This window comes from Parambassis ranga, chromosome 21 (assembly GCF_900634625.1).
Source record: "Parambassis ranga chromosome 21, fParRan2.1, whole genome shotgun sequence".
Lineage (NCBI taxonomy): Eukaryota > Metazoa > Chordata > Actinopteri > Ambassidae > Parambassis > Parambassis ranga.
The window spans coordinates 22,062,390-22,189,350 of NC_041041.1; the positions used below are offsets into that span (position 1 = coordinate 22,062,390).

Genomic DNA, 126,961 nt, shown 5'->3' on the forward strand with positions numbered 1-126,961 from the left:
AGCTCTGGTAATGATTAGGGCTCATTTGAATCATCACAGTGTGCCTTTGTGAGCGTACAACAAGTAATTTCTGACCTATCTGTTGATTCTAAATAGGCTAAGGAAGATCGCCCTGAACTTCTTTCTTCTTGCTACCTTTTATTGGTATGCTCTTAAGCTTCTTCTGCATGCTATTGATGAGCTACACTGTTGCTCCTCTACAAGTGTTAAATGAGAGGTTTCTGAATGAAGGTGCACTATATAAAGGGTAAAGCAGTCAAATACATATATTTTTCAGTTTTACTGACCCTCACTCCATTATTTCCACAACAAATCAGCTATTTCACCACCTACACAGTTGCATTAAAAAGCAACACCAATAATCTGAACCAAATGTTCTGTCCACAGCGTGGGAACTGTAGTGAAGGTAGACAGTGCGAAAACCTCAGGTCACACTTGTATAACATGTGAGTACTGTATTCTCCATTATCAGTGGTTAGTCATTAAAGGAGACAGATGGATAGCTCGGCTACTTTAATGTCATCACGACACCTAATGATTTCCAACACTGTGGTTTGCAGTAAACAGGCTTTATTACTGCTGGCACAGGATGTGCGCTGAAGGCCGAACGACAAAAACTGCAGTACTTGGCATTACCTTTTTTTGGTGAAGCCTACAAAGCAGAAAAACCTGTCGCTGATAATGTTGACTGGCAATAACAGAACATGTTGAGTCATAAAGACTTGGAGGTTATGTGGATTTTCAACCAGACTATATGTATACCGATGTAGCCCTCTGAGATTGTGTGAATTGGTGTTGTCAGGGTCATCATCACTGTAAGAGAGGGCAGAAAGGAAACACTGTTCTGTTCTCTCTCACAGGTTTTTACTCAGAGTTAGGCATTAAACTCATTGATTAAGATTAGTCAGAAAAAACAGGGTTAGGTAAGAACATACGAGACAGGACAATATATACCAAGCTCCACAGACAGGATACCTCTGCCTTACCCCCATTTATCCAAAAGTCACCATAGTAGAAGAATATTATCTGATTACAGTTACACTAAGCACAGAGGTACCAGGATGATGAGAGGAAAATGGAGCCACACAGCTAATATCTCATCTCTACAAAGCTAAGGTGCCAAGTAGTTAAAACAAGTTTTGTGGTAAGGGGCCAGCATATAGAGACATATCCCTGCCAATATCCAATGATCTCTGAATTGTCCTGATTGTAATTGTGATCAAAACAACACACAACCTTGATGTGACAGAGAGGAAGACACGGGATTGATTAAAATCTCACAGCACATCATGTTCAGGATGCAGATAGCTGTGCTGTCACACAAGTCACAGTTTTTAATAATTTGTTGGCCTGTAAATTAAATGTTGACCTTCACAACAGTTCTTAGGGTATTAAAATATATTATGGTACACAGTGGTGTTGAAGTGTGATTCCTTTGTAAAATGATGTAGCCAAATAGCTACAGCATCAGAATGCAAGGTTCTTGGAAGCAGAGAGGAGAGAGAGAGAGAGAGAGAGAGAGAGAGTTGTGAGATAGCAAGCAATAACTTCATTATTTATTAGCCCAATTATTTTGCCACTGTGCATGAAACAATATTCAAATTATTTATTAACATTCAATTACTATGAGACACTGTGTGTACTTTTCACTTTAGACAGGAGAGCCATCACGCAGTCCCAGTTCATACACTTAAGTGTTCTTACACATAATAGCAGAATTTTACCCACTCATGCAGTCCCTGCCATGATTCTCTCCCTCCCTGTGTGTTTCTCATACATATGCAATGCACCTCAGAATTCATTAATCCTTAATGCATTTTTTTAACCATGCCGCAGAAAAATTTTGTTCAGAATTCTATTGTTTTTTAAAGAGAGACAATTGTTAAACATTGCCAACCCCCTTCTTGTCAAAAAAATACAGTCGTATGTGCAATATGAAACTGAAGTACACACAGCAGACCCTCATCAGTTTCTCCTAAAAGTGTGACTGCACAGAAACTGCATCAAAGAGATTACAAATATTCAATAACCTATGTACGTATGTATGTATTTCCAATTACTTATTTCCAATTTAAATGATGTATAACCATGAGAAGACCTGAAGTGTGAAGTCGTTATGGTGACACTGTATTAGGACCAATGATGTATGTAGCTTATAAGTATAGTAGTTTATGTACTTCATGAATATGCATTTAAATGTTTTAGGGCAGAAAGACTGTTCTGTTGTTATATGCTGTTTTAGTAGAGCTGCATTACCTAGAATGCATAGCGGGGGCTGGGAGTGGATTGCACATTTTGTGGAATTGCTGACAATGGATTGCTAAAAGAGAAAATTTTGACTTTGAAAAAGAGGGGTGTAGGCCACCACAGAGCTCTCATGAGCAAGTCAAAGAGCTTATTAGAAATGGCAGTGCACACTGTAAAATCTAAGGAGCAACTCAAGAAACATCAGGCTAAATATAAAGGAAAAGGGCTAAAGGCTCGAGAGTCATGCTCCAAAATCATGCCTAGCCAACGGAAAACATTTTTGTGGAGGTAGTGCAGGCATCATATGAGGAAAAAGAGGAATGGATTGTGCCAGTGACAGTAAACAAGATTATAATTCCATTCAAACTGGGTACTGGAGCCCAGGTTAACCTGTTGTCATGGGCAGATTACAAAACTCTCAAGGTGAAAAGTAAAATACATCCAGTGAAAACAAAGGTGACTGGGTACACTGGAGAATCCGCATCCTCTGGTTTTTGGCAGATGAAGCTTGATGACACCAGCTCTAGACTGTGCACCTTTAACACACCAGAGGAGATACCAATTTCTCTGCCTTCCATATGGAACATTGTCAGCTCCAGAGGTGTACCACAAAACAATTCACACCATATTGGAACACATTCCAGAAATTACATCTATGATGGATGACATCATCATCTGGGGGTCAACAAGAGAGGAACACGAAACACAGCTGAGACAGGTGTTAGAGCAAACAAGAAGTGTCAACCTGAAGATGAACAGGGACAAAATGTGAACTGGCTGTAAAGTCCATAACATAGGAGATGTGGTGTCTGAGGAAGTGGAGAAAAACATCAGCCATATTCAACACGAAGAGACCTAAATGCAAGGAGGATGTAAGGCATTTCTTAGGGATGGTGACTTACTTGGCAAAGTTCATCCCTAGGCTGTCCACCATATCTGTGCTGCTTAGGATGAGGATACAGCACATGTTAATCTGTCTACAGAAACATGATGTGAAGATGATGTATACGCTGGGAAAATACATGCAGCGGGAGATATAGAATATCGAGAGCAGTTGACAAACATGAAAGCCCTGACAAAGACAAATGTGCTGCTTGTGACATCACTGCCTGTGTCAAGTGAAAGAACAGAACAGATTGAGACATTGAAAGAGCTCAAAAGGATGATTGTCAGCAGATGGCTTGAACACAAAGGTGATTGTCCACTACGAGTTCAAGACTACTGGACATGCAAAACAGAGCTGTCAGTGGTTGATGACATTGTCTTCAAAGGATGCAAATTTGTGATTCCATCTTCTATATGGAAAGACATGCTACAACTGAAGAGAAGTGTAAATGCAGAGCTCGGGAAGGACACGAATAAACCAGGATATTAGCCATGCCACAGCATCATGCAAACTATGCTTGATGTACCGATCAAAGCAGCAAGCGGAGCCACTCATGACATACCCAGTGTCAGATAAACCATTCTACAGAGTGGAAGCAGATCTGTTTGACTGCAATGGTAAGAGCCATATAGTAGTGACAGAAAAACTATCCAGAAGTTGCAGCACTTCAGTCACCTTCTACCAAAGCAGTCATTCCATTCTTGAAAACAGTATTTGCAAGACACAGTGTTCCATGTGTACTTATATCAGATTGGTCTACAGTTTGCAGTGAATTTGCCTGCTTTTCCAAAGAATGAGGGTTCGGGCACATGACATCGAGCCTACATAATCCCGGATCAAACAGGCTTGCAGAGAGCTCAGTAACAGCCCGACAAAACACAGCATCTGGGATGCTACAAAGAGACTACAAAAAAGTATACTACAGATCCTGAAGTGAACCTGTGAAAACACCTTGCAGACCAAAGCGAGCTGTTCAGCCTCCTAAGAGACTTATTGAAAGTTGCTGAGTACTAGAGACTGTAAATATGTTGAAGAGTGTATTAAAAAACCCCACATATGGTACCGGTATATAGGGTTTAGTAAGAAAAATGTAGATTTTCTTTTAAAATGGGGAGATGTGTTGTTATTTGTTGTTGTAGTAGCACTGCATTACCCAGAATGCATAGCAGAGGCTGGGAAGAGACCAAACAGTGGTCAGCAGCGATTTTAGCAAGGCATCTGGACCTGCTGTACCTGCAGTTTCATTCACACCACCCACTGGAACACAACCTGGGAGTCATCAGGACCCTGCAACACAGAGCACAAACTGTACCTACCAGCTCAGAGGGGAAGAAGAAGGAGCAATACCACATTAGGAAGGCCCTGCAAACCTGTGGCTATCATCACAAAAACAAGACCCACCAACAATAGGAGAAGAAGAAGAATAACAACATTGCCACTCCATATGTGTCAGGATTGTCAGAGAAACTCAGTAAGATCTTTAACAACCATGACATCCCAGTCCATTTCAAACTTATGACAACACAAACTGGTTCACCCGAAGGACAAAACTCCCAGTAACAAACGCAGCGTGATATATGCAGTCCAGTGCAGTGAGGAATGCTCTGATCTGTACATTGGAGAAACTAAATAACCACTCCACAGAAGAATGCTCAGCACAGGAGAGCCACCTCCTCAGGACAAGACTCAGCTGTTCACCTCCACCTCAAAGAGAAAGGACACCTCTTTTGAGGACAACAATGTCCACATCCTAGACAAACAGGACGGATGGTTTGAAAGAGGAGTCAAGGAAGCATCTATGTTAAGCTGGAAAAACCTTCCCTTAACAGAGGTGATGGACTCAGACATCATCTTTCCACCACTGATTCTGATTCACAGGAATGAGCACAAGATATTGTGTGTTTTTCTACCTGTTTTGCAGAAGGGGACATCACAGCTTTTTTTCTAAAGTGTCTGCTCTGTGGTAAAATCTGTCCAGGTATTATTCAGTCACAACAAAAAAGGGCTTTGCTGAACTCTTACAACAGGTGGCAGTGTGTCGAGCACACAAAGTACGTTAAAGCTTCTCCTAACAGAAGGGGTCATGCGGCTCCAGTCATAGTAAATCAAAATCACAGTCACAGAAAGAACATGTCACTACACACTGCACATCACACCCTGATGTGTATGAGGCTGTGCTCCAGTCAGTGCCAAAACAGTCCACCTACAGTGTGCACTCAAGTAAACAAAAGAACCTTGGAGCCATGGAGGATACCTGCTACAATCAGTCCATATTCTAAATATATCTGAAAACACCTACATACTATGGTAGATGTGATGTAATTAAAAACTTAGAGTGTTTCTTTGAATAAATAACTTTATTAGGACTAACTCTGTAGGACAGACCACTTGAAAAGAGTGTGATCAAAGATAGTGTTAAATGGAGGTCTTCATTAGTAAATGGAGGTTGCTTATTTACCTCAGTTGATTACCTTTTCAATTAATGAAACTCTGACTGCTGGAGTCCACACACATACACACACACACACACACACACACACACACACACACACACAATAGTAAAAGCATCCTAAAATTATTCGTTGCACTTCTACCCTTTTTTCTCAGCCTCTGACAGAATTGCAGAGGCAGCTGCTCAAAATGTTAATCTTACAACTGTACCAACCAGCTCAGAGGGGAAGAGCAAGCAGCAACACCACATCAGGAAGGCCCTGCACACCTGTGGCTACGCCAACTGGGCACTAATCAAAGCCCCAAAAACAAGACCTACTAACAACAAGAAGAAGGAAAACAACCGACGGAGAAAGAACATCTCCATTCCATATGTGTCAGGAGTATCAGAGAAACTCCACAGGATCTTCAACAACCATGACATCCCGGTCCATATCAAACCGATGACAACACTGAGACAGAGACTGATTCACCCGAAGGATAAGATTCCCAGGGAGAAACACAGCAATGTGATATATGCAGTCCAGTGCAGTGAGGAATGCTCTGATCTGTACATTGGAGAAACTAAACAACCACTCCACAGAAGAATGGCTCAGCACAGGAGAGCCACCTCCACAGGACAAGACTCAGCTGTTCACCTCCACCTCAAAGAGAAAGGACACTCCTTTGAGGACAACAATGTCCTCAAAGGACACTCCTTTGAGGACAACAATGTCCACATCTTATGCCCGGTTTACACTGTGCGATTTTGGGCTGTCGCAGACGAAAGACGAGCATCATAGGAGAATCGTGGAGATATCTTTGGTCTTGGCTCTAAATCGGTGGACTTATGTCACACCGTGAGACAGGTTCCACGACGGCCGTTGTCGGCGTCTTGCAACCAAAGATAAGGTGAGATAAAATTCTAGCATTGTCAGAAATTTAGGATGACTGACTCACAGTGTGACAGCTGCTACGACCTGTCACTCCGCATCCACGTCTTCCTCCTCCTCGCATGTTGACGTACGATGTAACCTCTGGCCGCCTGCGATTCAGTAAATGGTCATCATACAATGTGCACGCATCAAAAAAAAAAGGTCTGCAGCCACATATAAACCATGTTTCCCCACCAAACAGTTAGAACTGATGAAGCTGCTTGGATGAGCAGGAAACGTCTTCAAGAAAACTCTACAAGTCCAGATGCCTTGCTTCAGTCTTCTCTATGTTAATCTTACAAACCAATGTAGCTCACAATGTGCAATATTCATAAGAAGAATTCTCTTGTTTCTAAGGAACATCTTACACAACAGTGAACCACTACCTTCAAAACTGTCCAGCACAGGCTCAACGAAAACCCAACAAGACAAAAACAGGATAACAATGTTGTTGAGGCTGTGCTGTAGTTCAAACCTGCTATCATAGCAATACCAATACGCAATAGTAACTTTCTGTCTACTAGAAGGGGTAGGACCCCTTTTATCTAATGTATTTATAGTTAAAATGGTGGTGGTTAAAGGATCTATTCCATAAAACAGCTCATAAAGCATGTATTAAACTAATGTAAACTGTACAGCATGTACTGTGTCTTCCCCTAGCCTATCTGACTAAAAGCTTAAAACACACAACTATGCAACATAAATCAACACAGACTTAACAATTCACAAATTATACATGTAACAAAATGTTCTATCTGGCTTTTAAAAATATTCTGTACTCTGGGCTGTTATTATCAGCTACCACTGTTTGAACAAAATGGACAACATTATGTACTCAGGTGCACCTGTGGGGCTCTGTTATCTGCCGGCAGTCATTTTGGTTCCAGAGGCGAGTCGCTCTGCAGGGTGGACTGATTGGTCAGGCAGGAGAACTGCAGCCACCAATGACCATCATCATTATTAGATGAGGCAGCATCTGTTACATTTTTTCAGCTCTCTAATTTACTCCTTACATCATGTTTTCACAGAAAGCTCTGAAGCCACTGAGATGACTGGACACTACCATCTTTCATCCCTTGAGGCAAAGCCTAAAATCTAAAAAAAAAAGAAAGACAAAAAGAGCTGGCTTCATCATTCATATGAATATAAAAGTAAAACATCTAAAAGCAGACTACAGTGTAACCAAACACCCCTGTGTGTCGCCATAAATAGCAGAGATTCTCTCAGCCAAGCCAACATCTCCCTGGCTGTAGAAGGTAGGAAAGGCTGTTCCGAGCATTTTACTCTGTGACAATGGCAAGACTGATTTTGCATTTATCACACCATCTGCACAGCCTTTTGTGTACGACATACAGTTGTCCTTGTGCAGCAGAACTTCTACAAAAATTCAGAATTTTAAATAACAGTTGGCATGTTGTACTAACTATCCTAACTGTGTGGGAGGTTTGAAAGAAACCTGTGCTGCTCTGCTTTACAGAGCTGTGAAACCTATGTAAGCTTCTGCCCTCGTTAGTGGCACTTCCACTGGCATGTTTTAAGTGTCCTTTGATGGTCTAAAAAATATTGCATCCTCGTATTTCTGCTTTTGGAAATATAAACATGAATATATAAACCCAAGTACCTTGTGTGTCAATATAAAAAATCCAGCCAGCAACAGCCTTAAAATTGACATGGGTATCAGGAAACTAAAAGCACTTATCAGTTAGACCCTATAAATGTGCCAGTCAACACATGACGGCAGATTCCAGTGGGTTTGGCCTCCGCTCGGTGTACCTTTGGTCCAGATTAACAGTGCAAAATGTGCCGATAGAAAGTGCCATTTGAAAGTGGGTTCACAAATAGGATGATAGAGGTTGCTGGCACACACATGCAAACACATATGTGCACAATCTCACACATCACAAATACACATTCACATGAGAGGAGATGAGTCACTCTGTCAATGGCAGTCCATCTCAATGCTAAAAAACAGGCAGATATGGTATTATCTTACCAGTCCAATCTGATGGGCAGCAATGCCAATGCACATTGCTATTGAATAAGGACATGAGGGCACCTTTCACTGATATATAATGGGCAGACGAACACACAGCTCTAAATAAAATAGTCCCTGAGAGATTATTTTCTGTGTCTCTACAGAAAAAAAGATACTGTACTTTAGCCTGATTCAAAACCACTTGTAGTACCACATTGTATCTAAATCTGGTCTGTTCCCCCACCAGCATAATGTCTTTCATGTCTTAGCCAGACTTCAGGTTATGGGTGCACACACTGTCAGCAGCAAATAGATCAAATTGTTCCTTGGAGCTTGTTATTGAATTACAAAGAGTGAATCCAACCAAAGATGCTGTGCCATCACAGTTCAGAGGCAGTGCTGGGTTGGCTGTGGCTCAGCGTGTTTGCTTTTTCTCGTACCTTTACCTCTCCTTGCAGTGAAATGTTGCTCTAGGTCAGTAAGAGAGTCTGTGCTCCTGCCCTCTAAAATAACGCAGTAACCCCAGCTGAGGTGAACTTTGAGTGTCTGAAGTGTTTTTCTAGTCTGCGTTTTTTTGGCCAAACACAGTTGGTCACTTCCCTGATTGGGGTTTGTTGTTTCAACAAGCTCTGTGTGATGTGGCAGCTCAGGCAGAGTCATTTCCAAATATTCCAAATATTTTCTTCAGAAATACATACTTCTGCTGTTATACCTTTACATTTATAAAGTCAAATGTTTCACTTAAGTTCAATTATTTTTTTAAGGTCTTTAAGGTCCAACATCCCAGCACCAAATGAGAAAGTTAGCAATGAGTGGACTATTTGGAGTAGAGTCAAAGTAAATGTCAGATTCAGACTCAGGATGGTGGAGAGCAAACAAAAAATGAATATGAAGCAAAACTTGGTTATTAAATTCTAAATAAAAGCTAATGTTTGTATGTTTCTGCTTGATATACCGTGTAAATGTCACACTGTAATGTTATATTCACTGTAAGCATATTGTTGCAGTTCCTGCTGTCACTGGATTTGCCACAGAAATCAGTCATCAGTGGAACAATATGTGGAACTCACTAAAGAACAGCTGAATACTCATCATGTTTTAGAGAACTCTTTAAACTGTCTGTGGCAGATCCATGCAGTGAGGACCAACCAGCATCCAGTGGTTTATTTTAGGTGTAAAGATGTGATGTCTGGAAACAGTCTAATCTGATTTGTTGGAATTAGCCTGCAATGAATGTCTGTCAACAGTCTGCTTAAATAGAACTTCTGTCACATGAGTGTTTCTGGCATGTTGTCAGACTACTATTTCCCACTGTGTCATTTTCTTAATTAAAGACTGCTACAATTAAAATAGTAGAAGAAAATCTAAATTAGGTTTGCTCTTCATAAAACTGATGGCACTGTCCCAGCCTGGTTTGATTCACTAAAGAGACCTCTGCTTATCTTGTACCTTGGCCCTACCCCCTGTCTGCACTGATCTGTAAACAGAGGCTGGGCCATGGAAAAACTGCAACAAATCCTTTTCTCTGTCCACTTTCATTTAATCATATGCTATCAAATAATGGAGGCACAGATAATGCTTGGTGGAAAAGCAGACCTGTGATCTGCCAGGTAATTTGTTTGCTTTGTTCATTTGAAGCGTCCATCCCTGTGGCTCATGTGGAACAAATAATCTTATTGAATTGTAGCAGAAATCTTTGTGACATCATAAAGCGTATAAGGAAAATGTCCCTGTCACTGACTTTACATTGTCAGTGGTTGACTGTGGTTTCTTCTGAGTGGACATTGAGCATAGCACTAATTTCTCTGATAAGGCTGAATCTGGAGTCGCAGCACTAGGCTTTTTATCACATGCATAATTATTCAGGCAATGCTGCTAGGTTTGTGAAATAATTGGTTTTTGAAGAACACAAGTACTGCCTAAGGCCAAGGGAGAGAATGACTCAAGTTCTGAATGCAAAACGTAAAAACCTGTGTTGAAACAAGTTGGTAAGTTGCCAGTGTGAATAAATTAATAATTGTTACAGTCAACCAGTAAGGTTGCAGCCATGGATTTGTTTGTATGTGTGACACCAGGCAAACATTAACTCCATATTATTCACATCCATAGCCCCAACCATTTATGCCACAGAAAAGGAAGCCAGATTAAATCAGTTAGTGCTCTCTGTAACACTGAATTTCTGAATGCTTCAGCTCCAAGGATGTGCATTGTACAGCAGCTGAGTGGGTGGTCAAGCATCCTTTTGTTGTTCATTGCAGAGAAACTGCCGTTCAGAAAACTGCAGTAATTGTGTAAGTCACGTTGTTTCAGCACGAATACATTTGATTGAGGGTTCATATGTTTGTAGGGGCTAGTTGCAGCTAATTAAATTAATACATTTAGCTGTAGATGTGTTTTGGTTTGTGTTACTTTATGAGGCAACAAGCAAAAATAATAATACATTTCAGAAAAAAATGACAATGTTATTTATAATGTATTATTTTATTTATATATTATATTGCTGCATAATTGTAAAATGTTTTCATTAGACCAGTATTGTCATTTCTGTCAAAATTGAATGAATGAATAATTGAATGAAAGGGCTATTGAATAAACAATTAGGCTATAAGTGCATGAATATATTCTAAATTGTTTTCCTTATTTTTTATATTTGTTTATGCTAAGCTGAATGTCCAATTATGAAACAAAAGTCAGATGAAATGAATAAATATTACATTAAGAATAAAACTGCCATGTGCAAATGTACCATTGTGAAGACCATTATTAAACAAAATGTTATATATTTATTGGCAAAAATGATTTATTTCAGTGTTTTTATTTATCTATCCTTTTAAACAAGAATGCTGTTGAAGCACACTCTGAATTTGTAATCTTTAAACGTTTAATATGTTGTTATTGTGTTGTGGGAAAATGTAAACGTGTGACAAGCTTGAAAGGGAATTAAGGAAAAAGAAAGGAAATCCTGTTTAACAGATTCAGATTAAGCCTTTTCAGATGATAGGACAAAACAATAGCATGTTTTCATGTTCAGCTTGTCTTCTTAAATATATGATTTTTATGTTTAAACATGGCCATTACTTGCCAAATAGCTCATAACAATAGTGAAAGCAACATTATGCCACTAGAGCTCTATTTTGATGGCACAAGGAGAATAGTGCCTTTTCCCACTTTGTCCTATTCAACCAGCTGTTGCAGCACTGAAATATTTCAGTATGAATCACAAATATCAATTTCATGGTGGCATGGGATCAAAAGTAAAGGCTTTCCAAGAGAAACCGGTGTAAGTACATTTTGTTTTATTTTCTTTTTAACAAAAATATCCACTGAAGCTTTCTACAAGCAGCTGCCCATAAAAGAAGTGTCTTGCCAGGAAAATGAGTCAGTAGATCGCATTAAGACAGCCGTGAATGTGAAAGAATACCTGAGGATGTGAATAAAATATTCCACGTTTTCCCACTGCAAATGCCACCATGTTAACTGTGTGAATAAGTGAAATATTCAGCTGTGGATGTATTAGTTGTGAAAATGTGATAAAGGTGTTTGGAAGAGAAAACACATGTTGTTCTGGATGGACATCCAGATTTCTTTCTGCCAATACAATGATTGACTGCTAATCTGTAAGACTCCATAAGATACTAATTATAAAACTGTCTTCTTCTAATCTGAACCTTCGCCAAGGGCATCTTGCTGGGTGAATTCTACAATACTACATATTCTATATGTTTTTATTGATACATTTTTGGCGGAGGTCAGGTATACAACAAAGTTATTATGCAGACAGTCTTCATGCAGGTGTCCACTAACTTGAGCTAAAGGTCTCATCACTCAAATATGTGTATCAGGATGTGTTGGAAACATTAGGAGAGGGTGTCCCCTCTTACAAATCAGTGGGTAAGCTTAGAGTGGGCTGGTGAATTCAAACACGGCAGAAATACACTGGGAAACACAATGTGTGAGGTCTGTTTAGACCAGGCTGCAGAGGGAGTGCAGCTCGTAAATTACCTGGAAAAGGAACACATTATTACAGGTCTGCTACCAGGACACATACACTCACAGTGGTGACTGGCTGTCAAACCAAATGTATTCATTTTTTGGCACTTCCTCATAAAGAAGGAGCTCTGTGGTCACCATGCTGTGGCCACAGATTTATCAGCGTTTTGTCATATTGTGATGTTGTTTTTTTCTTGTATTTTGCGGAGTGTGCTGGGGTGTTTGGATCTGTCAGAATATGTAGCTGCGTTGGATAGTGTCTGTTCTCCACTGGAGTGTGACTGCAATCGACAGTCACATTGCTGGATTATTCCTGAAAAGGAATAGAAAACACAGGCTCTTTACAGAAGAGGAGACACACAAAGTAACCAGCACCATATGATTTAATAAAACACAAAGGTATGTTAAATGCAGTCATGAAACCTTTTTATTGTAAGACGGGGAACCCAGAAGGGATGAATGATGAAAACAATGATCATCCCAAGAATGTCTGGGGATATACTGAGCCCTTATTATCCACGTGCACCAACTGAGACTGTGTATTTCTTTATTCACGCCAGTGCAGGATTATCTCTGCCTGAGTGACTTCCTCCTTCGGTCTCACTCCAAAAAAGGCCTGTACTAATTTCCACAGAGAGGAAATGACACAACTTTTAATTATTTATTACAGAAAAAAGCTTCAAATCCAAGAGGAGTAACTTTTTGTGAGAATCACCTTTATTTCCCATCCATCCTGTTTTTTTTATTTTTTATTTTATTTTTTTTACCGACAACAGTTCATTCAAATTGTTGCATTCAGGAACAGCTCCTTCCTCCACAGTGTTGCCAGTTGCTGTGGTTGTTTAGAGCTTTAGCAGGTTTTAGAAGTGTTTGTGTGTGTGTATGTGTGATGGAGAGTTATTAGATTCAGGGTCTTCTTTTATTATCAGATCTTATCAGTCCTCCAATAACAAAAGCAGAATTACGTACAGAGTTTCCTGTCTTCACAGTCTAAATGTCAAGTAAGAGGCACAGACGTAAGATGGTATTTCATGATGTCAAAGAGATGCTGAAGGGGAAATAGGGTGCACATACAGATCTCTGTTGCATCTCTGTGGCTTGCACTGCAAGTATAAACACACAAATGTAACTAATGTTAGTAATAGTAAAAATGCATACATCCATTTAAGCAGATTGAAGACTTGTGTGTGCTTGTGTGTGCATGCACATGACCAGAGATGGGTGGGGTGGGAGATAAATTCATACACAGAACAAACAACCACAATTCCACACAGAAAGCACGTTAATTGGACAAACATGCTGTGTGTGTCAGTGGTGGCCATGAGCTATAGCTTTGGTGACTTGTTGTTAGCTGCATCACTCTGTTGAGCTCATTAGAAACACAGTGCAGGATATTCCAGGAAAACTAGTTCCCTCACAGCTGAATACAAAATCACACCCAGTCACACACAACAAGGTTTAGTTTGGTAGGTTTAGCAGAATTGCACCCAGGTTCATCGGAAGCAATAATCTGGGGTTCCCAGACAATTTTTAAAGAAGTAGAGGCCATACTGGTGGATTTTAACAGGTTGTTAAACACCTAATTTATCTACAGAAGTAAACGTCTAACTCAACAACTATTTCAGAAACAAACTGAACAATAACTAAGGTTATTTATTTTAACACATAAAAACATTCAATGAAACAACAGTTTTATCAACCTAATGGTGGTACTACAAAATGTGACATTTTTGGGTGATGTTACCTCCTCCAGCTGAAGCAGTGACAGTTCACTTCATGGTAGTTTATGATGCTTGAAGAAAGACTCTGGCTTGCGTGAGGTGTATTACTATAGTAACAGTATTGTAGTACTGTTGTAACCAGGAGAACATGGAGTGGATTTCAGCAGTGTGGGTCTTCTGTTATGAATCAAGTGGGATGGATTTTTTGTGAACAATCGAAACAGCATAAGGTGGACTAATATTTCCTACTCAGTAAATTTGAATAACATGATGTATATTCTGTATTTTCTTAATAACAGCAAATGATAGCAAGCTGGCTGTGGGAAACAGCTTTGGTAAATACAAAATCAAAGATGAACTCAAAGTGATTAGAGTGATTATTAGTTAAGTTAAATGTACCAGCTGGTCGGGAAGCCCACCAATACCCCATAAATGCTAATGCTAATTTAGCTAATGATACCACTTCTTAATGTTGATGTTTAACACAAACCAACAGTTAATTATGTTTTTGGGACATTTGCCTGCAGCTTTTTGAAATGTGTAGAAAACTAGAACATTTTGAATGACAGCCTTTTCTTTAGCTGTTACAACCTGTCAGGACATCAGCCTTGTTAAGACCTGGTGCTTCCACTCTGTTGGACATAGCATTAAATAACACAATTGGTTTGTAGTGCTAATTAGGTGCTTTCTAGCAAAACAGGTCCAGGGACTTGTCAGGGTAAATGTCCACTGGGACTTAGCGAAGTGATAATTGGCATATATCTGTGGATGCTCTCATTCATCCAGGTCATAGACATTTCCAAGAGTCCAGCACAACCGAAGAAGCCACTTGGGGGAGTGGCGAAACGTCTTCAAAAAAACAATCCTTGAGTCCAGTTGGAAAAGATAATTGGCATAGCAGTACTGTGTCATCTGTAGGAATGCACCAAAGAGCTGGAAGCCTCTGCTCCATCAGTGCTTGTAGCACTTTCTTTTTGGAGCTGTGATATGTCCTTGCAGAAGCAGAGGATTGCAACAACATATGTGAGTGTGACTAGTAGCAGCTGCTAACATCTCCAGTGACCCAAAAAGTATCACAAATGTGAAAACAAAACTGCTTGCTGAGCTGGTCCAACTCCTTTCTCAAACCCAGAACTGCATTTTATTTAACCAGCCTTCTGTCCTCAGCCTGATGAGTCAGATCATTTCCCTAAATTGTAGAACCTGATTCACAGCAATCTGAACTGCTGTCATCCTTAGACTCTGAAGACAGAGGAAGCTATTGACATGCTTTACAGTGGATGCTGAAAGGGCAGTTCCTTGTTTTCCTCCAATTAACATCGTGCACACTTGTAAATAAAGGGACAAGAATTCTCTGCTGGGAGTACTTACTCAGAATAGATAAAACATGGGCTGTGCCTTCCAATGGTTAGGCACTATGAAAGCGTCATTCTAGTCCCAAAGCAAATATTGTGATTCAGCAGATGAAGATGTGCAAACAGCATGCATGACAGGAACCTATGGGAGATGGCATGACATCTCCCATAGGTTTCTAAATTGCATGCTTTTTGAAGCTCAGTGTGAAGTCATGGCCAACTTGGCACTGCCTGAGTCTGATCCTTATCCAAATCCCACAAAGACATTCATGGAGGTTGTCAGCTGGGTCAGATTTACTGGGTCTGTTCCACAGTTTTTAGGTAGTTGTTGTCTCTTATTCAGTACATGTTTTTGACACCTTTAATCTATTGTAACAGTAGATAAGATACCTAAATATAAAAACCTTAAAATGTGGCTTCCCAACCTTATCTATTTAAGCTAACTGTGCATGCTGCAGAGTTTCACAGTTAATAATTGAGTCTGTACTCATGGAGGATAGGACTCATACAGATCAGAGGCAGAGGAAGCAAAAAAACTGATTTTACTTTGAGCAATCAATCAAACTTCATTTGTTTCAAACTTTTTGTGCAGCTTAGTGCAGTTCAAAGTGCTTCACAGACTGTCACAGGTAATGAGAGAGCAAGTGAGGACAGTATACATAAAATAAAACAATTTCTAAATTGGATCACAAATATCTTTTGCCTCTCCTGTCGTGTTTACCTCCCGCCCCTTACTTCATTGTTCCCGGTCTAAATTGACTGGTCTGTTTTAACTGCTCTTAAATTAGCACAAAAAACATTTTTCACCACAAATATTTTTTTATACAACATTCTTCAGCTGTGAACAATGTCTCAAAGTAGTGATTAACATGAATTATTAGTATTAGACATAAAATAACTGCGGTGAAAATACAACCGCTGAAAATGTATTACGAAACATGTAATGTAAAAATAAATGGAAAACCAAACTCAACATGAAGTCACACGTGTGTGCATATTTGTGTTTGTGTACTTCTCTGTGTGTGTGTGTGTGTGCATGCATATGAATTCATGCACATGAGTGGCATGTGACACTCAGGTCAGACTTGTTTTGTCATAAATGCTTTTTACATGGAATTGTGACTGACACAGAAGCAGAATATCATTGTAGTTACTGGATCATTTCAGCTTTCATATCAGTCTTATCTTATAACATCACCACTTTTGTTAGTGGCAGAAATGGGCTTCTATTGCTTAAGTCTGGGCCATCAAACTATTTTTTATCATAATGTAGAACCTCTTCGACAGAGAGCCGCTTGGTCAGTCGACTACTCATTGTGCTCAGAGTAAAAGGAGCGCAAGGCAAACATCAAACTATATATATGGGGTCTATGTGAAGATGATACATTGTCTGGAAGGTGTGGTTCACGTGGGGGATAGGCAAAGAAATGTGGGAAAGAGATGCGTTCACATAAAAGACACCTGTCTAGTCTGTGTGAAGATATGATAATATGATGAGTTGGGGTGGTGTGTATGGGGATGTGTTCTGCCTGATGGATGAATATAGTCTGGATACCCAGATTGGACCTGAACACGACAGGAGGGTTAAGGAGTTCATCTTAAATTACAGGCTAATGTTTACATTTTGGAGCTCTCAGTGATGTATTTTTTTCTGTTGTAATGATGATCCAGATTCTATGGTGAAAGGTATTGTTTGTTCACATTGGAGGAGATATTGCATCAGTGTGATCAGGCCATGAGCATCCACCTCCTAACATAGTGGAACTTTTTGCAGATAGTTACCAATGCTCTGACCTGATGTGGTGCCAATGAACTGATTACTATTTCTAACCACTGTACCACAGGCAGGAGCTGACATATGGACAGAAGAAGCACTCAATAAACAGTTGGGGCTGTGCTGCTTGTGCAATGCTTGTTGCCATGGATTCATAGCAGTATCGGTTTAGTCACAGAGTTCAGGGATTTTTGGTCAGGATTACAACTTCTGAAGCAGCTAGTGAAAGCTGTTGGTTGCTCTGGCTTTAAAAACAGGACATGCAGGGTTCAAAACGTTGTAACAACTTTCATGTACTTTCTATAGTTTCCCTCCTACAGACTCCATCAACGCCTATGTGACCGTTATAAGACCATGCGTCAAGATAAATATCAGATACCATTTATTAAATTATTGTTAAATTAAGACTTTACTCAAGATAAACACAAAATCTATCTGTCAATCTGTAATACCAACAGTACATGAACTCTCTGAATGGAAGAATTCTCGGTCATGTTTTCTAAAACAATTATAGTGTTTTACAGTTTAAATTAAATCATTGTAAATAGCTCAGCAAGGGACAATTTACTATTTTCCTGCAAAGCAGTAAGACACGCACAGTGTTTTGGTAAAACCGAAACATCTGGACAGGCAGATTTCAGATATAATTATACAAAATATTATTATAATTATTATTATCAGTCACATCATCATCGATGATGAGGTAACATCTACCAATAAATCCTCTATGATAAAACACACAAGCTATTAGCAGTTAGCATCTTCAGTAGCTTGTCACTAGACGATGGATGCAGACTTTGGAAGGCGATATGAGCACTGAGTGATGGGTTGCTTCTTTATGTTGTTTCCCTAGACCCTTTTTACACCTGCAAAACCGTCAATATAGTGTCAATCTGACAAAGTTCTCTTTAAAACAAGCCAGTCCAGTTGTTGTCAGAAGGGCAAAGGATGTGGATGTTCTTCCAACGGTAATGGGCATTGGCTGTTACCCTTCTTCTGTGGGATAATTGGGGCTGTAGATGGATTTTCCCCCTTTATTTCTTTCAGATATCGGATGGACTCAAGCAGATGGCAAAAGCTTTCCATCATGTCATATAAGATATAAGATATATATAGAGAGAGAGAGCTGAGTTGCTGTGTACTGTGCACAGTTGGACCTCTCACCAGCTGACTTGCACCCTGGTAGGTATTTTTCTTTAGTTCCATGGCTCTTACCTGTGAATGTGAGGCTAACAGTACCCTCTGGAGGTTTTGATCACTAAGCTACAGAGCAAGTAAGTCCTCATTTAGTTTGGACCGAGGACACACAGGATGATGTCATTTCACACTGCTCTGCTGACTGACAGTTGATGATTGATGCCACAGCATCACAGAAGAAGAAAACTGAAAGCGACAGTGTATGGATGTAAACAGACAGGTTTTAAATGGGCTGGTAAAAATCAGCACCACAGATGTTTGATGAGAAATCAAATACGTTTGATCTTTTTGTTGAGCCTGAAGGATACACAATCTGATTAACATAAACACAAAACTGTTCATCACATAGTAAATGAATTGACACCAAAAAATATGTTACTATTCAGTGACTGCCAGCCCACATGACCCATAAAATATATACATTTGCATGTTTATATGTGTACGTTTCACATACACTTACATTTTGTTTTCAAATAAAATGCAAGAGGGCCTTGTACTGGATTGTTCTCAGGCGCTAATATACACAGTCATTAGAAATGTTTTTTTCTCTGTAGAGTTTACAAGAGTGTATTCAAAGTAAATACAGGATTGGCCTGAATATGTACCATGTGTAGAGATGACCTGATAGCGAAGTGGCTGGGGCAAATACCACATGCCATGTGCAATGAGTCACCAGCTGTATTCCCAGCTGGCTGCATATCATTCCTCTGGTCTCTCCCTCCCCTCATTTCTTGTCAATCTCCATAGACACCATCAAATAAGGTCACAGAATGCCCCATATAATAAAAATCAAAGTGTGCTGTATGTTTCACAGGAAATAACATATTTGTCTTGTGTTTCAAAGCTCTTCACACCACACAATAAGATGGGTTGATTAATGCTGATCCCTTCCACCCTGTAAATTCTCTCTTTACTTCTACTTCATTGTACCAGCATCACTCCAGGACATACACCCGTTATCATTCACATTACTTCCACACTTGAGTCGTGAAAGTGAATGTTACTCAAGTATACTTGACAATGCTCACTGCTGTCTTTGTTCGAATATTTTCATTAATGTAATAATGTTGTGCATTGCTTTTGTTTAACAGTGTTGTAATTACTTAAAACTAAACTAAATGGATAGTTAAAATGACATCTCCCTCTGGAGTCATATTATCGGCCACTTGTTGTGTTGAGGTTTAAATACACACAAAAAGCCTTCCTTGCTCTCGCTGATGACAGAACAAGTGCAGGGTGAAGAAAGGCAGAGATATTGATTACTGCCTAGTGATTTATCCCTTTTATAATTGAAAAGAGCAGCAGAACCATGGGAAGCTTTGTGAGTGCTGTCGTCAGATAATAAGGTGACTTAAGGTTGTTTTTTAAAAAGAGCTGGACACCATGTTCTTAATGCTTACAGCCCTGCCTATCTTCTTATTCTAAGTTCCCTCATTTTTACAGGGCGTCATTCAAATATCTAATCAAAGATTAAGGTATATTAAAAATAGAATACCTTAAACCTCCCATTTTGTTTTGTTTACATAATTATTGTATTTAATTTCCATTACAAATCCTTACTTCTTTTTTTCATGATGTAACTTTCATGTTTTCAACAATTCTTTTTTCAGTGAAACAATCAGACATTCAACAAATCCTTACATCCTCTTTGAAATCAGGGTTAGAGGCTCCTAAAGAAGGATAGATTTTATTTGCCAACACCTCGCCTGGCCAGCCATTCCCACAATATTCTCTTTGTGAAATGTCTATCCCTCCTCTTCACAGCCAGTTCCGCTTGGTACAAATGTTACCCTACCAATCCTAATCCGGGCAGGCTTTATGTGATAACTTGCTGTTTGTAAAAATGTTACCAGAATTGCAAGCTTTTACAGCAAAACTGACAACAGTCGTTCACTGGTGTACCTCGTCCACTACAGGCTGTTTTTCGGTTGTCTGTTTGTTGCTCTGATTCATGCTTCATTTCTCTGATTGGTTGTATGTCTATCCAAAAGCATCCAGAATAAGTTTATTCTGCACCCGTTGGTACCGTTCCCCTGGAAATCCAGCTCAAATCTACAGAGACCAGACTAAGGGTAATACCTGGAAATTTTCTTGTACAAAATTCATGGTAAAGATTTTTTTTCTTGAATCAGGAAAAAAAATTAATGTAAGTCGCAGTCACTTTGTGAGATTTCTGCCTCCACTTTCATAAGTCCATTGTTCTCATTATCTGCTCCTTGATGAGTTTGCTGGTCCTCTCCATCTCACTGTTACATCAGCATCTCCTCATTCCTATTCTCTTGCAATTTTGTCCAGCTTCAAAATATCTCTCCCACTCCTCGTTTACACTTCAAAGTCTCTGCACTGCACTCTTAGCCTTGAGCTTATTCTCATTTTGTAAATCAAGTGCTCTCAAGTTTTGCTGCTGCCTATCAGAGTGTCAGATCTGCTGGAAAACAATGATGCCTGGATGGAGACCTTTGCAAATCAATCAGACCTGTGGGTACGTACTGTACACTTTGCACTGCACAGAGCACATTTAAATACTTGAAATATAAAATCATTTTATTATAGTTTGCAGAATGCCATATCAATGAGACTGTACTGCTTTGTAGTGGCCATCAAAAATATGTTGCAAAAAATATGTGTGTTTCAAACGTAACAGGTGTCAACTTGATCTCCTAAATGACAACAAACCCACAGCTGGTATCCTGCATTGTGATAATGCAGTAGATGCTGTCACTGTTTTTGAGTGCTCAAAATGATTTCTTCTCACTAAAACAGGCTTTTGTTTGTTTTTGGATTAACACAGGAGACTTATGGTAGAGACTGCAGTGGTGTCCACCATGTGTTTATTCATCATCAGCACCATACCCTGCACAAAAATCAGTGACCTGAGGTTGGCAGCATATAAATACATATAACACATAAAATCAAACAACTTTCCCCACCTGCTTCATGACCCTCAAACATTGCTGACCCCCTGCTTTCCCCTCTCCTGGAACCTTTCACAGAGAGAGAGAGAAAGAGAGAGAGAGAGGTAAGTCATGAGCTCTTCAGTGATGTCTAGCACACACACCTCAGTCACATACTCAATTAGTCAAGTTAATGTCAAAAGAGACATTGTACAAAATATACCTTCTTCTTAGCAATTGTTTCCAGGACAGGCCCTCCCCAGCACCTAGTGGAATATTTCTCCCAAGGAAGAAACATGACCTTTAACAAATGATTTTACACATAAAATGGAACCTCAAAAAATTCATGAACCTTTATAAGGAATTTTTTTAAAAAACCTTCTCATCTTTTGTACAAAGTGAAACAGGCATAAACTACTTCCAGGCAAACTGAGCTTCAAGGTTAGTGAACCTTTGATAAGCAATGACTAGGCAAAGATGTAATAGTAACAAGTGTTATTATTCAAAATTTGGAAAATATTACTACTGATTTAAAAGATTAAAGTATCTTGATAAATAACTCCTCTAAATAATGAACTATACCTTCTTCATGCATCCATGCATCATATAGAGCACAAAAATCAGACAGTTCTGCTAAATGCTTATTCATACGTTGTGTTTGTTCACAGCCATTATAGAAGTCTGCATCGTTACTTTGCAGTGTACTTCACGGCAGCAATGATGTCATCATCACTGTCAAAATAGCATTCCTCCCTCCTTAGTGTGGAGTCTGTAGCCTCAGGTGAATAGGGTGAGTGCTAGCACAGCTCAGTCAAGAATAGATTAAGATTCCTGGATGCCAACCATCACCGCTTTGGATTAACAGCATGCAGCATTCTTCTCCTGCCAGCATCCTATACAAAATGGCTTGGCCCCTCTAGTGTAGTATGACTCACATGCCCAACTCAGCACTTTGCCTTCCAGCAATGAAAGTAAATCTTCCTAGAGACTCAAGGATGTTTGTGTCTTTGTCTGTTGAAAGAAATTAAAAACATAGTTAGATGGGGATCTGCCTAAAACAGGGTTAGCGTGCCCCAGCTCATATCTTGATCATCAGGAGTTAGCTGGAGATACCCAAGAATGTGGAATACCCTCCTTGAAAATGGGGTCATCTTTGCAATGTTCAAATACAGAAGCACATTTGTTTACCATGCACCAAGCATGAAGGGTATTTCTTAGTCTGCCAACTTGAACATTTTAATTATCAAAAAAAGAAAAAGAAATACCACAAAAGTTCTAACCTCAAACATGACAGGGTCATGAGTGCGGGGTGCTGGAGATCACTGAAGCTAGTAGTGAAGTGTGAAAGGCGTGACTTGACAGGTCACCAATTAATCACAAAGGCATCAATTATTACCATCAATTACCCTAATATGTGTGTCCATGGACCGAAGAAGGGTTCCGTAGCACCTGGAGGCTTTGAGAGGCAGCACCTGTGGGCAGGCAAAGTCAGTTTAGAACTTCTGATGATCTTTAATAAAGACAATTAAAAATCTTGTTTAGGATCCACTGTTCTGACCATCAGTCTTACATAATACAACACAGTTATCTTGCCAGCATACCAATCTAGTGAATTGAAAATGAATAATTAATGACCAGTATGGTGAGAAATGCTTAGAGACACCAGTCGTTACTGTGTTATCCTTTAATAGACTTGGGGGATAACCTGATGCTATTCTTTGGAGGCCTGAGACGGTGGGCTGAGCCAAGAGTGCAGCTCAGATCCCCCGCTCACATCCTTACTGATCGTGATTTTGCATTCTTCTTCTTTCTGCGTGTTTTCATCAGCATGTTTCTTCCCTAGCTTAAATGTTCTTACAGCTTTCCCTTAGATCCATACGTGAGATTATTTGATTGAAAAACAACCTACAGCTGTGCTATCTGTTGTTGCTATGGCAACTCAGTAACTTTAGTAATGGTTCACAGGTTTTTTTTTATTGGTTTAAGACGAGTAATTCTTATTTCAGCCTAAATAAGCTTTTTATCAGTAAATGTGGCAAGAGGTGTGATAGCACAACAGGTGGTACAATTCAAAGCCAATTCCACAATATACATGCTGCAGCTAAAAAAACACCAGGAGTGGCCACTGACATGGTTAAAGCATAATGCTGCCTGTACCAGTTCTTTGTTTAAAAGGCTTAAATAACTGATGAATAGGATTTCCTGACCTTTTACTGCAAAACCGTTTAGTAGGAGATCAAAATGAATGGCTTTCTGAAGTGTGACTATAGCATGTGACAGCAGGCTCCTCCTACACACAATTTTGTCTTTGTTTGATCTAAACATGATCACATCCCATCATCATCAACAACAGACATTTAAAAATTGGAACAGAACAAAAGAACAGACTAACACATGCACACACAGAGAGGAGAAAACTCATGCAGGCTCAGGGACAACATGCTAACAATGTGCCAGCCATTACCTCAGCATGCCAGTTATGCTCATCTGGACATCTGTCAGTGAATGGTCACAAAAAAAATGGTCACAAAAAAAAACTCTTCATGATAAACCATGTGAATGTGTTCATCTTCCACAGCGCCATAAAAGAATTTTCTACCACAATTCTACCACTCCTTCATAGAGAGTGTCATAACATTCTCCATAACCTGCTGGTTGCATTCCTCTCTTCAGAACAGGAACTGTTTGCAGAGCACAGTCAAAGTCTGCTCTGAAATCATTGGACTTCCACTCAGATCACTAAACACAGTGTGTGAGCAGCAGACACTGAGTACAGCACAGGATCTTGCAGGACCCCTCACACACCTTGTTCCCAGCGTTTGAATGGCTCAGCTTTTTTCTGTTTTTTCTGCAGCACAAAGTATGTAAAGTATGCAGGAAAATGCTGAAAACAAATATGAATCTGTTAAATTTGTATAGCATTTTATAGAAGCTGACACTTTTGTCCTTAATGGCACAAAAGGGTAGTAATTTAAAGTGACGCCTGAGGGTTAATCATACACTGTGTCATATCCCCTAAGCTTGAAGAGTCCTGCAAACATCACACAGTTCAGCTTCAGCTCATACAGTACTATTCATTCATCTCAGTCAAACAAAGTTGTGCAGAGGCGGTCTTCAAGGTGACAGCAGCAATAGAAAGTAACTGGAATATAAAAAAGTCTCTGACTAATATAAAAACATCTTCAAAGGCTTGATGATGGGGAGTCAGCTGCATCTTACTGTACAGACCCCTCCATAATGCATTGGGGTAATCTGTGTACAATCACACAATCTGACCAGTGATCTAGAGTTCATGCTGCCACTCTTTGATGCTCTTTACTTACAGCCTGGATCATCAGGGCAAATTAGCCCTCATTTGTTCCCCCTCTCTGATCTCTGTGTCTCGTCCCTTCCTCTCTCTATCAGCCCTGAGAGGCCTGCTCTTTTCATCACCACGACCGTTTGATCTGAGCCTCTGAGCTCTGGTCTTTACTCCACAAAGAGAGAAAGAGGGAGAGAAGAAGAGTCATTGTTTTTAAATGTTATTGCGCTGCTTGTTTTTTCACTGATATTTGTGTTACCACCAGCATCATCATTTTAATTTACATTCTTTCTTTTTTCATAGCAGCTCTCAGAGCCACAGGCACACTGAAATGTAATGCTGTCTCATCCTTCCTGTTCTCCTGTCACTACAGACAAGACCTGGCCTGCATATTAAACGCGGGGCTGTCCTGCTACACTGTCTTGCCTGGTGCTTATCAATATAGTAGCGCCTGTCAGTGTCATCCTTTTATATGTAATCTTCCCCCTATGGCACCATCAAAGACACTGTGGGGCATAAATGGCCCACAGGCCCACTGCTTCAAGTTAATCTTGCTTGCCTCTAAATCCTTAGCGGATTCTTTTATTGACACTGTCAGCTTGAATTTTAGAAAGGTCAATTTTTGAGGAACTCAGAATTAATTTGGGTTATTGCACTTGGTGAGGATTAACTTTTGAATCAGAGAGAAAGGGTTCTGTAGAGCTAAAGGGCAAAAAAAGAAGATCTTCTTCACTTTACATGGTACCTTACTATAATGAACCAAGAGAGAAATATTACCTAAATCTGCAGCTCCAATTTAATTCTACACTGCATTTCAGTTCTGTTTAGTGACTATAGAATTATCCTGTTTAGTTTGTGGGGCAGCAATATATGATATAACATTTAGTGACACAATGTTATTTCATCTTTAGAGGGTATGCCTGTGATGTCACAGGATGCTGAGGTCACTGTGGTTACACCCACTCGGTGGTACAAAGATCACTGAGTGGCAGCGTTGTGTCCCCACAGACCTCCATGTTAAAAACTTTACAGCACATGTTTACAACCTGGTAAAACAACAATGTTGGTCTTTATTAATAAGGTCCTGTTTTAGGACAGTTGTCAGTAGTGGGCTATAATGCTGCCAGTATAGTGACAGTTGTATTCTCCCACTGCTCACAGTGGTTCTTTGGAAACATATGGTTGACACCACAGATGTTCAGTTTATACTTGCAGTCTAGGGGAATTACACAAAGGTATGTTCTGGGGCTTAGACGCATGGTGACTTTACAAGACACAATGTTACAAGTTGTTCTTTCAGTTCTTGCAAACTACTGACCTGAGGAGCACATCCTCCCAAATAAACAGCACATTTGGACCATAATGATGTCCCCCTGATACAAAACATGGCTACATTTATGCTGGATAGCCAGCATCAAACATATTTTACAAGGCAAAATGTAATCCTCTGCCATCACAGCTTTCAGTTGCCATGGTGACAGGCCCTTTCAATTAAAACCATGCATGATCTGCTGGCAGCTGATATGTACACATTGGTCATTTCCAAGGACTGGAAATATCCACTGTATATTCCGTTGTCCTGATGATGATGGGCAGGAGCTGAGACTGATGATGAAAGTTGCTTTCGTTATTTAACTCTTGATAACTATCTATGATTCATGTGTTTTAGGAAGCTGAGAAACCAACAGGCACAGAGCGTTTTACAGCTGTATTATGTACTTCTGTATGGACTGTAGTCTGTCAGAGATGGAGCACATCAGAGTGGATTGTTGAGTGTTTTTTTACAGTTTGCCTTCAATGCTGCTTGTGTACATATGCCATCGTCTTTAATTGCATGTGACCAGCTGCCAGTAAGTTACAAGCCTCAGTGAATCCAGAAAAATAAATAACCCGATATGATGTTAACCGGCTTATCTGTCAGACAGTCAGGAGCCTGTCATCATCTGAAATACATTCTGCCAACAACAAACACCCAGATCCCTTGTAATGATTTTCTCCTTTAAAGTCGCTGTGTAGCAGACCGCATGCAAATGAGCCTGCGCTCAACAGGAGGAAAATGGAGACCCTGCTGGATTCACAGCTGCGGCCATGAACAAATTAACACAACATGAAGCTAAGGGGAAAGGACGCAGGGGTTAGATCTAGGTTCAGTGAGTGTCTCTCTCACATTCTCTGCCCATATCTTCCTCTCTCTCTGTGCTTGTTGCAGCCTCCTGGTGGTCAGGTGAGGCAACAGTTAAAAGAAGTAGATGGTGAAATGCATTTTTTAAGATAAATGCAGAGGATTTAAACTACAAGCTATCATTGAACCTCCATTTAGTGACCAAGTAGAAATTTATACAAGAAAGATTTGTGCAAAAAGCACATTTTCAAGCCTTCAGACAGCAAGCTGAGGTAAAACTTTCATGTCCATGAAGGATAACTTGGCTTATAGATTCAGACTGCAGACACCGACCCAAGTTTTATCATATTTATTAAAACATGTTCTATATTTTATCGGTACATGTCAAAACTAATGAGAGCCAAAGCATTTACTCCTCTTCTTAGTCTCACTGCAGCAAAGGATGACTTGCAGAAAAAAAACTGCTCTGCTCTAACAGCTTTCATTTGAGGACACCTACAGGGCACGACCCTTTTCAAGCAAATGAAGGGATAAATGGAAACTCATAAAGCTTGTAGACTTGCCGGGCACATGAGTAAACTGCTCTTCCTTAGCGCTTGTTGCCTAGCTACCGTCTATCCATCCTGTATGAATTTTATTCTATTTATTTTCTTTTTCATTTTTTATTTCAGGTGCAAAGACAGGGCTTGAATTGAATTGCATGTAAGTGTTTATGTGCACATCATGTACCCTACATGCCTCACGCTTATGCCTGCCCTGCCCTGTCACTTTACCTCCCCCTCCAGTTGTTCTGGTCTCACTGAGGTGTGTATCAGGAACATGCTCATTTTGAAGGGGTTGAACTTTATGTGTTGAGTTGGTCCAGGATTACAAACCCACTGCATCTGTTAGACTTACTCATCCCTCATCCCTCTGCAGCCTTTTGTTTCTCTCTTGATTCGCCCTTCAAACTGTGAGCTCTGCAAAGAGCAGAGGAAGAATCTGAAGAACAGGAGAAAAAAAAACAGCGTGTAGTAGCGTTTGTGTTGACTATGTAAAACTCCTCCGGTGCAACAATTGTATATGGATTACAAAATAAAAGTCTCTTTAAACATTCAGCACACTGTGCAATAAATATATTTAGCAAGTCCAATACTGTTAGTGTGCCTTTTAAAAGGGAATGCAGGGACGGTGTGTGAGGAGGCTCCGTCACTGAAATGTGGCTCTTATGTTCAAGAGAAATGGAAACAGTATGCTGTCATTCTAATTCTGTTTTTCACTGCACTGCTGTGATTGCTCTGTCTTTACAGAGTGCACGTGTTTTTTTTCTCCTGTATGCAAGGTTTGCATTTTTAAATTTTCTAATCACTGTTTATTGCAGTGTTGGAACTTTTATGCAACTTGTGAAGGACAAGTAGTGAAGAGGTAAGACTGTGGATGACATTCAACATGTTTTTGTTGATTAATGTGTTGTATGTGAAGCAAAGTCAGAGAATGCCACTCTGTTCCTCTGTATTGTTATATGACAGAACTTATAGTAGATTTTGTATGTACACACCCACTCTTTAATAAGATAACAGATAACAAATCATAAATGTGCAGATAAACAGAATTTTAGAAGATGACAGTAAACACTTACAGTGAATTGGTCTTTTTTGTACTAAACAAACAGCTGTAAAGTAAAGGATAGGGATGCTATCATTTATAACCAGCAAATATTTGAGGTTGACATTTACTTAATGGAGAGAGATAGTAATCTGCGAGAGATGAGAAGCGCTCTTGTTTCCTTCAAATGCACAGTTAACCTTTGCTGTTCGAACAGGGTTAGTTGAATATGTTGATGAAATTAGCCCCGTCAGATACGTCTGAGCGCTGTTTGTGCAGCGGTTTGAGAGTGAGACGCAGCCATGGGCAGATGGTGGTCGGACTGGTCCGTTTGATATTCATCAGGAGACCTGACCTCTGCCATGATGTATTCAAGCATCCAACAAACCTCAGGGTTCATCCCTGCATAATGAGAAGATGCAGAAATACAAAAACAAGACAGAAGTCATTTACAGCTCACTTTCACTGCACCTCTCCCCCATGCACCTCTGTGCTGCTGTGGTTGGTAAACACAGGGATGGGGACGAAAAAGCATGCAGTGGGAATGTTGAGGGATTGAGAACACTGGTTATTTGAAGAATGTGGCGCAAGGTCAGCCAACAAAAGTTCAGCATGTTGTATTAAAGAAAATCCACACGCCCACACTCGACTGTAGGATTCTTTTTTTTCTTTTTTTAAGAAAAAGACAGACAGCAAACAAAGTCTGTTTTGTGAAATCTTTGACATCAGGGGAAAAATAGTTTACTAGTATCTGCTTGTGGATACTTGTTATGAAAGGGAATATTATAATAGGAGTAAAATAAGAGTTGATCTGCAGTGTTGGAGTCATTTGAATCAAGACTTCATTTGCTACTTAAGATGTCATGTATTCAATTTTTACTTACTCCCTTAGAGACTGATTTGATCATCAAACACTGTAGATAGAGAAGATCAAGCATCCATCCAACTCTTGCTTATAATCATGTATAAGAGTTATGAATTATTTTGAGTTCCAGAAACAAAGTAGACATGGCAAGACAGTAATAACTGTTACTGTTTTCTCTCTCACTTTAAGTGAATATATCATGGGCTATCATTGTTCATTGGGTGTTACTGTGCAAAGACACACACACACTTTTTCACACTTGCAGGCTGCCAAACGACTAATTAGAGGGTAGTTTAGAATTGTATGACATGTTCTGTTTATCGTCAAGACGTGTAAACGGTCCCCACAGTTTCTTCAAGCAAAACACACACCTGCAGACACACATGTAGACATGTCGATTACACACTGGAATAAACCCCCAGAGAGGTGCCATCTCATTTTCAGTGTGCTCTGTTGTTCCTGTGCACACAGACCCTGGTAAACACACCTGGTACACTGTATGTATGGATGTGATACCTGTGAGATGTGTCACCTTGCACTGTTCCCACTGCATCAGAGGCTGAATCAGTGTTCTTTGTCATGTGTGTGTGTGTGTGTGTGTGTCTACTTCTATTCTTACAATGTGTGTGTACAATGTTTTTTAAAAGACAACAGTAATATTCCATTGTTGAGTATACATGTGTGTGTTTGTTTGTGTTTGTGTGCATCTGCATGTCCATGTGTGTGTCTATGTGTGTGTTTGTGTGTATTAAGCATAAACAAGGGGGGGGGGTCTTGGACAGGTGCTTTAAGAGAACCCCTTTTGACTCATGGTCTCTTCACTAATTAAGTTAAGGCCCTTTATGTGTGTGTGTGTGTGTGTGTGTGTTTACCTATCCATGGGAAAGCTACCACTCCCTCTCTAGGAGCAACATTCAGTCAGCTCGGGTTTGACGTGAGCTCTTTGCAGCTACCTTTAGCTGCTATTTTAAAGAACAATATATTATGACATTTGTACTTACTGGTTTACTATGTAAAAAGAAACAAAGGCACATTGTAAGAGTGATATTTATATAGACAACAAATACAATATTTGCCTTTGAAATGTCAATTGCAATTTGCCATTAGACAAACTGTCCTCTGTCCATGCCAGAGATAGAGAGAGTTTTGCTGTAAAACAGAGGTGGTTCAGTCTCAGTGTACAAAAAATAGTCCTGCATTCATCAGGGGGAAGATAGTCTTCAGCCTGAGTAGGAGTTTTTGGCTGAAAGACAAGAGAAAAGTATTTTAAGGATGATGCTGGTGTGGATTAGGCTGTCATACACCATCAGTTTCTTCATAACATTGTGGATTTGGTTCTTTCAAGCTGAACTGATCAAATGAGATTTGTTTGTCTGTTTTAATTTGCTTGGCAAATGTTGACAATGACTGTTCATCATCATGTTCATTCATCAAGCTCAAACATATTAGAATATAACAGAAGATTCTTTGACACACATCAAACAGGTATTTCTATGTTTATATGCTGATGTTTTTTTATTGCCAGTGTGGCTGGATAATGGGTGTATGTGAGGATTTGTTATTAATTACATTCATTTGTATATAATTATAATATATACTATTATATTTTTCCAAAATAAAATCTAAAATAAAAAAGGGAAAAAACTAAATAGGGTTTTCTTTATTAATATTGTTAAATAATGTAATACAAAAGAATCAATAATTGTTTTTTTATTAGTCTTTTGATTTTATGATCAAATTATTCAGACAGAATAATCAATGGTGCCGACATTTCATTGTCATTTTACATTACATACCCTGTAATGACTAACACCTGTGTTCTGTGTGCTTTAGGTATTATTGTCATATTCCATTATTCAACCAGTGCGCAGTGTTAAATGCAATATAAGTCCACAGTAAATTAATCTGAATCTTAAAATATGTCACAATATTTTAACAGAACTTGTTGCAAATTACATCTAAATGTATGCATCCTGTAATCTGGAATAAGTACATTTTAGAAAGTAACCTTTCCAGCACTTCTATTAGGAAACTTACCAAATATTTGAGTTCAACATGCATTTGAAGACCAGAGCAAAAAGGACTCCAGTCCAAAATGTACACTGTGTGTAAGCAAGTTGAATCGTGCCTGCCACCCACAAGCTATTTTCCACCTGCTGCCCACTTCCATCAACAATAGCAAAGCAGAGCTGAGGATAAACACAAATACAAACGGACAACAGAGTGCACATGGTGGCCATGCTCGACAGATTAACCTTTACCCACTCCGATGAGATCTGTTGTCTTTTCTTGGTGCACTCTGCATCCAAAACAATACGGACACCCTACTGAAACAGTATTCAACTTTTCTTCTGCTCACTCTGAGATAATGCTGCATGAGATTTTAATTCTGAGGGATAAGCAGTGCTCCTGACCTCCGGGTCACCGTTCCTCCCCCCAATTTACAATTTAAAGCTCCTACAAGACAATTCTGCGCTGTGTGCTTCATAACAGTTTACATTTTCCAGGGGTTAGTTGAGGGTACATTGGCACTCCATGCCAATTATCACACAAACGTTTTTGTATTTCAGTCAGTGTTCATTTTACTTTGCCATCGCTACCACATCACTCTGTAATCAAGGGGAGAGAGGCAGAGGAAAGCAAGGCTCGGGTTTCTCTGCCGCTCTGAGCACTAATCCTGGATTTGGAAACAGGATGAAAAGAACATAGGTAAGTACAAACAAAAGCAATTACAGCACTGACATGGAATTGGTAAGTGTGGGGTGGGGGTGGGGGGTGGGGGATGTCATAGGTGGAGAGGGGTGGATAGTTGTAGGTGGGTGGGATATAAATACCTGCAGTAGACAAGGACAGAAAAATTCTGAGGGCATGTCAGAAACTGCTTTATCTACATCTATAAGGCAGAAAAAAGACAAAAGATGCACTGAGAAGGCCTTAAAGAGACAAATCTGCAGCTGAGAAACACATCTCCTCAGACTGTAACTTCACCCTGATGCTCTTTGCTGTACATCTGTAGGAGTCTCAGCTGACTGACAGTTGAGTTGTGCCTCACACTGTGAATAGTTCAGGATGAGGTGCTGACATCCATTTTCTCTTTGAGAATAAGTCACCTATCCTAGCTTTCTACCTGCATATTCTCAAGTGACAGCACGGAGAGGTACAGCTCACTAAGCCCGAGAGACAAGAAGACGACACCTGGTGAAAGAAGACTCAGCAAGACAAGGCACAGCAGAGGAAGACAAGAACAGCAGACAGAGTAAGATTCAAGAGGGAAAGACTAGAGACGAGCAAAGCAACCATGGGAGACAGGACTAAATAAAGCCAGAGAGGGTAAGTGGAGGCAAGAACCTTGCTGAGCCTTGTTGAGCCACATCAGGGCACCATTAGGACCATCCAAGAGGCAGAGTAAAAAACATGGCGTGCCAGGCATTCGGTGCAGACTCTTTCACCTCGCTGTCAGGAGACTCACCTTTACCTATCCTTATGCACCACGGCCCCACCAGTGACTGCCTTCCAACCACCTCCCATACTCACACCATGGTCTCTGCAGGTAAAATGTTCTTTGTCATGTTAAATGTTTTTTTATTTCTTTGTGTTGGAAGAAGAAATAGAGAAAGAAAGAGAAAAAATCACAGCTCATTGTTTTATCTGCTCTGATTTGATCCACCTACACGTCAGGCTACAGGTTCTTCTCTACTGAATAGATGCCATTATCAGGGCACAATGGTGTTGCCTCCTGCAGTTGGGTGGATGAATTGGGAAAAAAATATTCAAATCCAATCTAAATTATGTGAATGAATCTAATCAGCTCGTTCGGCCCAGCTGTCTCTACTCAGTGGAAAATTGCTGTTATCACTTTGACAAACTCCCCAAGGTCTTTACCAAGACATGAATAAAACTTCCTGTGAGTTAGTGTCGGCTGATTGTTACAGTTTATAATAAAGAACATTAGATATTGGATCCAAAGCCGAGTAAACGTATTTTTTCACTCTGACATGACTTTAATTGATGTATTTTAAGGTCATGGTTGTGCTGTAACAACATAACCCCTGGCTTGACATAATAGTCAAATAAAATAGGCAAAATCTGTCCATGCCTGTCAGCATCATCGGTAGTACTGTGCCAACTTAGAGTGGATTGTAACAATACCACTAAGCATTCATTATTGCTCGGAGTGAACACCAAACTGCATAACAAGAGGAATACATGAATAATTACGCAATTAGCAGGGGATACTGTATTTAAATTATTTAAATATGATTTGCAAAAGAGAGCATTAACAATAGCATCTGGAGTCATCATCAAAGCACAGCTTTGCTGCTACCTCCATGTTCCTGACTGGTTTCAGACTTTCTCATTTCTTTAGTAAGTGCACTTACTTTGTGTGTATCATATTTTTGATCACTAAGGTAAACCAGTGTGTGTGTGTGTGTGTGTGTGACAGCATGCACCTCCTGGTGTTAGTAGTAATTCAAAGAATCAGGGCTTATTTCAGTTTACAGATGTGACTGTATCTCATGCTTTAAGCAAATATAAACTGGTTTAAAAACTGTGTGTCAGATATTAGGTTCAGACCCAATCATCCTCTATATGTCTCCATCAGTATCGTCCGGGCTGTCCCTGGGTCAGACCTCCAAGCGGTCCCACATGCACCTGTCCACTTCCTCCCTCAGCAATGCTCTTGGCAACACCCCCCAAAGCTTACATTACCCAGTCACCCCCTGTCACTACAGCAACCCGCAGGCCACCTATGGCATGATGGCAGGTGAGTGAAAGGAAGTTACTTTGCTATTTTGAAATGAAATTTCAATCCACAGATCTCAGTAAGTTGTTCAGTTTTATTCATGTGTGGGCATCAGGCTACACACTGCATAATAAAGATGAAGCCCTCAGTGTAGGATAGAAAATACAGGTGGATTTACAAAGAGGTGACATATGTTTCATTTTAAATATATTATGTTGTATTATGTTTAAACTTCTCATACATGGCTGGAAGCAGGATTTTGGACATACTGGGGTCCAAAAAGAACACTTTCTATGACAAAATGGTATTTGAGCTGAATTCTCCCTTAATTTTCTCCAAATCTGTATTAAGTCATAAAAACATAGTGACAGTCCAGCATCCTCAGGAGAAGTGATCCATTGAAAGTTCCTCTGTTAACCTGACATCTTTTAGGCTTTTAAGATTTAAAAAAATGAAACATAAAATAATATAATAATAATAATATAAAGAAATATGACTTCACATATTGTACGTTTCTTCTCTGTGTCTCTAGCGCAGGAGATGCTCTCTGCCAGCATTTCTCAGACCCGCATCCTACAGACCTGTGGCGTCCCTCACCCTAACATGGTGAGTGGCGCAAACCCATTGCAAGGTAAAGATGCACACTCTCAGACATGCACACAACTAAAGATGTTCTTTCCGGACCTGCTGTTAAAACCAGTAAATTGAGCAGAAAATGTGTTTGTTCTCCTCCTTGGAGAAGGAGTGGTACAAAAAAGATTCATTTTATACCTTTTTTCAAAAACAGACGGTCAATATCGTGCTGAGTTATTATATAATGAAGTGTTACAAATGAACGTCTGAAGCAGATTCAATATTGAAAGATTTTCTTTGTAGAATAAAGAAAGTATACAGAAAAGAATCAAATATAGCTGTGATCACAAGTTGATTATTTGCAGATAAAAGAAGCAATAAAATGATTTTGATGATTTTTTATGATTGTTTTTAAAACCTAAAAACACACTAATTAGACACACATCGACCCCCGCTTTAAAACCTCAATCATCCTCCGTGTCAAAGGCCATGCTCATATGCAGTAGGATTAAATGAAGCAGGGTTCCTCTTTTATTACCAGGCGGTGATCTGGTGTATTGATCTGATTTCCTCCAAGTAATCAGACTGAAGGAGGAGTTTTCTGTGTGGATAGAAAAAGAAATAGGAACTGTATCTGAGAAGGACGCTGTTTTACTTCAAATAAGATTGTTGAGACATGTTTTTAGAGTTTATGATATTACATTACAGCGTTAATATCATTAAACAGAGCTCTGTAGTTATGAGAGCTGAGGTGAGAAGGGAACAATCCTTTAAAAAATTGTATCAATGGTGCCTGGCTACCCACTGTCTTTCTGTAGCACTTAAAAACTGCTGTTTGCTGCTGGAATCGTCAGTGAGGTTAGGTCTGCACTCCTGAGACCATGACTCAGCTGGAGTCATCCTGTTCCAAAGGTGAGCAGACTATATGTTATGATCATTTTAAGTAAGAGGGAAACAGCAGTCAAGTGGAATGAGCCAATGAGTCCTGCTAAAAAATGCATGAAGCCACATCAGCGTTGATTATAGCTGAGCCTCTGTGTCTGACCTGCACTCACTAATTGACCAAATATTAAAAATGGAGTGTATAAACAGAATCTATAAGAGTCCAACAACACAAAAACTAAAGAAGGAAAAAGTCCATAAATATAAGTACAAGGCTTTTTAAACACTAGCATGAAAATAGATTTTATATATAGATTATAATAGATTTAGGAATCAAGCTAATAAAGGCCCAATTACAACCTAATACTGGATTTATAAAATCGTCCTCAGTGGTTTTGTAATACAGTTCACTAACACAAGAGGGGGGTATTGTGTTGATAACCTTCCAGCAACACTGACTCAGAAGATAATGTCTATGACTGAGAATGAAGAGTTACAGATGTGGTAATGCCTTATATCTAATATGATGAATATGATGCGATATGACAGACACTCTTGCATATGTTTGGCTTTTGTTCATGGGTGAATTATATATTAGATAAATAAATAATAATAATAATTATATGATTAATATAATATATAGATTATTCTCTGTAGAAAGAATCTTGTCAACATTTGTTGTTTTCAAAGTAAAAATAATGAAAACCTTAACAAGAGCAGTGTACATCTGTTTTCAGATGGTCATGCAGTGTTTACTTTTGTCGAAGCAAGACCGTGTGTAAAAAAGGAAGTTAGTTTTGTTGCCAAGGATGACAGTGTTCTGTGGAAAGCCTTTGTTTAACCGGAGTATAATGTGTTAAAGGCCAGAGGAAAGAATTTCCTGAAGACATATTTGAGTTCACATAAAAGCAGTTTCAGACTCATTTCACGGATTTTATCAGTAAATGGAAGTGACTAAGGTGTTAGCACGTCTTAAAAACTTAAAACTATTCCACACAAGAAAAATCTACAAACACAGCAGACCATGGCTCTCTGTATGTAGATGTTGAAATGGCAGCACCCTCTGTTTGACTACAAAGATTAAAGAAACAATTCTTCATTAACAGGATGTGCGGACATCTGAGGCATCAGTGACACCTGTGTAGTGAGTAGCAGAAATGAAGTTAGCATGCTGAGCAGTTACCACTGTGTTTCAATGTCGCATCATGGAGAAGTGCATCATAATACACAACATCCAACAACCAGCCTGCTCTGCGGTGACCAGGCCTGTCTGAATCTGGTGATGGCAGCTGGGAGCTGGATGTTGCTGTGTGGGGAAGTGAAACACAAACAAGCGGCTGCAAGTCTGTGCTTTCAGTGAAACGGTTTTTGTTTGTCACATTCCAACATGTTCCCTCTCTTTTGGCCCTCTCTGTCTCTGCAGGGTCGCTTACTCCTTGCTTGTACAAGTTTCCAGATCATGGTCTAAGCAGTGGTTCATGTGCACTAAGCCACAGTTTCTCCTCACTGCCCTCGGCACTCCTCTCAACTGACGAGGCCCCCGGGGGCCCCAGTGGAGAGATGAAACCTGAGGCCACAAGAAAGAACATACGAGAGCCAGAAGATGCTCCTGCCATGGATTCTCCACAGATCAGAGATCTAGAAATGTTTGCTAATGACTTCAAAATACGGAGGATTAAACTCGGTGTGTGAGACTTTAAGTTATGCCACTGTCCACCTGCACCTGCAGTAATACACCATGAATATTTTTTTCTTGTTGTTGCACCTACCTGGCTCTTTCTCTGAGTGTGTGTTCATTTTCTAAAGTATTTCTATTTCTGCTTCATTTTGACCTGCAGGCTACACTCAGACTAATGTAGGCGAGGCTCTTGCTGCAGTGCACGGCTCCGAGTTCAGCCAGACCACAATCTGCCGCTTTGAAAATTTGCAGCTGAGCTTTAAAAACGCTTGCAAACTCAAGGCCATTCTGGCTAAATGGCTTGACGAAGCTGAGCTGGCTGGTGGTGAGTCACATGCATACGCTCCACTCCATCAGCCCCCATTCAGAGCACTTATCTGTCATTTCTGTAAGGGAAGACCAACACTTCTTGCATGAATTCAAAGCCATAATAGTGGCTTGTACATCAACTTTATTGACAGTGTTCAATTTTTTGTGTCACTGTCTTTTCTTTATTCCTACCCAACTATCACATAATGCATGTCTACCTAACCTGTTTGCCTTTAAAGAAGCAGTGTGCAACATTTAGGAGAGCAGAGATTGTTTTAACTTAGAATGAGCCCTTCATATTCACATATGGAGTAGATCCTCTTCTCAAAAGCTAACACTGTCTCTGTAGAGGGCCCCGACCAATAACCTCCAAGGCCGAGACATGAAGCCCATACATTAAAAATTGCAGTTCACCCTGCAGCCTTTAGGGACTGGCTCCAAAAGTGCGTTAATCCACATAGACTCCCATGTCAAAATGGTTAACTTTACAGCACAAATACATATTTACAGATGGGTTTTGATTTCCACTGAGGGGCAGCACGGTGGTGCTGCGCTTAGCACTGTCCCCTCATCCCAAGAAGGTTCCTGGTTCCATTCTGACTGGGGCCTTTCTGTGTGGAGTCTACACATTCTCCCCGTACCTTCTCTGGCTTCCTCCCACAATCTAAAGTAGTGCATGTTAAAGGTAGGGTAAGAGATTTTGAAAACTCGGTGAGAGTCAGCCAGATTTCAAAAGTAAACACACAGTAAACACAAAAAGTGCATCAGAATGAAATCTCCTACCTGACCTTTAAGGTTAATTTGTGACTCTAAATTGCCTGTAGGTGTGAGTGTGAATGGCTGTTGTGTGTATGTTGTCCTGTGGTGGACTGGTGACCTGTCCAGGGTGTATCCCTTTTTATGACAGCTGTACAGGCGAATTTTTTAAGCACTAATTTTACCCAAGCTGCCTTCTTCAGGACGGCCTACCTGCCTCAGCTCCACACTCCACCTGTTTACCTGTATTTGGAGTGTAAGCTGTGGACTGTGATGCTGCAAATATGGCTGCACAGAGACTTAAAATGGCCCTAATGACAGCACAGACACGCCATAGTTACATAGATACTTAATCCATAGTTATGTATTGTCTATGGTTTCATTACTGAGCAAGGAGAGGTTCTAATAGAGAGGTCGCAATCTGCATACTGTGCAGGTAACATAACATAACAGCATGCATTCTATAGGACACTAACTTGTGATGCCTTCCAAGTCAAAACCTGAAAAAAAATGTGTTGCACTGACATTTTTGTCAACGATTATAAGGAAATCATGATGATTAATGTGCGCAGTCCAAGGTTCAGACATGAGCTAACATGTGGTGCTAAAATTACCTTACAAAATAACTTTGTATAACTTTTTGCAGCCTTGTACAGTGATAAAATAGGAATGAATGAGCGGAAGAGAAAAAGGAGAACAACTATCAGGTGTGTACTGTAACGATCAATCAAACACAACATGTCCTTCAATACATTTCATTTTGAGATTCCTGTCTCCTTTCTCTTGCAGTCTGGGAGCTAAGGAGGTCCTGGAGCGCAGCTTTGTGGAAAAAAGTAAACCATCCTCTCAGGAAATAGCCCGCATCGCCAAAGGCCTGCATCTGGAGAAAGAGGTGGTCAGAGTCTGGTTCTGCAACAGGCGCCAGAGAGAGAAACGGGTTAAAACGAGCCTCAACCTCACATCCTGTTTGACCAAAATCAACCCAAACTGCATCGCACAGATGAGTAAATCACAAAGAGTACTGATGTAAGCTTCACACGGAGAGCTTTCCATTCAGCTCTGTCCTGACTGAGGCTGGTGAAGATGTGTCAATGAAATGTCTGACTGCAGTTATTCCAGAGAATTTTGTTCCAATGCAAGGTTATAGAATCTATAGTCACTGTAAGCAGCAGCTATATAGCATCATTTGCACTGAAACCCATTATTACATGTTTGTTTATTCTATTTTTCTTATTTACTTCTCTGCAGTATATATAAGACGTATTAATACCCGCACACGCCAGTCCTGACATTTAAACATACCGACTTGTTTAGTGTATGCATACTGTGCGTACCTTAACCACACGGATCAAATTGAATCCATCAGCAGCAGAGTGCAGCTCTGTGCCTCTCTGTAAACACACATTAGCAGCACCATTCTTTTCTCAATCCTCTGTTTACACATGAAAGGAAAGATTTTACTGTTGGTGAAATGAAGGGTTCTGTATTTATGTCTCCTTTTGGTTATAGTGTTTGTGTATTAGTGGCTAAAGCCGTCTCCTCTGTGTGTGCTTTTTAATTACTTGTCTCTGTCTTGTGAAAAATGTTTTAATTTATGTTGACAAATCTGTAATATATTTAAAGTTTCACGACCTATTTATTTGAGAGCTAATATATTGCGTCGATCTACTTTACTGTGTCAAAACTCTTTGATTTATGGTCTGACAGCAGGTATATGCCAAACTTTTTGTTCAGCAAATGAATACATAGTCTTGCTATTTGTCATGTAAACTCGAGTTAATCTTTCATATTTGTTGATGTTGTGCCATTGCTGCCTTGACAAAGAACAACATTAGCTCTGACCTGGTTGGGATGACTGATGTGAAGTGTCTGAATACAAAGAGAAAACAGAAACTTCTCTAACAAAATCTGGACTTTATATTATATATTTATTATAAGTGAAATTGCACATGTGCAGTGGAAGAGCTAGAAAATGAAAAGAAAACATCCAAGATGCTGTATGTATTCGACTTGACTGTAAATATAAATATGAAGTGATTCCCTCTCAGTTTCCAGTTACTGAAATAAGCTTAAATCATTAAAGTAGTAAACTTTGTTTTACGAATACAGCATGTCTTGTCTCTCATTCCTACTGTAGTGCATGCACATTATTGTATGAATACATACATATACAGTAGGAGAGATGTGTCACTGGGGATTCATAAATAAGGCCACACAAACTCTGAATTCAGAAACAAGCAGTTTCCATTCTGATAATGTGTGGCTGTGTAGCTGTAGAGGCCTCGGGGGTAATAGCTGCTGTCTCATTCCTGAAGGCAAGTATGGCATGCTTAAGATAAGCTACACAAAGGAGTGTTCTGCCAGCCTCACACCTTTAATACAGCTGTTTTAAGACATTTTAAATGTTAAACTTGCTCTTTGTATGTGTTCCTCAGCTTTGGACTTATTGAATTAACATGCATGTCATACAGGGGTACCCCATGTATTGTTGGTAAGTCTGAGCATAAGCATCCTCCTCGTTGAAGAACCCCTCTGTCAGTTTACATGCTTTATCCTCTCCACTACACATTGAACTAGCATGCTAAAATACAGCTTATTATGTGTTCTCTTTAACATTTGTGTAGTAACCTCTATTCAATTACTTTACGTGCACATTAAGGGCACTTTATATGTCCATTACAACAAATATCATTTGTATTTTGTAATTTGATTGCAGATTGAGGAGCACTGAGGGGCAGAGACAATCCCACTTTGTGGAAATGTGTGCACACTCGATGCCTGTTGTGATGATTTAAAAAATAATTGAGCAGGAGTCTGCCACTTACATGAAAATATAGAAAACAATAGCTGCCAGGGATGGTAGTAAAAAATGTACATGTAATGTCACTGAAGGAACAAAGGCTGTATGGCCCAAAGTAAAACCACATGAAATAGTACCTGAAGAAACTTTATTCCTTATAAAAGCCATAAACCCTTCACAGAGTCACTTTACAATGACTAAAACGAAACAAAAATTAGTATGCATACACCTTTATAATGTGTGGAGATGTCCTAGCAATGGAAACAGCTGTTCAAACATTCTGCTCACAATCACCAGTTTGGTATAAAGTAGAGGAATGGATGATCTATAAAAATGCAAAGAATCATGAATTGTACATGTCAAGACACATGCAAGATCTCAATCTTTTGGCAATATGAATCATTATGTAAGGAAAAGGCCAGTGTGGACAACATGCCTATGAGCTCACTCTTATGAAGCCTGAAGATGGCTGACATTAACAAATCACCATCAGCTTCAGGCCCAGAGAAGAGAAAACACGCCTTCAATCACAGTGTCATTTTTAGCGCTTCCATCATTGTTAGTCTACTGTTGTGTGTGTATTTTTAGTGAGGCAGCTTAAAAATAACAAATGAGAGTAACTGCACAGCAGCTGAAACAGAAGAGGGACTGCAGGACCTGAGCGCCTTCCTGCAATCACTGTAAATCACACATCAAACCAGAAACACCCATTTGATTACTCAGAAGATCAAAACTCTGTCATATGCCAGTCTCTCATTAGTCCTAGTTTGTGTTGGGTATTGTTTGTACAACTTCAACATTACAACTTCAGCAATAGCCTAATTTATGGCCCTTAAAAGATCTTGATCAAACGTGGTAATTATTTAGCTTGCTAGTGATTATACAGTGAGTTACCAGTTTGTGCATTTTCTCCCTCTTGTTTGCATGATTAAGTTGCTGTGACCTGGACATCTTTACCCATAAAACTTGTCCAAAGACATCATTAACAGGGACAGTTAGTCAGCTTTCAAATGTACCAACAGCAACAAAGACAGTGGAATAAATGCTAAATCTGCTTACAACCTCAAAACTCATTTTAATCACCATGTTTTATTCATTACCACCCGCCAGAAAAAGCCATTCTCAGTCATGAAACGCTGACAGATTATAGGATTCATTCAAGACCAACAAAAACATCAGAAGGGAAAAGCCAATTCCAACATCGCATATACACTTGTAGCCCTTAGAAAGACAGATGGATAATAAACAACAGAGCAAGGTGGAGCTTTAGGTTAAGCCGAGTTGTAGGCCTGTCCAGTGTTGTAATAAATATACTTTTCATATAAATAGATCCAATATTTTGCCCTCCTGATCTGAGGCAAACCGCAGAAGAATGTGGGGATACCTGTGCATCTGTCTGTCTGCATGCCTTTGAATGCAGATGTTTTGTTGTAGCATCTGAGCTGTGACTAAACCAGAATGATTAAGTCAATATAGTCAGAAAATAGTCAGTATTCATGTTGCACTGGTTTATAGCGTGAACAGAAGAAAACAACTAGTCCACTCCCAGTGCTCGGAGCTGTCTCTCAATCTCGTCATCAGAGATGGTGTCTTGTTTGGAAGAGGCGGCGCCAGGGACACTCTTTCCTGCAGCTGGAGCTCTAACCATCTGGAAACACACATTGGCAGAAAAATTCCATTAGCAGGCCCCCTCACTTCATACTCACAACACAGAGAAGCACAGACACACTTACAGAGCTTTGTGCTCGTTGTAAACCTGACTGCCATTCACAGCTGCCTACTGACAGACTTCGCCTATTTTAATTATGTTCTGTTTTACTGAAAAACCATTAACTGTTTCAAATCTATTCCACTTAAAATATTAAGTGGTAAAATAATATACTTAATATCACTTTAAGTGTGAACCGAGATTTGATACTAAAGGATGTGACACATACTTTCCACCATCAGTAATCCTCCCCAACTCATGGCATTATTGACTTATATAGATGTTCAAACCACCAAAAACTGAAGCCATTTGCATCCTCAGCAGAGACTAATTCCAGCGAACATGAGCATTATCTTTTTTGCTCGTCTACCATAATGTATGGGTCTTTTTGTCTTTAGGTATTTATTGCTTTTCTAAGAATCTCACATGATAAAAGAGCACTTATGGACTTATGTGCAGTGTCTTTCATTAAGATTTAATATGCAATCATTAAAATAGGATTTTTATTGAAACGCCTGTTTACTCTCTCCAGCTGTGTGCTTGTTTAATGGACAATTTGTGAGTCCGTCTTGTGTAGTGAGGGGTAATAATTCATGGAGCCCCCCAGGGGGAGCCAGACACACATCCTGCTAGTTCCAAGGAACTAGTGAGTGAAGAGCTGAAGGCTAGCCCCACCATGTGGCAGCTGGAATGCATTTTAACAGCTGAGAAAATGCCATGTGGAGCACTTAGTCCTTATCTTGCTACGGGCTGTGTATTCCCTTACGACTACTTGCATCTATAAAATGAAAACCAAATGGTTTTTTTGACTTCAGCAGTGCACACAGGCTTCAAGTGTTTTCTATTAGAAGACAGAGGAGGTAGTCTCGTTCTCATTTTGAACTTTCTTACCTTTCCCGAGATCTCAATGCCAATCTCATCCAGAACCTGGTTGACAATGTCCTGGGATTCCTCTTCATCTCCAGACTCATCGAAAATCTCATCCAACGTGTCATTGACTGAGGAAAAACAGGCAGGAAGGAGATAAGGACAGAAAAGTTCAAAAAATGATTTTAAGTCATGAGTTTGGACTTCAGAGCAGAGCAGGACAGATTTTGGAAAGAATGTGCTGTTTTGCATTTAGGCTGATAAATATGCTTCCTGTAACCACACTTTAAAGAACAGACCACAACACACATGACAATCTTCACAGTCTCCCCATACACCCTGGCAAATCTGGTTTTGGTAAGCCTGTAAAGAGAAGAGGTGTTTGTGCACTATGTATCCTTACTCATATCCTCAGTCATCCCCATCTTCATGTTCTCCTTCTGGAAGTCCTGCATTGTCTTCAGAGTCTTTTGTGGATCCATCTTTTTATTCACTGCTTGCATTGTCTACAGGCATAAAAAGATGATCAGACAAGTCATCCAACAATTTAGAAAAAAGACATCCTATTCTGCAGGCAGAGGTCCTTGACCCACAAGGAGATAAGTTGGGCTGAAACAGGCCTACAAGATTTGCTCTGCATGCATTAAGACATGAAGCTTATAGTAGTCCAAAAACACACTCTCTCTTTCTCATGAATTATGCATTTCCTTCCTTCCTGTGAAAGATCAGCATAAACATGGCCTACTTTCTTTTTGTTTCTACACCTTCAAATGATGCTCTTATGTCTAAGTATTATGGGAGACACACGCTGCACAATTTAATTTATAACGCTCCAACATTACCTTAGTGAAAGTACATGTGTATATGTATTTTGTGTATACAACAAGAGACACATACATTATCACCAGTCACAGCCTCAAATGCACCTTATCACACTCCATTAATTTGAAGCGTAATTATATTTGACCTGTCTGTGGTTTGTCAAGTTTGTCTTTCTACAGCATATTGCTCCTGGGCAATTACTATCTTTCACACACCATTAACAACAATGCAGTGAGACACGGTTTGTGACATGAACAGATCTCACATTAATACTTTATTCACAACATTGAAATATTGATATTGTGTAAACACTGAAAGTAGTTTACTAATTTGAATGACAGGGAAATAACAGATGTCTAACAGCTATCACACATATTACACAGTGTGTACTGTGACTTTGGTGCGATGCTCTACTTTGTTTTCTAGTTGGCATTGTAATAATAATAATAATATGTAAAGTGAACGGCTGGGCTGAGGTTTCCTCACCTTTGCGGTGGTCGACATGGCACCGGCCATCTTCATTTGAGAGTTCATGACCTTTGTCTGAGTAGACATGGAGGTGACCTTAGAGCTAACAGCATAGGTCCGGTTCTTCTGCTTCCTCAGCTGGACCAGCTGCTTGGCTAGAATCTTACATGCCTCCCGGTTACCACTCTTCGCCATTTTCTTGATCTCTGCCTCCTGGATGAGGTAAGACGAAATAGCGTAAGCACAAATTGTAATAGCCTGACACTTACAAGACTCTAAATGGATATAAATGCTTTTTGTACACACGTAGTGTACATGTTTGTCTATGCTCTGCTAGTGTACTGCTTGAGGGTGCACACTAGGAGGGGGGATATCGTCAGAATATCAACCTAATAAGCCCTAATAAGTCTTTATGGCATATACAGTAATACCTTTAAGCGCTGCATTCATGCCCCATTTGACACAGTAGTGCCTAAAAGCAGAGGGGCAACAGCTCATTTCACCAAATTCCCACATTGACATACTACAGATATGTGGAACTATTCCAGTGAGGTAAATGAATGTGCTAGCTTGTTCTGGATTTCCATGTCATCTGCATAACAGTACAAATAAGTGTTATATTGAGAGTTAATCCTCCCATGGAAATGCCTATTGATTTTGAAACACAAAGGATTAGGACGACCCCATTAAAAATCCTTCAGATTAGCTGAAAAGTAATATTTGGGAAGTGCGAATAATTTTCTACCTCGTTTAGCAATGATATGCTAAACCATGACAAAAACCTCACTGAGTTCTAGGACAAAGACGGATCTTTTTAGACATCTGTCTCCAGTCAGAAGCAATTCTATTTTTAACACAGACCACTTCCACTTCTTTTTCCATACATCTCATGTAATATTTTCTGTCCACCTAACAGGTTATCAGTTTTCAATATCTTCTCCTTACACACATACAGTTAGCTATGCATGCATATATTTTTGTATTGATAAACAAACACGGAGCCCCAGAGAGACCATTATATTTAGAAATACAGACATGATAAACATAATCATCCAGGTCAAGTGTTACTCGCTGCCAAGCAAATACAAGAATTTTAGCTTAGGTAAACATCAGACAACACACTGATAGCTGCAGGGATCCTGCAAGCGAGCATCCCAAGAGACCAGAGCAGGCCTCCAGGTTACAGTAAACTAGCCAGGTCCCTGAGCATTGGAAATATCTTGTTTATTTCTAGTGAGCCAAAAGCATCCTCTTAAGGAAAAACCAATCAATTATTTATGATTCATAGCGTAAAAATCAATATGCTTTTCTCACTTAGGCTTGTGTCTCCCTAACAAAGAGACATACAGAACTACACAACAGATGCAACAGCTTCAGTCTGCATATGTCTAACTGAAAACCAATCAAATCATCACCAAAAAATGGAAAAAAATGCATGCCTTGAAAACAATGAAAACAAAGTGTGTCATGTAAAGAATTAAACATGTACTAGAAAAGGGCATTTCCTGAAGAAAGTGCAAGTTTGATAAAGGCTCAGAAAGAGGCTGAAGAACAATAGTTTGATTGCCTCTTCAGCCTCTTTCTTCTTCTTTAATTTCTTTAAATTAATGCAGATAAGACAGAGATGAGAAGAGTGGCTGATGCCAAGATTCTGATGTCTTTTTTTATTGCCCTGTCAGGAATAGACTGAGGAGGAGGAGAACAATGATGGATAGGTAGTTCTCTCTTAGACATAAAAAAACTGCATTCTCATTTAGGCTTTAGCTGAAAAAAACTCAATATATTAGTAAGGGCTATGATTGTGCAGCTTGATAAGAACCACCAGTGGGCACTGTGTGGCTAAAGAAAGCTAAGCCCAGCTCTTATCTTTGTAATTTATTAAACCGTATAGAACCCCACAGAAAAGGAACGATATTGTGATCACCCTGTACCTGTGTACGTGGTACCCTGTGCCATTGTTATCTGGTTTGTACTGGTACTGAAAATGAGCATGTTGGGCAAAACAGACCGCCATTATGGTGCTAAACTGCAAATATAGGTCATTAAAATTCTTCACTAAAGTATCTTTTTTCCAGAATGTGCAACAAAGCTTAAAAAGTAGACTAATTAGTGAGACCTGAACAAAATGTGGTTCCTGAGGGAGGTAATTATGTCCTGTATGATATTTACTTAATACAACTAAGGGGAGAGGACACAGTCTTTCATGTTTCAGAGAACGACTGTGAATATAGCCTGATCGTGTGCGAGAGTAGACTCACTTGCCTGAAGCAAATCTATTACACCCGATCATTTTTGTCTATTCATTTAGATCCATTAGCCAATCAGGCTTAATCCCAGAGTGTAGGAAGTGAATGTAATATTTATTGGGGGCTGTGAATGTGTGTGTGTGTGTGTGTGTGTGTGTGTGTGTGTGTCTAAAGGAAGCAGGAGGGATCCAATAAAGCTTTGATGCAATATGTAGAAATCGACAGATACCATACTTTTTGTACGTATGCGTGTGTGCGTGTGTGCGTGCGTGCGTGCACTCTTACCATTTGCTTTTCCTGTTTCTCCAGCGCTGCTCTGTCCCTGGTGATCTGTCTCTGAGTGCCACGCAGCTCCTTAGACTGTTCCTTGATTATGTCTTTGGAGAGTGACACAAAAAGGCCTTACTTAAAAAATATAAGCATATTTACAACACCCTGAAATATTTATGACATCCCATGCCATATATGCTCTCTGAAATGTCATTTAAAAAAAGTCATGTTATTTTTATTTAGAGAGCTGGATGGGGCTACCATAACATCATTATTTTTACATTTTAGCTATCATCTTAATTCTGAAATTACTATATTTGAATGACAGGTGAAAGCGATGGATCTGAATGAGCCCCTAAAACATTTCGGTATTGTCAATCTGAAGGTAGCCACCTCTAAAGAGTACCCTTAATTAATCATCTTTTTTACTCTAAATAGGAACATCATTTACAAAATGGGCATCATTCATTGAAAAAGTCAAAGTTCACATCAGAGGTTGAGATCATAATCACTCAACTTTTCCTTGTCTTTTGCAACCACTGGACTCGCACCCAAAAAAGCAATTATAACATTTGGCATCAGCTGGGAGGCTGTGGCTCAGTCATAGAGTGGGTCACTCGATTAGTTAGTTGCTAGTTGTCCTTTATTAGGTTCAACAGTGGGCCACCTTGTGATGATTCACATGTTTCCTTATATTCTTTAGATATGCAACAGCTGCTTTTGTCAATAAATTCATAATGTTAATTCATAATTTTAGTTTCAAAAAACTAAATAATATGTTTGCCGTCACTGCATTTAAGTAAGGGTCTGTGTCAGCAGCAGACGAAATATAAAACATGTAGCCAGTGCCCTAATAGAGTGTCAGCCCAGATTCTTGTGAAATACCAGAGGAGTCTGCAGCACATTGAGAATGAATGGTATGAAAAATGTGGAAGTGCATGGCTCACACCAATATTGTATCAGCACCAGCTAAGGCACAAACATTACCATCATGTGAGACCGTGTATGACAGCTCACACATTCCACCAGTGAGAGATGACCCAAGTTATCAGTGCAACACATGCATAAACACTGGGGACCTAAACATAGTTCACAGATTTCTCTCAAATTGGTATATAATTTAATTCAGATTCTAAGTGAAAAAGGGAATGATCAAGGCTGGACAAATGTACAATAGATGTGTACAGTTACAGAAATATTGAGAGGTTGGTTAGGAGTTTGCACACATCTTTAAAAGTGGTCCTGCTTACTTTATCTAAGCTTATATATAATTGAAAATATGAGTTTACAAAAATGTACAAGTTTACAAAAAGAGGTTATATCTTCTGAAATGTTGACAAAATACGTCAGGGCTCTTGACCACTTGTAAGATCTCTCTGCATGTATACGTATATGGTGACGTGCCGCCAACGTCTCGAAGTGGGAGGGATATCGTCCTACAAATATGTGTGATCCAAGCCCCCCCTCCCTAATTTACCAAATAACCACAAACTAACGCACCTACCCGACCCAGGGTAACGATGAAAATACTGTGTCCAGAGCGGGAGGCATGAGACAAACTCTGATCCTGTGGACTACTAAAGGTCACAGCTGAGAAGACATGACTGTGCCTTGAGTGGAGGATCCGCAGCGCAGTAAGTACAGTGTGCAAATGGTTGAAAGAGTGAAACCGGAATGACAATGATAGGAGGAGTAGATGAGCAGTGCTGTGAACAGATCTGCCTTAACCAAAACAGCCTATTTTTAAACTCTACAAATTCAGCTTTAATGTGTTAATACAATTCTTTATAAAAATAACTTTCTGCCTACTCTCCAAAAATCCAGTACTGGGAGTCAGTATTATTACAATTTAAGTAGTGGAGTCATACTTTTTGCTAAAAGTGCTGATTTTCCATTTTGACTTTAAAGGGCTGATTATCAAACCCGGACAAAAATATTTTCAAACTAATTTTGAAGGCTTTTAAGGATTTTGACATCTGTACGTTACTAAATGAACAACTACCACAGCATGACAATGATGTCATACTTTAACAACCTAAATGAATAGCCCTCATAGATCTGAGAGTTCACAGCATAAACTCTTTACAGCAGAACAATTCTGTTGTAATCTGAGACGGAGCTGAAGGAGAACACTTTAAATAATCTGAACTAATACACAGAGATCTATGCCCTTACATTATATTTATGACAGTCTGGCAAACAGTTTATGATTACTGAGGCTTACACTCGCCGCTTCTGCTCTGTACCTTTGCTCTGATTTAGCACCACAGGCACACACTTACTGCAGAATTACAAAGGTAGCTACAAACCCAAAGTATCCTCTTGATCAACATGTAACATGTAATCCAGCTACACACAAAAATAGCATAGTTAGCTAAGCTATATTGAGTTTGGCAGCGTTTACTAGCTCGATTTAGTCTGTAACGTGACTAGTGACTCAGCTAGTGTCAGAACAGGTAAAACAAGTTAACAGAGAAGAGCTAATTTAACCTAAGACCAGCAGTAAGACCAGCTATTCACCGAGCTAAAAACAAGTTAGCTAGCTTTTTACACAGAACAACTTACCGTCTACAGTCTTTTTCTTAAAGAGGGAAGCCATGTTCAGCTCTGGATCGATGTAAATACTAATATATTAATCCTGTACAAATCTAATATTTAATTCCAGTCGTTCTGCCGCAGATTTACAGTCAAGCCGTCAGTTTAGCTGCGTCTGTTTCCTGGTTTTTCTGGTGCCGGAGTTCCTCCCTCAACCGAGTCAAACGCTCCATGTTACGTCACGGCGGGACTCTCATGCTGCTTTCACTGTACTTTGTAAAATGCCTCACCGTGACAAGAACACTGGTCTATCGGAGAAGAAACATTAAAAAGGTACATTTATTGGCGCAGATGAATAGGATATAAATGACAACAGCTAATTTAAAACCTTTTTACTTTGGGGACTACATTTCTGCAGTAACCCAAAGTAGCAAAACAAACGCAGTCTGTTGTTTTGGATCGTTTTGCGGTAAATCTGTTTAATTTCCATATCATACGTAAATGCAACATAAAGGCACAGGCATTGATAATTCAACGTTAAATTGCAACAAAGAAACTTTATTTTTCAGTGAAAGCGCTTAACAAGTATAAAGTCATTCATCTGTATTGATCCATGGATGCGTTACTTCACATTGAATAATTATTAATATTTTAAGTAGTTTTAATTTTCCTTTCTGTCTTAAATCGGATTTAAAACATGGTCTACGAATCCGGTCTTCTTAATGGTAGCTATATACAAAAAGGTGAAACAAAAGAGTCTTATACTGTAAAATGATCCCTACAGAATCATAATTTCTTATCTTGGTTTCATTCCTTGCCTCAATATTCCCAGACCATTGAAAATCCGCCCATTCTCGTTAGTATTCATGTATTCGTATTGTCTTATCTGATATTGATGCTGAGAGCAACTTTACATGGGGTGGTGGGACTCTTGAACCATAACCAACTCAATTTTGTGTCTGTGGTGGGGGTAGTGGTGGTGAGAGGTAGAGGAGGAGGTGGGAGGTGGGGTCTCATCCCAGAAATAGTGAGAAATGCCAAGTTATGGCTGGAGCTGAGGAGAGGGGTGACTTTGAGGAGAAGGAGAGGAGGATGGGTAGCCCTCAGCTCTTTCCTTTATCTCCAAGGAGGTGTGTGTGTGTGTGTGTGTGTGTGTGTGTGTGTGCGGCGTGCGCAGTTGCCTGTGCAATGGCATGTCGTCCTGAGGCGTTGTTCTTGTTAAGGTTATTAGGGAAGATGTTTGGCGCTAATCAGCAAAGGACTACAGGGACCCCCACTAAACGGCCTCATCATGAGAGAGCACAAGTGGTGATAAATCTAGCCCCAAGCACCCAGAGGGCCTGCTGGTACTAAGTCTTTATCTGTCCCCTTCTTTGTTGCTACAGTAGGAACCTGTAAATCAATTCTTTTGGATCGAACTTGAGATTTTCTATCTCTGACAGGTATATTGACCTGTACCATGTAACTGGAGGCTTTTACTGAGGAATATCTTTGGGTCATATAGCCATATCTTTATTCTTGTACTTAAATAATTATCTTTAAACGTCAGGCCCAGTTTTTGGTTTCACTTTCTCCCTATGCTGTCTCTATATCTATCTATCTACCTGTTCTCTTCCTCAGCTCTGTGATCTAGCCCAGGGCAAGTAGACATGCAATGTTAAGGCACTAGGTACAGTGTGTGTGGACACATATAGCCGAAAGAGACGTTCATGTGTGAAATGAGATCTCTGCACAATCAGTGGGAGTTGCAGCCATAAAGCACATCAAGCTTTTCAGCTTTAAGGTATCATTGAACAAATCACACGAAACCTCTCTCGATGACTGTGGAGTTGCTGCAGTCTAGTAACTACTGTGTTTTTCTGCTCTTCACAGATAAACCCATTCATGGAGATCCAGAACATCAGTGTGTCCTAACAATTCCAAGAGCTTCCTTCCTTCTACCTTCAACCATGACAACCTGAAAGCCTTAAATAACTTCAACAAAACAGAAAGTCCTGACTCAGTGATGTTTCATTTTTACAGTAGAAGATAAAATTCTGTATCCATTTATCAGCAGAATCAAGGTTTCCATTATTTTTTATGTTTTGTCATTTGCAATAGAATTTGCACAGATCTCCCCGAGGCCTCTGCAGACTGTGTTTTTCATCCCTATATTTTGCCATAAATCCTGAATAATAATAAGATTTATACAAGATATGAATATATGGGGTATTCCTACCCCGACATGTAACTGTAGGCTGAAATATGTCTGTATGCAAACACAGAGCGACAAGGAGCTGTGATGGCAGACGTGGGATTTCTCCTTCTTGATAGATGGATGCTTCACTGATACCCAGATGGAGAAAAAAAGAGCGAGGGAGCATGGACACATGTGGTACCAGGAGGATACAGACAGACAGAAAAGAGTGGGTCATCAAATAGATGGACAGTGAGGCATCAGTGAGGAGGTTTTAGCATGGGCTGGAGTTAAGTGTGGGGTGTGTCACCCTGATCCACTCTCATCCCACATAATAACACAAACTGTTCATTTTTGTAATTACAGAATTTTAAACAAATGCATTTCATTTGTGTCTTTTCTTCAAGAATTGTTGTTTTATGCAGACTGACATTTTTTCATGACCATTTTTGTGACCATTTCCAGCACAACAACATATGACCTTAACCTGTCTTTTAACACCTAATCTTAATCAGTGACAGTTGCGACAGTAACAAAAATAAACAGTGTCAGAAGTTGGACCCAAACCAGGGACATCCAGGTGTAAGTCCATTGAAGGTTGGAGCTATAGTGCAGATTTTTGCAGTGTTATAGTGTGAAATGGCTGATTCAGTATCTCAGAAAATTAGAATAATGTGAAAAGGTTGAATATTGAAGACACCTGGTGCCACACACTAATCACATAATTAACCCAAAACACCTGCAAAAGCCTTTAAATGGTCCCTCAGTCTACTTCTGCAGGCTACACAGCCATGGGGAAGACAGCTGTCAGTTATAATTATCAAAATTTAAAAATCAGGCTTTCAAATGGAAAACAAGAGTATCACTAGCAGCAACTTCAGACACTTTGGACGAAAGTTTCTGTTCCTTACTCTACTTCTAAAACATGTGTGTTTGTAAGTTTCCTATGTTATGTTACTCTAAGAGCTTTACTACAAAGTAGATGCAAAAATATGTGACTATTATTATAACAGCAAGATACTAGCTAATCAGGTCAATCCACTTTAACACTTACTTTCAATTTAAATCATTAAAAAGTTTGGAAGTGGTGGAGAAGCGAAGGACATATGGAAGACAGCAGGTGGCTGAGACAATGGGAAAGAGATAGCAGGAGTGAAGCAGAGAAACGGGGTGGCAGAGCAGAGTGGTAGCAGCAGGGGAGGCAGAGGGCAGGGGAGTTTAGGATGGTCTAATAAATCGACTGAGTGACTCCACTCATTTTTGCCCGTGGGACAAATCTAGTCACGCTCACCGGTGCAGCGCAGCATCAGGGAATTGTGGGTAATAAGAGATTATTTCACCCTGTAGTGTTTGCTCATCATCATTGCCAAACCCAGCCTCCCCACCAGTTTCCCAGGGAGCACACACACACACACACACACACTGCTCTTGGATGCAGGTGTGATGCTGCACACACAGAGACAAAAGGAACACATGCATACACACATACCAGATGCATGCTGCTGGTTTTGTGAGTAAGGTCAAACAGTGAAGTGTTAGTGTTTAAATCTGCTGCTGGCGCCAATTTTGGATGTCGCAGTCAGTAAGGCACACACACACCATTCAATGACACCCTATTTTATCCACAGGTCCTTTTCTTGCCTGGGGATGCCAATCTGTCTGAGGGTAGGCCCTCCATGCATCAAACCGGAACCCTCTTTCACCCCTCCCTCTCTCTTCTCCCTCTCCGATACATGGTCCTTCTCGCCCTGGGGCCAGACTGTGACCACAAGAAGTGGGCTGGTGGTCCCAGCAGGGGCCGAGGCTCAGACACACCATTTGCATGAGGGAATTAGAGTCATTACAGCTGGAAGGGCAATAGAGGACAAGTCCTTCACTCTGGGAAAAAAAAAGAGGGAAGAGGTCTTTGAAGTTGTGTAAAGAAGGTAACAGACAAAACAAGGAGAGTAAATTCATCACATACATAATACCCAAAGTGTAGTTTATGGATATATTTATATTATTTACAATTCATTTTGTGAATGTTCTCAATTCTGAATATTTTATCCTGAAATGTGAGTATGATGTGCTTAAAAAGATGTTTATGTCCATATAGAGACAAATAGGACTCAGACTTTAAGAACCTTAAGCAGTAAAAAAGATGAATATGTAGCCTACACATTTGTGGTGCTTTTTATTGACATTGGAGAATGTTCTTTTTACTCTCACAGATAAGAACACTTTTAAACCACAAATCAAAATTAAACCTCTCTGCTTAATTTCACACATAACCTCCGTATAAACCCAGATGTCCTGCCCAAACAATACTACATTATTTTTTCCAATTTCCTGTACAGTTTCTTATTCAACTTTTAAATCCATGTCCATTTTATTTAAAAAATAAATATTTTCCCTGTGTAACCCTCGAAAAGCAAGTCACATCTGTGGACGTGGATTCCCCTCCGTCAACATGACCCTGCCTTTGAGCCTCCATCATCTCATTAACTTCTGCCTGGCAGCCCGGGCTGCTCCCATTATCTTTACATGTGCAGAGACAGTACAAACTGGTGAATGGACTGAGTAATTAACTGCTTTTTAAGCGAGGTCAGTATGCTGACTCTGAACCCAAAATCCACTGGTCACTTTGTGACAGAAAACTGTAGGGGTGCAGGCACACACACACTGTGAAGGAAGCACATCTCTTTGTCTAGATTTTGCAATTAAAAGTCTCATTAAAACATGCAAAATTGCAGGAACAAATGAAAACTCATTGAATGAGATTACTGAGATAATGAAGAAACAAATGTGTGGTGCTTTTTTCCCCTTGGCTGCAGTGCCACTGCATGGTGGAAAAGAACAGAGTTTTGTTCTGTGTCTCACTTACACTGAATTACAGAGAGGCAAGTGTGTTATTGTGAAAACAGTAAGCAGTTCTGAACGTCTGATAATGAATAAAAAATCTACTTGTATTGCATCACTCCCTGTGCTTGGAGATGCACTAATGGTTCTTTAATTACTCTCCTCTCCTCCCCCATCTCAAAGGGGGTCTTAGGATACAGAAACCGCAGCAAACATGCACGCACACACAGCATGTGTAAAGTTATGAAAGAGTTTGATAAATAAAAAGAAAACTTCTGCTGCTGTAGTCTTTGAAAACTACGGAAGAGGATAAGGCCGCTGAGAAAAAAACCTCATGGCTTTTTCTGACAAAAGAGTCAAAAGGCTGAAAATAAAGTCAGAATTCTGACTTCCATAGAAAACAAGGCCACCTTATCTTCATCATTTCTATAGACTTGCTCTTAAAAACATATACAGTATACCAGGACTAATATTGGTACTGTTGGTGGTTGTGGTGTCTTCTTCAGGCTTATTCAGGATTAAATTTGTTCGCCTTATCCATCATCTTTACCTTATCTCCTTCGCGCTCATTATTATCATCAGGTCAATCTTCCAGCCCAGGCAGGTGTGCGGTTTCTATACACTGTCTCTAGGGCAAAGGAATATCACATCACAAAACTCATGATGCTGCAGTCCTGCCTAATGTGAGACATCATCATCAACAGCACTCAGCATTATCGCACACCTGCCTCATCAGGTGTGCAGAAACAGAAAATCATTTACAGAGAGCCCATTTTGCTCAAAGGGTGTTTTGATGCTTGATAAGATGTTATAAAAAGAGTCAATTGCAGTTTCCTAAGAGTCCCCCAAACCCCTGCATGTGCCTCAGAAAGGTGCCTGTTTTGCAGTGGTGTGCAGTGTGATATTTTTTAGATCCAAATCACTGGAGGTGCCCCTTATTCTTTGAGTGGAAAAACAAATAATTCTCCAATACCCCTTTAATTTCTGCCCCTTCCTCCATTCTTCCCCTGTGAAACATCCACTAATAACCATCTCTGCGCCTCATTAAGGAGCAGAGCCGTGGAGGCACACAGGCTGCTCCAGATGTGTGGTGGAAAGCCCTTGAGGTCTGCTGCTGTGTCAAAGAACTTGTGTACAACTGTCTGTTGCAATATGAGTGTGTATAACACCACTATAAAATCTAAGAGTTATTACTTCCTGAACTGTCTTTAGGCATCACTGTGAGGGCTCCACTGACACACTTCTGAGCCAAGATAGTGAGGGAGGAGATTTCCTCTGTTGGAACACTAGATGGAGATACAGGTCTCTGCAATCAGTCTCTTTGCTGGTTTGACATAAATAGTACTATCCTTTAAATACCAATCATTTTGAGCACAGACTAATTCTCATAATTCTGCAAATTGGCAATATGAATCAGACCCCTCCCAGCATTTAGCTTGATGATTCTGAAATAATTAAACTCAAAATTATTTTCCTGCTTTCAACACAGTATGATTTTTTTCCATCCACAACTCTGCCCACTTTAGCATCTGCAGCTTGTGTCTGAATGACTCATGCTCCCATTGTGATATTAAAGTGAATGAAACATGAGTTGAAATGATGAGACCATTACTCATTTGTCAGAGTCCCTGAAGTGTCATGATGTCTGCTATCAAATGTGGCAGCAACCGCATGCAGCAAGGCAGGGAAATAAAATATCAAATAAATCTTTTGTATTTGTAAAGCATTGATCTTCCACCACATTTCAGAGGGCCAAATGCTCTTTTCCTCGTTTGCCATGCCCTGTGTAAAGGCATAATTGACCTAATTAATGATTACTGAATTCCATTTGGTGACACCGTTGATGTCATTAATAACACCTGCTCTTTTGTTATTAAGACAAGTGACAACCTTCAAAAGGAGAAAGGGCCAATTAGTGTGAGCAGATGATAGATTGATGTATGTTGTGTGTGCAAGTGTATAAATGAAAGGGTTTTATATCTGTTCTCTGTACCTTAACATAATTCATCTGACAACAACACGTCTCCATTTGTTTATTACAGTTTACTACACACTGCAGGCATAACTTATCAGACAGCTAGTTCTTGGAATACAAGATCGTTCAGAATGCAGTTAATACTTGCTTCAGGATAAAGGCGTGTTTCCATTCAGTGTTGGTTTGTTAGCAGAAATTGTGTGTAATGTTTTGGGACCCTATATGCTTTATCATGATGCCCTTTATGTTACACACTTACAGTATTTAGTTTGCTGGGTGATGTGTTTTTTTCTCTGACTAACCAGTATTTTTTGATAAGAAGCTTTAAGAGCAACAGTTTCATGACATCATGACATCCCATCATCAATAAAGCTACAGTAAATAAAGATTACTGTCTCTCACTGGGTCAGGTATAACAACACTGAGCCTAATAACATCAATGTGCTGAATGACAAAGAGGCTGACTGTAATGACATCCCATATAAAACTGTAATGTGTTACTTTGTAATCCCGTCCTCTAAATTCACATACTTGAAGTCAGCTGTATGATATCAAGATGTCTTCTTTGTGGGTTCCTTCTTCTTGTGGCTCATAGCTCTACTCTGCATGCATGCCATTAGCCTTGTCAATAGGTGGCAGCAAACAGCCCTCATAAATCTGGTAAAATGAGGCATAAAGATAATCAACAGTCACACTATGTCAGCAATGAGGAACGAGGTCAACCACACACACAGAGACCAATGTTCACATTTGTTGATACTTGTCAACTCTCATAGACCCTTACTAATAAAAACTGGAGCAAAATACAATTTTATTGACCAAATTGCACCTGACTCTAAGTTGCACCTGTTACTCAGAGATGACTGCCAAATGACGTTGTTTGACCACACGGGGTCTCAATGAAATCTGATCTATACAGAAAGATCTCAGGGGGTTAATGCCTGCATTGTGGAATGCTCTGAAATACTTTTAACCCTGTAAGGTCAATCCAACAAAAGCAACAGATACCATAAGAAGGGGACTATGGAGTTGAGTCCAGTTGAGTGTACATGTTATTTATTTATTTATTTTTACAAAAACTCACCAGCCTGATCCTATACTGTGACCGTCCTGACGCCAGACCCTTTGCTAATCATATCATACATGGAACATGGAAACCCACAGTGACAAAAGAGTCCTGACTCCATGGTTGTGATAGCGCCTTACTAAAAATCCTCTGCGCCATACAGGCCCTTCCCCGGTGGGCGTGCGTCACGGCCCCAGCCCTCTCTAAATATAACTGCCTTCCAAAACAGAGAGAGAGAAAAGAGAAAACGGAATGCTTACCAAATCAAAAGCAGCCTGAAAATTGTTAGGAGCGATTTTTTTCCGGATACCACTTGTGTCTTTTACCGTTTTGATTCATTTTGCGGCCCCCGATGGTGCTGGTGGAGCGCACAGCGGGACGTACATTGTCTGTATGCAAACTGCACGACATGGCCATTGTATGCGATTGGGCATATATGAAGCCACTGATGGCTCAGAGGACAGAGCCCGTGTGAAGTCTCCAGTAGAGTTGGCCCTCGGCTGTGTTCCGCCCGTTTCTCAGCTCCGACTTTTCTCTACTTCTCTCTACTTTCTCCGTCGCTATGAGTTGCCTGGATGTGATGTACCACCAAAGCTATGGAGCGCACTACCTCCCTGCAACCGCGTACAAGGCTACGCACTATAACCACCACCACCAACAACAACAGGTGAGGCACTCAGCGCAGAGCATTTGGAGCTATAGGGAGAGGCTCTGGCACCTAATAATTAGGACTTTCTTCTCGCTTGAGAGGACAAAATGACTTCCCCGAGGGCTGCTGGAACGCAGGGTGACTTTTGATTGACTGAGCATAAATGACTGCAATTATGGCAGTAAAAAAAGGTTTATACCACTTTGGGAAAACCGCCCATTTAACAAAAAAACCGCTCATTAAAACTTTTAAATGAGTTCTTTAATGCCTGGAAATGATCAATTCTCCTGGTCATTCATTTCAAACTTTCTTTAAGCACAATCCTTAGCCACATTAAAGTTCACTTTTGAATGATTACATTCCAGTCTGGGGCTCGGCATTCACCTCAGGTCAGGCGTAATGACACGGAACTATTAATCCTGCGGTCAAACGGTGATGTAATGACAGCCAGTCAGTCACTGGGGAATGTGGTGAGCTTTACAAACAGTTGGAATGCAGAATAGGAAAACAAAAATTCATTTTCACATGACTCCTACACTGCTTTTTCTGTTTTCTAGTCTTGTTTGGATGTGTCAGTTTTGTTTTTTGTATTCTCCTCCAGAAAAAACTGAGCATTTACAACAAGATTCCAGAGTGCATGGAGCAGCAGCAGGAAGGAGGAGGCCGAGGAAGAGGGCTGCTTCCCAGAGATCTGGGCCTCCGGCAGGGTCCTGCGACACCAGGGGCCGAATCGGGTCAGAGATCTTCATCTGAATCAGAGCTGAAAGATGGCACTCAACCAGCAGAGGCAGAATACTTGAGCTCCCGATGTGTATTGTTCACCTACTTCCAAGGCAACATTGGAGATGTGGTAGATGAGCACTTCTCCCGGGCTCTCAGTCAGTCCAGCACCTTCAGCAGTGAGAACAAACCCATCACAGTGACTCAGCCAACTGCCTCCCCCACCCCTGGCTTATGGAAAGGTAAAACATTCACTTGTGTGGTTTAGTTATGATTGTTTTCAAGCACTCAAAGTAGGAGGATTAAATGTGTGTTAACGTCCTTGTGATGTGCTTCTTTCAGATGGTGGGTCACTCTCTAACAGTCAGGGCAGCTCAGCTTGGAACAGTGCTTATCCATCCCAGGCCAGCCCCTGCCTCCCCTCTGTTTCAGTCTCAGTCCATCCAGACTTTTCCTCCCCTCCTGTTTCTTTCAACCATCCAGATGGGGGCCTATGGGCAGGACATGTGCTCTCCCAGGCCAGCTTCCCACCTGCAGCTACCCTCTCTGACAGCTGGACCTATAGCCTGAGCCCACAGAGCACAAGTGGCTACACAAATGTTCATGACGTCTACCACCCACACACCCAACCCTACCCACACATCCACACCAGACGACATCATCCCATGCTCCACACATACCCAGCACACAGCCCAGCACTGGATCCAAGATTCAGTCCGCTGCTGCTGCCTGGTGTTAGGAACCAGAATCCAGCAGCCTCCAGTGCAGGGAGTTCCCTCCACAGCGAGGGGATGAAGACAAAGATAGATACCAGCGGCACTAGCCCTGTCTCCTGGACACCCTCACCCATCCATGGATCTGTGGAGACATATGACTCAGGTAGATATCATGGAACAGTTCACTTGAAACAGCACGTCATTTCTAACATGGTTAATAATTAATAGGACTCTAAATAATATTATAACCCTTGTTTATTCTCTCTCTCTGCAGCTCTTGATCAAACCAAAGCAAAAACATCAGGTTGGTTCTAACTGATGCTCCGCCGGCAAAAACAGAGAAACCAAATCACACCAAAAAAGACCCATACTAAGTGACTTATTACTGTATGGCAGCAACAGCAGCACTGTAATGCAGATATAAAATGCTAACTGTAGCTATGAGTCCTGCACTGTCCAGACAACTGTCCTGGAGATGAACTCAGGCTTGGACTTGAATGATATGGATCTGAAGCTTTGCATATCAAGGCCCTCAAAGGAAAAAGAAAGACTACTAGCTTTAAGAATAGAAGGCCAGCACAACAGCATTTCCTGTTCATGCAAAGTGAGACCAAGTGGTTCTGTTTCAAGAGCTTGAATTTGATACACATATTTTTGTACAGTAATGACTGTAAATTGCTGTGTGTGTGTCTGTGTGTTTGTACAGTTTGCTATGCATACATTGTTGTTGCTGGATTACATTTGCTAAAATTGTTTCTTAAATGTGCATTTGCTATTTTGCCATGTGGGAATGTGTACTATATTGTTTCTGTATGTTTAAGTAATAAATTGTTAAAAAGTATCTGCAACTGAAGGTTTTTCTCAGACACAAATCTCAGTCAGATTCTGTGCAGTATGTCGCTGCACTCCTCATTCTGCATCTGATAAATGATGAAAGTCTGTTCGTACTGTAGGAAAAACTTCCACACGTTCTGATCTGATGCTGCCACCTTTTCTCTGAGGTTGTGGGACGTAGTCTCTCGTTCACCAAACTGTATAAAATCAGACAATAATCACTTCCGCTCTGCTGAGACCTGTTGTCGCAAGATAATGATTCAAACTAAAATAAGAGTTGCAGCAACTTCAGCGTTTCAGATATGAACACTGTTGTATTTGGTGGAGCTAACAGGAGCTTAGCTATAATATCAAAGGAAGTGACGATTGCATTCCAATGGTACCTTACAAAGCAGAGCTGTTGTAAGACATTTGAGTTTCCACCCAAACACACTGCCAGACGGACAAAAACACACTGGAGAATGCATCACCTGTGTGGACAGGAAGTTTGTTACACAGGTACCGTTCAAAAGCACACACAGACACACACAAACAAGGGACCATTCCACGTACTAATATAATTTTGTTTGTATTTAAAAAGGCAGAAAAACTCACAGACTAGAATCAGATTAAGACATTCTATTTTTGACAGCCAATAAGATTCATAATGATTTATGTAAATAGTTGGGGAGTGATCCTTTAGAGGGAACTACAACTTTTTAGTTCTCTAGAAAATAAATAAGTCAATGTCTCAAGTTAATGTTATGTCCCAGAACGAGCCCACTAATATTCCAGCGTCCACTCATATCTCATTCTTCATCTTGACTTAACCACAATATACAACATCAACAACGTGAGCATCACCTCAGCAGATCACACCTCGGCCTTGTTGAGAGTTGAACATCCAAATTTGTGTAACTTGTCAATGATACTGTTGCTGTGTAATTACACAGCTGGCACCTCGATTGAGAAGTGTGCGTTATGACATAAATTGCTCTTGTTTTGACAGAACAAATGCATTTCAGTGGGAATTTTGTTTTATGTCTGCAGCACATTTGTCCAGCAAAATATTGACAATTTAACCCTACAGTCAAAGAAAAAAAGAAGCACACATCAAAATAAAGGTGCCTAATGGATGAAAGTCCACTGTAGGCTGGAGTCATCCAAGGTCACTCCTCTCCTATCTCGCTACAGACTTTTGCAACTTTATACATTAAAAAGGGCAAATGTGCACAAAAAGTGTGATGTATCAGCAAATACATGGACAATTTGTGCCAGTGTGCACAAAACATTCAATTCAATTATGTGACTATTTCACATAATGGAACAAGGCTGTGTTAAAAATGATCCATTGTTTGTTAAAGATATCAATGTCATTTTTTAGTAATTTTTTTTAGTTCATTTTAGCAGTGGGACAAAAGGTAAGTGAGCTTCTCATTAGCATTAGCATGTAGCCCCTGCATCGGCATACTTACATGCTAACAGGCATCCCACTGGCAGCCTTGGAGAATCACCACAGGCACTTCCACTGCAGGAAGAACAGAGAAAGTAGAGAAGCACAAACCTGAAAGTTTAATAAAAGTGAATTAATATGCAATTATAAATTGGCCAAAGGGGCAGATAGAGGTTTAGGAAATGTTGTATGTGTGGTATTAGCTTTGAATTAAAGTTTAAATAGCAAAAGCATTGTGCTGGAAATCTTCAAAGCAATAATCGATGGTTTTAACTGATTTATTTAACAGTAAAATGATCAAATAAAATAAAATCATTCACTGAAGTGATTTTCATTTAATGCTATTATGTCTTTCCAAATGAACAAGTTTTATTCATCTGCATTGTTTGTGTTCAAGTTCAGAATTACATACGTCAGACAAACCCAATTTCAAGCCAAGACACACACACACACACACACACACACATACAGCACACACAGCCATGCTTCACTTATGCTGGACAAAAGATACTAAATGAGCCAATCTGCTGTTGTGGACCTTCATCTTGCCATTGCCATGATTGCCTCTGTTATGACCAAACCCCATGTCCTTCTGTGACCCAGAATTGCATTTACTTTCAGAAATGAAAGGAAATCATTTTTTGTTCACTTTTATTTTCTTGGAATTCACATTTTGTGCCCACCAAGTGAGCCCCATTTGTATCTTCCATGAAACAGACATGGAGTCAACTTACTGTCATAACTTATTTCACAAAAATATTATTAAAAATAATAATAACAAGTATTAATTACTCATTGATTTTTCAGAACTTATCCACTGCTTTGTGGCATATGTTTAAATGTTTAACTTCTGGTTTGTGCCAAAACTGTTCTGAATATGCTACAAAGCCTAAAACCTGCAAAGGGTTTAACAAGGACACTCTGTTAGAGCCCATTTCACACTGGACAAAAACCACTAACCTCTAGCTTGAGATTTGAAGGATGCTATTTACAATCATTCTCAGGTTCAGGGGCCCCTGTTCTATCATGGAGGTAATGAAGACTTAGTTCAAAACGTCTTTGCTGTCTCAGCATATATATTATACATATTTCATTCTATCAGCATATAGAAAACATATGCATTTTTAAGTCTCATCCATAACACTACATAACAGGATGGTTACCCCTGACAAACAAAAACAAAAGCATATATAGCTGAATTTGTGCTGAATTAAACTCAATCGAACTGAGCAGATGCTTTGGAGGGCAGACATCAGATGAGCTGAATTCCACAAAAAGAGATGAAAAGAAGGAGTGAGGTTGGGAAAGATGATCAATCATAACACCGGCCCGGCCACACATTCCAGAGTAATTGAGTAGATAATTAGTCTCACAATCAGCAACATAACACCAGCTGTCTGGACACAAAACTATGTAAATACAGAAATCAGGGTAGAGAGGAGAGTAAGAGGAAGGTGAGGAGAGGCAAAAATGATACAGGCAAGTAAAAGAGGCATATGGCTGTCATAATCTGTCATCATGTTCGTGCCCCCCCCCCCCTTTTTGCCCTCCTTTTTCTCCAAATATATTTTTTTCTTGTACAAGTATTAAGGGTGTCAGGGGCTCAGCTTTCACCACTCTGTTCCTATCAACATAGCTGCCTAATGAGGCATGTTAGGACTGTCACAGTACACTTGTCCTGCTGATTACATTTGATTCAACAAGACTTTAAGGTGATACCTGATTCCTATTTAATACATCACTTGGAACATCCAGCACATTTTTCTGATGTTTAGCTCTTAAAGACAGGTATCAGATCAAAAGTATTTTTAATTATTTTTGCTCAAATGCCAATTATTAGGATGATGCTGCAGGTCCTGTGAACAAATAACAACAGAGATTCAAACTGGACTAACATTAAAACTCTATAATGACCTAATTTAATCAAGATTAGATTAGATTAGGTCATTATAGTTTAATTTAGTTTAGAATAAATTATAGTGATACCATGCTAGATTTAACAGCTGTAACCAAAGTAAAAAAGTGTCGGCCATGTGTGGCTAGCTTCATAAGGGAGCTATTCCACTATAGGTTGCATCATCTTCTGCACTGCACACATAATTTAAATTGGTAAGTTAGGTACTTATTTTGGAGGCAGCCTGAAGGGACCATTTAAAGAACTGCAGTTTTGGCATGTGGCTACATTGCTCCAGTGGACTTTGTGTGGAGTTCAGTGTGGAGCTTTCCGGGCAGAAACCCACCAGAGATGGAGTCGCAGACCCTCCAGGGTCCGGGTAGAAGGCCACCACTGGAGGACGAGACAGGAACCCCTCAGGGACAGGGCAGGGGATGAGCGGCGAGGACAGGAAACCCCTGGAGTCACGACAGGAACCCACCAGGGACTGAAGCTTGGAACTCGAACCAGGAGACATGTATTAGAGTGTATTTTGTCTAGGTTTTTTCTGAACGTTGTTTTTTTATTATTTACCTGTTTTTCTTCATATTTTTCAATGCCTTTTTCTTTTTGCACTGATTTTTAATGAGTAGGCTACCCAGTGAAAAAGTGTTCATAGGTATAGGTTTATAACATTTCCACTGCAGCAGTTGTTGGTATGTGTAGACCTATAGGAGGAATATGTGCACAGGTCTTTGACCCCCAGCACGGCATGCATAAGGTCTGTTGGAGCTCTACAAGCAACAGGAAGGCTGTTAAATTAAAAATCAATAGACAGTTAAAAGATCAACAGTTCAGTGTGTTTACAATGTACAGCTTCAACATCCACCCATAACACAGACCAGACACATTCTTCTGCTTACCCACACACAGAGCAGCCAAAGACACATCATGATGTTTCCCCTCTACAGAATATGGAGTTCATACATTTTTGTAAAACCTTAAAAATAAAACAAATATTTTCAGTAATTGCTAGACAAGCCTGGTTGTCAATGTTAATTACATGCATCACACACAATGCCTTTCATATTATTTGCTCCTATTGATCATTGCCGAGGCAGTTTACTGAACAAATATGATTCCTTCATCAGAGGGGAGGCACTCCATTCATAAAGTAGGAGCAGCAGCAGTAGATTGTTTCTCTCAGCTCCACTGTGGGTAATGTGCCAGTAACCGCAGAGGCCAGTACATAGCTATCATTCCTCTGCTCACTGAAAGCATATTTAGCAACCAACACCTGTTTCCCCTGCTCAGTCTCCACTGTTGGCTACTCCACTTCAGCCCTGTATGCATCCAGAGGAGCAGGGATTCAACAAATACAACTTTATACATACCAAGATCACTATTTCTGGAATGCAGCAAGGAGCCAAGCAGCAGTAGTTAGCCCATTCAAATCTGCAAGGCAAAAAAAAAATGACTGGATGAGTTGTACGAATTGTTCAGTACATGATATTCTACAACTGGCCGACCTTTCATTTATTTATTTATATTATTTGTTTATTTATTTATTTGTGTGCAGATTAGTTTAGATGTGTAATAAATGGCAAAAGAGGACATTTTGTAGGCTTTTAATTGACACCAAACACCAGACAAGATAACAAAGATTCTTCAAATCCTGTCTTAACATACTGCTTATGTATCTACAGACACTATATACTTAACACATAGTATAGTATATAGTATATATATATTAGAAGTATAAACATAATATACTTGAACTTTCAAAAATAACACATTTGTGTTTAATTTGAAATATTTTAATGTTTTTGAGGCCATTTGATGCTGTAACATATATGTGAATATATTACATTTTACTATAGCCATAGCCAAACTATTATCCAAATAAATTCAACATATTGAAAATGCTAAGAAGAAAGGGAAAATCATCCAAACTTCATAGTTGATAAGTAATTTTAAATTTACGCCTAATGTAACTATGCAATTTCCCCATTGTGGGACTAATAAAGGTTTCTTAATCTTAATCTATTAATACCTTTCTTAGTGATCATGCGACACAGTTACTCTGCAGTGAGCAATCCCCTGCTCTGCCACCTACTTGTCAATCATCCTGGCCTCTCTGTTGTGTCACCATACCTGCCTCTACAGTCTGTTCCTGCCCATAGTGACCATACCACACATACCAGAGCCACGGAGAGGCATTCCTGCCCCATAGACCCACATTGTTGTTTTTGTTCATGTTATAGCTGTCACTGGAACCGGGATTCCACTCAGGACTTAAAGAACTGCTGGTTTCCCAAGGGTGATGTAGAGTCACAAGCTGTGCAGTGTCTGCAGATGACAAAGAAACAAAGTTGATGTGTGTAAACAAAGACTGACATGACAACAAATACATTGGAAAACTGTTTTCAAAGCTTTATGTAGAAAGTTCCATCAGATGCTGGAAAATGTTCTAGTTTAAGTCTATATCTGCCCTATTTGCCTTGTATGCCTGTTTGGGTGTGTGTGTGTGATCATGTCTGCAGACAGTGTAATCTGAGGGATAACATGGTGCTTATCCAGCTGATCCCCCACCTCCCCGGGTTCTGACAGGTTGACACCTATCATTCTTCACATTTACTCTGCCTAATTGGCAGGTAATTCTGTCCCCCCTGCAGACCATCTACTGTTATGTTATTGTCCCTGTACTTAGCCCCTACTGTCGAGGTCTTTATCCACCAATCTGACTAGGCACCCTGCAGTCAAAGAGTCCCTCAGCAGGACCTCTTGTAGAGGCTGAGGCACCCAGTGTGCCCTGTCACCATAAACTGTGGAAGTGAAATTGGGAGCTTCCTCTGGGATGGTGACCCCCATGCTGGGAAGCTCTCCACGTGGCTGACAGGAGTGCCGGCCCCAAATAGTTTCAACCTGTCAGCTGCCCAACCAGCCCATGTCTTATCATCAACATGAAGCAATGGGGTTATCTTAATAAAGTTTGATCTTCAGTTATAAATAGCAATATATCCAGCTAAAGTAAAAGTGAAAACATAATTAAGTCAAATCAATTGAACAATATAATTATATGAATCTTAATGTTCACTATCTTAAGCATACACACAGACACACACCCATTCCAGCTCTACTGTAGCTCTCATCCCACACTTACAGTGATTGACAGGTGTTTGCAGAGTCACTGGAAATTCAGACACAAGACATATGGGAGTCCCGCCCTCCTGTCATGTCCACCTTCCCATGAGTCCTTTGTGGCTGAGGTGGAGGTGGCAGGAGCAGTCAGGAGCTTGTCAGAGCAACAGGAAGAGGAACACACTCTCTCTCTCACACACAGACGGCTTTTCTCTCTGTTACAGGGACAACCCTCATGCACTCTCACTGTCAACCCCCTGTGAGTATGTCAGCTGTCCTCAACTTTACAGACTTCCAGTGTGCAGAGAAGCTTCCCCTTGCCCTCCCCCTCACAGGTGACTCTCACTAGGGTCTCCATTCTGAGAATCTCTCTGCTGGAAGTATGGCTTCTGACACCCAGAGAATTCAAAGACAGAAACATTAGCTGTGTGTTATTGGTGTCTTTGTGTGTTTTACATCTGCAGTTTTTATTTGTAATTATCGGCACAACACTAGATTTTGTTTCTGTATATTCAGTGTGGCATTTTTTTCTATACATATGTAGGTTTAGGATCTTTGTGTCTGTATAAGTGTGTGTGGTGAGGGACAGCATGTGTGGAATGTGTGTGTGATATAAAGGCTCTCTCCTCGTGACACAATGGCGTCTTTGACAGGCGGGAGAAGGGAAGGCTTTGTTTGGTGACACCACACAGTGTTGTGAATGCCCGACATAGCTGCCATTCCTGTCTCTGTGTCGTCCACCAGGCCACTGGCTTATCAGGGATTCCTCTGCGTTCTATCTGCCCACGCACAACCCCTCACTATGTGTGTGTGTGTGCGCCTGTGTGCGGGTAACTGAGGGAAAGAGTTTGAGATGCAGAGTTGTTAACACCAAGAAAAATGCAAATGAGCTATAGAGGAGAACAAATCCTCTGTTAGGTTACAAATCTTACCCCAAGTACACCACTTTGGCTGCCAGATTTGTATCAGTCCCAAGTAGACTGATTTGATTTGATATACATTTGACTCAATGCCAGTCACATCAACTGTAGAAATCTAACCTGACCCCTAAAATACTACAGTACATTCTGACAAATGTTGACTTTGGATTTCCAGGTTTCAGAACTCATCTGGGCAAGAAGTCAAAGAAGGAGCCGCTACCTTTTGGTCAAACAAACATATTATCAAGTATTCTGGGCAAAGACAAGAATATCATTGCGTGACCTCATTCATAAGGCTTGTTGTTTATAACCTGGTTCAAATCTAAATGCCAGCATGAACATTGGGTGATCATGGTACTGACCAAGAAAACTAAACTGAAAGTGTTAACACAACCTCAGTAATGTTAACCATATTTGAGTGGTATTGCCAATTCCTGGGTTAACTCTGGCTGGGACTCTTCTATGTAATTTGCACCTTCTCAACACGCTTTTATAGGTTTTCTTCAGGTACTCCATCGTCCTCCCACATACCAAAGGTATGCATGTAAGGTTAATAGGCACTTCAATTGTAAGCAAGACTGGCTGTTTGCCTCTGTTAGCCCTGTGATAGCCTGGCAACCTGTCCAGGTTGTACCCCAAGGCTCACCCATTAACAGCTGAGATAGCCTCTAACATCATGAAGGCAGGCAATGCCCACCATACCTTCTGACTGTGATTTTGGTGTTTGACCTTGCCCAACGTTTCTGGACTTTGGTCTTGGCCTTGACTTTCTAAGAGTCAATTTGTTACCAGACCCGAACAGCACTACAACCAGAAAAGAATGTCAAATCTGCAACACTCAACTGTTTCCCAACATGGGCAAAATGTATGTTTTAATTTAAAAAAAAAATCATCTCTTCACTCTTAGACCCATGCACCGGTAATTGGTTGGTTCATCATGTCTGCCATTACCAGACTGGTCTAACTTCAAGGACACACTGACCTCATAAGCTGGAGACAGCTGGGGCTTCTGCTGCTTTTTGGCCAATTCAATAATTGACTAAAATACCTGAATGTAATTCTATGAATCCTCATTTAAGCAGTGATTGTGCTATCCAATGCTTTTCCCCTTCTTTTTCTACCCTCCTCTCTGATTATTCTGTTTACCACAGAGCTACACTTTGAACCAGTGTGTTGCTCAAATGCTCACTCTTCTCTCTGGTTTTAGTAATGATACAGATCCGTCCAGTTCTCACGCTAGCACAGTATCTGCCAAGATGCCTGATCCTAAACTTAATGTAGGTATGGTGCCCATGTGTGCAAAAATCAGCAATTCTATGCACATAAACTCAAGGACACAGATGTGAACATACAGCTGTGTTTCTGCCTTTTCCATGCCAGGGTGTGTTTATGTGTTTGATGTGTTTATATGAGCTTTGATGGGCCTTACAGAGGCCTGGCAGCAGCAACACACCAGCTCTTGAAAGTAGGATCAGACCAGTTTGTCTTTTAAAGTTAGAATTATTATTGTTTTTAGCAAATCTTTCAGATAAGAAATACACATTCTCTGTTTGTATTTTCATACGGAGAGTAACGTTATAAACATGGATCCTCGTTTAAACAATTCAGTAAGAGGTGTTTTTTAAATGAAGGTTTGTCAAAATTATGTAAATGTGGGCATCGATGGATTATCTGGTAGGTGATAAATGTTCGTTTACAGCATCTGTGGTGTGCCCATAGGCTGTTATCCCCTTTTGAAAAAAGGACCCCCTATTATCTGTTTCAGGTAATTTTGGGGACAAACAAGTAGTACTGTGTTAAAGCTTTTTCATCACACCAGGGTATTTCTCCTTGACAACTGGTCAGAGTAGGGATCAGGTTATCTTGACCTGGTCATCAGATGAATGGCATTGAGGAGGAGGGTGTCAATGCACCAAAACAAGTGTGGATTTTGCTGGGGACAGCTGTAAGAAGTCAGCCCTCTGAGGAATGACAACTCAGGCCTGAGAAGACTGTGGTAAAATCAAAAAATTCTGATTCTGAAAAATCTGACAAAATTCTATAGCTCAACCACATTTTCCTACTTCAGAAGTCATCATTCTTACTTTAAATATTTCAATTCACAGTGGCACAGTTCAGACTTCAGGGACAGTTTCATATTAAAGAGCAAATGCTTCTTGTGAAGGTATTCTTTTCATTTTTTCAGCATCATTTAAAAAAATGTTAGGAAACCACAGTTTCAATCTATTCTTAGTGGTTGCCAGTGCTTCTCCTAAGATGGGGGAGGCTGAGTTATTTTGTATCACTTTAGTAACACCATGCCTTTAGGGAACAATTAGGTTCCTCTTATGTTGTCGTAGCTTATTTCATCACACTCCTCCCCTGTTCCTCCCTTTTACACAAAAAATACCCACGCACACATGCGATCACATGCCCACAAACACATGATAATATGAACCCATATGGTTCATTAACTCTAACACTCTCCAAGGACCTTCCTGCAGTTCAGTTGCAGCCATTCCATCAGACTCATCAGCACTGCTGTGGGAATTATATTAACAAAAAAGAATTAGCTTTTCCATTTACTTTCTACTTGTTTTTTTCAGTATACGCACACTGGATTGGTACTCAGATGAAAGTATCTGTTTACATCCTGCATACTCTGTTGTGTGTGCTTGAGGTCATGTGTGGGTTTGTCTTTGCACATTAGCATGACCCCAAATGTTGTGCAAGTGGGCTGCATGAGCTTGAATTAGAATTCAAAAGAAAATGTGTAATGTAGTGAAAATAGATGGGTGTCTGCAAGGTGTGTTTGAAAACATGCCCATCCATGTTTGTGCATACATAAGGTTGTGTATTGGCAGGCTCCCTGCTCCCACGTCCCTGAGAATGAGGCCAATCAGATCGGACAGACAGTTTATTTCCAAACACTAGCGTCTGGCCTGCTGCCTCACACACATTCCAATACTTCCAGACAGACTTTCAGAAGCAGGAATTAAACGGCATTCAAGTTGTTAAAACATGACATTCCCAAAAATGGGCTGCTGGGCCCTGAGACTACCCAGAAACATCCCACATGACTCAACTCTGCAGGAATTACAGCACCGCCAGGGTCGCTCATGAAGGTCCTCTCATAGATATAGTCACATTACAGATTTACCCTCCTTTCCTCTCTGTTTTTACCCTGTTTTATCATACTGCCCTACGTATCTGCCTGTTCTTTTATTTTGTGTAGTGAGGGTCTGCTCAAGGGCCTTACCTCATCGCTCTACTAAACAATTCTGCTGGAAGATATTTAGTTTCAGATATGAGATTACAGTACATTCCCATGTGAGGTATATGTGTGCAGCAGTCTCCTCCATCCTAGAAATATCAGGCAGGGTTTGAACTAGAACATTATACCTTATGTCAAATATCAAATCATCCTTCAGATAAATTCTGACCAGGAAAGATGGGTGTCAATGAACAAATTTTAATATTATTAGTAAAAGTTGGCCACATAAAAGGAGAAGAACTCCAACTGTCATACAGGCACCCTGTTCACATACAAATTTCACACCAGACTAAGAGATGCAATTTCATTTTTTTTAATTAAACAAGATCTGATCTGCTCCTTTACAGAGGACATGGTGGAATCCACTACCACACATTGCTTAACCTGCCACAGCTATACAGTGGCCTCAAGGTGAACTGCAAGATTACATCATCAATATAATGCCTGACCAAAAACTGGGGAACAGTTTACATCTTAAATTTAGTAATGAAAGTCCACATACTAGCTCACTTTTAGATTATGCTTAAAGATAAATACTGATATTAGATAGTGGTATTTAAAGCAGCATATGGGAAAACTCCCTTACTTTAAAGCAAAGTGACCCCTTTATAGCCCTAAAGAAGTCAAGTGCCATAATAAGAAACATGGTGATCTATATAAGACACATAACAACACACATCAATATAGTCAAATAAACATTCATGTCCTGTCATATACTGTGACCATTATCCTTTGGATTGCAAACAAACTATACTAAATATTTTGATAATGGCCTAAATTCTAGAAACCACTTTCAAGCAGACAAATAAATACACCGACATATGCAGTAAAGATTTTGCATATAAATGGGAGTCTGGGTAAGAATCTGCAGAGAAGGCTGAAAGAGAAGCATTAAAAGTTTAAAGCACCTTTTTATTCCACAGTGCCTCTCTTCCCATGAGAACAATACACGGCAGGCATTGTCAGGCACTTTATCCACTGTTACCCTGACCTACTCCACTATAATCATGAAATGCCATTTTTATTTCAGCCCTGTAATAATTAGACAAGTATAAAAAGTCAGAATAAACTATGGCTGCACTGAATAATTAAAACATTTTTGTAGTTTCAATTACCAAAAAAAGTGGGTTTCTTAGAGGCTGCTCTTGAAGTGGATTTACTTCCCTTTTCCCGCTCTTAGTGTCCAGAGCCCCCAAAGGCCTTTCACTATTAGACGTAAACAATAAAATATTCATGCATCAATTAAATTGGTGGAAATTAATCTAATAAATATAGCCTGACAAAGCTATTACAGACTCTTAAACGTCTTATTATAAGGATAAATCCTACAGGCTGGGGATGCTGATTGCTGGAGTGGTTCTAAGGCAAATAAAAAGGACTAGACACTGTGCCCTTTACCCTTTATTAAGTCAAGTGCTGTAAATTATGAACAAATGTGTTGCTTATTTTAGGTCTGTCATACTATACAGTCCTGTATTTTATAAAATGTTAAGCCTCTTGTATTTTTCATTATCACTTATTATCTCCATAGCTATGACTTTTTCTTCTTCTTGTTTTGAAGACTATAAACAAAATTGTGATTGTAGTGACATTGTTTCAGGTACTAATGTATACTTATGTTTGATAAAATCTAAACAATGTGCATGCCTAATTGAATTATGTCATGGCACCAGTTTTGTTTGCAAATTTACTGGGCAGAATTTTAGAACCCTTAAGGACAGTGTCAGGTTGGTGGGCCTTGGAATTTCCTCTCTTCTCTGTTGATTCATTGAACATGGCCTTTAGCACTGGCACTTGCTGCACTGGCATAGTGTCATTGTGTCCACGGGGACAGTCAATTGCTCCCTCCAAGTTGGAAGTAAGTTACCTCACTGAGTACACTCACTTTTTTGTAAGTAAAATTTCAAATAAAAGTAAGTTGGAGTAGAGCAGCTGCCTCTTTGTATGGAAATACCTTCTGTTGAAGGTTTTCAGAGCAAGTCCCCACAGAACAAGGAAGACCCACAATATTCTAAACCCTTGTCTGATACATCAGTCTTCTGAAACTGTGGTCATGGAATACCAATTTAGTAATTAAAAAAGAACCTTATTGCTAACATATTTCATCGTACACTGTTGTTATTCAGCGTGTATCTCTTTGATATCTATTAAGCTTCATATTTGAAAGACAGACCTCCCTATGAAGTTAAAAAATATATTTTTTTAATATAGAACAGCTTGTAAAATTTCTTTACATGCCGAGGGAGAAATGCAGTGTCTTCTGTGGCGCTCTGAGGCATTGTAATTGCTCCGAGTCCACCCCCTGAACTGTAGATCCGTCTTTACAGCTTGCATTAGCATACATAATACTGCTCTGTGGACTCAGAGAGTCATGCCAATTGAAAAGCAATCATTTTCACAGTAGAGCACTGCCGTCACTGTGTGAGAGCATGTGCATGTGTGTGTGTGTGCATGACTTTGTATCACAAGACAGGAGTTAATTAGTGCGATACAACGTAGCAATATGTCGTTAATTCAATGATTGGAGCTGATTGCCTCTATCTAGTTGCGTCCCATGGGCAGGCATGTGTGCTTGTGCTGTTTGTCAGAAAACAGAAGGTGCAGACAGTAACTGCTGTCCTAATCCCTTTAGGCTCACTGTGCTGTATCTACGATCATTTTTTTATGCACATACAGTACACAAACAGGGAGCGGAGAAGCGCCACGAAAATAATTGAAATTGCATGTTAACGACACAACAGAATTGCACTTGATGTTAACACCCCACTGTGTGGTGACAATCAAGCTCAATTATCTTATCTTATGTGGATTGCTTTTGTCAAATTAGAGATGGGGAAAAGAGGGGGGATGAGGGTGTATGTCTGCCAAGACAGACATGCCTCTAATGAAATGATGTGTTCAGACTATGACTGTCCAAAAGAGCTGTACTGGAAGAGCATAAAGATAGCTTGGTATTAATAGAAATACTAGAAATACCAAGCCAAAATGGACACATAAGTATTCCCCTGAGTACATGGCCTTTAACCTTAAGGGAAACGTTAAACCTAACCTCTGAATCAGAATTCACCCAACCCTATTCACATCATACATCTGATGGTCTTCTACAACCGCTTAACATAACAGAAACATTTCTACACAAACTGGACAAAGCAAAGAGCTCCCTAATGAAGATCTGTGTTTGGCGACTAATTTCTCTAAATGTCAAGCAAAAGCCTGCAGGGACAAAGTGATTGAATCATGAGAATGTGTATTATGGCAGCGGCTGCTAATTAGCCAAACTGAAAAAGCGGACATTAATCTTAAAAACTTGTAGACTATTCAAGTCTGGAGTAAAGTTGGCACCACTTGCCAAACGTAATGGCAAAATGTTAAATTGTTGGTTTGGGGGGAAAATGTGCTGCAATAAGGTTAGGCTGAGGCTATGCTCAACAGAGACACACTTCAACATTTTACTCTATCACTGCTAAGAAAAGTCGAATATTTTTGCACTATTGCAAATTTATAGTGGTACTGTGTCAATATTTCTTTCTCTAATTTTTGTTATAACAACATTTCTTAATCGCCACCATAGTTAGTGGCAGTATTTACCACTTCACTTAAAGGATTTTATTAGAGAATATTTTTCAAATATCAAGACGTGCTTATTAAACATATGCACGGGTCTTGTGTATGTGGCCTTTGCTTAGTACAGAGCAACAAACAATGAGGGGTATGCTTTTATCTCTGATAAAACAGTGACACCTCCTGGCTCATGGTTGCAATTACACTGTAGGTGAGCGTGGAAAAGGCAAAGGCACTAACTCTCCACCCTCAGTCAGAGAGAGAGAGAGAGAGAGAGAGAGGGAGAGAGAGAGAGAGAGGGAGAGAGGGAGAGAGAGAGGGAGAGAGAGAGAGAGAGAGAGAGCGAGGGAGAGAGAGAGAGAGCGAGGGAGAGAGAGAGAGAGGGGAGAGAGAGAGAGAGAGAGAGAGAGAGGAAGAGAGAGAGAGAGAGAGGGAGAGAGAGAGAGAGAGAGAGAGAGAGCGAGGGAGAGAGAGAGAGAGAGAGAGAGGGAGAGAGAGAGAGAGAGAGAGAGAGCGAGGGAGAGAGAGAGAGAGAGAGAGAGGGAGAGGGAGAGAGAGAGAGAGAGAGAGCGAGAGGGAGAGAGAGAGAGAGAGAGCGAGGGAGAGAGAGAGAGAGAGGGAGAGAGAGAGAGAGAGAGAGAGAGAGAGAGAGAGAGGGAGAGAGAGAGAGAGAGAGAGAGAGAGAGAGAGAGAGAGAGAGAGAGAGGGAGAGAGAGAGAGAGAGAGAGAGAGACTCCAGAAATCCAGAAGTGAAATTAGAAGAAACATGCACGTTTAGCAAATCATGACATGACAAACATGATGTAAGAATGTGAAATTAATTGAATTCCAAACCTTTCAGCACAGTGTAGGACTATAACATTCAGAAGATTCAAAAACGAAATGAAGTATGCCATTTGTTGGGTGGACCTGGCAGGAGCCAGCCATATGGTGATATCGGAATGTTAAAATGTACAAAGTGCGCTAAGAGGAAAACTTCCGTCTAACAACACAAAGGGTTTCATTCAAACCTCCAACCGGAAGTGAGTGGCTGGCTTTTGTTTACTTGCTGCAGCAAAGACTCAAGGACAACGGATCGATTTTAGTCACTTTAATATTAGCCATGAACACACAGTTTAAGGACCGCGGCGTGAATGATACAGTGGAAAGACTAAAGCAGGAATATCTGGAGAGGAGGAGGAAGGTTTGGACTAAGGACAGAACTTAAAGTAGCGCCTGCTCGTTGTTACAGCACTAACCTGAAAGCATCGTCACCTGTCAGCTTACTTATGCTAACTCCAGCCTGCTGATGCCTCGCTCTGTCCTTTCCACTAACATGAGCTAAACACATAGAATGATCGTTGTTAGTAGTTTAATGTTAAACCTAGAACACATCAGGCATTAAAGCCAACATAAACAGACTCCATGCTCATGTCGCAGTGTAACTGTACCAACTGCTCTGTTCTAGGTCTCAGCTACAGAAGACGTTCCCTCCGCAGACAGTGTCAGTAAGTGTCCTGAACTCCACACAGCCCGCAGATAATCACAAGCTGTTTGTTTTCACCGCACACATATGACCACCAATCAGCCATAGCGCCTGTCAGTGGGTGGCTCATATTATGAAGCTAATGCTGGATAGCCAGGTGTGATCACTGTCTGTGGTGTCTGGGTCTTTGAGGCCACAGACCCGTCAGCAGTCGCAGCTTGTGAAGGAATAGATTCATTCATGGCCAAGTGCACATGAACAAAAGTATTACAAGCCCTGCAGAAAGCTCCTAAAATGAAAAGAGGTATTTTCTAATAAAGACACAATCATGTCCCTGTTAAATGATACTAATGTGAAAAAAGACATTACACTGTTTACCTTTTCAGAGGCAGTACAAAGGCTTAACTTGTCCCAAAGCTCCAAACAGTCAACCAAAGAGGTGAAATTGCATTGCATGAGCACGAGCACCCCCCTGTGCAGTAAGTGACCAGTAAAACTTGTGTTTGCCTCGTGTGTTGTGCCAGCTGATGTCTCTTGGAAGGTTTGCCAGGGAGCGTAGGCCCCATGGCAGCAATGAAGACCTGAATGCAGATTCTACTGCTGCTCCGCTTCAAGACTCTCAAGTGCTGTTCACAGAAACAGGTGTGTACATGTTAGAGGGTCTCATCAGAGATCATCAGAGATAAACCTGGCTACCTCACAGCTAACAAAGGTTCTTAATCTTTCAGTAACAGTATATTCAGGCAATGGTAATGGCCCTTGAAATTCACTGGACAATTTCTAAAATCTTTTTTAATTGCTGCTGCAATTTCTCAACCTGAAAAGATGTTTCTCACTGTCCTGAGGCTTCACTACTTTGATTTGTCCAGATGTGACCCTGCCTTCCTGCTTGGATGGCAGTCCTGACACCTGCTCCTTTGTACTAGGAAAGGTTTACAGAGAGATGATGAGCATCTGTGAAGAGCTAAAGGTGTGAGAAATGTCCTTATTTTGAAAGTATATTTAAACATGTGCACTGGGAAGTGATACCAAAGTGTTTGGCTTAGCCTTGTTTTATTGATTGATGATTGATCAACAGTTAGTTTATTATTTGAGGAGTAAAGTCAGCTCGAAATACTTTATGATCGTGTGCGTACATTTAGGCAGAGCGACAAAGTCAACAGCAGTGGCAGGAGGAGTTATATGAGCGAGAAAGGAGGATCAAACAGCAGGAGAAGACTTTTGGGAGACCGGCTGAGCTGGAGGAGATGGTCCACGCTCGTGTTCTGGCTGTAGAGGAGGTCAGTCTATTTATATTAAGACAAAGTAAAAAATGTGACCGATTTGTCAAGTGTTCAGGGTTTGGGTCTCCTTGTGTGTGAAAGTACTTGTCTGTCTCACAAGAAACACCAGCAAGAACTAAGCCAGCTGCAGGATCTTCTGCAAGAAAAAAACAAGGAGAACAAGAGGCTCAAGTCCAGTTTTGTCACCATGAAGGAGCTGAACAACAACATGAAGAAACAGGTTAGAAGGGCACTGTGTTTATAATGGGGTTTGAATGTCATCTCCAATGGACATCATGGCATTTTTCCTGTTTTATATATATATATAAATAAATAAATGTGCTCCACATCACACTTGGAGTTGTTCTGCAAGTAGTAGTAGAACTGAGCAGTGAGAATGAGCAATTAGCATTCTGCTCCACAGGAGGGCGTTGCAGCATAACCCTCTTGTACTTTTGTATACCACATTGATGTTCCCTGTTTTTGTACTGTAACAGTTGAATGAGATCAGTGAACAGAATAAGCAGCTGGAGTGCCGGTCCAAGAGGGTGCAGGCTCGGCTTGAGAACCTACAGGTAGCAACACATGTATCAAAGGTCCTTTAAGTAAGGACAAACATCCCATTTTGGTTTTAGTGCTGCTTTTTACTTGATATGTTATTTTTTATCTTTGGAAAATAGATGATGCAGTTATTGTTGTTGTTGCTGTTTGTGTGTGTGTATGTAGAGAAAATGTGAACACAGCATTGCATCAAGAGGTTGCCATAACGTGGGTGTGAAGAGCACAGAGTGTATAAAACCATCTGTCAAGGAGAGAACGGCTGCTTCTGGAAGAAACAGCAGAAAGGTACTTGAACAACAGTTCAGTGAGTTTCAGTTCGTTTTACAGTTTTACTACCAGTCAGCATTGAATTGCATGTACTTGTAATATTTTTCATTGTAATGTGTTTTCTGAAACTATCACATCATTTGGTGCAATTGTACACTAACATCTACATGCTGATTTACACACATCTAGGCCGGAAATGGCACATTAATTGTTCTCTACAAACACAGTCACCTTCCAAAATGACATGCTAAATGACAATTTAGGATTTTGTAATCATCAACCTTTCTATGAGCATTCAAAGAGGAGCACAGTTGCACTGGTCATTTCAATGTTTCTTCCTGTTTTATGTGTAGAGTGTAGGCTTAGCCTTTGTAAACTTCCAGCCCTCACCACACATAGCAGTATGCTGTTCTCTCTATTTTGTTGTTGGCATTGTTTAGGAAAACCAACAAATATATGAAATAATAATGCATTTTGAACACACTCTACAGAAACCTCCTTCAGAGGATCAGATCAAGATGAACTTAACAAATGACAGGCCTACTGAAAATTGGAAATATTACCTCTGTTTCTTATTTTGCCTTCCTTCATACAGGGCGGTTTAAGTCCCACACTACTCAAGCTGTTGGCTCTTCTGATGGACTGGGTACTTAGTGGACAGACATTCTCATCATTCCATGGAAATGAAGAGGAAGTCATTGACCAGTGTCTGCCTCCAGAGGTTGTACTCAGTGAGAGATGTATCAAGGTGGTGTGTTTATTCTAACAGGAGATGATTAGAGTTGAGGGATGACTGGGACTTGTTAAATTGTAACTTTGGTTCTTTAGGTGCTGCCATTATTAGCAGATCAGCTTCATCACACCCCTTCATCTGAACCTAAGCTCCTCTTGAACCTTCTTCGCCTCATTTACTTGGCTTTGAGACAGCTGGACAACAGCACACAGGTATGATCATTTCTTTGTGTAGATGGTGCTGTTGTTGTACCAAGTAATGAATGAATGTGGTATAGTCAGGTGTTTTCACCAAAACTTATTGTTGAAGAAGCAGCAGTATGTTTTAAGGAAGTGTTCTTGCTCATGGAGGAGAGAGGACTTTTTCTGTATGTCTATGCATGTTTATTACTTTGTACATTTATGCATTTGTGTACATAAATAGCCCAAATACATAATAATAATAAAAATATATTCAATTATGAATTTCTATGTAAGGGGAGTTTTTTTCGCTGCCCCTCAGGGGCCCCTGATTATTCTGTGCTTCAGCAGTTGTAGGTTTAGGAGGCGATGTAGAACATTTTTACCACTATTTTACCATTTTGTAGGTTTACAGGACAGTATTCATATTATTTTGAAGGCACTCAATCAACCTCCCATCCTTAGAACAGAGAGGGAGATAGCTGACACTTCAGAGCTCTTAGTGAAGCAGTGAAGTTTTTGGGGAAAGGAATGGTAGATTAAAAGCAGAATCTAGTTTGTCTCACGACCACTAACTCTTTGTTGCCTTGGAAATACATAAATCTTGGATTGTATCTGTAGTATGCTTCACTGATTTATGGCTCCATCACTTATTTGCAGAAGTCTAAAAGGCAGGCAGCTGGCTGACATCAGAGTCTGTGTGTATTTTATACGCTGGTATTTAATAAAGATCATTGTCGGCACATGGTCCATTTTTGATTAGACTTACATAACGAAGGTAAATGCAGGTGCAGTTGTTTGCAGTGCATCTAATTGTGTCCTTTCTGTGTATTTTATACAGCATGTTGTGCTGTCTGCTACTTTGCGGCGCATAGGAGAGGAAGTGTCAAAACCTTCAGCCCAGTCTACAATGCTGAGTGAAGACCCAGAGCTGCCCAAGTCCTGTACTGAAACAGCTGGATCCTTTAGGAGTTGGCCACTTTACAGGAGTCCTTGTCCTCACACACGTGTCCTCTCCATCCTCATCATTCTGTGCACTGTCACACAAGGTATTAAAAAACACCCAGAAGGTTGATGCAATATTACCATGTTGTGCACTGTTATTCAAATGAAGGGACATGAGGCTTACCATATGACTTTGACTACCAAATTTGTCATAGGACATAGTAATCCAACCATAGTAAACATTTCTTGCTAAACATAAACATTTTGACATACGCAAAGTATGAAAAGTAGCAGACCTTGGTGTAGCTAGTACGTAGAAATTTGCTGCTTTGCTGCTGGGTTTTCCTCAAAGTGAGTCTTACAGAACCTCTTACCCCTTTTTCTGATGCCAGTATTTCAAGGGAGAACGGAGCTCCATGCCCTCAGACACAATAAATCTCCATGCACTCTCTGGCTTCAGCCTACATACCCTGACACATTTTATGAAACCTTTAGCTTGGAATGTCTGTATAGGCTGGTTTCTGCCAATCAGCTCTCCAGGTTTCTCCTCTCCCCATCTCTGGATTGACATGAAACCAAGCAGAAGAATTTTTCTTCCCTCTCACAGTTAATGGCTTTTTCCTTATATCTGGTATCATTTTAATGCTAACCCAGCTCACACGTTTTTTCAACATATCAGAAAGAAATTCTGTCCTTTTGGACATTTGAAAATCCTACACTTTGTACATGGTGGTTATACTGCTGCCTCACAGCAAGCATTTAATATGACAAATCTATACTTACCATACAAACATGAGATGTAGAACTGACTTCCTCGCTTTCAAACAGAGTTTAAATATTGGAACCTTTTTTTTCATCTCTGCAGTGGATGTGCTAGCCCAGACACTTCGCAGCCTCCGTACTGAAATGATGTGTGAGGTCAGTCGAGGCCTCTATATTCACTATGGAGGAGTGCATGTGCTGCTGGAGTGTCTTCGGTCTGGACGTGCAGGTCTACACACACCTATAGATATCTTGATGCAGCTCACTGAACTGTCCCGTAAGTAGGCATCTTTTTCTTTTTGTCATGAAAAATGGTCAAAAGCTCTTCAAGGGCTTTCCAGAAAGTGCAGTTTCCTCTCTTAGATGTTTTTGTGTGTGTGTTTTTTAGTTTTCATAAATTATGAACCTTAAAAACACATAGTGCTGATCTGATATTTGGAGTTCATCCCTGTTATAGCAAGAACTAAAACCAAATTCAGTTCTCAATACTTCACTTGTGCAAGTCACTTAGCCTAGAAGTTCGTTTTGACTTTGATTTTCCAGTCCAGATTTATGGACTGTCCTGACTCTCACTTTTTACTTTGATTTATACCCTGCTGTACCACTCCATACCGTCCCCACATAAAAAAAACACATGTGAAAAGTAATGGTTTGTCGTAGCTCATCAATCAACCGTAGTGGTCAGGCACTAGATTGGGAAGCTGTGATCATAAAAAAGTTGGACCTCCACCATCTCCTGGCTGTTTTATAGCAGGACTAAAGACTTGGTGGAGGTGGAGGAGGTTGAGATAACAGCTGTATTGTGTTTCCATGGAAGGGTGAGTTTGCCAGGGTTATGAACCGTGTCATTTTAACTGCTGTATGCTAATGCTCAGCAGAACCATTTGCCAAAGGCAACTAAGGCCTGAGCTGTGTATGTTTTCAAGGACTTGTAAGACTAGAAAGACTTGCTAATTACTGTGCTTTACAAGCAGTAATGAGGGTAGATGGAAAAGGGGTGAAAGAAGTTTGGACCGGAAGGTTCCCAATAAAACAAAGTAAAAATGTGCTGGGACACACAAAACACACTCACGCACACATTGTACATCTGTGGTCAAACTACCACAACTTGACTGTTTGTATAAAGTTTAGTTATATACTCAACCAGTTAAGTATGACATACGTGCATCAAAAAAGCCAGTGTACGAGTACCAATGGTTTCCACGTTTGACGGATCTTTGGTGAATGAGGAGTATATTGACTGCCTCGTACAGTATATGCAGTGTTTGCGGTCACTTTGACTGACTGTGTGTGTTTGCATTGTGCTCATGTTTACCACAGCAGGGAAATCTTTGTTGTGATGTTGTTGATGTCTCCCCAGGTTTTTGTGTTGTCAGCTGTCAAACCCATAAGGAATGTGTTTGTATTATTGTGTGCATCTGTCTCCATTTGTATAGACAGAATGTAACATGCTTCCCAAAGGTCTGTTTAAAGACCTGGGCAGAGGTCTTGCCAGCACTTGGTAGTTACAGAACACAGACGGCTACAGTCATGGTGCATCAAAACTATTACTGAATGCAGTGTAAACACAGGTAAACTAGATAAAAAGATACTGTAAGTGACTTTACAGTTATCATACACTAATCATTACAACTTTTACAGTAATATAATTATGTTAATGCACTTTTATCTGTTGAAATACTATCACTCCTTTAATCACAAATTTCAAGAGGCTTAACAGGTTATATGTGCTTCTTACATATGCCTCTAAGACCACCACCTTAGCAGTGCCTTTTGTTTTGACTTTTATTTTCATATCAAACTAATTTCTCTTTTGAGCCATTGTGTGTCTCTACCCATCACAAATTGTTTGTCCTTGCTGCATTGATTTCCCTGTAAAGTTGGTACAGGTGCTTAGAGAAATTGTATTTTTATGGAACACTGACCTCACTAAAGTTCATCTAGGTCAATGCATTTAAACTTCATCAAAACAACATTCACCTATGTATACCACTATTCTGTTCAGTGCAGATATATTGTTTAGCTGATAGCACTACACACAACTTAGAGATATCACACTGGAAGCCAGGACGCTGTAGAGCAGTTGTAGGCCATTATTTTTTCATGAGGGCGACTTCATCTACTTCCATGAGGACATACAGTGCAGATGAAGATCAATTCATCGAAGACAACATTAGTGTTAAAACTGATTTTAAACAAATAAAATGTAGGGGAGAGGCAGGGAGGGGGTCACCTAAGGTTTGCTGTCTTTTATTAATTTGTGTCTGTCATTTCTTTGCGGGCTGGACTCTTTTGCTGTCTGCATTAGAAGGTCTAGTTCCAGACTGCGGGCTGTATTTTGTCTATTTTGTTCCTGTGTCTGTTTTGTAGTCAACATGTGTAAAACTGAAAAATGTCAGGATTTTTTCAGGTTATATTTTGTATTTGCAGCATTCAGGGAAACGTTGCTGAGACTGACCTTACCGTCCTGTCTTCTGTTATCTGTCTTATCATCAGATTCTGTCCATCTTCTTCGCTGAACCTGACTCTATTCCTCCCCATCCAATCTGCTGCTGTGATTTGATGCCAGCAGAGCTGCTGTACTTGCCAAAAACGGTCCCTCTGTTGCTCAAATTGTTTTCCCTCCTTCCCACATGAGTGGTTTAAGACAGTGGAGAGTTACTATTTGAAGGAGAAGGAATGTGACTTTAGCAGAAACAAATGTTTGTTTACTAAGATCTAACTTGATTTTAAGACTTCATAAGGTCAGGTTTTGCTGTTACTGATTTAAAAAGCGTGCAGCTCCCATCTGTGTGGACTGATGCTGCTTTCCCTGCTCTGTCACATCTCCCTGTGTGTCCAAGTGTGTCCGTGTATGTGTTGGAGGTTTGAGGATGGGGACAATGAAGTTAAAAGCAAGTATGGAACATGGAAGCTCTTCCAAATACGATCACCACAGAGCCTCTCCAAACAGCATCTGTGTCCTTGCCTCATACAGTTTGATCATTAAAGTGTTTTCATGGTTTGTTTGTGCCCTGTAGCTTTCATTGTTTTGCACATATAAAACGCATTGAAAGAAGTTGAGTTTTCATCTCCTCAGAAGTTGAATAAAATGTGTGGTTGATTAGCAAAATTGTTTTAATATTATCCTGCTGCCTCTGTTTTGCTTGGGTTGGTAGGTTATTTAAATGGCTTTCTGGAGGCATGTAGCTGTGAGGAGTTCTTCAGAGCAGCTTCCCAACTCCTTACAAATCCTCGTCTGGAGCTCCCATCACTGGAGAAGTTCTGCGTCCTTTTGCAGAAGCTCTCCAGTATAAGGTAAACACTGTGCTCTCATTTATTCACAAAATTATCCTAATTATTATTCTCTCTACTTAAATTAAGATACAAACTTTGTGTTTTGGGCATGAAAAAACACACCATCACTGTCTCTCAAAGGTTTCCTCTAAAGCCTCACTGACACCTGACTCCTGATCACTATATCGGGACATACAGAGGACTCGTACTGTTTGTCTTTATGAAGACAAGCAAACAAGATGTTTTTGGTACCTACAACCAGCTTTTCTGTAACATTATGCAGAGCCCAAGTAAAAATATGTCAACTTCACCTAGGTACTTTGCATGCAACACATAGTGGCCAAAGTATTGGATGTGCGAGTGACAAAAGCAGCAATCTCCAAAGATAAGATGTGATGTTGGCACTAACAAGCTACACAAATATCAGTTGTGACCTCCATTTTACAGCAGAAAGAATCATGGGTATGACAGGTGGTTCTTTCTCACAGTGCCTGTCTACCATGGCTTCACTTGCACTTTGCCACTTAGCTCATATTTAAATTAAGGTATTGGAGGAGTCAGGAGCTGCCAAATGGTGAAGGCCTGAACGTGTCACATTCAGCTTCAAACTGCTCTCCAGGAAACCTCCAGTATGTTTGACATCACAGACGGTTCATTGATCTTTGTTGACAGTCTGTGAGAGTGCAACTGATTGTAGTATTTTGACTGACTTGTGTTGTTTTTAATTCTGTCTAGAACGAACCGCCATCTGTTTGAGCTCTCTTCTCTCCACGTCCAGATAAAAGAGCTCCATCAGAAAACCAGCCCCTCACACACTTTCCTCTGCCTCAACCTCAGATCCATCCTCCACAACCTGAGGTAACACACACGTTTCTCTGCTTCATGGTGGATTCCACGTCTGTGTTAAAGCTCAAATTTGTATTCACAAAGACATGTTTCACTTCTTCAACTCGACATGTGCTAAAATCATAATTACCAAGCATTTGTAAAGGCAGCATCTGTTCGGTCAGGTTTCTGAAGGTCCTTTGTGCCAGAAACACATTTTTAATGTTGTGTATGTTTTATACATGTTGACCCATACTTTTGTTTTTTCCCACAATGCTAATTTGAAGTTTTGTCTTTAAGTGTGATTCAAATAAACTGACTTGCCAGGAGAGGCTGTAGCAGTGAAACATTTTAATGTCAGTAAACAAAAACCTACATTGGCATGTTGAAATGCTGAAAGCCATATGTTTTGTATAAACATGTCTTACATATTTATTCCAAAGCACAGAGTGGCAGATGGGTGTAATGGCCTCAGTATGAGGCACAGTGGTGTTGCTTGATGGAGAAGAGGAGATTGGACGGAATGGAACAATTATAGCTGATGAGCTGCTTGGATCAGCCTGGTCTGAATTTAGAAGGGTTGTGTCCAAGTTTTGTCCAAGAGTTTAAAGATTTGCTCAATGTTTTGTTGTTAAATCACATATTTATTATATCTACACAAAATAAAAATAACTAGGTTTAAAAACATTTAAAGAAAAAATGGCCTAAAACTACTTTTAGTTTTTAGTGTTTTACCTGCTGCCAGGACATTTAGAAAGCAATTCAAAGGAAGAATAGCTTGATTTGAAGCAGAAGAACAAAAAGAGCATGCAGCTTAATATTTCCTCACTCTTTAGCCTAAGGGTACATCATGGTGTGTGTGATAGTGCTCTCTTCTTCACTATATGAATACCTTGTCTTTGATCTCACTTTGATCAAAGCTAAAAAAAAGTTAACCCCAAAAGGAGATTTTCTGTGAAACTAGTGATTCTTGTATGTGTAAAAACACTATAATGACTTTAGGTCAGCCATCAGACACATTTGCAAATGATTTTGAGAATCAGAACAAAGAATGGCAGCACACGATGCTCCACGCCACAAACAGGTTTAACATAAACATAAATGTTTGTTGTTGATCACACTCGCAGCAATGATTTTCATGATGAATTTTGAAGTTTTTGTTTTTTTTGTTTTTTGTTTTTTGTTTTTTTTTTTGTTTTTTTTTTGGGGGGGGGGCGTTAAACTGTCTGCTCAAGAAACATTCAAGAACAAAGATGTTTAAAATGAAATGTTCTGCCAAAACCTGTTTTTGATATGTGAGTGGGGCAGATCCAGTTTACATAAAATACATAAAATACAATTCTACCACAATATGTGGTAGAATTGTATTTTATTATAGAAAGCAGTATTAACATCAAAAACCAGAGGAAAAGTCAGGGCTGTAAACATGATAAATGAATAGTTTTGTGCATCTTTACTGAACCACCAGTATATTTACAGTGAGTGCTCTGCTGGGAGTTCTGTCCTTTGATCATACAGCCTGTATGTTTCTCAGCTGAGTCCTGGCTTATAGTTGAGGCACTTTAATGATAAGGAAAGCTATTTCCCCAAATTGCTTCAGTTTAGTGTATGACCACTGAAGACACAGAGGAACAATGGTAACATTTCTAAATATATACTAAATGAGTGGAAAACAATTTGGTTTTAGTGCTCTCTTAAAACATTATTGCACTATAGCAGTATAATTTTGATCTCCACAGGGGTGGAAGCTAATTACATGACAAAAGAATTTCACTGGGCTACCAAACAAATCTAACCTACCTGCTTTATTTTCTGCTACTTCAACTGTAAACAGAAGTGATAAGATAGCTCATTTGTCTAGTGTGTTAGTGTTATTAGTAAATCTGTCCTTCTTGAATGATGCTGATGTAGTGAGAACTTTTCCTCAAAGATCTAAATTTTCTGCCCTATAAAATGACCTTTCACTTTGCAGCTGGGAGTAGCTAAGTAACAACCCCGCTGTCAAGAATAGCATCTTGTTCTTATCAACTGTTTTTCTTCATCGTCTGTCTCTCCTCCCTGGAGAGCATGTCAGCTCCCTGTGTAGAGTAAACAAATGAATGCTCACTGCAAATCACTCATCTGTTGCTTTGGCACAGGTGCAGGTTGGAGGAGTGATGCGTACGTGGTCAAAACTTGCAGTCCAGTAAATAAACTCAAACCTAGCATCTCACTTTGATCCCCACTTTCTTTGTAAATTTAAATGAATTTGTATGCTAATGCAAGCCAGGTGCTCAAGGCTTGTGAGGGAACATATACCCCTTAGATACATTAAAGTACTTACCTATTATTTTTAACCCCGTTCTGCTAACAAAGTAGCTCTGATCTGTCATTGGCATCAAACATTAGCAACAAATCCTTTAAATATTGAGGAGGAGAGACCCAGAGTGGCAAGTGTCATTTTTCAATGTGGCATCAATATCAGTGCAAGTCCAGAGGCTTCAGGAGAGCAGAGCCCCGATTATCACACTACTGGCTGGTCTCTCTCCATGGTGCATTGTGCTGCCATTTTCTCTGCAGGAACACAGTGTATAACAGGCCATTCACATCTTGTAAAACTTCCCACCTTCTTCAGTTGGTAAACACTTTTAGCAGTTGGCTGGGCACTGAGTAGTACATACAGACCTTCTGTCTGAATTCTGGGCCTCAGGAGATCAATAGCTAGACACAGAAACAGTGTGCTTTGGCAAAGATGTGACTAAAACACAAGGACGATAGTTCTGACGAGATCACTGTTCATATCAAGTTCTTTTCAGCAATGGAAGTTATTATATCTCACATCAATTCAAGGTGAAGGAATCTGCATATCATCTACAAGGGTGGGTGGATGTCTGGCTGGTTTGAGTATATTCTGGGTGGAGTATGGCTTTGGAGGCCTCAATGAGGCCTCATTGCCAACGTGTCTGTACTCCAGGAACTGTCAGCTGCTGATTTATCTACTTCACTTACATCTGGTGTCTGCTTCATTCAGCAGAGCAGTTTTAACAGGCCTAACTCTCCTACCCTGGACAGCATCACCCACATAAATCTACACACTGATTCAGATTTATGTTTGAGTTGTTTCAGTGGACCAAAACTTCAGAAAATTACCCTGAAGAGTTACTGGGCTCTGCTCTGACTGGTAAAGCTTATTAAAATGTTATTTGGTGGAGGGACGCTGGCCAGAGGAAAACATCAGTGGTTTCATAAAGTCAGGTCAATCAGCAATGTGAAGTGGCAGACCACCAAATGTATATTATTTCCACCAGCTGCAATATGCATAAATATGCTGCATGCTTGAGTTACACAAAAAGGACATGGAGGCCCCGTTAATATACCTGACCATAAATGAGCAATTGTGTGATGGAGCTGAGTGGATCCAGCTGTCAGAGGTTATAATATGTGGCTGGGATCACAATGCTTTCCAACTTAATGTTTGTTTTCACTCAGGCTAACAGCCTAACTCAGCCTAACACAGGCTCTGGTTTGTATCTGTTAAAATGAAGGCTTAATCTTAATTTAAATCAGGGGATTTAGTTTTTTCAGTTTTGTTTGGTGTGTCTTTCATATTTCTGTTTGTTTTACCGTAATCTGAAGAATGCTGGCATGTGGTGGCTGTAGTTGGTCAAGAAATGTTCATTTTAGCCACATTAAGCAAAAAAAAGTTCAATATTTTGCTTAAGCCTTTTGTGGTAAGGTATAAAGACAGAGATTCAGACAGTATGTGTGTAACTTCAGAGCAGCAGCCCCTTGATTCCAGACTTACAGTGATATATTGTCATAAAATATAAAAATATAAATATATTTATATATTTTAATTTTTGTATAAAAATATAAAAATATGTTGTCATTAGTACTATCCACAGAGTAGAAAGGAGGAAAGAGGCTGTGTAAACCCATATACCCAGAATGCACTGTTTTTTTCTCCATGCTTCTGCTCGCTACTACCATACAAACAGTTTGGCAGATCTTGAGTCAAACACTGGTAACACACATAGATAGCTGTAACTGCAACAACGCACCATGGTTGTCACTCTATGCTCTGTTTTGCACATTCGTTATTTTTTCCACTTTCTATTTGGGATCACACCCCCCCCCCCCCCCCCCCCCCACACACACACACACACACACACACACACACACACACACCTCCTCAGCTCTGTCTTCTGTCTTCTCTACATATAAGTCAGCCAGCCTCACATTAATCCACATTAAGGGTCAGTTTGAGCAGGTCCACATATTTTTCATTGACTTCTTACTTTAGTGACAGTGTATCAGAGGGTATTTACATTAAAACAGATGTTGCAAAAATGTTTGTCTCGCTATTAAAAGCAAATTAATTATTTAAAATGAAAACAGTTCATGTTGTACTCCAGACAGACACAAGTTGTGATCCTAACAAGTCATAGAAAATACACCTGGCTGAGGTCTGGATACTATGTGTTCTGCTGTTTGATGTGTCTGCAGGTGATTGACAAGAATGAGTGTGTGCATGTCGGTGTGTGTCGAGGGTAAAGGTGTTGCTGCCTAGCAGAGGATTAATTAGTCTCACGGCTGGCACTCCTTACCCTGTAGAAGATCTCTGCGGCTTCATCCCCTTCATCTAAGACCCAGCCGCACAACAACAGCCCTAAGACATGTATGCATAGTGTGTGCCATTGGACTAAAGGGCTCTCAGGTGGTAAACGACTGTCTGTGGGCAATTGTGACTGCTTGAAATTTGATAATAGTCAATGCTGCCCCTCATGCCCCACAGCAGCATCATATTCATTATGCTTCTCCTGCTATAGGCAGAACCTTTCTGAACCGGCCTTATGATCACCAGCCAGCACTTACACACCTTATTGTTTAGCTAATGCTTTTGGAATTCTCTCACAAAAACTCACCCACGCAGACTGAGCACTGGATGACAGGAAGGTGTGCAGATTGAAGCGACAGATCAGTGAGTCCAGCAGCAGTTGGCTTTACTTCAGAGTAATGTAAGGTTCCCTCAGGTTACATCATTCAGTAAATTCTTTAAAACTGCAAATATGATACAGAAATAAAGTATTCCAAAAAGTTGTGTGTCATTCATCACTTGGTGAATAAATGCAACACAATAAAAAGCAATTATGTTGAAAAGAAGGCTTGTTTTGGCTTTCATGACTTGCAGTAGCAACACAGAGGAAGAGAAAAATGTGCACTGAGGTTAAGATCTAATGACTAAACGGTCTGCTAATTTTGTCCTGCAGTCTTTTTCCAGTAAAATCATATTTTATTTGACATATTTTTATTTATTTCACATATAATGACTTCTAATTAAATGTTTGAATGAACTAGAAAATGTTGTGATTAGAAATGTTCCATTTAGCCATCTCTTGGCCATTAACCAAGCCTGTCAGCATCAGCAGTTATGACAAACAACCATCTGTGATGTATTTACTACACTGTGTATGCTGATACTGCTGATGTAATGCCTTTGGTGTTGTTTGACTGCATAGATTTTAATCTATTAAAGAGACAAGTATATATAAAACGTTCTCTCGATTATGACTTCTTAAATCATAATCCAGTTTAATTCAGGTTTTGTTAATTGTTATAAAATTCCTATGAATATGACTTCAGACTTAAACTTATCAACCACCCATAGAGATCACACACCAGAAGGAAAATACTATATATCAAATAATACACTGAAATGAAATACCATATTTTTTCTATCATACATCTTTATTAAGGCATACTTTATGTACAAAATAAGTTATATATACAGTTTGATTCTGTGAGGAGTGTGTGTTTTTACATGTTCTACTGTACTGAATGTGCTGCTGAGGTAAGTCTGTCATTTTTTTTGGATTCTGTATATAATTACGTCAACTATAACTATAACTAGCATAACTAGCAATACATGTCTGCCAAAATGTGTGTATTTCTGAAAAGAGGCTTCTCTTAGTCCAGATTTTTAGATTTTAGTTTTTTCTATAAAAATTCCACCTTAAATCTGTAGTATAAAAGAACATGAAAATTACCATGGCTTTGATGACAACAACCCTGCTATAAGAAAGCAGCATATTTGTTGTAAGCTTTATATCAAAGACAAACACACTGGGTACATACTTGATAAACATGCTCATTAATTAATTTAAAGCACTGGAGGCCAGCCCCAGGTTGCACTATGGAACAGACAAACCACATTAGGAAAGATAAAACTTCAAGAGCAGTCATGGGACATTATGTAGACAATATCTGGCAGTATATTAAGATAATAACAGATCAAAGTGAGTCTAGGCATAGCTTGGACTTACTGCTGAATTGTGAAGCTTAAGCACTATAGACTTGACCTACAGCATTCAAACTGTGAACACCCTCCCTGCTAATAGAGTCCATTACCAAAACCCAATGCTACAGTCTGTGTACTGTACATACAACACCTAACCAGCTTCAGCTGCTTTTTAGAACTCACACAGCCGCATATCGTTCTCATTTAGCATATTGGTCCCATAGGGAGAGGCGAGCTTAAATCCTGTCTGAGCATGACTGACCCAACCACAAAAGCTGAATAAGATCAGAACAACTGCAGTGCTGCCTCCGCCGTGGCCAGCAGTGTGCCTGCACCGTTCAGAAACAGAAACGCCGGGGGGGCAGTTAGTCATTGCTCTGCCCTGGCATCGCTCTGCTTTATGCAGGGTTTTTACAGCTTTTCCACTGGGCTTTCAGTGGTTAAGTGGCCCTAAATGCTTAATTAGGTGCTGGAAATCACAGGCACTTTGCACCCGCTCTGTAAACCGCAACACTTCAGCCTATTAGGGGCACAGGAAGCCACACGCCAAATAATTAGAACAGGCGGCAGCACTAGACCACAGTATTGGGGTGTACACTGAGCAGGGGGGGGTTTAAGGAAGGTCACAGACTGGGTCTCTGCTGAGGAAGTAGCTGCAGTATGCTGATCACTGTGTTAAAATGTTGTAGAAAGTGTGGACATGTGTGTGAATAGACAGAGTCCAGGCACAGACTAACACTGGGTACATCCACAATATGGGATCAGTGCTTAAACACTGAACATGCCACCAAAAGCAAGTCCATGTGTTTGGGGTTTTCTTTTGTAGTCGCGTGGTTGGTTGAACTTTTCCATCACACCACATCTGCTTGTGATCATTGTTTCCACACTTACCACACATATGTTAATCGATGAATAAATCTGAGTTGGTGATGTAAACTAAACAACATCAGAAAGTCAGTGCAACATGTATTCTATCCTTAAAAATGAAAAATATCAGGATCGACTATTGTTTCTGCTGTGCGTTTGCCGGTGAAATGGTGTTGCAGTGGACGACACGGGGGTGTCCACAAAGATCTCAAGCAAGTTTAACAGATGGAAGCTGAGCTGAATGATGTTTCAACATTTCCAGCTGGGAATGATGATTGTATTCTAAGTAGGCTGCTGGATCTGCTGTCCTTCCTGTGTGATGGCAGCACGGACAAAAAAAAAAGTTATGAATGGTAACTGATGCTGTGTCAAACCAGGTCACCTTTTTTTATGGACACGAAAATCTTTCTGGGTTGCAGCATGAAGGTTTCAGTTCTTCCTATTAATCCTCCATAAACAAGGCACTTTATAAGTTTCAATTGCTTTCAAACAGTACATCATTGCACCTTATAATCATTGTATTGCGTCCTGCGCACAGTCCATGTGGCTTTTTTTGGTCAAATTCTGTAGCATTCAAGAAAAGCAAAACCTAGCACACTAATGCTGACTATTATATTCTTCCAGAAAAAAGCAAATATAATGACAAAGCCCACAAGAGAACCAGAATGTGAGTTCCTCTTTGTTATCTGTATCAAGTGTTTAAGCACTTTGAAAAATGGAAAATTAATGCAAACGCTAGCTTCTTGACTGAAAACCCATAGTGAGAAAACAGGATTGTGGACATGAAGCCCACAGACATTCTTCATGTAATGTACTGTATGCTGTGCTGTCGTCCTTGTCAGAACAGCATCTGTCCTCACATATAGTATGTGTACTGTCAGGCAGCTGAGTCTCAAGTTTCAGTATTTAGACACTGGCGCATCGTTGGGAGGGAGATGGGCAGAGGGAAGGACAGACTAACTGACTGTGAAAACTGTTGATCCCTTGCCGTCCAGCCACGGCCACCACCTCGCTGCTGCCCAGCACATCTGTGCAAAGTGACTCCACCACGTCCAGCCTCTCAATCTGCACCAGGCGTGTCAGGAGGTCAGGTATGCTGTATCCTGCCGTGCTCACCCTCTCGAAGAGCTGCAGGCCATCGCTCATGCCGCCAATCTCATCACGCTTCAGCCCAAAGCTCTCTGCCAGGTGCCTCCATGTCTTCACCACTGCTGCCTCGCTGCTGTAGGAAGAGCTCAGCATGCGGCTGGCCTTCTCCAGGCAGTCGAAGGGAAGCTCTGTGGGGCTCAGGCCTGAAGAGGCGATGAGAATTCATGTAATGTTTGAAAAAGTTGCTGTTTATTACTTATTGCTACAGACATAATACAATGGTAATGTTTTGTCTCACTGCCTGTCTCTGATGTTGATGTGCTGGGTGTCACAGGCTATGGTGCACTATGATTTTAATGTGCCCTTGAAGCAGACATTGCAAAGGCTGGAAAGGTGTTATTCCTTGCCCTGGCATCAGACAAGGGGCTCATCTCCAGACCACTCTGCTGGACCTCAGTGCTGCCTGTGACACTATGGATCACAGTATTTACTTCACAACTTAGAACATGTGCTTGGGATTAAAGTGTGAATTTATCAGATAGATTCCATCTTGTCCATATTAACGTCTCCACTTTGTATATACGGTGAAGTCATGGAATTCCACAGTTCCTCACTTCATACTTGTTTCCCCTGGGGAATATTATTAAGGTGGGCAGGATTCTATTCATTGCTATGACACTCATGTACACACAGGTATTCATCTATCAGACTAAATAAATGTCTTAAGACATAAAGGCCTGGATGCCTTGTACTGAGAGTATTGATTGTAGTCCTAAACACCTAATTCAATATACTCTTCCTCTGGTACAAGTGTTAGAAATGTTAGCAATAATGTGACAGACTCACCCTCTGTCACGTTGCAGGCCCTGGCATACAAATCGAGGATCTTTTTTCTTCGACTTTGTAGCATCTGGTTGAAACAAAACAAAACGAAACAGAAAATATTTATGAAATTTCATAATGAAAAAAAGAAAATGAAATGAAAAGTAAATCTGCTCATAATCATATTATTTTAATGCAGCTCTATCTTCTTACCCCTGGTGTTTTATTGTTGTTGTTAATGGCGTTCACACTGCTGCTGCTGGTGTTGCTGACACTGCTGATGTGGTTGGAACTGTTGTTGATGTTGTTGGCCTGGTCTGATGCAGCAGCTGGACTGCCATTGCAGGCACGGCCACGGTCCAGGGGTCCCAGAGAGAGCAAGCACAGGTCAGGTTTGTTGCTCAGGCTGGGGTTTGTGTTAGTGGTCTCTGTTGATCCTTGTTTTTCTGATGCTGGCTCCTCATCGCTGTCAATGCTGTGGCTCAATAGCTGCTCATTCTCTGATGAAGCATCGTTTTCACTGAAATATAAAAAACCAAACATATAGATCAAACACAGAGCAGTCATGTCAGGTTACATTTTTAACAGGGTGGTTTTACTGCAGCTGCTGCAGCTCAGCTAATTAAATCCTGTGGAAGCAGTAAGAGGGGACGCAGTATAGAACAGGTTTTCTCTCTTTTGGCTTCCTTTACGAAATTAATAACAGCATGGTGATATGCATAGGTTATATGTTGTGACATTTTGACACACAAAAAAACATGGATGCCAAACAGGAGGTGCTAACTTTTAAACATGACTGTAGACATGCAGTTCGCAGCATGTTCTGTAACAGTCCTACATTACAGATTATGACATAATAAATGACAAAAGCTTTGCAAACCTAACGGGAACTCTGAGAAGAATACTGTTTTGTTGCTATAGCTGCTGATGTTTCTCAGCAGTTCCTGTGATTGACTGAAATAGCTCTGCATTTTACAATATGATACCATGTAATATTATTTTATTACCGACTTCTTCCCTTCTCCCTCCACCTCTGCCGGCATGCTCGCAGAAAGCACCTTGTTGACAGAGATGCTCACAGAGTGCCATTGTTTGGACGTCCCACTGTTTGGACGTCCCACGCTCTTTTCCTGAGCGCGCACACAAAATGGCATTGTTTCCCAGACATCTAACACCCACTCTGGCAGTTAATGCAGTGAGTTAGCACATCCTCTGGCATGCTGGTGTACCACAGTATTTACCACTGTTTATGCTGAGGAGTGTATGTGTGTGTGTATTTGACCTTCTTAAATTTACACCTTTTCCAATCATTTCTAAACATTCCTAATACATGTGCTGTAAAATATGAGCAGTCAGTTTTGTAAGGAGCACTGGATGTTAGTAAGCATTTCCATTGCAACATTGCTCTGCACATTAACCACTGTATATAAAACAGCATTGTCCCCACAAGGGACTATATATGCAAAAGAAAGAGGGTGAGAGAACTGCAATTCTTTTGTTGTCTGCCAGGACATGCTTTCACCTGATGGCGGTTTTGGGTGAAACCTGGAATAAACACCTCTACCCTACCCGACAACAACCCCATGTCTCTCTCTCTCTGTTTGCTATGCTTCAGGGCTCATCAATGCCCCCTCATCTACCTTTACAAATCTAATTTCCTTGCCTGCTCCAAAGCCAGGTATCACTCCCTGCCTTATTAGAAACAACTAAAAAGTCACATGAACATGTTTTGCACATTACACACATATGTGTATGTATATGAAGGGAAGCAGAAGTGCTACTATTTTTGCACTGACTTGTTCTGTGGTGGCTTAATTATGGGCAGACTGTGAAAAAATGATGTTGTGTAACCTGGGTGACGCCACGTAAATGCAAACACAGACACCCATAATACACAACTCAGTGATTAGTATAAAACAATGTATAAAAAAGCACCTACACAATGTGTACACAGGTTTCCACTTTCACACCATTCACACAGAAATAATCAAACCTACATATAATTAAAATGATTCGTCAGTAAGTGTTAAAACAATGTACTACACATATGCAATAACTGTTCTACCATTGTTTGCTAGGAACAATTTTCATGTTTTGTGTTGCTGAGCTAAAACCATGCTGTGTGTTAAAGCTGCAGGGTATTGAGCCAGTAATCACTGAGAATCTTTATTGTGCTGTCTGATTTGTTCACCCTGACAGCTGAATGCAGCCTCTCACCTTTTTACCGTCTTCTGAGGAGGAGCTTTCAGTTTGTCAAACTCATCTTTCTCGGAGTAGATCACCACATTGTCTGAAAAATCAAAAAGGAAATAATACATTTAAAATATAAGGAAAACGGTGCGTAAGACATCAAACTAAAATTGCTAACCTCACTTTTCCATAGGAGAATGAGAATTGAAATAAATTACAAAATAATACGAATACAAAATAAAAAAATCATTGCTGATCCATTTTAAATATGGACCAGCCCACGTCCTAGGACTGACATCGGGGAGATTGAGTGATCTGAGAGATATTACATCTCCCTATTTTATTAAATTGATGAACAGCATAGCCTACCTTAACTTAAACTGTCAAATACACATAGATTTACCTAGCTATGACAGCTTTTTTAAAATGATCCTGGAAACAGCTTTAAGTGATGATAATTCATTTAGATATATTTATATTGGCATTCCACCATAGCTTAATGAGAATATCACGTACAGCTTACCACATGGTAACTAAATCAAAGATGTAAATTAAAAAAAAAAATCTTAAATCCAGTTTTGTGGGCTGATCTCTTGTTGCCAAGCTAGACCACATCACGTCTAGTGTTTGAAATATATGTTGACATGAGTGAGAACACACAAAGGAGAACAGATTCCTCAGGCTAAAATTATTCTGAAGCAGCTGCTGTTGGAACAATGTATAAAATGATTTCAGTGAATGCTGAATTACATCATGGACTCTGATAGGAAGAGACAGCATAATGAGTGAACACCTACTAAAATGTGTGTGTGTGTGTGTGAGAGAGAGAGAGAGAGAGAATTAAAGTCTTTCATCTTACAGATGAGTCTTATTAAGTCACTGTCTCCATGAGTGACAGCCTGCTCTGGTAGAGCTCCAAGCAATGGGCTTCCATCCCACACACACACACACACACACCGTCATCCATTAACTCACACACACACACTGACACAGCTACTTGTGATAACCCAACATTAACTAACAATGCAGACATTTACTTTTAATAATACTCTAACCACTAGTTCATGGTTTTTTATAGCTATTGCATTTTTAGGTAATAACGTGTCTGTGGCCATGGATACAGTGTGTGTGAGTGCATGTGCATTTTTGCATTGACACCACATGTAAGTGGTTAGTCAGTCAGTCTGGGAGAGAAATTGAACAGAGCATTATTGTCAGAAGAAATGGTGCCTAAAGCAACGTATGGCTTCAGTGTTGGAAGCCTCACATTCCAATATGATATACTCATCTCGCTGCACGTCTGTCGGCCTCTACAAAGCAGTACACATACATTTGCATACATTATTCTAACAATCATAAACATACACATGAAACTGACACATGGAGCTGTGAGTCCAATTCTGATGATGACAATACATCAGTATAAAGCAAACACACTGACAGTAACATTATTTCACCTTATATAAAATAAGGAGCTTCAATTAAATTAAAAAACAATAGGTAAGCATTGAGGACGTAGACTTGTGGATGTGGGCTCATGTATAAGTAACATTAACATGACATATAAACCAGTCACATGATCACCTGAGTCAAGGGTTTAGCAGCATTATGCGGTGCAAATTATATACAGTGTCCGCTGCTGGGTGGTATCCTGTGTGTGACTGTTCTGGAGTCATTTTAGAATCATTACAGCTAAGGATGGAAACAGAGCTAATTATAGTTTGGCTTGTGACTGTAATTATGTAGCTTTGTGTGCTGCATTTGGTGTCTGATTTTACTTCAGCTGCAGTTAAAACTGCATTAAGTTATTGAGAATATATCTTGTGGGCTCGTTTTTGAAACTGCAACATGCAAGTGGTGTTTATGGAAACATGGTATCAGTACTTAGTGAGTGTTGGTATGTTTATTTTCACAGATATGAAAACACTCAAGTTAAAAAACAGTCATCACATAAACGCTCTGCTTTTTTTTAAACCTGTGCATGTGGCCAAAAATGTGGATAAAGTTAGAACAGCAGTGTGAGCAAATCACGTCTTTGTGTCCTGTCTCACCTGGGATGTCCTTTTTGTCTTCCTGTTTGTGGGTTTGGGCCTCCACTACTTTCACAACTTGCCCTGGGCAACACGCTGCATACACATACACACAAAATGTCATACAACACAAACCTTTAAGATGAGATAGTGTATGTATGTATGTATGTGTGTGTGTGTGTGTGTGTGTGTCTCACCCTGGCCGCTTGGTTTGGCCTTCAGGATGTAAAACATGATGATGAGAACAATGGCGATTGCCATGATGAAAATGGTTGACATGGCGATAATGAGAGCTGTTGCTAGGTGACTCTGTCCATGAGAATCTAAAAATCAGACAAGGAGATGGGAAAAGAATGAACAGAGACAGATGAAGGCTGTGTATGAAATCGCTGATTCTGTGTTTGTACATACCTTTATTGACATGTGGGAATACAGTGGTGCTGCCAGGGTCTAAATCATTTTCTTTTAGTTTCTTGGGTTGTATGCCTGTAAAACACACAGAGATTCATATGATTCAGGGCTTGACATTTTTTAAATGGTTAAGATGTTTTGCTTGTCTGAAATGGAAAAAGGTGTTTGCACACTATAAGCAAACATTGGCATTGCCACTTCTAAAATGTAGAATCGAAATGATGGACTTGTACTTTAAATGCAAGCTGTGAGCATGTTATTATACCGTATCTGAATACAGTATGTTTAATCATGTACATTCAGCCATATTAACAACAGGCTGCACGCTGTCCTCTCCCACTGCTCCTCTCTGTCTGCTTCAGCAGCACAGTCTACGAAAATATTTTTACCATCAAAGGATTAAAGGAGCAAACGTTTCCGTCACAGTTAAAGAAGTCCTAAACTGAATGTGATCTATGTGAACAAGCAGCCACATTAATAAGCAGCTGTGTGACATCAAGAAGAAGATTGAGCAATTACGACATGGATTTTCACATTTGTTAATGCTGAGCCTGTATTGACGAATAGTTTCTTTGAGTTAGGTACATTGGGTTTATTCATGGATGGTTAGTTAAACCTGCTTAGGAAGCTAACAATGCTAACAGGCTGTTCAATGTTGTGCCTTGCATTTTAGTCAGCAAGTGTTCAACCAAAAAACTTTCAGCATAAATAATGCAGACTTTGAAAAGTTGTCCCTTTATGTAGTGTAATGATTGTATGACTGTAGTAGATTGTAGAATGGTTATTAGCCACCTATTTAATTTGTAATAACCTATATAAAAGAAACTGTATTAGAAAGCAGTGCTTTCCTTCAAAGCTGCTCTCAAACATTTCTACCAGACTTTTCGCCAGGCTAAAGTAACTGACCGGAACACTGTCCGGTTTGCTGACATGGCCCAAAATCTTAAACTGGGATCAAAAATCTTGTATTGACGTAAGAGCTTTTACTCCAACGACTGTTCATTCTCATACACATGTATATAACCACACAATGAGCGGTCAGGAGAAAATCAGACACCTGCTGTAAACAAGATCTTTCTTGCAACAAACACGGTGATTTTCATGTGACTTGTTCTATCCAGCAGAGTGAATGAACATGTGAAAGTACCATCGTGGAATCCACTAAATGTCAGCAGTGTAACTGTATTCTAATTACCATTTTCTTAGACTGTAACTGTAACAGAATACAGTTACTCATATTTTGTATCCTAATAACAGAATGCCAGTACATGTAATCTGTTACTCCCCATCCCTGGGAATGGCCAAGTCAAATTCCTGACCTTGATTAAAGTGAATGTTGTGGAAAGACCTGAAGCAAGCAGGAAACCCACTAACATCTGAGGAACAGGATAACGTTCTTCCAAGCCATAAATACATGTCAAAATATGTCTATGTGGTTTGACTAGGTTCTCTTTACCTTTCCATTCTGAAAGATTCACATTTAGGCACAACTAGCACAAACACCACGTCTTGCTATCATTGCTTTTAAATGAACATTGCAGAGATGAACATTGCATCACCATTTTCTTCCATAAAATAGAAGATGTTTCAAATCAGTCAAGGAGGATGTACCCTGCTGTGTGGTTTGGTCATTAGTTACAGGCAGAATTCGCATCCCATCAGTGTTGGTGGTATGTCAGCTTTGTCCTTGTGTTTTATTGACGTTTTTCTCTGAAAGGGTTTTATGTCATTATTTTTCAAGTGGTAACATTCCCCAAAACCAATCATCTGCAATAACAGCAGTAAACTGTGATTCGTGTCAGACCATCTGCTGCAGCCATAAACAAACAGTGTGGATACAAAGCAGCAAGTCTCCGTCCAGATCTCTCTATCCCTTGTTGCTTCCCATCTTCCAGCCACCTCCCCCTCAATGTGTTTCTTTCTCCATTATTCATCAACTGTTTTTCGTCTTTCCTAATGGAGCTGTAAACTTCTGGCTGCTCATAAATCAACTCTTTTATTTCATTGACTTGATATACTGTAGACTTCTCTGGCATGTGCCCTGCTGCTTCCTGAAGTCTCAGAGCCTCCTGTCATCCCCCCCACAGAGACACACACAACCCAGTGCCCTGTGGCTGCAGACATTAAGTCAAGGTATGTGTTTACACTCTCTGGATAAGGATATGAGCCCAAACTGGAATTCTGTTTAGCGTCTTGTGGTTTAATCTGTTAATCATGTCTTGCGGGATGAACACACACTGCAAAATTACAATTCTGCAGGGCAATAAGGAGACTCGGGTCCAAACACATGGAGAGGAGCAGAATTACAGAGCTCAGAAGATACATAAAGAATATCAAAGCATTTTTGTTTTGAGGTGAGAATACTGATACCTCTATCAGAAGGTATTAAGCAAAGGTTAACTGTGAAATTGTGATATCAGTTTATGATCTCTGTTGAGAGTGAAAAGCATTCATCTTAAGTATTTAGGCACCAAAAGTCAACAGATAAGAAAGGGTGACAGGCAGAACTCAAGCGATGCCTACAGACTCCACAGCCTGCCAAAGAGTAGCATCAGCACAAGCACAAACATGCTAATCATTGCTCTTTCTCATACCCGCTGAAGTTTTAATTATCTCACACACACAGAGTTAGGCAGGAGCCAGGGTAATTTACAGACTACATGGCAAGTGTCAGCCTGCCTTCACCTGAAGCGAGCAGAACTCCCAGCTTCCAGCTCCCTTTTTATTTATTGTGTTATTTGGATGTTTTCCTTAAAAGGGGTGCAATTAAAATCAGTTAGAAGAAATAAACAATAGAAGAAGATTCATTTTATCTTTGATGCAGACTAATCTATTTCATTAAGCCAGCTTGATAACCACATGCTTATTATTGTCCATAATAGGGCAATAACAACTACTGTATATTAGATAAAGAAGAAAATGAAGCAGAAGAGTTATATTGTTAGTACAGATGTTTTTATAGGACATTCCTTTCTATTATTAGATATTGTGTATACAAAAGATGCACTTTTTAATCACTGTTAATACTAAAAGAACCAAACATTAAGCAGTGACAGACCAAACACTATTTCTTAAATGTCCAGTGACCCCATGAGGGTCAAACTGCAACTCAACTCAGTGTTGTCACGTCTGACAAACGCATGTCAGGACAGGGAAGATGTTAGATGTCTGCTTGAGAAGAGCGCTATATTTCCTGTTCCTACGAGATTTTCATTTTGATGCAGATTTTTTTAAGTAATTTGTTTGACTGAATATTGGGCTTAATGCTTAAAACAATGTAAGAATGACATAATAACCATAACAATAACTTTAATGTGCTTTGAATACAGTGGAAATTAGGACTCTGTTAGAAATGAGTGGCATTGCTGGTCTTACATTCTTTGGTGTTGCGCGGTGCATTCTGACAGGAGTGGCACACCATCCCATAGAGGTTTCTGGGTCTGTTCTCCAGCATGTAATGCCTGAAAGAAATAAAATACATGGTTTTGTTAGACTAGATATACAAATATCATCCTCTTGGGTCATATGTGACCCAATTCTTTTTTTACATCCTTTGCCTACATGATCATGAACCCCAGTGAATCCCAACCTGGCCCCTGACCACAAAAACACAGAAGGTAAGTTCAGGAAGGTGTGTGTTGTATGGCCCCTGTGCCTTCTACACATACAGTGCATAAGTATGGGGAAGCAGCTGAGGTGAAAAGTTTGACTGTGTGAACAAATGTACATAATTGATGCCCTAAGGGTGTTAAACTCATTGGTTGGCTTGGTGAAGCTATCAGTCTGAGTCATGAAGCATGTATGACAGCAGAGGAGTCAGCCCTGCTAATGGCTCATGGTGGTATTTAATAATTTAAGCTTGAGGGGAAGAGCAGAATAGCAGTACGGCATGTTGCCTGCAGGTAATGAACCTATGGCTTCATATGAATAGCAATGTCAGCTCATGGACAGTTGAAGGCATTTGATTTGATGGAATTTGGACAAAGAGACTTAAAGAGATTTAAAAATGTTCATTCTGTTGTGGCTTGTACATTTACTGCATTAACCGTAGCTGTTCTGCAGCTGATTCAAAGCAATCAGAAGTGATCAGAATGAATACTTCAGATATCCATAGTACTCATTAATTATCCAATTTATAATCCATTCATATGTTTTCTTTTAATTAGCTACTCATTAACTACAGCAGCTGACAGCCAATTTAATTAATCATTATTATTATATCTGTGGGAAAATCCAGGCAACTGGACTCAAGGATTGTTTTTTGAACTTATTCTTATTCTTATTCATTTCTATTATTGTAGCAAGTTTATGAAGGTTTGTTTAACTCCTGCATAAACTTGAAAATAGCTTAACTAACGAAGGACACAGTGTAGCTTACTCTTTAGTGGAGTTATACTCATAGTAGAGTTATGTACGTTAGAAAAAAAATGGAAAATGGGAAAAAATACTGTTACTTTATGAAAAACACATAGCTCTCAATATATATTTTTATTTACTAAAGTCCATCAGGTCCATGTTAGGTAACATGTCATGGTTAAGCTCCTGGTTCTTGACCATGAGGAGGTCACATCTATTCAGAGATTGAAATCGTGAGTTGTAGTCTAGGAGCTGTTTTGTTACACCACCAAAAGCAAGACAATTAGGTGCCTGTTTTTTTTTTTTGTTTTTTGTTTTTTTTTGCCACCTTTAATCGTTTTGGTGTTTCACACTTAAAACCAGGTAGCTTTGGAGCTTTTTACAATTGCATCTCCCCCTGCCCTTGTTGTCAATGTGAACACTGACCACCCTGTAAAGTTTGTATTGACCTCTCAAATCATTCTGGTATGCAGACACAGACAAAGTAGGTTGGGCCAGCTGGCTTCTTCTCCAGGACCTTTCCACTTCTGCCTGAATGACTTTCAGTCTGTTGAAGGGACTTCTCCATATGGTCCTCTCAGTTTGAGCTTTTATGGGTCTCTTGTTAGCCAGGTTGTTTTAAATTTCACCACTGTGAAAACTCTCCGCCCAAGTTATTTAGGGCTTTTTTCAGTGTCAACAGCTGCTTCCCTAGTCTGCAGGACGTGTTTTGTAGCTCCATTTTGCACCAACCATCCTTCAACTGATTGATCAGTGTCAGTGTGGGAAGCTCTTGATACCATGCAGGAGAAGACATTTTCCCGCACCTAGACCCATACTTTCTTCACTACTTCATGCTCAACACAGGTCTACAGTTGTGTACTGGTGATCATACTCACAGATCTCATCTTCAGTGTGGAGATTTTGACATTTAGGCACATCTCAGATTTTGTAGGCAACTATTTTTCTGATATTCTCACACCAGGTTTTGGTGTGTGATGTAGTTGGTTTCTAATGTTAAATGTGCCAGGGATCCAATTTGCTGTCCCTCACTGGCGGTAACTTCCAGTAGCATCACCAGACCTGCTGGTTCTCGATGAAGATGTTACGTTGCTTGGAGGAGCAGCGAAACATCTTCAAGAAAACATCTTTAATACAAGTTAGTTACCTCGCTTCAACCCCTTTGAATTCTTCGGGTATACTTTTTCCTCCTGTACCTCTGTGAGCTTATGTCTTTTACAGCTTGTGTCCAAGAGTTATAGCTGTCTTTTCATCTCTGTATCCATCTCGTTTCTTGGGTTTTCCAATTGGACCGAGGAAATCTCTTGCTGCTGTCTGTGTTCCTCCACAGAAAAAGTCTGTATTCATCATATTCTTAGCCAGTTTCATTGCTTTGCAGAAAAAGTCTCTGTATGCTGCTTATCTTCAGCCAACACAGTTCCTAGAGGACCGTGCAGAAGCATATCTCTCTGAATCGCCTAGGTACTCCATTAGGCATCAGTCAAGGAAATTTCTTCTAGTGTTTTTAGGAACCCGAGGAGATGGGTAAAATGGTTGCTCTTTATGGACTGATGGGGTATTGATGACAGCTGCATCTGTGAGTTCTGTGAGATACAGCAAGACTTTTTTCTTTTTGACTCACCTTTAAGATAGGATTTCAGTTTAGGTCAGGTTATTTTCAAAGCAATTACACTTGTGCCTATATATGTGCTGTATGAAGACAGGTGAAGGTCTGTGGAGATTTTTCATCCTCACTGTCAAAAAGTTGCTAAATTATTTATTTCCACTGAGCCAGTTGGTTCTCCTTGATTTTGCAGACAGTCCTTTCTCCTTTCCTCTCTTTTTCATCAGTAGAAATCTCTTTTACAACCACAAACCAGACTCTTCACAGTGGGTGTAGGCTGTGGAGCTAAAATGTCTGCCGCCAGTGTGTAGCCCTTTCCTCATCAACAAGGTGTGCTCTGACTTCACAGAAGAGACAGCAGTATCTTGACAGGCTCTCTCTGCTTCCTGAATAACATGTCCATATCCATACCTTGACCACTGGTTTGTGCCAGTCTTGCCAGCCTTCCTATTGAAGGTGAGTGTTTTGAGCTCTTCTGAGTCGATTCTCAGTCATATTCTGTGCTGCTCTGATGAAGCAGTTGGCTAGCTTGGTGAAACTTCTAAACTTCTCTCCTACTTTACCTGTTTTGCAGTTTTTCAGTACTGCCCTGCCCCATTTTCATTTCATTTCATTTCATCCTCTTCACTGTTGCTACTGGCCATAAACTGTCTTTGTTCAAATGTTCAGCCCATTCTCACTTGATCTTTACTTTCATGGTCACAGTCCTTTTAGTAGATTTGAGTGGAGTTACCATACTTAAAATAAATAGTATTTAGTAAATAGTAAATAGTAAAAAGTATTTTTTTTATAATTATAATTTTTTAAGTAAATATTTAGTCAATGTGCCATAATATTCCAGTTATCTACAGGTGGCAGTAATGTGCCAGGGAACTGCCAAATAATGAACAATGAAAAAGTTTTTACAATTTATAATGTTGAACATAACAAATATACTAAGACTTTTGCTCCAGATGTGGGTTCATCGTTCATTGTAATTAGCTATATGTTAATATCATTCTTTTATGAATTGAGATTTTAGTAAAAATGTGTGTGTACAGTACACAATTGACAAGACGGTGTACATTATACCTAACCCCCTGTTTCCAAAGATGTGAAACATTTTATTTTAAATTGCTTTTGTTTGTTTTGTGTGTGTGTGTGTGCGTAAGATAATGTTTTACCCTGGCAAACATGGTCCACACTCTGCGTCGCTGTCTGGAGTCCCTGGTACGAGAACAGTGGCTTTGTAGAGGGCATTGCAGTCTTTGTGCCGTCTGCAGATCTCATACTTCCCTTTAGAGTATTTTCCCTGAGGGCAAGGCACACAGCTGAAGTCCTCATCCTTCACACCATAGCCACAGGTCTGCAAAACACAGACACACACAAATATTCATATAGCATCATGCATCATTTCAGTTGTTCAAATAATTGTAGTTCATACATATGATGGTTTTCTTCTGATCACCGATCAATGAGGTTAATCAGGACTGTTACATGGACTGAGATACCACACCTACTTATCCATGTCCTTTGCAAATCTACCATTACTCTTTTGGTGACTGTTCTGTGTGTGTGTGCAGCTTCCCATGCCTGGAAGTATTTAAGATGACCAACTCATCATTCTGTAGTACCCATCTCCTCACATCTTCACATGGCAATACCTCTCAGTGGGGAGTCCACACACACACAGTGAGTATACTTTTTCTTTTTATTCTGCTCCCTCTTTCATCTTTTATTTCCAGCGTACTTTCATCTGTCTATTAAAACAGGCTTGTGCGTCTTAGCTTTGGGCTACAGTAGACCGACTAAGAAATCTAATATTCTCTCCCTTCTGTTTTTTGACGTCTGTGAGTCTCTGTGTGATTGTTTGATATAAAACTGCACTGAGCTATCGGCATGATCTTGTCCCTTTGGATTACAGCTTGTTTTAGATCTTTTGCACATAGGATTGCTGCACCTCTGCTTCTGTTCATCGACACAAATTCCAGTGTGACTGAAAGTCTTTCTTTTGTGTGTGTGTTTGTGTGTGTGTGTTTGTATAAGTGTGTGTGGGCATGTACTTTCTAATGTATCTGTTGTGAGTAGGAAGCCTATGGGTATCCTATAATTACAAGTGTGTCAAACACACAAACACGCACGCACGCTCACACACACACACACACACACACACACAAGAAGAAGAAGTCAATTACAGGCTGCGGCACCCGGAGAATCAGACCAGCAGGAAAAAGTGCAAAGAGAGACTCTTTTCTAACTGATTAAACTTTTTAGTTTGATCACAAATGGCTCTGTTGTTCAAACTTAACACACTGTTGGGGATGCTTACTAGGTGGCAGCTTGAGGAAACACATGGCAGGAAACACATGGCAGGAAGGACCAATGTAAGACAGGAAGGAAAAAACATGAATAATTGTCAGAAAATCAGTCAAAGTAATCAGTCCCAACAACCTAAGTGATCTCGAGTGTTTATGATTAAACCACACCCACGGAGTTCCAGTGAAGCGAATAATACCTAGTAATAATACCTCTTAATAAATGATACCTGGAAGGCATGTCAATGCAGAGTGTCAGTCATCCAGGTCATTTTCATTCAAAGAGTTGAAGCATGATGTTTCGCCGGTTCTCCAAACAGTTAGAACTGATGAAGCTTAGAGGAGCAGGAAAACTCTGCAAGTCCAGACGCCTTGCTTCAACCCTTTGAATGATACCTGGAAGTAGTTTTGATTGAACATGATTTTTAGGGATGTTAATGCTTTATTACATTTTTCTTGAACTCATATGATTCTGTCATTTTAAACAGGAAGAGAAACACTGACTGTTGTTATAAGCATAATTCTGATAACAGCTGATTGGGTCAGACAGTACTGCATGTTCACTCGGTCTTGTAAGAGGAAACATCAAATACAAAGGGAGCCACATTTCACTTGTTGGTACGGTGAGTTAGCAGTGTCCCTTAAAACACCTCTTCAACATTCAGCCATTGCAGCCAACAGCATGGTTCTGGCTTAATGTCACCACCACTGGGACAAGATGTACTTTTTGGGAAACATGTAAATAAATGTGCAATCATTTTAATCCTGCTTTACAAACAGTAAGCCAGTGCTTCTATTCACACTACAATAACATGGCTTCCATTTCTAAAAGAAAGTGTAGCAACTTATTAGACAGACTGCAGCCCCTTGTCAATTATTCTAGAGGTGTGTTGAGAACTAAAAGTAAAGCCACGTGGATACTGACATATGTTAATGATGAAGGTCTCTCATAAAGAAAACTGTTTCTGTTGATCACAAATGTTGGTCAACATACAGACATCTGCAGACAAGTGCAGACACACACTTACTCAGACAACACTTTAAATTTAGCTTTTAAGACCCAAACACTATCTTATCACTTAAATTTCTTCACATGAGTTGATCCTCATGCAGTGTAATACAAGAGATCACAGCCAAACTGAGCATGACTGTATAAAAGTAATAAAATAAAGGAAAGGCTGGAAACCCATGCTGCTTATTGAAGCATTTTCCTGCGCTGTGTTTACTTTGGCTGTCAGCAGACAGACTGTCGGAGGCCAAATCACTGTGTGACTACTGCAAGTCATTCACTGTAATGCATGCCTTCACATCCAAGTCAATGAGAGCAATAAACCATAAAGAAATTGTTCATTTGAATTTAGGCACCCTTCACTGTGCAGCTATGTGTGCATTCTGTGTGTTTGTGTGTGTGTGTGTGTGTGTGTCTCTCTCTCTGTGTATTGTGGGTGGTCTGAGCGAGTGCTCATATATCATGCTATTTATCAGTTCTGCTTTCCCAGTTCACTGCAACAGCTGTACCAAAAAGAAAAGGTGTAGGTATACAACTACTAGGTAATGTAACAAACAAAAGTCTGACCTACATTAATGGTTTCCGTGTGTGTTTATTCTCACCATGTGCGGCTCCTGTCCTGGCTGGCATGGAGGGCAGGCCTGGCAGCTGTTACTGGTTTGGTTGAAGAACTCATATTCTCCGCAGCTGGAGTATTCTGCACTAGCAATCATACAGCACACCTGGAGGGACAGGCAGACAGGTGGAGACTCAGACAGAAACAAGGCTGCAAAACAACACTGACAGCTTGTGAAAACAAAAATGGCACAGTTATACTAATGCAATTTATCACAGTGTCACAGTGCTGCTGACACAATCAGGAAGTTAAAAAAAATGCATTTTATAAGTATTTGGACAGAACACCAGGAGTTAAGACTCTGGCCTCTGGCCTCTGGTGCACACTTCAGGTTTGTAGGAAAAACACACGGTGTTAGTTATATATGGGGGTTTGCACAATTGTGTGTGTGTGCGCCAGTATCAGTCATGTGGTGGAGGCATTCATCTGTTTACACAGTCACACATAAACAATAATTGTCATGGGACTGTGGAATCTCAGTAGCTCACTAGCTGTCTTATGTATGTTAGCAAGTAGTGTCATGTAATCGCTCGTTCCCACTCCAAGGACTAAAAAATGACAAACTGCAGCTCAGGGAAGTCATTGTTTTGGTTAGCTGATATGATATGTTTTCAGCAACTGTCATGTCTTCTGCATTGATGGAAACATGACATTGAAGGCCTGTCATGCTGTGTGGCATTGTGTGAGTGTGGCTTGCTGTGAGTAGCAGCTTGTATTTATAGCTTTACTAGCACACTTTGTCCTTTTTTTCCAAACAAACAAAGTACATGACTAATTCTCTCCATGTTTACTTTATTGTTTTAAACATCTCCCTCTCATTTTTTTTATAACCATCTCATGTCATGAGGCGCTGGTTGATGTCCACTGCCTACGTGCGTATGAGCAGCAATACACATGAACCATCTCAGGCTTATATAATTTAATCCAGCTCAAGCAGGAACATGCAGACCCTCAGTCTACACACCTGAAGGACAGTCAGTGTAAACAGTTCAACAAAAAAATGACTGTCCATGCAGAGTCTAGATCTGAACATAGTTTTCATTTGGAAAGACTCAAACATGACCTAATGAAAGCAATCACACAGTGAAGGAGTCTTTACCAGCATCCACAAAGTAACTGAGCTTCGACTGAGTCTAAGAATCAAACACAAGAAAAGTCAACGTTGGCTCATTATTGAACTTAGTTGACTTGTTTGTTTGTTCTAATTAATTTCAGCTCCTGACAGTGTGGCCAGGTTTAGGCCACCAAAATTGCTGGTTTATGTTTACAAAAAGACGGTTTCATTTAAAATAGACAGTTTTGAAATGTTATCCATGTGTTAGAAACCTTTCTGCCAGAGGACTCTGGCAGACTGTCGGAGGCAAAATGTCTCCCATGTGCAGGAGCAGGAAAGGGCCAGGAGGCAGTGTGAGTAAGAGCGAAACGTATTAGAAAAGTATTATTGCTAATGTGTGGAACTTTGCAGAGGCAGATGGCCAAGCTCAAGGTGGATCAGTCAAATTAACAAACATTGTTTAGTGGAAGATGGATGCCGAGGTTGCTTTGTTACTGCCTGACAGGTTGTGTTTTCCAGTAGTGGGAGAGTTGCTAGTGTCACCGACTGGGACATGCTCCACCATTATTTTGATGGGGTCGTGCTTCTGAGGGAAGTGGAGTGTTTATTTGACGGTTGAATATCAACAACTGTTCTGAAGAATGGCTTCCTCCATCTCTACGGGTCACTGTAGATATTTTCTGGCACTCAGTGTTTAATCTCTATGTTGTGCTTGTTTTGTTTTCTCGTAATTAGGTTCTTCCTCTTTTTACTACAGTTAGAAAAATGATCTTTGTGTCATATTGAGAATAGAACCAGCTGCAAACACCAGCTACTGTGTGTCACAATAAGATATTTAACCTGTCATTATTACAGTGTAGCCCAGTGTGGGTCCTGCTGTTATACAGTATACAGTTCGACTAAGTTCAGTTTGAATTTAGTAAAACCCAAATAAGCAAATCTGTGTACGCTAACTTATAAATGAGTTATTAATTAGTCATTAATAAGTTAGTGTACTGTCTATAAGATATGATACAGATAGATAGAGGTCCTCCACCTTAAGCTCCCTCCCTCCTCTGCTCTCGGCTCCTCTGCCCTGTCGGAACAGTGCCAACATGAAAACAAGCAGAGAATCTCTAGATTCCAGGTCAGATTATGAAGATATCTGCTCTCTAAAAAAAAACTCCACGGTTGGCTAATTGGTACAAGTGCTGCAGAGTTGTGCAAGCTGCTGGCAAAAAACACCACAAAGTCTGGAAGACCCAGTGCCAAGTTTGGAGTCAGTTTGTGGCTGACATCCACACTGCTGGACCAATAAGGGTTTGTGAGGGCTCAACACAAAAAATATGGTGATGATTTCTAAAGCTACTGCTTGATGATTTTGAGAAGGCCAACATTAAGAGGAGAAAGCAAGACCAAGGGAGCAAAAAAGGACAAGACACTGCTGCTGCAAGGTAGAACTTACCAATAATGAGGACAGAAAGACACACTTCCTCTGACCTCTCCTCTTGGACATTTTTGCGTCGTCTTCCTAAAGACAAAGAGGAAGAAAGACTCATCACAAAGTAGAAAACAGCCGACTCATGAATCAAAGAACTCCTGCCAACAGTAGTGCTGTCAGTGGAAATGTGTGGGTGGCCCCACTGAATTCACTATCCTGTTAGCATCACATCATTGCCCATAAACAAGTAATAGCAGCAGAGCCGCCCGTGGCATTCATCTGACTCATAACTGCAGGCATGCATCACTGTAGCTAACTTCTGCTACATTCAAGCTTGGTTATCACTTATCATATAATAGCTCCATTCCTTTGTCAAGTCCAGTTTTTAATAAAGAAACTGCTTAAAACCCTGATTTAAAAAGTCATGTCTATACACCTGTAGATGGTTTGTTTGTAATAAAACATCCATAAATGTTTTTCCCAGACATTGTTAAATAAAGATGCCATACACACAGTGAAATGGACTTTACAACATAGCAATTCAAGTGTTTGTTTTAGCAACCAAGCTAAAATGCTCTCTGTTTTATTGACTGTGGCAAAGAAAGCAGGTTGTAAATGTGCAAAAGCTGTGAAATCCAGAGTGCTTGTTGCATCTGCTTTCTGTGCTGTTATTAGCAACACTCCATAAAATGTGTATTTTTCTCAGGACACCACAAACTGAACACTGTGATGTAGCTGGTAACACTTTACACTCATTATAACAGAGGTTATATTATTCATGGATTATATTGTTAAACCTACAATGAGATACCGCATGAATTAATAAATGATATAACATGAATTACTGTAGATCACGAAGAACTGATGATGGAGTCAAAGTGGTCTTATAGAAATAATTCACATCTGTCTCATCATTAGTTAGTCACTGGTAATTGACAATAATGAATTGATTGATTCTGTGTGATTACAGGCTCACAGGCTCACAATAATACTTTAAAATAACAGAAACTACAATATCAGTGACATCTTTTTCTGTAGGAAACAGATGAATCAAATAAACAAGCAAAAATACCCAAAATGGAATCCATCTTTTTTTTCCAGCTTAACTTAATGTCAAATTTGCATTAGCAAGAAAATACCACAAATGCACTGTTATTGAGTATACTCAGCAAACCCACACACTATTAGTTACATATACCGTAATGTATATTAGACTTCGACGAAGACAATATACTAGATTTAAGGCTTCACACTCATTGTAGATTATAGAATAAAAATATGTCAAAACATCTTATTTTTAGTGGCTTATTTAATTATTAATTTATATATTTTGACATTTTAAGGACAATACAGCAGTATGCTAGGTCAGATGGTCACACTTAATTCCACACACTGTTCCTTGATATACTGAGTATAATACAAAACAAATCAGTGTATATCCACACATATTTCAAACATACATTTAAATGGTGTATGGCCCCATTAAAAGAGCTGTGGATCAGTTCAGCTGGCATGTCATCATGATGTTTTTATAGTAATTAACAGCAGAGTTTCACCTCTAACCTTTACCAACATTATCAGGACAGACATGTACTGACAGTTCAGTGCAAAAGCCAGTTATTGCTTTGACTGATGTGCCCGTAGGTGGAATCAATTCAATCTAAAGCTATTTAATAGTTGGACTTTAAATCTGACTGAGGTTGTCAACCATATCAAAGGGTGTTTGTGTGTTTTGTATGTGTTTTAGAGACAAAAAGGAAGAAGCCGCAATTATCTGCTATCTGAGGTCAAAATCTGTCTGTCTGGCTCCAAACCTCAAGTTTCACTCTTCCATGTCGCACACTTGAGTAAAAAAACTTTTGATCTTCAATGATGGCTAATTCTCCAAGCCTGAGGGTTTGATCTGGGTTAATTACAGCTTCTACACACATACACACACACACAGAATCTCACACACACATTAACACATATGGCCTATAAATACACAGAGTTCACTTCTGAGAGCAAAATAGGCTTAATTGCGCAAGTCCTTGTGGTAAGACCACAACCGGTATGTGTATGTGTGTGTACGTGCGCATGTGTGATTGTGTTACTGCCAACAGATAAAAGAGTAGATAGTGTATGTTTTTTTCATTTCAGGAAATGAAGAACTGCCAAATGACTATAGACCCCCTCAAGGCTACTCATTACGGGGTTAAAGTGATATGCACGCGCACACACAAACACACACACACACACTAATACTGTGTTTGAAAACTTCTGGTGTCTTCTGACAGTCTGCTTTACCTCTGTCAGCCCTTCCTAACCTTAGCTCTCTCTGTTGGGGCAGGTCTGAGATGAAAGTCGGCTCAAGCCCTTTGCCCGCCCAAGGGCATTAAGCTTCCAACAATCTCATAATCGCTGATAAATAACCCTTCTGTCTTAAACTGTGTCATTATTAGGTAGAGTGTTTTTGAGTCCCAGCAGAACACAGTATTTGTACTGGGTAGCTGTTATTATGAGTGTATAAACAGTGTTCAGAAACACACTGAGCTCATTCTGAATAGAAAAAGCCTCTCAGAATTTACTCTTATTTACAGTACTGTGTGGACCTCTGTGTGTGTGTCCTCCCTCCCTTACTTCATTAGCTCTGTCCTCATATCTGTTTTTCATTTGGCTGCTTTTGATTGCTTTTTGTCAGCGGCAGAAATCCAGTATGAAATGTAGTATGGCAATGGGGAGGCCTATTTTCTCTCCTTCCTTACAAAAATGCACAACAACAAACCCATTGACCTCGAATACATACAACCAAATCAGCTCTTCCTTCATCAGAGCTTCCTGACCTACAATGATAACATATAAATGTAATGTGATATTGTTTAGCATTCAGAGTAGCACTTCAAGGCATTTATGTCTATATTGAAATGGGCTGCACCAGAATATGACACCCAGATGTGAGACTCTGCTAAAACTCATCATGGGGATGTACAGATGAAAGGTAAGAGGAGAGGTTGACCTATGGAGATTTCCACAGATTAGCTCATAAAAACATACAGTAGGTGGACTGCTCCTCTCCTGATTTGGGGACGTTAGAGCCACCTGTCATGACCCTTTTAGTCACACTTACACTGTGCCTTAGAGCATGTGTGCTAAAGATATGCTTTTAATGCTAAAGATAGCATTAAACACAATCAGCTACCAAGGGGTTTTTGATGGAAACATACATGCTGGATAAACATGGGGTCATCAACCAATGATGTGCTTTACTAGGATGTGTAATACTTGGGAGAATAACACTATAATCCATCAGCCCTGAATACAAAAGCCCACTGCCTACCAGTGGTAAAGGGTTGTTTAAATGCACATGTATAAACAAATGCAGCTATTGCAAGAGGCTCAAGATGGATGTTTTCTATGGAGTCATTGTCAAACCTAAAGCTGTCACTAATTTTGCAGAGCCAGATACATCTGAAAGGAGGTAGAGCAGGAGTGGAGCTGTGTGTGGGTGGTGTTGCTGTTAAACCAGCCATGGACTCATTTATACATAACTGTAATCTATTTATAATTTGAACGTGTGCTAATAAATAGATCGAAACAGCCTTTTGTTCCAGCCTATGAACATGTTTATTTGTACTGTAGTGTTGTACGATGGCAGCATATAGGATTAAGCAGGTTTTTGACCTTCATGGCAGAAGTGTGGGAGGTGGCTGCTTGCCAGTATCCTCTGCCGTCACTGTATGCTACTTTCAAAATAAAAGCACTGCATTTAAATACTGTGCATAAACTCTTGGGGATTATACATTTCATCCATTGACTGTGTACCTGGGATGTGTTGTTTTAAACCCAGAACATTCACATTAAGTATTGATTGTTCCATTGTCTAAACAGTCAGTGCTGCCAGCACTTTATTTCTACAATGTTTATTCTACACTCTCATTTGGATCTCAAATGCTTTAAAATGTAGTTTTTCTATGTTCTATATTTTACCGGACCATATAATGGTGTTAACATTGTTGCTCGTGTTAAACATTGTTCCTTCTTTAGATCTGTCTCACTGAAGGAAACATGCCTCATCTCTTCCTCTGCACCCTTCGATGCCTTCCTACCAATATATCATTAAGCATTGTTACAGATGGACTGTTTGGGAAATGACTTTTCAATATCAGCATTTAGACCAGCAAAGGATATTTATTACACTCTCTGACATAATGACTTCCTGCCTGATTAAATATTAGGAGAATCAGTGGCCAGGAAACACAGCCAAGATACAAACCAGTGTAGAAAATGAAGAATGTGGTCTGAGGATGGTTTGTGGTCTCTTGAAAAGCACTTAATTTCTGATGACAATGAAACCAGCCGCATACAGATGAGAGCTCTCTTTCATCCTGGGGTTTGGTCTGTCTAAAAAGAAAAATCTGTTTTTCATCAAAATGATTTTCTTTTTTCCACTTCAAGGTCAAACCTAATTTCCTGACATTTGAAATTACCCCCAACATGGTCTAAATGCTTGTTATATACATGGTGATTATATGAAGTATTATATAAAATACACACCAATAATCCTTACTCATCTACATTTCATATATCTTCTTATTCTATATTTAATATTTATATTATTTTTATACTGTGCTCTTCTCTTGTGGTTGGGATCTGAGGCCTAATTTTGAACCATAAACATGTGAATGTGAGCCCGTATGACAATAAAAGCTCCTTCAATCCTTGTATGAATAAACTACAGATTTTTGTCAACTCCTATTTATCCAATAATTCAAACAACACATAAATAAATATATATATATATATATATATATATATATATGTTTCCTGGCATCAAAGGTGTCAAAGATATTCTAGTAGTAGAGTTAGTAGTAGTAGTAGTGTTGATCCATTTCACATTATAAATGTCCAGCCTGCAATGATGCTGTCAAGATGATATCCTCATAAAAGTCAGCAGTCTGGTGTTTTTAAAACAGCTACATGAGCCTGTTGTAAGCATACTCTTACACTTACAAACATAATCCAATCCAAGCCATATACAAGTTCCAAATTTAATCAGAGTTCTGCTAAGGAGCGTTATCCCTAAAAGCCAATGAGCTTCACAGAGCAGGGCTCAACATGCCAAATCCAAGAAAAGATTTCAAACACATGTTGTGCAGTTTGACTGCCTGCACATGTGTGGATGCACACAGCACCCGAAAACCTGCTGTTTTCTAATAAACCAAAGAGCAACATATCAAACTCAGCATTTTGAGGTGAAGATGTTTTCATCAGTGTGAAATCCCAAAACTGCCGACAAAAACCAACACCTTGTTGTAACAGTAGCAAATGTAAACCACCTGCTGGCACGGGGATATGATTAAAGTTAATTATCTAAATATGCATTGGTGATAAAACATCAATAGAGGGAGTTTACTGATAAAACACAAAAAGAGTAAACCACAGACTCTGTGGGTTTCCCCTCAAGGTTATGTGGTCTCTCATTGAAACCTCCACCAGTTCTAGTAAACAACTCACCTTTAACATTAACTATCTTTATTTTATAAACTGGATTACTGAGATTTTTTCAGTAGGGCTTGAAAACTCACTCATGTATGCACCATGCATTGGGTCTCAGTATTAACTGAGTGTGTGTTCCACCATCATTCCACCTTTAAGTCCCCTAAATAAGTGCCCCAGCTGTCTTTCTTTTTCTCAAGTGAATTATGAAGGAGGAATTTGCTGCTGGCACTTTGTCTCCATTCTACAATATGGAGGCAGCTGAAGAGTAAATACAGGGGTGGTGGCGACAGACCTGTCAGTCAAATCAGACCCACCTTCATCTGAGACAAACCATGAGCATGCCTTTCAAATGTCTGATGGATCTCGCTGATTGGAACAAAGCTTATAAAAACAAAGACTTTTTTGTCTTTTTAGCAGCAAGGTTTCCCTCCTGCACTCTTCCCATGTCTTTCAAGACTGTATCAGTCACAAAGGAAGTCAGAATCACTGACAAAAGTAGCCATCACGGCACATTAATGAGGAACTAAATGAGCTGGAAATAAATACGTCTGATTTGCAGCATGATTGTTGTTAGGTCTAATGTAAAAATAAACCCATGATTAAAGTGACTTCCAGCTCTGGAAACAGACGGATCCTCAGACAGCAGCTGGGCCTCGTCTCCCTAACTTATATGCTTTTTCCTCCAGCCCCATCCGACTGCATCACCACCGCTTTATCAGCGTGAACCGTGTTTTTACAGCAGTGTCAAAACACGCTTTGCAGCAGCTTGAATTTACACAGACAAATCATACTAGTCAGGGTTCATGGCTCAAATATCACCTGCAGGAGGAAGACGGTTTTTCACATGTGCCACTAGGAGAAGACAGCTCACAGAGAGGCTTTAATTCTGTGAATAATGTACACGTTTGTTGAAAAAGGTTTTTCTTTAATGCGCTAAATGAAATATGTGTTTTTGGATATGTGCACGTGTGATGTTTCTTCATCTCTCTTCATCTTTGATTGCTTTAATTACAGACTTGCTGTCATCTTCCCACACGGTGTGCAGGAAAAACAAACTCTTAGGGCACATGAAAAGAAGTCTCAAATGCCTACACACTCTCTCTCTCTCTCGCTCTCCCAGCACACACCTATCGCAGCTCCAGTCAGTCAGCAGGCTCTTTGATTCTCTGCCTGCCGGTGATCTGTCTTTCATCGTCTCCTCTCCTTGATCCCTTGTTCCCCTCTTTGGCTCTGCAGGGGCAGAACATTTCTCTCCCTGTCTCTGCGTCTGTCTCTTGTTTGTTTTGTTTTGACTGTAGGTGGGAAGCCTAATCTGCAACCAGGAATTCATCTGTAGGTCTTAGTTCAACCCTCTAAAGTGATTACAGAACAATATAACAAAGCTATATGTTAGCACAAATGTTTTTAAGGCAGCACAGTAGATCAATAGTCGACAGCTCATCTAGAAACTACAGTCTTTGAAAAAAATGACCTTACTTAAAAGCAATAACTTGATTAGCACTTAGCACTGGGATTTATAATATTTACTGTAGGTGTGTAATTTGACACCTCTTAAACCCGTCTTTTCTGAGGGCTTGTTAAGAGGATCATTTTAGTGAGCAGCTCGTCACGATGGATGGATGTGTGACATAAGATTCTAGTCGATCCATTTAAAAGGCCAAGAGTTAAAAACATTTAAGTGCTTGCTCAGAGGCCTGAGTCTGCATATTTTTACTTGCCATCACTGTCCACTGACCACTGTCAGGAAGGCGTCAAACGGATCATGCTATAAAACACACATATACACAGGTGCCTCTAATGGTGTAACAAAAGCATGTCCTGGCTTCCCATCTGGCAAATGTCTGACCGAACACTACAGTCAGGAGAAGATGTCTGCCATAATTTGTCTGGTTTACCTTTTGACTTTAAGATAAACTATGATTTTCAAGCCTACTCAGTATTTTATTTTTTCCATAATGTGAGTCACGTGCCAGACCGCTCTCCCCACACTCACTACAGAGGAAATTGATGAATAACTGAAGTAGGTTCCCCATATGCAGGACTCTTATGTAGACACAAATTAGACCACAAACCCCAATTTGATTAAACCTACTCTCTGGGGCCTGCGTGGAGAGGTTTCAACTACTGATTTAGTATTGGTTTGTTGAACTGTCTGCACTTTGCATGGGGAAATAATAGCGGTAAGAGTGAAACCCATCATTAGAAATGCTTCTTTGCTGTCATGATCCTTTGCTGGAATAATTGCACATAAATTAAAAGATAATAAAATGCAGTTACCTCTCATTGAGGACCTTCAGGAAGCTCTTGGGGAGTATGGTAAAGACCCACTACCCTTTCTGAAGCTGCTGACTTGTCTGGTGCGTAATGAGTAATTAGTGACTCAGAAAAAGTTGCAGGGTAAATTGTTCTTTCTTTTTTCATTTGACATGTACTGTTATGAGCTGCACATGATCAATTTAATCATAAATGTCCCATGATATGTTACAAATCTACATGCTGATGGAGGTGAAGGAGGTGAAAAAGGACGGGCAATGTTAATCCTTGCTGGCTGGGAAGTCTAATAAGAATATGCTGGCTTTACAGAATCCAACATCTCCTTCCATGATGAGCAGACATATTTTTTTGTATTAACCATACATGGTTCTTCCATTTTATGGCAGATGAGAACATTATAGTGCATGATTGCCACTTATAAGACATATAGGTATGATAAGATAAGATAAAAAAGTATTTTTTAAATTATATTATTGTTTCAATTTCAGCCATTTCTGGAATTGTGTTGATTCTGTTAAGATATTATGACACAAACTGAGGATTTACTAAGCATAATGCAGTCTGAATATGTCATTATACAGTGTGACAGTAAGTTCATCATCATTTAGTTGAAATCTAATACTGTGCAGCTCATAACAGTAGGCTACATGTCAAATTAGACAATTTACCTGCCATCTCTTTATCTGAGTCAACTTTTTCTGTACAACATAACCCTTTTTACTTTTTTTACTTTCCTTTTTTACTGTTTTTTTTTTTTCAAAACATATTAAGAAATAAAGAATACCTCTAAGCTTCTTTTGGAGCATCCAGCTGTGCAGGGTTACATGTGATCCTGGTGCTGGCAAAGCAGTTCCATCAAAGACAGTTGTATCATAAATTATGGCATGCAGTAACATAATGAGCCGAAATAACTCCACTTCCATAAGTAAACTCCGACTGATGTGTTTAGTTGAAATTTCCTCTTAGATGTGTGAAGCGTTATGAAACAATGAAGCCCAAAGGCCTCTGAGCTCTATAAATTTCTCCACGGGAGGAAATGATATCCTGCATGGATTGGAATCAGCTGTGAGAGCTGACATAAATCTCAAATTAACTTTCACAAGAAAAACACAAGAGTCCTTTCTCCTTTGCTATGATATCACTCCAAAGTAAATAGAGCCATTGTGTGAATTCCAAAAAGCGACAGAGCAATGAGTAAGTAAACAAATTATGTATTCATTGCAGTCTAGTATAGGATGGTTATGACTACAGACACTGGCTTTGTTAGTTTTTCTGCCTTCATCCCTTTAATCCTCAGAAACCATATTAACTTCTTTTAAAGATGAGTTACACTCCCTCCTGTTTCTTCTCAGCCTCCTCTGCCTTTCTACCTGCAACATGAAAGATTCAATGGCAGCAGCGCTGCGGGCTGCAACAGGGAGAGAGACACACAGAGATAGTTTGAGAGTGAGAAAGAATAGGAGGGGGGATAGAGACGGATTGATTTCAACCTCCAGCAGCTCCAGTTCAAAGTCAGCCAGCAGACTTCAGAGGCTCGGCAGGACCCGGCATGTCCCCAGCCGGGCCGAGCTGTCTGTCTGCGGGCAGGACTTCCCCCAGGGGCCCCAGGGCCCGGGACAGTCAGGCGGCACCAAGAAAACAATTATGCAGACAGAGGAGAAAGGTGTGCAGGGTCACAAATGCACACTTATGCCTCACATTTCTGCCTCTGTCTCCAAACAGCCAAGGCAAGACTAACTGACACAAGTGTGGTGTGATATCCACTATTAAAAAAGAATAAATGAGAGAATAACTGTGTCTGTTTTTCTGAAGCCAGTCTTTAGGTCTGCATGCTTGGGATTAAAAAACTCAACCCTGTCACAAAGCAACTGAGGCCTAAACAACAGCTAGTGATGTGAAAAATGAAAAACTATTTTGTCAACCACCCTGGGCTACAACCTTTGCACCAACACGTACATTACCACTTACATACTTCACAATTATTTAGGGATATGCTTGTTACACGCAGTTTAAAATGATGCATGAGAACATTACTCTAAAAAATCATCAAACACATGCACTTTTCCACAGACTGGAAAGGAAATCATGTTTGTTTTCTAAGCATGATTTAAGGTAAAATTACAATAGAGCACATGTTTTCTTGGCATAAAAAAAGTTGCTCAGGAATTTCCCTTAAGTCTTGCAGCAATCCGTTCTTACATTCCTGAGTGCGGAGCTGCTCTTACCTGGAGCTCAGAGAGGGGGAGCGCGCTGGTCCGGTTTGTCCTCTGCACTCAGCTGAAGGGATGGCGGGCGATCAGTCCTCAATGATCGGTGATCAGTCTGCGGTGTGGTAGTCTGATGAGCATCACGGAGGGACTGGCTACGTTTTTGTTTTCCTTTTCTTTTTCTTTTTTTACTTAGCACAGTTCAAATAATGTTTCAGCCTTCACTTTGGTGCATGTCGGTGATCTGCAGGCTCCTCCTTAATGAGGAAAAAGTGAGGAGTTTTCTCCGCCCTGAGTGAGAAACAGATTAAAATGTCTCAGGTAGACTGCCTTTCAGAGAGGGGGACGATTAACATGCGGCAGGCTGCACAACCCAACTCCGCCATCTAGTGTTCCAGGCGTGTAACGGCAGCCTATCCCAGCTATAGTGAGAGGCGGGTACACCCTGGACAGGTCTCCAGACAAACAACCATTCACACACACACGCACACCTACGGGCAATCTAGAGTGACCAATTAACCTAAGCATGTCTTTAGAATGTGGGAGGAAGCTGGAGCACCCGGAGAAGCCCACGCAGGCACAGGGAGCACGTGTAAAGTCCACACAGAAAGGCCCCAGTCAGAATCGAACCGGGAACCTTCTTGCTGTGAGGCGACAGTGAATAAAACGCTAAATATGAAAATATTTATTGAAATGAAACCTGAAAATAAACAGATGAATTCACAGTTGAATCAAAAAATTATTTGAACTAAAAAAAATAAACCTCAAAACATAAAGTTCCGATTTTAGTTTGAATGAATTGTATTTTTTCAAGTGAATAAAACGTATGACCCTGATTTGGCTCCATACAGCCTGAGCGACAACCAGACATCAATAATAGTGAGCAGTGGCCGCTGAATGACTTTTGACACTTTTGCAATACAAGATTGAACTTTCAAGATGAAGATAGAAGTCCATCCTATTTAACAGTTATTAGAATTTGTTGGTACTGAGTGGAACTGACTCCAAAGGGGAGGGATGACAGATCCATGTCACAGATATTTTCAGAGTTCATGGGGTATGGCTGACCAGCCCAAAACAAGACTCAACTGGATATCCAGTTGATCTAGCTTACCTTTATGATGTCATAAATAAAATGTTAATTCAGATATTGTCATCTTGATTAATGGAGAGAGAAGTGTCTGTGTGGGTTTGTTTTGTGCAAAAATGTCATAGTACATATCCAGCTGTAGCATGAAATCACAGTGTATATGTAATGTACATGTGCATATACAGAGCTGCACTAACTTTAAATGAACCTTTCTCTTATTCTGCTAATTGTTGGAAAAAAGTGAAAAAAAGTTTGTTCCATTACAAATAGTTTGTTTGCAGGTGCAGCAGATACTAAGTACAAATGAACAACACAACATAATAACAACAATATTCCTGTGGACAGCTGCATACGAGTGGTGAAGGTATTATTAAAAGGACTCTGTACGGTGAACCTCACACACATGCCTACCTTCAGATGATAAATGTCTTTGAAAGCAGAAAGCTTAAATTAGTTTAAGTGTGTCTGTGATGTAGCTGGCTGGTGCCTTGTGTCTGAGTTGGACTAAAGGTTGGACTTTATTTTTCGTCCCTCCTCCTCCTCCTCATCCTCTCCCTTTCCGCAGCTTCTCCTTTTCTCAGCCACAGGAAGAATGAGATAAAAGAGGGGCTTTGAAAACACTGGGAGTCCTGTAATTATTCACTCTCGCTCCCTCTCTGTCCTCCTTCTTCTCGTTGTTTTTCTCTTTTTGTCCTTATCTGTGTTTTTTTTTCTTTCATTTGCTATTTTCTCTTTTATTTTCTACTAGGTTTTGTGTTTGTTTCTCCTTCTCTGTCTGTTTTTTTGTTGGTGCCACTTCTTCCTTCTTTAGCGCTGTTCATTGATGTTGATCCAGGGCTTCCAGACTGAAAAGGAGGATGAGAGGAGAGAGATTAGACGAAAAGAGAGGATAAAGAGAGGATGAGGGAAGGATAACAAGAAGAGTTGATGAGTTCTGCTGAGAGAATGATGGCTGGTCTATCACACACCGGACAAAAACACATATTAAACAGAACCTGTATTTACTATCAATAATGATATAACATAAAACACATCCACTGCTCTGCTGGGGGGAAAGGTTTATAACAAGACACTCATGTTGGGGTAATATGGCATAGAGGTAATACATTAGCAACAGCTGGGAGATACAAACTATAACAAACACTATACAGAAGGAAGGCACATGTAAGGTATACACCCCATGATTCATAATAGAACATAGAAAAGAGTTCATAAAACACATGTTAAGTGTTATAGGTGTATATATGGACTCATGTGGGAGGACTGGAAGCTTTGTACTGTCACTTACATGGTGCTGAACAAATGGGGTTTGGAGTAAATGATTATTGGATGAACAAATGGTACCAGCCAATATATTCAGAGTCTCTGCAATGTCTGAAGGTCAATGTGCATTGATGGAGAATGATATATTTTCAGAATCAGCTGTTAGAGACTTTACTCCCACTAAGGCCCAGCTCAGAGACAGCAGTCAGCAGAGGCCTCGCTGGCTGAACAGAATTAAAATGCAATAGTTGATACCTTGTGGCTAGGGTTAATTAATATTTACAGCCTGCAGTGCTTTAAAGTCACACACATTATGTAATGTACAGCAAGGGATTCACTCCACGTTTGTGGTGTAAGGTAGAAGAAGATGAGTCACACAGCTCTTATTACATGCTTGTGTAATTCAGTTCTTCGGGACATTTAAGTTTGAACTGAATATATTTTATGTGTTCTCTGTTAGCCCTGTGATAGACCAGCGACCTGTGCATGGTCTGCCTCGTCCCCAATGACAGCTGTGAAAGGCTCTGATGAATAATGTTATTCCACCTGACTTAACTGGTTTATTTTTACTTGCTGTGAAGTTTAGTTTTGACTGGCAGTAAAGCTTTGTTTTTCATCTGGGTTTAACCTACTGGTTAATGTTAAGTGGCAAAAAAACATGGTAGGGGGTTAAGTTAAGTGGAGTGGTGTCGAATGACACTCCAAACACACAAATGTATAGTAATAATATGGATAATGACAATTATGCAATTCTGCATATGTGTTTGAATGAGGTAAGCAGAAAGCCTTTGCTTGTTATGATTGGTGTTTGTACTGAGTGGATGGCTGGGCCTGGCCAAATATCCTGGAGTATGAATTTGAACTTGTCCAGTAACTACACACCTGATTTGACTCCTTAAACTTGTACCTTTCCCCAAAGATAAAGAAATTTGATGAAAAATGAATGATTCTAAATGTGTAATGTAAAATTGTCAAATGTAGAGGACATCAGTACCAAAATACCAACAAAAACTGTGAGGGAACAGTTTGAAGATATAGTTGTCTGTTATAATTACTTTTCATTTAAAGGTGCTCTCCTATGCCACACATCTAAAGGAATACACCCACTGCAGAGAACTTGCCTACAACAGACTCTGTGACCTTGTTATCACCCCTGTAAGTCGCCACACACACACACCTCATCTGTGAGAGCACACACATGCCGCCTCTAACTACTCTTCAACTGAGGAAGCAGAGCGGGTTGCCATGGTAACTGCCGTGTCAGCTAACCTACTTTTGCATGAACCAAAGGCATTGGACCATGAGAGAGATGACTATGATATACCTAGGTACATATAGAGAATGTACACACACCCACTCTGTGTCACACACACAACCCCACACTGCATAATAATGTGATTATTTCATCTTTCTTCAGAGCCATCCATGGGAGAATTCATTGTGTTTGCTGAGACATGATGCAGTGAGATTATCATTAATAAGGAGATGATTCATACAGGAGTGTAAAACATTGGTGAACTAAACTTGCAGCTGAAAATAGTAGGCTACAGAGCAAAAAGATGAATGCAAATTAAGTTAAAGGAAGGTCATCTGTATTTGAGGTTATTGTAATAGCTCATTCAAAGGAAAACATCTATTCAGAAAATATAAATAAAACAATAAAAATAACAGTTTTCTAGCAAATACAAAGCCTTTAACAGCTAAGAACATAGCTAAAATAGTTTTAGTTACATGGTAGATAGGTTGACATATAGACAATAAGGAGCCACTGAGGGCTCCTTCATGTTTGAGACTAGGCTGTTAAAAGCCACCACCCCTGCAGGATTCTCCACTGCAGATGACCTGTTCTGTTGTTTATGGGCAGCTTATACAGCAGCCTCCACATCAGGTTTTAGCCTGTGTCCTTTCCCCCACTCCTTTTGTTCAGAGCTTAAACGTAGAATTTATACAGAGCCTTACTATTAACCATTTTCAGGCTGGCAGATGAAGAAGTGTTGAGGACCAATAGTGGTCCTGTCAGTCCATTCTGTCTACTTCACCAGTTCAGGTACAGGATCTGTGTTATCAGACATTTCTGTTCCATTCACATAATCCTGTAGGACTCATTTTTTCCCTTTGTTCAGTTTGTGAGTCACATCCTAAAATGTCTGTGGCATGATGGGGAGATTTTAGACCCACTAAAAAAGACACTGCCTCTGTGTTGTTAGAACCAGGTCCAGCAGTATCCACCATGTGTTTATGTCCTGACTGAAAGTAGACTCACGTTGCCCTGAATGTCCAAACTGGCTGCAAGAATCAGAAGCTGCCCTATAGGTGCAAAAAATGGACAGCAGAGTTGTTAAAAATAGAGATGCGTCTCTTTCAAAGGGATCATTATGTGGTTTCTGAACCACATCTCCATTGCCTTTGGAATATCTCAAACCATAGCTGTAACTGTGAAAGCTGCTGGTCTGCTCCCCAGGTGCACTTTTTCACATTTAACAATTATAACATTGTCATATGCATAAGCAGACAGATTTAAATGTAAGTTAGAACTGGATACAAACAATCCAGAAGTAAAAGAAGGGGACACTGTGTAATTTGTTCAATCGCGTGCAATGAGCATATCAGAAAATGATAGGCTTTGCACCTCATACAAAACCAGGATCTCAGCAATTAATTGTAGAACCTCTCTAAAGGTATCAGCGCTCAATCTAATCAAAAGCCTCCTTTATCTAAACAATTCAAACCAATTCAAAGACTTGATGCACAGGAGCCAAAGGAAACCAGAAAGCCACTTTTTTTTTACTCTACTGATGGGTCCACCATTTTGCCTACACCTCACTTGATGTGACAACTGATGTGAACAAAGTGAGACAGATGCCTCAGGTGGTGGAAGGAGAGAATGTGTTGAAAGAGGACATGCTAGAGCACGTCCCCTGATGCTCTCTGGTCAAAATGATTTGGGCTTATTTTGCAGCCACAAGACCTAAGACACACAATAATCAGATCATTGTTATGTTTTTATGCAAGATAGAAGCAAGCATAGAACTAAAAGAGGGCTTACTACATTTTGTAGTCATTCTTTCTGCAGAATGAATTCTTTGACTTCATCACTTCTCCTCAGGTATCTTGTCTCCTGTGTGACACAACATGCTTCAGAAACAGGGGGCTACAGCCTAAAGAGAGTTTCCTGGTCAAGTAAACTATCCTCCCCTGTCTCAACAGTACATTAGCAGGTGTATAGTCAGTGGACATCAGCACCGTTC

The 126,961-nt window shown here is 40.1% G+C and overlaps 5 protein-coding genes and 1 long non-coding RNA gene across 11 annotated transcripts; 3 read left to right on the plus strand and 3 right to left on the minus strand.

Moving 5' to 3' along the window:
* Positions 1 to 32,690: 32,690 nt before the first annotated feature.
* pou1f1 (POU class 1 homeobox 1) lies at positions 32,691 to 39,248 on the plus strand. Its single transcript, XM_028433698.1, has 7 exons — positions 32,691 to 32,826; positions 33,880 to 34,041; positions 34,553 to 34,651; positions 36,899 to 37,159; positions 37,314 to 37,478; positions 38,865 to 38,925; positions 39,008 to 39,248. The coding sequence occupies exons 1-7, from the start codon at positions 32,691 to 32,693 to the stop codon at positions 39,246 to 39,248; spliced, it is 1,125 nt and encodes a 374-aa protein (XP_028289499.1).
* A 1,901-nt stretch (positions 39,249 to 41,149) lies between these two features.
* Positions 41,150 to 50,187, minus strand: chmp2ba (charged multivesicular body protein 2Ba). Its single transcript, XM_028394436.1, has 6 exons — positions 49,965 to 50,187; positions 47,415 to 47,506; positions 44,902 to 45,096; positions 43,997 to 44,099; positions 43,618 to 43,724; positions 41,150 to 42,666 (listed from the first exon to the last, which is right to left on the minus strand). The coding sequence occupies exons 1-6, from the start codon at positions 49,996 to 49,998 to the stop codon at positions 42,553 to 42,555; spliced, it is 645 nt and encodes a 214-aa protein (XP_028250237.1). The 5' UTR covers positions 49,999 to 50,187; the 3' UTR covers positions 41,150 to 42,552.
* Positions 50,188 to 58,382: 8,195 nt separating this feature from the next.
* Positions 58,383 to 60,860, plus strand: vgll3 (vestigial-like family member 3). Its single transcript, XM_028393142.1, has 4 exons — positions 58,383 to 58,656; positions 59,240 to 59,600; positions 59,701 to 60,237; positions 60,349 to 60,860. The coding sequence occupies exons 1-4, from the start codon at positions 58,552 to 58,554 to the stop codon at positions 60,387 to 60,389; spliced, it is 1,044 nt and encodes a 347-aa protein (XP_028248943.1). The 5' UTR covers positions 58,383 to 58,551; the 3' UTR covers positions 60,390 to 60,860.
* Positions 60,087 to 76,032, minus strand: LOC114426030 (uncharacterized). Of its 3 annotated transcripts, XR_003669327.1 has the most exons (7): positions 75,923 to 76,032; positions 66,415 to 66,562; positions 65,608 to 65,668; positions 65,137 to 65,213; positions 64,581 to 65,025; positions 62,363 to 62,415; positions 60,087 to 60,216 (listed from the first exon to the last, which is right to left on the minus strand). It is a non-coding gene; the product is annotated as an uncharacterized LOC114426030 (long non-coding RNA). The 3 variants fall into 3 exon arrangements; XR_003669326.1 differs by having other exon boundaries at positions 64,581 to 65,213; positions 66,453 to 66,562; XR_003669325.1 differs by having other exon boundaries at positions 64,581 to 65,213.
* Positions 76,033 to 76,147: 115 nt separating this feature from the next.
* ccdc138 (coiled-coil domain containing 138) lies at positions 76,148 to 86,433 on the plus strand. 4 transcript variants are annotated; one of them, XM_028393135.1, is made up of 15 exons: positions 76,148 to 76,271; positions 76,536 to 76,575; positions 76,940 to 76,992; positions 77,078 to 77,195; positions 77,423 to 77,523; positions 77,696 to 77,833; positions 77,937 to 78,056; positions 78,313 to 78,390; positions 78,542 to 78,661; positions 79,239 to 79,391; positions 79,472 to 79,588; positions 80,397 to 80,604; positions 81,366 to 81,539; positions 84,421 to 84,559; positions 85,274 to 86,433. In XM_028393135.1, exons 1-15 carry the CDS (start codon positions 76,191 to 76,193, stop codon positions 85,398 to 85,400), a joined length of 1,767 nt encoding a protein of 588 aa, XP_028248936.1. In that variant the 5' UTR covers positions 76,148 to 76,190; the 3' UTR covers positions 85,401 to 86,433. The 4 variants fall into 4 exon arrangements, with proteins under 4 accessions (XP_028248936.1, XP_028248937.1, XP_028248938.1 ...); XM_028393136.1 differs by having other exon boundaries at positions 79,239 to 79,364; XM_028393137.1 differs by having other exon boundaries at positions 76,198 to 76,271; positions 76,536 to 76,857.
* Positions 86,434 to 91,152: 4,719 nt separating this feature from the next.
* On the minus strand, positions 91,153 to 121,603 carry edar (ectodysplasin A receptor). The gene is made up of 12 exons (XM_028393141.1): positions 121,379 to 121,603; positions 111,426 to 111,491; positions 108,914 to 109,033; positions 106,172 to 106,353; positions 102,425 to 102,510; positions 99,050 to 99,124; positions 98,836 to 98,961; positions 98,660 to 98,734; positions 96,636 to 96,708; positions 94,632 to 94,938; positions 94,443 to 94,506; positions 91,153 to 93,799 (listed from the first exon to the last, which is right to left on the minus strand). The coding sequence occupies exons 2-12, from the start codon at positions 111,474 to 111,476 to the stop codon at positions 93,414 to 93,416; spliced, it is 1,545 nt and encodes a 514-aa protein (XP_028248942.1). The 5' UTR covers positions 111,477 to 111,491; positions 121,379 to 121,603; the 3' UTR covers positions 91,153 to 93,413.
* Positions 121,604 to 126,961: the final 5,358 nt, after the last annotated feature.

Excerpts from the sequence above, each read along its gene's own strand:
- pou1f1 (XM_028433698.1), top strand. The coding sequence starts at position 32,691 with ATGGCGTGCCAGGCATTCGGTGCAGACTCTTTCACCTCGCTGTCAGGA. Across the intron at positions 34,042-34,552 it reads CACCTATGGCATGATGGCAG|CGCAGGAGATGCTCTCTGCC; the intron begins GTGAGTGAAAGG and ends CTGTGTCTCTAG. Across the intron at positions 38,926-39,007 it reads AAAAGGAGAACAACTATCAG|TCTGGGAGCTAAGGAGGTCC; the intron begins GTGTGTACTGTA and ends TTTCTCTTGCAG.
- ccdc138 (XM_028393135.1), top strand. The coding sequence starts at position 76,191 with ATGAACACACAGTTTAAGGACCGCGGCGTGAATGATACAGTGGAAAGA. Across the intron at positions 77,196-77,422 it reads AGTGCTGTTCACAGAAACAG|ATGTGACCCTGCCTTCCTGC; the intron begins GTGTGTACATGT and ends TGATTTGTCCAG. Across the intron at positions 77,524-77,695 it reads GCATCTGTGAAGAGCTAAAG|GCAGAGCGACAAAGTCAACA; the intron begins GTGTGAGAAATG and ends GCGTACATTTAG.
- chmp2ba (XM_028394436.1), bottom strand. The coding sequence starts at position 49,998 with ATGGCTTCCCTCTTTAAGAAAAAGACTGTAGACG. Across the intron at positions 45,097-47,414 it reads AGAAACAGGAAAAGCAAATG|GAGGCAGAGATCAAGAAAAT; the intron begins GTAAGAGTGCAC and ends TACCTCATCCAG. Across the intron at positions 44,100-44,901 it reads CCATGTCGACCACCGCAAAG|ACAATGCAAGCAGTGAATAA; the intron begins GTGAGGAAACCT and ends TTATGCCTGTAG.
- edar (XM_028393141.1), bottom strand. The coding sequence starts at position 111,476 with ATGTCCAAGAGGAGAGGTCAGAGGAAGTGTGTCTTTCTGTCCTCATTA. Across the intron at positions 98,962-99,049 it reads ATTCCCACATGTCAATAAAG|ATTCTCATGGACAGAGTCAC; the intron begins GTATGTACAAAC and ends TCTGATTTTTAG. Across the intron at positions 94,939-96,635 it reads CCTCAGAAGACGGTAAAAAG|TGAAAACGATGCTTCATCAG; the intron begins GTGAGAGGCTGC and ends TTTATATTTCAG.
- vgll3 (XM_028393142.1), top strand. The coding sequence starts at position 58,552 with ATGAGTTGCCTGGATGTGATGTACCACCAAAGCTATGGAGCGCACTAC. Across the intron at positions 58,657-59,239 it reads ACCACCACCAACAACAACAG|AAAAAACTGAGCATTTACAA; the intron begins GTGAGGCACTCA and ends ATTCTCCTCCAG. Across the intron at positions 59,601-59,700 it reads CACCCCTGGCTTATGGAAAG|ATGGTGGGTCACTCTCTAAC; the intron begins GTAAAACATTCA and ends TGCTTCTTTCAG.